The sequence below is a fragment of the Ictidomys tridecemlineatus genome, chromosome 4 (assembly GCF_052094955.1).
Source record: "Ictidomys tridecemlineatus isolate mIctTri1 chromosome 4, mIctTri1.hap1, whole genome shotgun sequence".
Lineage (NCBI taxonomy): Eukaryota > Metazoa > Chordata > Mammalia > Rodentia > Sciuridae > Ictidomys > Ictidomys tridecemlineatus.
Window position 1 is genome coordinate 12,080,272 of NC_135480.1, and position 110,748 is coordinate 12,191,019.

The 110,748-nt window shown below is 37.3% G+C and overlaps 3 protein-coding genes across 5 annotated transcripts; all 3 read right to left on the bottom strand.

Annotated features, from left to right (window-relative positions):
• Positions 1 to 7,434: 7,434 nt before the first annotated feature.
• On the bottom strand, positions 7,435 to 30,340 carry LOC120889556 (membrane-spanning 4-domains subfamily A member 12-like). Its single transcript, XM_078044865.1, has 5 exons — positions 30,293 to 30,340; positions 26,824 to 26,967; positions 21,839 to 21,895; positions 10,245 to 10,273; positions 7,435 to 8,445 (listed from the first exon to the last, which is right to left on the bottom strand). Exons 1-5 carry the CDS (start codon positions 30,338 to 30,340, stop codon positions 8,319 to 8,321), a joined length of 405 nt encoding a protein of 134 aa, XP_077900991.1. The 3' UTR covers positions 7,435 to 8,318.
• Positions 30,341 to 37,971: 7,631 nt separating this feature from the next.
• On the bottom strand, positions 37,972 to 70,399 carry Ms4a13 (membrane spanning 4-domains A13). 3 transcript variants are annotated; one of them, XM_078045952.1, is made up of 8 exons: positions 70,114 to 70,398; positions 67,947 to 68,056; positions 65,789 to 65,929; positions 63,458 to 63,514; positions 62,265 to 62,384; positions 57,162 to 57,257; positions 55,161 to 55,242; positions 37,972 to 39,309 (listed from the first exon to the last, which is right to left on the bottom strand). In XM_078045952.1, the coding sequence occupies exons 2-8, from the start codon at positions 67,989 to 67,991 to the stop codon at positions 39,296 to 39,298; spliced, it is 555 nt and encodes a 184-aa protein (XP_077902078.1). In that variant the 5' UTR covers positions 67,992 to 68,056; positions 70,114 to 70,398; the 3' UTR covers positions 37,972 to 39,295. The 3 variants fall into 3 exon arrangements, with proteins under 3 accessions (XP_077902078.1, XP_077902079.1, XP_077902077.1); XM_078045951.1 differs by lacking the exon at positions 37,972 to 39,309 and adding an exon at positions 53,243 to 54,955 and having other exon boundaries at positions 70,114 to 70,399; XM_078045953.1 differs by lacking the exon at positions 55,161 to 55,242 and having other exon boundaries at positions 70,114 to 70,397.
• Positions 70,400 to 77,384: 6,985 nt separating this feature from the next.
• LOC101962313 (membrane-spanning 4-domains subfamily A member 12) lies at positions 77,385 to 93,528 on the bottom strand. The gene is given in 8 exon segments (XM_078045002.1): positions 77,385 to 77,746; positions 77,749 to 77,785; positions 77,944 to 78,054; positions 82,072 to 82,188; positions 83,883 to 83,939; positions 84,514 to 84,651; positions 89,679 to 89,927; positions 93,435 to 93,528. Coding segments are annotated over 7 exon segments (771 nt in total). The 5' UTR covers positions 89,922 to 89,927; positions 93,435 to 93,528; the 3' UTR covers positions 77,385 to 77,678.
• Positions 93,529 to 110,748: the final 17,220 nt, after the last annotated feature.

A 110,748-nucleotide genomic window follows, 5' to 3' on the forward strand; every position in this document is an offset into this window, starting at 1 on the left:
ATATTTTGGAAAACGAATGCAATTGTCTCATATATAAAAGCGTCCAGACGTGTCCCAGAGCACTGTGAATCAGACCAATCATTATTTGGGCAGCCTGTAAGGAAAGAATGTCACAATCAATTATGCAAGACATGTCCTATCTCAATAGCTTTACGAATTAGGTGACAGAAAAGATAAAGGGGCATTTGGCTTTTATGTTTTGAAATCAAGAGGGTCTCGACTACTGTTCTTGTTCAGTCCTAAAAATTCTCAAAAACTGGGAAGAATTCAGGGAGACGAAAGAAGGTATTGGGCTTCAAATATCTACTTGGGGTTCACACAGGGATTTTGAGAATTTTTAGTGACATTTAGAGGTGAGGCTGCTTTTGGATAAATGGAGGTGTCTGGGGGCTTGTTTAAGCTCCAGATCAGAAAGTCACACACCTCTAACTTCTAGAAAAAGAGCTGTGATCTCTGGGTGTCCCTTCTGTCGCAGCTTCTTGTGGGTTTAGTCTTGGATACACCGCCTTCCAATCCAGCTCCTCTCTGTGTTACTTTTCTACCACCCACATCAACTAGTTACTGCGGCAATGTTTTTCTCCTGATGGCAGTTCTGACCCTCAGCACTCCACATTTGCAACCACAGAATCATATTGATTCTAAGATAGGGCCCCCATGATCACAGGCATTTTCCTGAGCCCACTGTATTGTACAGTCCTGATGTTTTATAGTCTAACAAGGTGTATGATACAGAAAATGTAGCATGCCAGATGTTTGGTTGGAATCGAGGAACTGAGATGAATGCAGAAAGGATGTCAAGAACACAGTGCCACTAGGTGATTGATGTCCGAGCCCTGTGGTCGTGATTATCGCTAAACCGTAACCTCTAATCACCTCGTTTAGGACTCAGTCTCAGATTTACTTCAAACTATTTACAGATATATGTCGATCAAGGGGAAATCACAGTGGTGGGATTGCCAGACCTCAGTTTATTGATTCCCTCCCTGGGTAACTGAGATGGAAATCAATGTCTTCTGCTTTAAATATCTGGAACTTGCAATGTCAAAGACACTTATCCACTCATGTGGCATTCAGAACTTACCCCCAACATTCTGGTTTCTTCTTTCAATAAGATGAAGGTCTGTGGCATGTTGTTATTCAAGCGTGGCACAGATATTATAGAAAATGAGTGGAAACTAATTTTTGAAAACAGAAAAATACATAGTGATTTTTCTCAGATCAAGCAGTTATAAGTCATTGAGAAATCTATTGTTATTTTCTCTAATTTTTCACAATGAAACAATTCCATGAAACAAATATTTAAAACCAGCTCACTGATAAACTCTCTTGGATATACCTAGCCTCTTGCCAATTCTAATTGTTCTATTAGATTTTATCCATATTTATCAACTTCCAATGAAACTTGAGTCCTTCAGATTCTTGGGGGCACCAAACAGAATTGGATTTGTCTGACTTAAGCAAATAAATAAATAAATAAATCACTGTGCAGGTTAAACTGGTCAAACAATGCCCAGAGCCAAACCATGGATCTGTACTGAGGAAGAGTACAGATCTTGCCATTTCTCACCCCCGGACTCTACAGCAGAACCAATTTGTTTGAGAAACCTCTCCCTGTTTCCTGGGCTGTCCAAGGAGAATTTATACCCATTGTAGGGTCTTTTTTGTTGATCTCTACCAAACTCTAGTGCAAAAATATGTGATTGGCAGGATCTAGAACAAATGTTTGCATTCTGACTGCACGTGAGGCTAGAGAATATCATTTTTGGTTTCAATGTTGGGAAAGGTAGTTTCCACAGTTAAGTGACCAATAAGAAAGGGTAGTGAAGATGTTTAAAAGTTATGGCAGCCATTACTCTACGATGATGAATAACCTTTTGGGACACAAACCTAAAAGCTCAGTTTCATCGTTATCACCTGTAGGAAATACCCTGATAGTACCTACTTGGGAGAGTGGTGGGGAATCTGGTTGGATCTATCAGCATCTCTTTCCCAGGAGTTTGATATTTAAAACTAAAATATCATAGCTTTAGTCTGGGCTTGTCTCTTGAAATGAAACCAAGTTCCTCGTGACATTATATTTCCTAGTTACAATTCTTTCCTGAAATGAAGATGCCTTCCCGTCCTCGGGAAATACATTTTGCTTCATATATCACAAGTTGTTTCCTGTTACTTGAAATCAAATTTTTTTATACATTTTGCCTTGTTTTCCTGTAACTCTTATCCTATAGCTTTGAGAATTTACTCTTTAATCTTGATAGTATCTGATGCGATGGATTCTTTCTCTGGTTTAGACTTCTCTTTCTCAATCTTTTGCTCATAGCCAACTCTTAGACTTAAGTTCTGGATTTCAAAATCTTTGCTTATATCAGTTTTCTTTCCAATGTACACCAACTTTCAAATCTTAAGCATCAGTTAGCAAGTGCAAGTACTAATGACACACAAAACTGAGGAAAATGGAGCTTTGTTTTGTGGAATCAGTGGACATAGACCCGGTCAAATCTTATCTATATTAATTTCTAATTGTGTAATGAGTCTCCACCTAGTATTGTACTAATAGTGATTTCTAATGGCTAGAGCACATTAGAAATTAAATATTAATTTAATATTTAATATTAAATATTCACTTAATATTTCAGTGAATGGGTTTTCTAATCCCATATAGTTGTTTTGGGAGATAATCAATAGAAATGGCTTATGGTCAAATGCCAATAATACTTCTTTGCTGTTGCCCTTCAACAGTCTCCAGTTACTTCATTACCAGATTCCTTCCCATAGTTTTGGGTACTAGTTTTGATCTCTTCTCTGTATTTTGTTAAAAACAAGCTGGTTGGTTGTTTCACATTGTGCCTTTCAGTTATTTCCTGAATTGAGTATAGGTCTTGATGAGCTTATTCTTGGATAGCTGCAGCAGCAATCCTAGTGTGTTCCCGTACTAATGTAACTCACAGGAAGGTGTCCTGAAGCTGTCCATCAAATGCAATATGGCTTCTGCCATTACTATGGCTTCCTCAGGCTGGGAGACTGAGCTTGCAGGTTGCTTCTCCTAAGGTATCATCAACTACAGCATTTTTATGACTCCTAACTGTCTAATGGTCAACATTAGAGATGCTCCCTTGCTATAGCTTGCTATAGAATACAAAAACACAAAGCAATAACCCAGTAATCACAGCAGGAAACCTAAAGCCATAAATCTACTTTCACAAAACCTACAGTGACACTTTAAAACTAGAAATAATACATGAAAATCACTTGCTTGCAACCTTTCAAGGGCTTTTTGATGCCTGGGGTCCCAGAATACATTCCTTTGTGTGGCTCATTAGTGCCAGGTTATGTTTGACTCCCCCCTTTCTTTCCCTTATGTAGCAGACAGTCATTCTTGACCACTGACATTCCCACTACCATTTCATAGTATACTCATGGATTCCCCATATATATTTTTTTCCTGCTGTTAAGCCTCAAATGGTATTGCTGTGTCTGTCTCTCACAATACTTGCAAATTGTTGGAATTTAATAGTTGCTTACAGAATCAATCTGATAAATAAAATTAAATTTCTCTGTCACCACATTTTGTATAAATTGGGTAGATTTGTTTATACCAGGCATGAAATGTGTTTGGGAAGGTCAGTCTTAAAATAGGTTTTCTGGCATTTATTAATGTTGGGCAGTCTTGGAAGGTTACCACAAAGGCACTTGCATTCTCCAGAGCCATGAACTGAAGGAAATTAAGCATGTGGTTTGTATTAAAAAGGCTTGAATAGAGAAATCAAAACTCTGTTTTGATGTTGAGGGGCAAAAATTCATATGGGTAGGTCATCTGAATTCCAGGAGGTGATTCTCAGAAGAGCCACTTCTGACATAGGGGCTCTCTGGAGAACAGGAGCAGAATTTACTTCTTACTCATAGTTACAGATGGTCCCAAGCAATGCTTGATAGACCAGCCAGGAAACGAAATGCACAATCAGGGAAACTCAACTCATGGTCATTGAGAGTTGGTCATTCCTATCATAAAGAATGAGTTTCTGTTGATGCAAAAACCAAGGAACATCTCCAAAGCCACAAGGAATATGGGAATACTGTCAAAGGGTGAAAGGCCAGTCAGTATTGCCACCGCTTGCTGTTGTTCCCGGAGTCCCCAAGTCACCACACTCTCCTCGTGTTCTCTTCCTTGAGTTAGTCAACTTACCGGCCCCCACCCCAGGGACTCACCCCCAGAAGATGCTGTGTGTTTAAAACACAGGTTGGAATGGGGTCACTGAAAGGACATAAAACACATAAAAAGTACCGTGATGTTTCACCCGAGGTTCTTCCCAGCTGTGTTTTGGGGAGCACTGGGATTCCAGGGTCCTGGGGAATACCCTCTTTCCTGCCCCCTGCAGGTGTCTGCACTTAGGTGTGGTCTAGGCGCGGGCAGCGGCCTCAGTCCCGGGCCTCGCAGCCTCGCAGCCTGCGGAGCCAGAGCCACCCGCTCCCTGGTGGTTCCTCTTCATCTGGCTCCGAGGTTCTAACGCTGCGGTTGTGGCCGGGAGCGCGGCCACCGAGAACGCAGCGCGAGGGACCGGCGCGGGCAGCCCAGGCGTCACCTGGTGTCGCAGCCCCAGGATTGGCTGTGGGCGTGCGCTGGCAGAGGGGCCGCCCTGTCCTGGGGGGTCAGCTTCGCGCTCTGCCTTGCACCTGCGCACACCCAGGGGAAGAGGCGGGTGGCCCCCTCACTGACGCAGAGACGCCCCCTTGGAAGGAGCCTCGGTCTGGGAGCTCCCCACCCCAAGCCCCTTCCCCAGGACGTGGTGGCCACCAGGCTCCGCTGAACGTCTTTGGTCCTCGGTTTATTCTTTGGCTTGGGGGCGCGGGAATCACACACGACCACACACACGACTTATTGCTTATCAACCGCCTCCAGCACGTAGTAGGAACAAGCGAACGATGGAAAGATCTAGCCTAAATTGCCAGTTTACTTGCACCAGACGAGTAATGACGAATAGTAGGTGGGAGTAACATTTGTTGAGCTCCTTAACATTCTGCGTTTGGCCAGTTAATCCAGTACATGTTTCCTTGAGTGCCCGCTTGTGCCAGGCCTTGTCTTCAAGGCTGGACACACAGCAGGGAAGAAAGCAGAGGAAATGCCCTGCCCTTTGGGGGGTTTATATTAAGGAGGGAGAAACCAACAATAAGCAGGTTCCATAAGCTAAGGAGAAAAAGAAATTACAGAAGGGAATCAGGGCAGACAGAAATGTAAAATGAAAAAGTGTCAAGTGTAAAACTACCCTGCGACGATGACGTGATTGAAGACCTAGAGGAGGTGAAGAGAGAATTTGTCTTCAGATGCAATATGGTCTTTCCCCCCTCATTTTTAAATTGGTGCATTATAGTTGTACATATTGAGGGGATTTGTTGGTGCATGTTCACACATGCACACGGTACAACATGATTTGACAATATCGCTCCCCAGCGCTTCCCCTCTCCCTTCCCACTTTCCATCCCTCAGTCCCTTTCCTCTAAAGATCTCCCTTTGGTTTCGAGGAGATCCACCCCCACCTTTTCCTTTTTCCTCTCTAGCTTCCACTTAGGAGACAAAATTCTCAGTTTGAATTATTTTGCTTACCATGATGTTGTCTGATTCTATTCATTTTCCTGCAAAAGCCATGACTTTATTTTTCTTTATGACAGAATAAAACTCCTCTGTGTATATATGCCATATTTTCTTTATCCATTCATCCATTGATGGACAGCTAGGCTCCTTCCGGAGTTTGGCTGTTGTGAATTGCGCTGCTATAAACATGGGTGTGCATGTAGCTCTGGAGTGTGATGACTTTAATTCTCCAATGTAAATAGTGAGAAGTGGGACAGCTGGGTCTATGGTGGTTCCATGGCTAGTCTTTTGAGGAGCCTGAAGGAAAGAATCATGCTGATGTGTGGAGGAGATTTCTGACCCAAGGGCTGGCAGGAGGATAGGATCTGAGGGTGTTTAAGGAGGACAGCTGGCTGGTGAGAGAGTGAGGAGAGGCAGCCAGGTGATGGGGAGGTGAACCCAGGGCCTTGCTAGGACTTTGGCTTTACCTATGAGTGAGATGAGAAGCGATGAAAGGTTGACTTTTTATCATGGAAAAAGAATCTGATGAACCCCATGTAGCCATTGCCCAGCCTCTACAATTATACTTTGTGACCTTATTTCATCCACAAGATATGCTTATTGCATTGGGTTGCTAGACCTGTCATATTAATCTATTAATGATTTCCCCTCCTTTAAAAAAACTATATTAACTGAGTAAACTAGGTCATATATCCCTTATAATTTCCCACATTCTGACTTTGTCAGATTGTTTCTGTGTGGTATGATATGACTTGATGTTCTACTTCACCACAGGACCAAAAGCAACAGATACAGGCAAACATGAATGAACCTTTTCTCCTTATAATTCGTTTATCTCAGGTACTTTGTCACAGCAACGGAAAACTTACAGGATGGTCCTTATAGACGCAACAAAACATTTTTAACAAGATAATTTACTAAAATATTTATACAGTTCAAAGCATTAGAAACCATAAAGTAAAACTTTGAGCAAAAGATGTAACATAATCCAGTAAACATTAATTAAATTAAATTCCAGTGGACATTTGCCAAGGTCAATGCTTGGCACCAGAATTACGAGCCACCACACAACTTTGTAGATTCAAACAGCAATTCTTTATTCCAGCTCTCACACCACCTCCACACAGGTCCAGGGGCAATCGCGTTCTGCCATCTCCCGCACAATTCACCTACTCCACGAGGCTATCTCCAAATCCCATTTTAATCTCACGAGAACTCAACAAGCAGCAGGAACACCCTAATCCCAGCAATAATCTTCAATCTCCAACTTCCCTAAAACCCATTATCTTAAACTGGCAACGCCTTAAACTCAAGGAGCTGGTTACTTCCTCAAACCTGATCAGCTCTAAACCCGGATCCGCCTTGGTCCTTGAGCAAGGTCACCTTATTAAAGCATGCATGCAATGTCCCATCGAATGTCCTCTAAGCAGCATGGGGTACGCTTGGCAAGGAAATTTCGATGCGTCATTCCTACTTGGTAATGGCCCTCAGCAGACATTAATGCAGTAGTCTCCATAACATAAAGAGATGGCTAGTTATAATATGCCTTCTAAAGAAATATTAGAAATAGTGTGTAGAGCTAACATTCCTTCCCAGACAATGGGACTATTTATAACTTTATAACTAATTTTCCTTTTCATAGTGACATGATTTCCTTGAGCTAGCAGTTATTGCCTCACCCTCTCAATATCAGATATAGATTACACTCCAGAAGCATGTGTCCACTCGTAGAATTTACTTGCATTGAATAATGTCTTCACTGAGCCTGACCATAGTCAGCCTGAGATAAATTTATGCTGACAAGATAAATTTATGTTGAGCTCCTCACACAGAAAAAAATAACCATATTCATCAATATTGATTTTTATTAAAGAAATGGAGGAAAGGAAATACTAAGGAGGGCTTAATTAAATCATATTTTCCAAGAAGTCGTTTGGACAAAATGAAGTCATTCACCACTCAACTCTCCTCCTTGACCGAAGTCATGATGGTTCTTCATACACAGGAAACGGATCTTCTTCTGCCATGAAACTGGGGTAAGGTGGACACTAGTAAATTGATCATCAATACATTCTAAAGTTAAAAGAAGACATAGGATTTTCACTAGTATTTTGCAAAGAATTCTAATAAAATATTCTCATACTGACAGTCCTAAATAAAATTAAACTAGTGCTTTGATGCTTTTTACTTTTCTTCTTCCCCCTTCCCTTTCCTTTTCTTCTCCTTCCCTCCTTCTGTCTTCTTTCTCTCCTCTCAGATTAAATTCCATCTAGTTGAAGTGGAAAACTGTATGTTCATATATGTTCACATTCTTACTCTTTTCACTTTGTTCAGAGGAGAATTAAGAATGAGATGTGGGTCTGTCTACTTTGCATATAACTAGAACTATCATTTTTTTAACCTTATGAATTTCAATGTCTTTAGATGGAGCCCTGCTCTCATTTGATGGAGCCAGAAAACCATATATCGTCTACCTCATTCACTCATTTAAGTGTGAACATAAAAACACCCTGCAATACAAAGCACTTTAGTAGAGAAATCTGTTTATCTTCAGTTATTGGAGACCCATTTACTACCTTAGAGTTACTGCAAGGTGTTTTCAGGTACCCACAGTCACAGTTTAGAGATGGCATGGGTTTATGCTTCTCATCAAGATGTTTTTTTAAATAGGGTTCATCACGGAAGGCAGCTCACTAGAGAGGAATGAGATACTCACTGCATCTTTTATCTTCTATTTGCTTGCTTTGTATCCCCAGTCAGTCACTATAACTGCCAAACAAAACTCCAAGATACTGAATAGGAACAAATACGTTGAAAGGAGGGCACCACTTCTCTGCATCCAAAATGAAACATACATTCTTTACAGACCTTTATATCTTAATACCATTAAACTAATAAAAGTATCATAAAATTACAGAAAGAAGAAAAATAGAAGAGGAAAACTAATCACTCTATACTCTCAATAGCTGAATACACATCATAATTATATATAACAGATAGCATGATGATAAGTGGTAATTACTAAGGATAATGATAAGCAAATATATTCTGCTAAATGGGTAGTGAGAGACACTGGTCGTGTTTTCATGTTTTCTGTTCTGCACACCATTAGCGATTTTTCATTGAGGCTAGTGAGATACTTTTGAGGGTTAGTGTTATAGAACTTATTTTCTAGAGAGGTGTATAAAATTTATTCTGTTGTTTAGTAAAGAACCCTGAAGAGGAACTCACAGTGAATTCATAACCTGGGCTCAACATAAGGGTTTATATGCTCTGGAGTTAGGCTGTTTCCTTCTGGGATCATGCCTCTGACCATCACCGATAGATCCCATACCCTTATGGGATAATTAGGTTGAGGACAAGAATACAGAAATTGTAATAGAGGAGTCCTAAGCTCCCTCGATTCCCAGAGCACTTTTGTGATAAATAAGTCTAGCCATTCAGAGCTTTGTAGACCAGTGCTCAATAATGACCCTAACGGGAGGGGAGGGGAGGGGGGATAGTAGAGGATAGGAAAGGTAGCAGAATACAACAGTCACTAATATGGCAGTATGTAAAAATGTGGATGTGTAACCGATGTGATTCTGCAATCTGTATTTGGGGTAAAAATGGGAGTTCATACCCACTTGATTCTAATGTATGAAATATGAGATGTCAAGAGCTTTGTAATGTTGTGAACAACCAATAAAAAAATAATGATGACCCTATTTAATAATAATTGAACCATGGTAGTGGACTATGAGCATGTTTATGGACTGACGAGATAATCCAGGATTCTTATCAACCAGGGATTTGGAGTCAATATTGAACCTTTGGCTCCCAGTGTTCTTGAATTATATGAAAGGTTATTAAGGGAAAATATTTTAAGAGGAAGATCCTGGATTTCCTCCTGATGTGATCATTGGTGGTTCAACAGATAAACTGGAATAATGAAACAGGTAAGACCAAAACTGAAGATTGTCTAATAAAATGAGCTTTTCTTATTGTGCAAATAAAATCTAAAGCAATATGTTGATGTTTGTATTTATTTAAGATGTAACTCTAAGGTGTATATCAAGGTATGTTTTATAAAATATTAGCATTCTTGTTGTGCCACTGAGTTGATTTCTGTATGGCTCCATTTGTGTGGTGAAATTGCTTGATTAAAATAAAAATTCTTCAAGCGCTAAACCTGTGACCATGTGTAAGTACCTTAACATTTCTAAGTTTGCTTCTTTAGGATCTGTAGATCATTCCCTGAGAAAGTTTGTAGACTCACACAGTATAAAGTCTCTTTTAAAGCTACATAGAAACAACAAAAATCTGAAGCAATGTAAAATAACATGCTTCAGAACTAGGTAATTTACCAGATGTTTTGGATTTTGAAGTAAAAAGAGCTTTCTTAATTAGTCCAGGAACTTAAAAACGGGCAATATCTAATGGGATCAATTCAGAAAGTTGGTTTCTAGGACTCGGGCAAAGGTCTAGGCATTCAGACCTTTGTCATACCAGGAAGACAGGATAGAGCAGGAGGATGGGAATCTGTCGACAGGATGTTTGCCCCAAAGGCTTCAATTTCTATATAATTTGCTGAACATTGACTTCCCTCTTTGCTATTCTAGCCCTTTCTCTCTACACTAATAAACCTATGTGTATAAGCACACGTCTGCACCCCTACCTGCCTAGGAACACAGATGTATACGGGTACTGAAATATAAACATAAACATCCTTGAACAGTCTCACACAGACCTGCTAACAGACAGATACAAAGAAGGTGGTGCACACATGTCCACGTTGTCCTGTGCATGTAGAACTGCATGCACATGTATCACAAGTACCTAAGGATGTCACTTCCTTTTTTGAAGATTAAGTTTTGCTATAACTAACTTGAACTTTTAAGACTTTAGGAGAACTGTCCTTAGAGATGCAAGTACTTAGAAAGAATGAGCTGCCTATCATAAATATATCATGGCAACCAGGTGGGTCCAATATTGAATATAATGTTTAATCACCCTAAATATCTACTTTAATTATTTATGCTACCTTTCATTTGGTTACTTGAGATTTTGGTTCAAGGCTTGGAATTGTAACCTGTAGTTTGAATTACATTTGTAGTAGCTATGAATATTAAAGAGTAAATTAATGATGAGGGTCTCCTCCATCACCGACAAAATACTTAAATACTCTCATCACTCACAAAGAACTTGATGCATGATTCTAAAATCATGATGAAATTTCATAGAAACCTGGTACTTACGCGTGACCAAGGAGAATTATTTGAGACTGTACCAAATAATATAAGTTCAAAAAGTAGTAATGTTATACCAATTATTGAAATGCAGGCACTTAAGATGTTCACTCCTATAGCATAGGACAGCTGGAATAGATAAAAGTTATCACATGGTTATTGGAAGCTATTCCATATTCACATCTGGCAAGTATATTCAAGTAGAAGGCTTATAATTTTTCCACAATAGTAAGATTGTTAAAAAGACTATCAAAACTGAAGATTTGTCAGGATCCCCTGAGGACCAAGTGACTTTGGAGATATTAAAATTTCTGGTAGAGCATGCATGTATTTAGTATGCAAGTACTAATTATTAATTATATAAGTTCTATAAATTATTAATTATCATATAATCATTGAATATCTATTCTGTATCATGCAAACTACGCTGTGGATAAAGAGGCAGAAAAGAAAGGGCTTCTACGTTCAAGAAATTTTCAGGCTGTTGAGGAAGACAGAGTGCATATAAAATGTGAAGAGAAAAAGCCATTCACAGTATAGATAAATCCACAGTGCCAAACAATTTCATATTACTGGAGAGTTAATGTTCCAAGTGTTTGCTATGGTTCATTTTGGAGAGCAAGAAGATGAGTTACAGGGAATTTTGTTGAAAAGACAGGTGCTATCTAGCTTGACATTAGGAGTTTATCTTGAAGATGGTGGGGAACTACTTGCTGGAGGTATCTACTATGTTTTCAGGCCACACTCTTGTTGGGCACTTTATTTCAGACAATGGACATTTATAATGTTGCTGAATAATGAAACTTTGTATATGAGGTCGGAGAGGTGATAATATTGCTATCAAAGATAAACTTTCCTTATGCTTATTCTTTATCCATATTTGCACTAATATATTTCTTTATACCTAATACAAATTAGATGACAAGCATGAAAATTTAAATTACTGGATTTTGAAGCCTATTTTACTGGATAAAACTTATATTTATATAAATTGCTATTGCATATTGTCTACTAATCATGATTAATTTATTTTCTTGGAACATACCTTTCTTAAAGTATGGCCACCAAATTAAAGCATTATTTAATTTTTATGATTTAAAAATCCAGCAATATTGTTTAGTAACATGCAGTACTGCATGTTAGTGTAACCTTTAAAATGAAGCATTTGCTGAAGTTACAATTATATGCACAAATGATTATGCAAAAATGATTGACTTTTATCTAGAAAAAGCCTTCATGCATTGGTAAGGCCACTTGAAACAGGTATTTTTTAAAACATGAAATTTTGCTGGCAAAAGCTTATTGGAATAAAGTAAGAAGAATAGAACGCTTCTTTTGGTTCCTGATTTAAGTGGGCAGAATGTAATAGGACACAAATGCGGGGGACGGAAGATGGCGGCGAAGGGAGTGCATCACCCCAGTGCGCCGCGTCACTGAGCCAGTGAAAGACGATATGAAACGGCTGAAGGATTTCTTGTTGGGAATTTCCAGTGAAATTGAGGCGCTACAGAATCCAATGGACAGGTTTCCATCGTGCGAAGTTCGGCTGTGGGAGCTCCATTTCTCCGCACGGAGGGTCGCATAGCCTGATCGCTCCGTGGCTGGTTGTCTGTGGCTCGCGCTGGGGATCGGCAGGGTGCCGGAGCTGGAGAACAGCGAGGAGCGGGAGAACAGCGATACGGATTCGGGGGGCTCCCGCCAGTGATACATCGGCAGCGCTTGGTGCTGAGTTCCGGCTTTGAGACAGAGGAGAGAAGCGGTGGTTCCAGTCACCGGTCTGACCACGGAGGAGGATGGAGGCCGCCATCTCGGAGAGATGATGTAATCATCCCATTGTTCTGCTGATCTCAACTCATTCAGCTACGGAACAGGTGATCTCAGGCTGGTATTTGCCTGCGTCTAGCAGACAGATTTCTTGCTCAGGATCGGGACTGGGGATCTTGTGGAGAATACTCTTGGAGGCTCGTGCCTGGCAAGGTGTGCGCCGGGCACTGAGCAGCGGGACTTCGGTTCCCGGGACTTGGGTTCCCGGGGCTAACCTGGCCCAGGTCTGAGGAATCTGCAGAGACTGCCTGTGAAGGCCAGCTCCGAGTGGAGCCTGCGCTGAGCTTGGGGCGACTGGGTTCTGACTCCCGGGACAGTTTTGGCCTGGGGCTGGGGAGCCCGTGGGGGTCGCTCGCTGGAGCCAGCTCCCAGCGGAGAGTGTATCGGGATCGGAAAGGCGGGGTTCTTGATACCTAAGCTGCTTTGGCCCAAGGCTAGGGAACCGGCGGTGACTGCTGCTCGGCCAGGGTCCTGCTGGATGCTGTGGGGGCAGAGTGGAGCTTCCACCTGCGCCCAGAGCAGGCCAAGTGACCCGCCAGCGTGGTATCATGAAACCCCAAATGCAGCTGGGGCTGAAGAGAGAAGCCGCCCACGCCTAGAATAGGACCAGCGACCCACTGGCAAGACAGGCCAGGTAGCTTGCCAACGTGGTGGACACGTAACACTGAGGCAGTCGTGTCACACTGGTTGGAGTGGGGGTGGAGCAGGGTCACCGCCCGGGTCCGGAGGGGGCTCAGCGACCCATTGGAGAGGTAGTCAGGTACCCCCATTGGGAGTGGGGGCTGTGCAGAACTGCGACCCACCGGCCTAGAGGTCTGCCAGCATGGTAGACACGTCACACCAATTGGAGTGGGGGCACAGCAGAGCCGCCACCCACATCCAGATCAGGACCAACCACCCCAGGGCGTGGTAGTTACGTTACCACAATTGGAGTGGGGTCAGAGCAGAACAGCCACCAGTGCCTGCAGTGGGGGCAGACCTGCGACCAATTAGCGTGGTAGACAGACCACCCTAATTAGAGGAGGAGCACAGCCACTACCCGCCCTGCAAGGGAGACTTCCCAACTATACAAGAGCAATATAAACAAATAGAGGGTAAATTTCAAAAACACAACAGTTGCACCAAGCAGAAAGAAACGCGAGCAGTATGAAAAGACAAGCGAAGAAAGGACCACAAGCAATGCAGGTCAACTCAACTTTAGAAGAGGTAATAGCTGCAACAGACGGAATGTCAGATAAAGAGTACAGGATATATATGCTTCAGATGATCTGGAGTCTCAAGGAAGACATGAGACAGCAAAATCAGACAATGAAAGATCACATTGACAAACAAATCCAGGAAGTAAAAGATCAATTTCACAGGGAGATAGAGGTAATAAAAAACAAACAAATTGAAATCCTAGAAATGCAGGAATCATTAAACCAACTTAAAAACTCAATTGAGAATACTACCAGCAGATTAGATCACTTAGAAGAGAGAACATCAGACAATGAAGACAAAGTATTTCAACTGGAAAAGAACATAGACAGCTCAGCAAGTCTGCTAAGAAACCATGAGCAGAACATCCAAGAATTATGGGACAATATCAAAAGACCAAATTTAAGAGTCATTGGGATACAGGAAGGCACAGAGCTCCAAACTAAAGGAATAAACAGACTATTCAGTGAGATTATACAAGAAAACTTCCCAGACTTGAAGAATGAGACAGAATCACAAATCCTAGAAGCCTACAGGACGCCGAATGTGCAAAATCATAAGAGATCCACACCTAGACACATTATAATGAAGATGCCCAACATACAGAATAAGGAGAGAATTTTAAAAGCTGCAAGAGAAAGAAAGCAGATTACATTTAGGGGCAAACCAATCAGGATAACAGCTGATCTCTCAACACAGACCCTGAAAGCTAGAAGATCCTGGAATAACATATTTCAAACACTGAAAGAAAATGGGTTCCAACCAAGAATTGTGTATCCGGCGAAATTAAGCTTCAGGATAGAAGATGAAATTAAAACCTTCCATGATAAACAAAAGTTAAAAGAATTCGCAGCTAGAAAACCATCTCTTCAAAAAATCCTTGGCAAAACATTACAGGAAGAGGAAATGGAAAATAACATTGAAAACCAACAATGGGAGATAGGACAGTAAAGGGGGGAAAATAGTCAAAGAGGATAACGAATCAGGTTTAGAAACATCAATAAACAAATATGGCTAGAAGAACAAACCATATCTCAATAATAACCCTAAATGTTAATGGCTTAAATTCACCAATTAAGAGACACAGACTAGTAGAATGGATCACAAAAGAAGACCCAACAATATGCTGCCTACAGGAGACGCATCTGATAGAAAAAGATATTCATAGACTGAAGCTGAAAGGTTGGGAAAAATCATACCACTCACATGGAATGCAGAAACAAGCAGGAGTGTCCATACTCATATCTAATAAAATAGATTTCAAGCCAAAGTTAATCAAAAGGGATAAAGAAGGACACTTCATACTGCTCAAGGGAACCATACACCAACAAGACATAACAATCATAAATATATATGCCCCAAATAATGGTGCAGCTGTGTTCATCAAGCAAACTCTCCTCAAGTTCAAGAGTCTAATAGACCACCATACAATAATCATGGGAGACTTCAACACACCTCTCTCACCACTGGACAGATCTTACAAACAAAAGTTAAATAAAGAAACTATAGAACTCAATAACACAATTAACAACCTAGACTTAATTGACATATATAGACTATACCACCCAAAATCAAGTAGTTACACTTTTTTCTCAGCAGCACATGGAACCTTCTCAAAAATAGACCATATATTATGTCACAGGGCAACTCTTAGACAATATAAAGGGGTAGAGATAATACCATGCATCTTATCTGATCATAATGGAATAAAACTGAAAATCAATGATAAAAGAAGGAAGGAAAAATCAAGCATCACTTGGAGAATGAACAATAGGTTGCTGAATGATCAATGGGTTTTAGAAGACATCAAGGAGGAAATTAAAAAATTCCTAGAGTTAAATGAAAACACAGACACAACATATCGGAATCTATGGGACACATTGAAAGCAGTTCTAAGAGGAAAATTCATTGCTTGGAGTTCATTCCTCAAAAAAAGAAAAAACCAACAAATAAATGATCTCATTCTTCATCTCAAAATCCTAGAAAAAGAAGAGCAAAACAACAGCAAAAGAAGTAGAAGGCAAGAAATAATTAAAATCAGAGCTGGAATAAATGAAATTGAAACAAAAGAAACAATTGAAAAAATTGACAAGACTAAAAGTTGGTTCTTTGAAAAAATAAATAAAATTGACAGACCCTTAGCCATGCTAACGAAGAGAAGAAGAGAGAGAACTCAAATTACTAACATACGGGATGAAAAAGGTAATATCACAACAGACACTTCAGAAATACAGAAGATAATCAGAAATTATTTTGAATCCTTATACTCCAATAAAATAGAAGATAGTGAAGGCATAGATAAATTCCTTAAGTCTTATGATCTGCCCAGATTGAGTCAGGAGGATATAGACAACCTAAACAGACCAATAACAATAGAGGAAATAGAAGAAACCATCAAAAGATTACCAACTAAGAAAAGCCCAGGACCGGATGGGTATACAGCAGAGTTTTACAAAACCTTTAAAGAGGAACTAACACCAATACTTTTCAAGCTATTTCAGGAAATAGAAGAAGAGGGAGAACTTCCAAATTCATTCTACGAGGCCAACATCACCCTGATTCCGAAACCAGACAAAGACACTTCAAAGAAAGAAAACTACAGACCAATATCTCTAATGAACCTTGACGCAAAAATCCTCAATAAAATTCTGGCGAATCGGATTCAAATACATATCAAAAAAATTATACATCATGATCAAGTAGGATTCATCCCTGGGATGCAAGGCTGGTTCAATATACGGAAATCAATAAATGTTATTCACCACATCAATAGACTTAAAAATAAGAACCATATGATCATCTCGATAGATGCAGAAAAAGCATTCGACAAAGTACAGCATCCCTTTATGTTCAAAACTCTAGAAAAATTAGGGATAACTGGAACATACCTCAACATTGTAAAAGCAATCTACGATAAGCCACAGGCCAGCATCATTCTGAATGGAGAAAAATTGAAGGCATTCCCTCTAAGATCTGGTACAAGACAGGGATGCCCTCTCTCACCACTTCTGTTCAACATAGTCCTCGAAACACTGGCCAGAGCAATTAGACAGACAAAAGAAATTAAAGGCATAAAAATAGGAAAAGAAGAACTTAAATTATCACTATTTGCAGATGATATGATCCTATACCTAGCAGACCCAAAAGGGTCTACAAAGAAGCTATTAGAGCTAATAAATGAATTCAGCAAAGTGGCAGGATATAAGATCAACACGCATAAATCAAAGGCATTCCTGTACATCAGCGACAAATCCTCTGAAACGGAAATGAGGACAACTACTCCATTCACAATATCCCCCCAAAAAATAAAATACTTGGGAATCAACCTAACAAAAGAGGTGAAAGATTTATATAATGAAAATTATAGAACCCTAAAGAAAGATATAGAAGAAGACCTTAGAAGATGGAAAAATATACCCTGCTCATGGATAGGTAGAACTAACATCATCAAAATGGCGATATTACCAAAAGTTCTCTATAAGTTCAATGCAATGCCAATCAAAATCCCAACGGAATTTCTTATAGAAATAGATAAAAGAATCATGAAATTCATATGGAATAATAAAAGACCCAGAATAGCAAAAACAATGCTAAGCAGGAAGTGTGAATCAGGCGGTATAGCGATACCAGACTTCAAACTATACTACAGAGCAATAGTAACAAAAACAGCATGGTACTGGTACCAAAACAGGTGGGTGGACCAATGGTACAGAATAGAGGACACAGAAACCAATCCACAAAACTACAACTATCTTATATTTGATAAAGGGGCTAAAAGCATGCAATGGAGGAAGGATAGCATCTTCAACAAATGGTGCTGGGAAAACTGGAAATCCATTTGCATCAAAATGAATCTGAACCCCTATCTCTCGCCATGCACAAAAGTTAACTCAAAATGGATTAAGGAGCTTGATATTAAATCAGAGACACGGCATCTGATAGAAGAAAAAGTTGGTTATGATCTACATACTGTGGGATCGGGCCCCGAATTCCTCAATAGGACACCCATAGCGCAAGAGTTAACAACTAGAATCAACAAATGGGACTTACTCAAACTAAAAATTTTTTTCTCAGCAAAAGAAACAATAAGAGAGATAAACAGGGAGCCTACATCCTGGGAACAAATCTTTAATCCACACACTTCAGATAGAGCCCTAATAACCAGAATATACAAAGAACTCAAAAAATTAGACAATAAGATAACAAATAACCCAATCAATAAATGGGCCAAGGACCTGAACAGACAGTTCTCAGAGGAGGACATACAATCAATTAATAAGTACATGAAAAAATGCTCACCATCGCTAGCAGTTAGAGAAATGCAAATCAAAACTACCCTAAGATACCACCTCACTCCAGTAAGATTGGCAGCCATTAGGAAGTCAAACAACAATAAGTGCTGGAGAGGATGCGGGGAAAAGGGCACTCTTGTTCATTGCTGGTGGGACTGCAAATTGGTGCAGCCAATTTGGAAAGCAGTATGGAGATTTCTTGGAAAGCTGGGAATGGAACCACCATATGACCCAGCTATTCCCCTTCTCGGTCTATTCCCTAAAGACCTAATAAGAGCATGTTACAGAGACACTGCTACAACGATGTTCATAGCAGCACAATTCACTATAGCAAGATTATGGAATCAGCCTAGATGCCCTTCAATAGATGAATGGATAAAAAAAATGTGGCATTTATACACAATGGAGTATTACTCTGCATTAAAAAATGACAAAATCATAGAATTTGGAGGGAAATGGATGGCATTAGAGCAGATTATGCTAAGTGAAGCTAGTCAATCTTTAAAAAACAAATACCAATCTTTAAAAAATATATACCTTTGATATAAGGGAAGTAAACAAGGACAGGGTAGGGACGAAGAGCTTCAGAAGAAGATTTACATTAAACAGGGATGAAAGGTGGGAGGGAAATGGAGTGAGAAGGGAAATCGCATGGAAATGGAAGGCGATCCTCAGGGTTATACAAAATGATATATAAGAGGAAAGGAGGGGTAAGACAAGATAATATAAATGGAAGAAATGATTTACAGTAGAAGGGGTAGAGAGAGAAAAGGGGAGGGGAGGGGAGGGGAGGGGGGATAGTAGAGAATAGGACAGACAGCAGAATACATCAGACACTAGAAAGGCAATATGTCAATCAATGGAAGGGTAACTGATGGGATACAGCAATCTGTATAAGGGGTAAAGTTGGGAGTTCATAACCCGCTTGAATCAAACTGTGAAATATGATGTATTAAGAACTATGTAATGTTTTGAACGACCAACAATAAAAAAAAAAGTTCTATTTTGCACATTTTACAAAAAAAAAAAATGCTTCATAAAAAATGTTTGGCAGTTTCTTAAAAAGTTAAATATATGATTTAGGTATTTACTCAAGAGAAATGAAGGTGTATGTCTGTACAAAGACTTATACATAAATATTCTTGATTTTTTTTGCATATTTATTTGTGAGACCTCAAAACTGTAAACAATGCAAGTCCACCGGACAGATGAATGGATAAACAGATTGTTGAACATCCATCCAATGGAATGTGACTCCAAAACAAAGAGAGATTATTCATAGACCCTCTATTTGGGGTGAATTCTAAAGTAAATATGTTGAGTGAAAGCAGTCAGATAAAAGTATACAATACTGTATCACTCCATTTTTATAAAAATCTAGAAAATGCAAACAAATCTATAGTGACAAAAAAAAAAAAAAGATCGGAGGTTGCCTGGGGGAGAAAGGTTTTGGGAAAGGAGCAAAAGAAGGGAATATCAAGGGACGCAAGCAAATTTGGGGGAGATGTTAATGGTCTTTTGAATTCAGCTGAGAATTCCACTGGTCCTGAGCCATTCTTTGTCTGGAAGGTTTTCATTACAGCTTCAATGTTATTGTTTGTTATTGGTCTGTTTAAATTTTCTGTATCCTCTTGGTTCACTTTTGGTATTCCATGTGTCTAGAAATTTATCATTTTCTTCTAGGTTTTCTAATAATTTTGAAATTAGTACCTAATGATCCTCTGAATTTCAGTGGTGTCTAGTATAATGTCTTCTTTTTAATATTTAATTTGAGTAATTTGGGTCTTCTCTTTCTGTTGGTTAGTCTGGCTAATGGTTCATAAATCTTGTTTATTTTTAAAGAGAACTGGCTCTGTTTCATTGAGCCTTTTAATTTTTCTTTTGCTTTCTATTTCCTAAACTTCAACTCTGATCTTTACCATTTCCTTCCCTCTACGTGTTTGGGATACTTTTGCTCTTGTTCCTGAAACTTTCAATGCATCATTAGGTTGTTTATTTGGGGCCTTTCTGACTTTTTAAATGTAGGCACTTACAGCCATAACTGTTTCTCTAGAACCGCTTTCACTATAGCTCAGAGATATTGCTATGTTGTATTCCTATTCTTGTTTGATTCTCAGAATTTCTAAAATTTCTCTTCTAATGGAAATGCAGGGGAAGCCTGGAAGATGGGGCCACAGGGATGGTCCTGGAACTAGGCATCACTGAGACTTGTCCATAGGAGGCTTTTAGGTGCGTAAGGCCCTCAGGAATGGTGACCCAGCACTGGGGTGAGACTGGGTCCCAAATCCACAGATGCTAACATAGAGATTGGATCCATGTGTACTGTCTAATGACTGGGACTTAAAGGGCCAGACTGTTGCTGGAGTAGGACCAAGGCTCAGGGCCTATCAGGCCTATCTGATGCTGGGACCAGTCTGGAAGTTAGGAATGCGGAATTTATTGTGGCTTTGGCATGACCATGGAGACACAGTCTGAGATTTCAGGGTCCTATCTGAAGCTAGGGCAGGCTCAGTGCATGGATACTGCCTAGAAGTCTGGTGCTTCAGGGGTTATCCTGCCACGGAGGGTCCTAGAGCCTGTATGGGTAAGGACTAGAAGGGAGGCTGGGCCCACGAGTGTTGGAGTAGAAATGAGGGCTGAAATCCTAGGGCTCAGCTCGGTGCTGGATTAATTTGGAGACTGGAGCAAGCACAGTGTTAGAACCAACTGGAGTGTGGGTTCCCTGAGGTCATTCTGGCAGCCAGGTAGCCTGGGGGTTGAGTCCCAGGACACGTATGGAGCCCTAGGTTACAACATTTGGCCTGGCACCAGGGGCTTCTGGAGGCTCAGTTCTGGCTTGCTCTTGGGCTGTGGGTGCCTTCTACATGAAGTATTTCTCCTCAAACTCTGCCACTTGGGTTGTGGAAGAGGTGACACACATAAAAATGTCCTTCCTACCCTCTTCAGTGTTTCTTTTCTTATTTCTGTATACACACAGGTGCTATAATCTCTCACCTGTCTTTCTTAGCTTTTGTGAAGGTAGTTTTCTGTGTGAATAGTTGTTCAAATGGGTGCTTCTTTGGGAAGATGAGCACTGGTAAGTCCTATTCCATCATGTTGCTATCTCTCTATTCTTTTACTTTCAACTCATTTGAAAGAAAAAAAGAAAAGATAGTAACATACACTAGGTCATTTCAAGATATCCAAATTTACATGTCTCAACTCACAACTCACAACTCTTTTTTTTTTTTTGCAGTGCTAGGGGTCAAACTAGGGTCTTACATATGCTTGGCAAGCACTCTACCACTGAGCTGTACATGACTAGCCCACAATTGACATTTTAATTTGCATTAATCTTTCATATATAAGCTTAAGTTATTAACTTCCTGAATTATTCCAAATTATTGTTTAACTTATTAAGTTCCTAAATTATCCTGACTGAATGCATTCTGATTTATTTTCTAAACTAGCAAATACAACAAAGATTTCAGTAACTGGAATGTATCCGGTGTGTGTGTGTGTGTGTGTGTGTGTGTGTGTGTGTGTGTGTGTGTGTGTATGTGAGTGAATGAAAATGCAATAGGAACTTACATTTCTTATATTTTAGATATATATCCCCCCAAATTTTTGAGTCTGTTTGAAGTGACCCAGAGACAATGCTGCCTCCTCACCTGACTTTTCTTGTATTGGCTATTAAATTCTCTGAAGTTGCTGCAAGAATTCTGACTTACCAAGAATTTTGAACGCTTCTTCTCCACCACTACTGCAAAAGTTCCTGAGAAGACGAACTGGAAACAAAGACCACATTTGTCAATACCTAATCATTATGTTCACATAGAAACTTAAAGAGTAAGAGAATTCTGGAATGCTGTAACATGAGGGATTTCACCTTAATTCTTTGGTGGGACCCTTGATAAAGTCATCTAGGAAATAATTCAAGGGTTTTCTGTTCACAAAGATGGGGAGGGCCATGAAGTCTCTGGTCACTAGTGTAACTCATATACTGGAAATGGAATCAAGAGGTACTTTGAAAAGACTTACGGGAAAAGGAGTATCAATGTTTAATTAATTATTGTTGATCATAATTTCCTGAGTATATAAAGTGAATTACAACAAAATATGTCAATTAATGAACTGACTATTAGATGATATTATATCTTGGGTAGTCATATGCAAGTACTTTAAATATAATGTTAAAATACTTTATCGGTAGAAAGAATCAGAAAGCATTCAAGCTTTAGTTTACACATTTAAATAAATGGCATAAAATAAAATTTAGGTATATTGGTAATCTAAATGTAAAAAGTAAAATAATTAAGCTTCTAGAAAACAATGTAGAAATGTCTACCTAAGCTTAGTATGGAAAAGATATATTCAATTATATACAATAATTGTTATCATAAAGAAAAAATATATTAGACTAAATTAAAATTAAGAACTTATTACCTATAGATAAGGAATAGGGGTGGGAGGAAAAGGGAGGGAGAAAGGGAATAGCATGGATGGTGAAATGAGACCCTCATCATTATACAAAATACATGTATGAAGATGTGAGTTTGGTGTCAACATACCTTATATACAATCAGAGATATGATAAATTGTGGTATAAAGGTGTATTAAGAATTGTAATGCAAAAAAAAAAATAAGAGCTCATGTATAATGGCATAATCTGGAGTGAAAATACTTTATATACAGTGTTACAAAAAATGGTGTTGTGAATGGATAATTATGATGGTAATGCATTCCACTATTGTCGTGTATGTAAGAAATTAAAAAATAAATTAAAAAAAGAACTTATTTGAATTGAAAGACACCTTCAAAGGAGAGAAAAGACTCATTCAACCGTGCTGTAGCCAACAGATTGGAATGGTGTCAGCCACCTAGTGTAAAGTTTGAAAAGATGTTGGTAAAATAGAAAGGGAACAGAGCTTGCATCTAGAATATATAAGACACTATAGTAACCAGTATGAAAATAGAGACAACCCTATAGAAATAGTGTATAAGCTTCTTAACAAAAAGGTACTTAACCAAAAAGTATGTCAAAATAGGCAACAAACAAAAGAAAAAATACTTTCATCAATCAGCAAAGCAAAGTAAAACTACAAATTAGAAGAATTGACCAGGATGGCTAAACTTAAGAAGACTAACAGTACAAAGTTCTGCTAAGGATATGGAACAATGGTAATTCTCTTGATATGCTATTAGGGATACCAATTTGTAGAACTACTTGGGAAACTTCAGCATATACACTAAAGTTGAGTATGCAAATAACCTAAGATCTTATAATTCCATTTTTGCATATATGTCTAAAAGATATATCTCTATACGTGCAACTAAAGACATGTACCTGGAGTACTGTAGTATTCCAAACTAGAAGCCACTCAAATGTCCATCCATTAGATTAAATAAATTATAGCAGATTAATAAAATAGAATATTAATACCAAAGGTACACCTTATAGTAATTGGGGCACATGGCAGCAGGAGGTTCGCTCCAAAAGGCTTGTGTAGCTCTGCCTCTATGGCTTTGCTGGTTGCAGTACACTTTGCCTCTCTTGGTTTGTCTCTGATTGATTCCTGTTGCTCTCCTCAGCAGACATTCCATAGTACTGGAACTGCTTAATCTCAGAGGTCTCCACCTTAGCATCACAACACTTTACCGTGTCTCCCAGGTTTCCTTTGAAATTTCAGTGGAAGCCTCTATAACCCCCTAACTCCAGCATTCTGCATTCCTGGGGAACCAGCACCAAAGTCTGCTGCCATCTCTAGTAATAGTCGAGCCTCTTGGGACTGCAGCTGCAGCAATCTCTGAGTGCATGGGTAGCTAAGCCAGGTGAAAAAACTTCCTGGAACCCCTTATGTAAACAGGTACTCCAAATGTCTCTTCTTAAAATTTTTCCTTTCATACCCTTGAACTTGAGATGGGTGTGGGTGTGGGAGGTGTTTTTCTTTAGTTCCACTATTCCTAACAATTTTTCTGGCCAAACTGCAAGGTTTTCAAATCTTTCTGCTCCCGATTATCAAAATAAACTTGGCAAAAAGGTGCCAGCAATACAATGTCACTGCCTAAAAGTCATGCTACCCAGAAATTTCTTCTGCCAGATTATTTAGTACATCACCTTTAAATTTAGCATCACAGAAAGTCTCAGGACATGGAGACAACTTCTTAACCAGAATGTCACACAAATGTTCTTTATTCCAATTTCTAATAGTCCTTTCCTCTGAAACCTCTTGAGCCCAGTCTTTACTGTCAACAGTCCTATCAGTGTTCTGGTCTTTCGAATTTCCACTAGAATTGCCCATTTAAGTCTATTTACAGCATTCTAAAGCTTTTCCACCTTGCATTGCTAAACTTTCCAAAATTCCTCCCACAAATTCCAAAAAAGCTCCAAAAGCTTCTGAACCACAGCAACAACCTCACTCTATATTTTGTTTTAGTCAAAATTTTCCATTGCTGTGACCAAATGACCTGACAAGAACAATTTTAGAGGAGTTGAAGTTTATTTGGTGCTCATGGTTTCAGTGGTCTCTGTCCATTGACAGCTGACTCCATTGCTCTCAGTCCAAGGTGCGGCAGAACATGATAGTGGAATGGTGTGGAGGAGAAAAGCAGATCAGGGTTTGACACCAGGAAACAGAGAGTTCCTCTTACCATGGACAAAATATAAACTCCAAAGGTGAGTCCTAAACACTCACCTCCTCAAGTCACACCCTACCTGCCTACAATTATTACCCAGTTAACTGATTAACAAGTGGGATTACTGCACTGATTAGGTTAAGGCTCTCATAACCCAATCATTTTACTTTGAACATCCTTGCATTGTCTCATACATAGGATTTTGGGGTATATCTCACATATGAACCATGATACTTCTATAAGTTTAAACCAAATTCCTGGTACTATCCTTAACTTCTTTCACACTCCACACTCGACCTATCAGGATGTTCAATTGCCTCCAACCCAACAGACATCTAAGTGTTACTTTTACCAACTTTGTTGCTACAAAGCTTGTCTGAATCTCCTATGAATTTTTGCAATACCTATCTGAAGGATCTCCATGATAGCCTCCTTTCTTCAACATAGCAAACAAAACTTATCCTTTAAAAATTTGAGTTGTATTATTTAACTATATTCATAGAACACATAGTGACTCCAATTTATCACAGTAAATAACTAATCCCTTACAATGGCCAATAGACCCTGGTATTATCAGGCCCTTCATTAATTTTCTGATCTCTTCTTTATTATTTTCTCTTGATCACTTGGCTTCTACAATACTGACCTCCCTTTCCTAGGAATACTTCAGGAACAGCCATCAAAGACTTTTTCCTGACTATTTCCTCTCCTGGAAAGAGTCTCCACATATCCATGTGGACAGAATTTTTCAAATCTTCATTCAAACCTCACTTTGATAGTTTAAATTATTGGCTACAATTCTTTACTTTCAAGTAATAGCAACATATGTACATTTCTTGCCAGGTCTCATGGTTGCTGGACTCTGATTCCCTGCCCCTTGATCTACAACTTGACCATTTTATCTGCTTTGGCTGGGATTTTAGTAGCCATAATCCAAGGGGAGGCATGAAATATTGTTGTATGATGAGTCAATAGATTAATAATAGCCACTTTTCCCCCTTAGGTAAATTTAACTCAATTATCTCTCCAGTAAGTTTCCAGTAGATAAAATATCTACATGTGATAAGATTGTCCAGTGGAACAAAGGAATCATACATCTAATTGGAATAGGTCTTACACCAGTCAGAGGCTGTGTATCTTTTAGTGCCTCATAAGTTAGCCTCAGAGTCCTACTTCAACCTAATTTAACCTAATTTTAAACAAAAAGCTGTATCCCTTTTTCACTTTTCCAGAAATTCCACTCTTCTCTCTTTTTTTCCCTTCTATAGTCTTATCATATTCTAATGTACTAACCTCTGTTAGGAAAAAAATGGTTCAAGTCATGTATAACTAAAAAAAAACAATTAAAAAATAAGCCTATGGTTTTCTACTCTGATAAAAAAATAATTGATACCATTGTTTTATTTTTTGATTCATCTTAAGGAGAACAGTGACTGATAGTAGTAGGTCCTCAATAAACACTGGTCAAATAACCAAACTTCAAATGTACTATTATTATCATGAGTTTCACTCAGTATTTTGTAGAGGATAATTGAACACATCACATATCATGATATCCTTCTTTCAGGATCTCCTTATTTAATGACAATGGCACATCATTCATTATTCTATCATACAAAACAAAATTCAATTCAATTCTGTTCAATTCTGTAAAGTTCTTTTTGGACCAACAGAAAACAAAGATTTCACTTTTCTTCCTACTCAAGATCTATATGTTACATTATTTCATCAGAAATGTTTTCTCAGCTTACTTGCCTCACTAGGAAAATATATACCATATGGGTGACTAACCATTTTCTGTCTTCCCCAAATGCCTCTTGTGCACCTTATCATTGCATCTAATGTAAAAGTGGCCTTTTAACAAAATCTACTCTTATTTGAAAGCATATCAATGACAAGAATCTAAGCTTTTTATATTGATGTAGTCATGTTCAACTGGATGTAAGAATGAATTTCTTGAGAATAGGGATTTTTGTGTTTTTAATTTTCTATCTCTGGCACACTGCTTGTCTCAGAAGCAGTCAACAAATGTAATGAATAAATTAATGATTAACTATCAGGGATTAAATTATTTACTCACAGACAAAGATGACCAAAATGGATATCCTGTTATCAGTGCTAAAGGCAGGTATCCTTTTCCAAATGTCAGAGTTTGTGTTAAGAACATATACAGCCAGATTATTCCCAGGTTGTTATGAATCACACCAGTCATTATTTGTATGGCCTGGAAAAAACCACCATCCTTAATCACTTACTATTTCAGTTCAACATTGGAAAGAAACACACATCAAGAAACGGTGGGGGTGAAGAAGAAATATGATGACCTCACAGAATGCTCATATCTTACCTATTATACAACATCAGAATGCAGAGGTTGCTCTTGATGTTGTATGTATGGTTGTGTGCCATTCTCTCAGTGTGTCTTTGTATGACCTGCCATAGTCGATAACTCTCCTATCAATACAAAGGTATCCCTCATGCCGCACCTTCTTGTCACTCTCCCCCCAACTCCTGGTAGTTACTAATATGTTTTCCAGATCTATAACTTCTATCATTTAGAGAATGTCACATAGTGGAAACATTCAGTAAGTGCTTTTGGGACTTGCTTTTTTTCATTTAGCATAACACCTTTGAGATCCATCAAGTTGTTGTGTGTATTGACGTAGTCCATTCCTTTTTTATTTCTGAGTAGTATTCCATGGGGGTGAAGACTGTAGTTTGTTCAACTATTCACCTGTTGAACAGCATTTGAGTTTCCAGTTCATGTGCTATTATAAATTAAAATGTTATGAATAGTCATGTGTAAGTAAGTTGCTGTGCACACATCAGTTGTCAGTTTTCCGGGAGAAATGCCAAGGGATGTGTTTGCTGGCTTTAATGGCAAGTATGTGTTTGGTATTCAGAAAGACTATTTTCCAGAGTGGCTGTACTATATGTGTATTCTCACCATCAATGTTAAGATATATCTAATTTTTTTATATTGTCTCCAGCATTTGACGTTGCCACTATTTTTTTTAGTTGTTTTTAATAGACAGGTAGTGATAGCTTTTCATAGTCTGTTTTCATTTCTTTGGTGGCTAATGATTTTTCTATGTGCTCATTTGCCATCTTTATATCTTCCTCAATGAAATGTCTCTTTATATCCTTTGCTGACTTTAAAATAGATCATTTGTAATATTTTCTACTGTTTTGAGAGTCAAAAAACGTATTCTGGATATAAATCTTTTGCCAGATATATAGTTTGCAAGTATTTTCTCACAGAACTGTAGCTTGTCACTTCATCTTCCAAGAAACAGTCTTTCACAAAACACAGTATTTTAATTGTGATGAAGTTTTATTTATTTTTTTTCTTTGATGCATTGATTATACGTTTGCTGTCATATCTGGAAGTTTTCATTGTCTTCTAGTTACCAAATATTTTCTCCTTCACTTCCCTCTAAGTGTCATAGCTTTATATTTTATGAGGTGGGAGACAGGCTGAGTTGTTTTTGTTTGTTTTTAACTGATGACTTTTCCAACACCATTTGTTGAGGGAACTATGTTTCTTCCATTGAATTAGCTTTATCAAAACCCAGTTGGTTGTACTTCTGTAGTCTATTTCTGGATTGTGTGTTCTGTTCCATTCATTAATGCTTTTCTTGCTAGAACACCATCACACAGTCTCAATTTTAAATCAAGCAGTGTGATTCTTCCCACGTTATTCTTGATTTAAAAAAAAATAAAATCAATAGTTGAACAATAGAAGTAATGATAATTTTGGCAAAGATGTTGGGGAAAGAGACATTTATGCATTGTTGGTGGGACTGCAAATTGGTACGACCACTCTGGAAGACAGTATGGAGATTCCTTAAATGACAAGGAATAGAACACCATATGACCCTGCTACCCTACTCCTTGGGGTATACAAAAGAACTCAAATCCTCAAACTATAGAGATACAGGCATATCAATGTTTATAGCAGCACAATTCACAACACCCAGTACGGAACCAGTTTAGGTGCCTGTCAATAGACAAATGGATAAATTAAATGAGCTACATATATCCAGTGGAGTTCCACTCAGCCATAAAGAAGAATGAAATTATGACATTTGATGGTAAATCGATAGAACTGAAAAACAATATGCTAAGTGAAATAAGCCAGACTCAAAAATTCAAGGGTCAACTATTTTCTCTCATATGTGGATGCTAGAAGGAAAAAAAGAAGGGATCTCACAAAAATTGATTGGAGATCAATAGAGTAGAATGAGGGACCATGAGGTAGGAAAGAGGAGAGGAAAAGGGGAAGAATTGGGTAATGAAATTAACTAAATTGTACTATATGCATGTATGAATATATCACAATTAATTCCACTTTCATAGATGACTCTAATACAACACTTTAAAACCAAATAAGTAAATAAAAGGAAAGCAGCAGAGCAGAGGAAGGAGGAGGAAAAGGAAGGAGATGTACTGGAGATTGCAATGGAGAAAACTATGCTATAGGCCTTTATGAATATGTCAAAATGAACTCCACTGTTATGTATGACTGTAATGCATTAATATATAAAAATTATTTGTCTTAGTTTCTCTGCCTTTCCATATACATTTTAAATAATCTTATGAATACTTCTACAAAAGATATTACTGGGATTTTGATAGGAATTTTGCCAAATATATATGTTCATTTGGGGAGAATAAACATCTTATTATGTTGAATTCTGTAATCTACAATCACATCTTTCAATTCTTTCATCAGTATTTGGTAATTTTCAGAACTCAAGTCCTCCACATGGTTTGTTGTATTTCTAAGTATTTTAATTTTTGAGTAATTGTAAATAGTATTGCATCTTAAATTTTGGGTTCCATATGTTCATTGCAATTATACAGACACACAATTTATTGTTATATTGATCTCATCCTGTGACTTTGCTCAACTCACTTCACAGTTTGAGGAGGCCCTCCCCCACTTTTATTTTATTTTTTTTATTGTTGGGAATTTTCCTGAATCTTTAACCCTGCTGATTTGACTCCTAATATGAGCGGACAATCTCCACTAAATCTCCCAGAAATAAGGGGATACCTGCTCGAGTGGATAGGGTTGACCAGGCGAACAGTGGCGGGTCTAGGGAAAACAGGGCTCTCATGACCATCATCCAGAGTTCTGTGGCCTGCAGTTTATTCTAAATGCAGTTCCCACAATTTGACCATCGCGTTTAGGATTCTGCCACCAGTTTAGGGTTGAAATAATTTACGGTTGCAAAAGGAGATCTTCTACCCATTTCCAGACTCAGGGCATATTTTCTGAGGTTAGAGGCAGATTGGAATGGCGTGGGGTCATTTAAACATGGCTAATACGTCCCAAATTTCTGCTCTAACTTTCATCTAACATAGCACTTGTGTGTCCGGCTGCATGTGGAAAACAGAGATAGTACATAACCATCGTAGGGACACTTTCATGAACTTTCCTACATTTGGGGAATTCATAGAGGTGGTTAAAGCTTCTTCCATTTTATGTTTAGAAACGGTAACATCACAGTCACTTTTTCACTCAAGTGGCATTGATATCTTACCCCCAGTATTCTCATTTCCTCTTTTACTGACAGACGACTTCGAGGCATTTTTTCACTATGATACAACAGAGAAACGAAAAGGTAAATGTTTCTTTTCTGAGGAAAATATGGAGACAAGTTAATATTATTTTCTTGGGTAAGATACACAAGAAACTTGAGAGGAAATATAATCCGATAGCTACTCATTTTCACTACTTTGTAGTCACATGAAAGGTATTTTTCATCACATCACCAATATTATTATTTTGACAAAATCCAATACTTATCTTTCAAAGATGTCTTGCTCACTTATCAAATTCGACCATGCAGTCTTAGCAAATACTATATTGTGGCTGCCCAGATCACATCGACCCCTCTAGAAATTACCCATATCCCCACATTTACAGGATCAGAAACACTGGACTTTGGGTCACTCTGGTTTGTTCTATTACTCAGTGTTGTTGCTTTTTAAATTGAAGTCTAGTTCAGGAATGCCTGGCTGGAAGAATCCATATTGCACGCCTACATCAGCTTCAGAAGAGGCTGGAAAACAAAGTGCCACATACTGTACTTTTGAAAGGTGGGCTTTATAGGTTAGGGACCAATAAAAGAATATAGGGAAGACATTCAATTGGAAAAATTATGACCCACATATTTCCATCTTTAACCTTTGTCATTCTCTATAACTCACACCAGTCCTTCCTAGCTTCCATACTTACTATGGGCTGGAGATGTAGATCAGAGGGAGAGGGTTTCCTAATTTACCCAAGAACTTGGGTTTAATCCCCAACACCACCAGGGTAAGGAAGGGAAGGAGTGATGGAGGGAGGAAGGTTGAGAGAGAGGGGGGCAGGCAGGGAGGGAGGAGGAGAGGAATTATTTCTTGATCCTAACTGACTGAGACAAAAGTGACCATCTAATTCAAGATGGGCCAGGATATACTTTTTACCAGATTTTTGGGTGGCGGGGTTGGTTAAATGTAAGAATTAGAAGCAGTGGTAAGGCCACGCTCTTTTGGGAGTGAGAATAATAAAGAGGAAAAGCAGAGATGGAGAAGGAGCAGAATTCCTTATGTCTCTGTGACTTTCAATGTTTTAGTTCCCATTTATTTTGGAAACCTGACTTCTTGCTCTTATACTAGGTAAACATACCTGTTCACATGTTATAATAAATAAATCTTAATTTTGATAAACTGAGCAATGAATTGATTTTTTTTAAACCAGAGGGTTGTTTGTATGCTTTATTTCTTTTCTGTTTTTTAATGGCCTTCTCCCCTAGCTTCTCTCACATGGGTTTTAGGATCCACTCGCCTCAATCTCCAATGTCTGGTGGCTACGTGTTTTTTCTTCAGCACTTATTTATAGCCATATCTGGAGTCTAAAGACCTGTCTTCAAATTCTTCATTTACAAACTTTCCTTCTACTTATATAAACCATGAAGTCTCAAGGTTAAGTTGTCCGTGGGATGGCCTAGTGGCACTTGAAAATGAGAAAACAGAAAAGTGTAGGGGAAAAAGTCAAACTGAGCACAAATCTTACCAGTTTTTAGGTGACCTTGTCTATTCATTTACTCTGTTCAAAGGTTCTTTTCTCAGCAGAAAACAAAGTCACAAACGAAAACACCCACGGGATTGTACTGAGGAGCAAACAACAGAAACCCGCGTACAACTGAAATCCAAGAACGCATGTAGACAAAGCCTGCCTTTAGTGTGGTTCGAGCTGGATCCCTACACTGACTTGATCACAGGGTTACAGGGGCGGGATCCTGCAGGAGCTGCTTTTACTTCCAGATATTCCATCTCAGGCAGTCCTGGAAGCAGCACCTGCGCGGTGGGCGCTGCTTCCTCCCGGGGCTCATGAACCCTCTTGAAGGTTCTGATGCCACGGTTGTGGCCAGGAGCGCAGTTGGGAGGGTCGCTGCGCGAGAGACCCGCGCGCACGCAGCGGCAGGGGTTTGAGACTGGGGGCTCTGTATCTTCACCAGGATGTGTTTCTAACAGCTATTCTAACTGGGGTGACATGGTATCTCATTTGGATTTGGATTTTCCTGATGACTAGTGATATTGAACTTCTTTTCATATACTTGTGGGCCTTTTTGAGAAATGTGTCTTCAAGTCATTTGCCTACTTTAAAAATTGATTTTATTGCTATTGTTAGATTGTGTAGATCCCTTCTATATTCCAGATGTTAATCTTATGTTGGATGAATAGTTTGCAAATACTTTCTCCCGTCTTACAGGTGGTCTGGTCACTCTGCTGGTGGTTTCCTGTGCTGAGTATATTTTTGGTATCGTTGCCTGTATTTTGGGGATCTTATTTAAAAAAAATTGCATATACTAATGTCTCAAAGTGTTTCTCCTGTGTTTTCTGCTAGTAGTTTCATAGTTTCAGGTCTTGTGGTTAGGTCTTTGATTCATTGTGTGTTGATTTTTTTGTACCGGGTGAGAGATGGAGTCATTTTATTTTATGCATATAGATATTCAATTTTCCCAGCACCATTAATGGAAGAGGTTGTCCTTTATCTAATGTAGTTTTGGGTGTTAAAGTTCAGTTGGGTGATGTGTGCATTTATTTCAGGGTTCTCATTCTGTTCCATTGGTGTCAACTGTTATAGTAGCATGGTTTTTTTTGTACTTACTATAGCTTCATGGTATGTTTTGAGAGCAAGTATTTTGATTCCTCCAATTTTTTTCAAGATGGCTTTGGCTATTTGGAGTCTTTGGTAGTTCCATATAAGTTTTACTATTGATTTTTATTTCTATAAAGAATGTAGTTGGCATTTTGATGGAAATTGCATTGAATCTGGAAATCACTTTGGGGAGTATGGACTTGTTAGCAATGACAAGACAACAATATTTTGTCCGATTTGTCTTGTGTGTCTGTCATAATTTTAGTAACTTTAGCTTTGTAGTAACTTTGGAATTCAGGAATTTTTGTGTGTTGATCTTGCAGAATTATTTTGTTAGCTTTAGTAGCTAGCTTTCTTGTGGTTTCTTTTGGATTTTCTATCCAGAGAGAGTTTATCCCTTCCTTTCCAATTTAGGTACTTTTTTCTTTTTAAGTCTAATAACTCTTGTTAAAACTTGGAGTATGATGCTGAATATCACAGGTGAAAGGGGCATCCTTGTTATGTTCTGATATTTATGTCATTAATTTCAGCTCAGTCATTATTATTTCTTTCCTTCCACTAGTTTTGGGATGGTTTTGCTCATTTTTCTGATTTCTTTCATGACCATTCATCATTCAGAATTGCGAGGATGCGGGCAAAAATGTACACTCATATATTGTTGGTAGGACTGCAAATTAGTACAACCATTCTGAAAAACAGCATGGAGATTCCTCAAAAAACTAGGAAACCATATCCAGCTGTCCCTCTTGTTGGTATTTATCCAAAAGAACTAAAATCAGCATAATATAGTGATATAGGTACATCGGTGTTTATAGCAGCACCATTCACAAGTACCAAGTTATGGAACCATCCCAGGTACACATTCACAGATGAATGGATTAAGAAAATATGGCATATACACAAAATGGAGTTTTACTCAACAATAAAGAAAAATGAAATTATGACATTTGCTGGTAAATGGATGGAACTGTAGAACATAATGCCATGTGAAATGAGCCCGATTCAGAAAATCAAGAGTCCAGTGTTTTCTCTCATGTGCAGAAGCTAAAGCAAAATAAGGGGAAAAGTGCAGAGGGGGGTATCACCAAAAATAGAAGGGATATATTGGAGCAAAGGAAGGGGACAAAGAGGAAGGGAGGAAGAATGGGAAAAGGGAGGAACTATGGAATGAAATTGACCAAATTATGCTACGTACATATGTCAAAATACCACAGTGAATTTCACCTTGATGTATATCTTTATGTGTATAAAGCACTTTTTATAAAATATAAATATATGGAAGGAAGATCTGTGAAGCCAAGGAAGAGGATGGGGGAGGGAAGAAGGGAGGTAAAGAGAAAATACTAGGGACTGAAATGGAGCAAATTATATTTCATGCATGTGTGGTTATGCCAATATGAATCCCAATATTATGTGTAATTAAATGCACTAATAACATTTTTCTAAAAGCATATTTTTTAAACTCCATGTGTTTGTATAGTTTCTGTATTTTTTTTCTGTTCATGTCTAATTTATTCTGTAATGATCTAATAAGACACAAGAAATTATTTCAATTTTTTTTTTTTGTATTTCTATGGCTTGTTTGCGGCCTAATGTATGATGTATTTTGGAGGAAGTTCAGTAGGTAGCTGAAAAGTATATGAAATTGCTATTGGGTTAAATATTCTTCAGATGTCTGTTAAATCCATTTGATCTAAAAATTATTTTAACTCTATAATATCTTTGTTGATTGTTTTTCTTGTTAGTATGACTTATTCATTAGTGAGAGTGGTACACTGAAATCACCCACTCCTATGGTATTGGGGTCTATGTGTTCCTGTAAGTCAAGTATTGTTCATTTTATGAAATTAGATGCACTGGCATTTGGAGCATAAATATTTACCATCATGATATTTTCTTTAAAAAATTATTAGTTCTTTGTAGTTATGTCATTATGTAGTTATGTCATTTTGACATAAAAGTGTGAAATAGAATTTGCTCTAATTCAGTCCGGAGAACTTCCCCTTTTCCTCTCTTTCTCTCTCTCTCTCACATTCCCTCACCTCTAATCTTCTGACCTTTCTGCTATTTATTATTTATCTTTAAATTAGTGCCTTATGGATATATGTAAAAGTGAGATTTACTGTGGTATATTCACATATGTACATAGGAAAGTCAGATTTATTCCACACAATCATTACATATGCTTTTTGAATTGTTCCCTTAACCAATACCTAATGATCTTTGTCTCTTATGATAAATTTTGGCTTGATAAGCTTTGTCATATATGAATATAGATACTCTTGCTCTGGATTTCATTTGCATAGAATATAATTTTTCCATTCCTTCACTTTCAGTTTGTGTATGTCTTTGCCAATGAGGTGTTTTTCTTAAAGGCAAAATATATATGGAACTTGGTTTATAATATAGTTTGTCAGTCAATGTCTTTTAATTGGAGAATTAGAACCATTTACATTCAGTGTTATTATAGAGAGGTATGTATTAATTCCTGTCATTTTCATTTTATCTTTAATATTTTATTCTTAATTCTCATTTACTTATCTATTCTTCTAATGAGATTTATTGTTTCATGTGTGCTCTTGATTGTGTTTATCTTCTGCGTGTAGAATTCCTTTGAGTATCTTCTGTAATGCTGGCTTCTTGGTCTTGAAGTCCTTTTGTTTTATCTTAGAAGGTTTTTATTTCTGCTTCACTGTGTATAGAAATCTAGGGTTGCAATTATTTTCTCTCAGGGGTACACTTTAAGTTGTTTCAAGTCTGCCTGGACTGAAAAATATTCTGTTGTTGAAATGTTTTGCTTTAAATGAGTATTAAGTTGTTTCTCTTTATGTTGTCCCAGGGTTCTTGTGTATTCTGATTCTTTTTTTTTTCTTTTAATTGTGACCATGTGTTCAGGTTACACAACCTTGTCTTCAGTCCTGAAATTCTGTCTTCTTCACTTAGTCTATTGGTGAGACTTTCAGTTGAGTTCTTCATTTGATTTATTGTGTTTTTCATTTCTGTTTGGTTCTTTTCCAGAATTTCTATATAATTTTTCATTCATATCCTGTATTGTCTTCCTTTTTAATACTTATTTTTTTAAAAAACTGTTTTTAGATGTAGATGGATACAATACCTTTATTTTATTTATCGTAATGTGGTGCTGAGGATTGAACCCAGTGCCTCACTTGTGCTAGGCAAGCACACTACCACTGAGCTACAACCCCAATCTCTTGTCTTCCTTAATTCATTCAGTTATTTGTATGAATTCCTTGATCATTTTGCCTCTCAATTTTCTGAATACTTTGTCCAATTTTTTTCTACTTTGTTATCTATGGATTCAGTTATTGGGGAGTTACAAACTTTTGGAGGCATCACGTTGACCTGTTTTCTCATGTTTCTTGTCATTCTCTGTTGAGGTTTGCATATCTGTTGAGATGGCTTTCTTTTTCACTATTGTGTTTGTGGGGTCTTTTAGTGAGATATTGTATCTTTACAATATGCATTGGGCTGTGGGTATACCTCAGTGTCAAAGCACCCACTTAGCATAATGTAAGCACTAAATTCATCTCCCAGCATCACTGTGAAAGGAGAGAATAACCACCACGAGCAATGGTATTTTAAGATTCAACCATATGTCAAAATATAATAAAAACTTATATTTGATCTCTGCAACTCCACTAACCAAAGAGAAAAGAGGATGAATAATATAGATTAGGTTGAAAATTAGGCATTAATGATAATGTACTTAATAATGAAATATATAGATGGAAAGGAAAAGAAAGAAGAGGGAGGGAAGATAGAAGAAATGAGATAGAATGGAATATACATGAGAAAGGCAAAAAGAGATATTGAGAAAAATTCATTTAATTGAAAAAAATACATATAATTAGAGGACAGGAAGAAAATGAAGAAAACAAAATAACTTATAAAAGCATAAGCAAAAAGTAATAACAACAACAATGAAAATCCTCATCTTGCTGAGATGATAAAAATGGACACACTTCTGGAGCTTCAGATTAACGTACACCAGATATGGTAAATTTGTGGGTGTGTAATTGCACATCAGTTTGTTTCTTCTCAGTTCTAGTCCACGCAGGCCAAACCTGATAGTTAAGTTTACAGGCTCAGCTCTACCCCTTCTTTCCCAAGGAATACTGTGGGAACATCCATTGCAGAGCCACTCTAACCTCAGTATTTCTGAATTTTATGCCTGGGGATATGGGTGTGGATATGGTAGGGCCACTGGCTTAGCCCTCTTGTCTACAGGGTCTGGGGACTGATTCAGTTTTTATGATTTCTTGCCCTACACCCCAAGAGTCAATCCATGTGTTGAGTACCTATGTGGCAGGAGACTGGAGTGGGGTGGGGAAGTATTCATGTTGCAGTGGTATTGAATCCTCCAAACACCTCTGAGCATGAGTCAGGTAGTCAGGCTCGCTTTGTCCATGTAGGATGATGTGCTGCAGGAGTAGGGTTTCCACTAAATCCAGGATCAGCGCTCTGGTACCCAGGCCACTCCCACATCCAAATCCTGCTGCTCTCAGACCTTGTTCTAAACCTTAGATTGCCAATTTCCAAGGACTGTTGTTATGCCTGCTGTAGCCCAGAGCTCCTCACAGGTTCATTCTACAGTCTCACTCCTGAGCCCTGGCTAAATTTTGGTCCAGGCATCTGGTGTCCAGTGAAAAAAGAGAGATTTCTGATCTTCTGCATAGAAAGTGTAGGAAAATGCAGAGTGCTAGTAGTCTCTTCTTTCACACCTTAACACCATGCAATATTAATTCTCTGCTTGGACTACTTATTTGCCTAATAGTAGAGTCTATTTTTCTTGAATTCAATAGGATTCCTTTTTTTGAACATCTAGAAAGGAGTTTCCCTTCCCTCTCCAAGTAGCCACATGCCTGGCACTGTATAGTCTATTTCTTTTTCTCTTTTATTATTCTAAAAAGCAAACAAAAAATATTTCTGGAGTCAGACTCTAGTGCTTTCCCAATACTCCCTTATCTCATGTGCAGTCACACAACTGTTGATGTCAATTCCAATCCCATTATTGTCATCAAAAACTAGAGAACTGACATCTTTCAACACTGATCCTTTTAAATAAAGAAACATAGAATATCTCTTCATTTATTTGGGTCTTCTTTGTTTACACTCAGTTCAATATTATGGGTTATTTTTTCCAGAAGTCTTACATATACTTGCCACATTTATTTCTGTCTCTTGTTAGCAGCATAGGATTAGCAATTCATTGTGATATATTTGGTTTATATTCTGATGCCATACTATTTATTATTTGTTTCCCATTTTTCTTCATTTGAATTAAACAGATATTTAAAACTTTATAATTATGAATTATAATTCTAGGTATATTTTGAGTGCATGAAACATTATCACTTTTAAAATTGTTCATAGCTGTTTATCTCTATTCATTGTATTTACTTCCCAGTGAGAAATTCATTGAAAACTGACAGGATCATGAGTGAGCTTAGCTAACAAGAGACAGTCTATAAACCAAGTACCTTCCTTCCCTTCTTCTCTTGGCCAGACAAAAGGGATTCTAACTGACAGTAGTAGATAACAGTTGTGAAACACCTTGAGAGGGCAGAAAACAAACAAAAACAACATCACATTTAAAAGAGAGTTACATGTACTAAATGGCATGATTAATATTGCTGAACCAAGTTTTCTGAAGTCATGTTCCATAATGGAAAAGAGGATAACTGAGTTCAGAACAGATTTCTGGGAACTTCCTATTGGGTAAAGGCAGTTTGCTTTGAAAAGCAAGTGAACAGATGACCCAAACAATGACAAGCAGATGAAGCGGGAATGAGAGGGGAAGAAAGACAGCAGAAACTTTCAGGGCAGAAAGGAACTTTAATGAGAAGAGGGGAAGTCAAGGAACAATGAAGGATCTCTGAATTGGTGGCATTTTGATTCATACTTGTTAAGTAGAAGCTAGTTCAGGTAGAAGAACTCAAGAATATGAAATGTGCTTTTTACTCTTACAAACATAAATTAGCTTTCCTGTGAATTATACATCATACTTTAAGTCTTTATAGACTGCACTCTGGAAATAAACTTTTCAATGCTCTTTTACAAAATCTGTGTAAGGGAAAGTTGAGAGCTATTTGGGGTACCTAGATAACAAACCCTCTCTTGTAATAATCTCATGTTTATATACGTAATTGCTTTCTCCATGGAGCCTAGAAAAATGTACGTAGAGAAATTTCTTGAATACTAAGGTGAAAAGTCCAACTTGTTTTGTATTTTCTTTTGCACAGAAATCTGTGGGCTTTGTACCAGGTTTGTTCTACAGAAACATCATTATTACCCATATCAGATATCAACACCAGTAAAAATCTCACATTTCTAAGGTTTTCAAACAGAGCTCTCTTCTGTTTCAGTTGAAATATCTTCAGGATTCAGAGACTGGAAAAAAAATTAACCAATTACAAGTCACATCACGTTTCTTAAAATCTTATAAGAAATAAATAATTCTTTAAATCACAATGCTGCTATTTATGGAATAAGATCTTAAAGTGTCTTTTGTCTTATTTCTGTCTCATTATTCTCTCAGTCCACATTCTAAATTCCTATTGAATTGTTTGTAACTTTTGGTATACATCCTGAGTTTTTCAATTAAAATATTCATGGTCAGTTAGCAAGACCTCCAAATTCACCTGAACTTCTCATGATACTTCTCAACTATTAGCCATTCCTTCCCTCCCAGGTAAATGTCATTTTGACTTTTAGGTAATCAATCCCTCATCCCATTTTTTTTTCCTTTCTAGTTTCACCAACTGAGCTTGTATCCCTACTTAAGCAATATAGCTTTAGTTTTCCTGGTTTCAAATTTTGTATAAATGGAATAAAAAAAAGATGAATTCTTTTAATTCATCTTTGCCTGATAGTAGAGTCTGTCTTTTAATTGTCACAGAGAATTATAATAGAGTAATTTGCCCCAGTTTATTCACCACTCACTCGTTTTTGTTGTTTCCATTTTGGCAAAAAAAATACTGTTATGTCTATTCTTGGAAATGTATCTTAATACATATGTGCAAACTCTGGGTGTATGCCAAGGAGTTAGATTACTGATCATATGATTAAACACATATTAACTTTTCATAGGTAATGTCTAAAAGGTTTTTAAAATTTGTTGTGAAAATTTATACTCTAATCAGAAGTATGAGATTTCCTTCATCTATAGTCTTTAATATTACTTAGAATTGTCAATATTTGGACACTTAGTTATTCTGTTAGGTGTTTAATAAAGTCTCATTTAGTTTTCTTTTAAAAAATGTATTTGTTCTTTTTAGATATACATGACAACACAGTGTATTTTGACTTATATACTATATATGGAATATAACTTTCCACTCTTGTGATTGTACAGGATGTGGAGTTACACTAGTCATGTATTCATACATGAACATAGGAAACTTATGGCTGATTCACTACTGTTTTTCCTATCCCCATTCCCCATCCCTTGCCTTCATTACCTTTGCCTAATCCAATGAACTTTTATTCTCCTCGCCCCACTGGTTATATGTTAGCATCCACATATCAGAGAGAACATTTAGCCTTTAGTTTTTTTTTTTTGAATTGACTTATTTCACTTAGCATGATAATCTCCAGTTCCATCCATTTACTGGCAATACCATGATTTCATTCTTCTTTGTAGCAGAGTAATATTCCCTTTTGTATATATACCACAGTTTCTTTATCCATTCATCTCTTGAAGGACATCTTGGTTGGTTCCATAGCTTAGCTATTGTGAACTGAGCTGCTATAAATATTGATGTGACCATATCACTATAGTATGCTGGCAGTTTGCCAAGGAGTGGGATAATTAGGTCAAATGGTGGTTTCATTCCAAGTGTTCTAAGGAATCTCCATACAGATTTCTAGAGTGGTCGCACCAATTTGCAGCCGTCAGCAATGTATGAGTGTACCTTTTTCCTTACATCCTCGCCAACATTTGATGTTACTTGTATTCTTGATAATTGCCATTCTGTCTGGAGTGAGATGAAATTTCAGTGTAGTTTTAATTTTTTCTAATTGCTAGTAATGTTGAACACTTTTTCTTATATTTTCTTATATTTCTTATATGATCATATTTCATTTCTGAGAAATACCTGTACAGTTTCTTTGCTCAATTATTGATTGGGTTATGTTGTTGTTAAGTTTCTTGAGTTCTTTATATAACCTGGAGATTAATGCTCTGAGGTTCAGGTGGCAAAGATTTTCTCCCATTCTGTAAGTTCTTTCCTCAAGTTCTGATTATTTACTTTTCTGTGAAGAAGCTTTGTCATTTGAAACCATCCCATTTACTCATTGATTTTACTTCTTGTGCCTTAGGAGTCTAGTTGGTCTAATGCCTAGGTCCTTGATCCACCTTGAAGTTTGTGCAGGGTGGATGATAGGGGTTCAATTTCAATATATTACATATGGATTTCCAGTTTTCCCTACACCATTTGTTCAAGAGGCTATTTTTTTCCTCCAATGTATGTTTCCAGAACCTTGGTAAAGTATGAGATAACTGTACTTATGTGGGTTTGTCTCTGTGTCTTCTATTCTGTACCCATTGGTATTTATGTCTGTTTTGGTGCAAATACCATGCCATTTTTGTTACTATGGCTCTGTAGTATAATTTAATGTCTATATTGTAATGCCTCTTGCTTCTCCTTTCTCACTAAGGATTGCTTGGCTATTCTGGGCCTTTTATTTTTCCAAATGAATTTAATGACTGCTCTTTCTATATTTCTATAAAGAGCATCATTGGAATTTTAATAGGAATTATATTAAATCTGTATAGCACTTTTGGTAGTATGGCCGTTTTGACAATATTAATTTTGGCTACCCAAGAACATGAACTATCTTTTCATTTTCTAAGGTCTTCTTTAATTTCTTTATTTAGTGTTCTGTGGTTTTCATTGTAGAGATCTTTCACCTCTTTTGTTAGATGGATTCCTAAGTATTTTATTTGATTTTTTGAGGTGAATGGGATAGTTTTCTGATTTGTCTTTCAGCTGATTCATCATTGGTATATAGGAATGCAATTGATGTGTGGGTGTTGGTTTTATATCCTGCTGCTTTGCTGAACTCATTTATGAGTTCAAGAAGCTTTCTGGTGGAGTTTTTTTTTTTTTGGTTCTAAATATAGAATCCTGTAGTCAGCAAATAGGGGTAGTTTGAGCTCTTTTTTTCCTATTCATATCTCTTTAATTTCTTTCTTTTGTGTAATTGCTAAAACTACACTGAGATCCCATCTCACTCCTGTCAGAATGGCAAGAATACAAGTAACATTCAATATTGGCTAGGATGTGGGGGACTAGGTACACCCATACATTGCTGGTGAATGGGATAGTTTTCCTAATTTATGTTTTAGTTGATTTTTCACTGATGTATAGGAATGCAATTGATTTATAGATGTTAACTTTACATCCTGTTTCCCCCACTGAATTCATTTATGAGATATAGAAGTTTTCTGGTGGAGGTTTTTGGGTCTTCTAAATATAGAAACTGTTGCCAGCAAAGAGAGTTTGGGTTCTTCTTTTCCTATTCTTATACCTTTAATTTCTTTCATCTAATTGCTCTGCTTAGAGTTTCAAGGACTATAATGAATAATAGTGGTGAAAGAAGGAATCCTTGTCTTTGAATGTTTAGAGGGAATGCTTTCAGTTTTTCTCAATTTAGAATGATGTTGGCCTTGGGTTTAACACATTTAGCTTTTACAATGTTGAAGTATGTTTCTACCATTCCTAGTTATGCTAGTGTTTTGAATAAGAATGGATGCTATATTTTGTCAAATGCCTTTTCTGCATCTATTGAGATAACCATGTAATTCTTATCTTTATATCTGTTTGATGTAATGAATTACATTTATTGATTTACATATGTTGAACCAACCACCACTTGATCATGGTGCACTATCTTTTAAAAATGTTTTTGTAGACAATTTGCCAGAATTTTATTAAGAATTTTTGCATCTATGTTCATCAGGGATATTGGTCTGAAGTTTCCTTTCTTTGATGGATCTTTGTCTGGTTTCATAGAATGAGTTTGGAAGGGTTCCTTTCTTATCTATTTCACGAAATAATTTGAGAGGTATTGGTGTAAGTTCTTCTTTGAAGGTCTTGTAGAACTCAGTTGAGAAGCTATCTGGTCCTATGCCTTTCTTTGTTCTTAGGCTTTTGATGGCATCTTCAATTTCTTTGCTTAAAATTGATCCATTTAAGTATTCCTCCTGATTCAATTTGGATAGGACATATGTCTCTAGAAATTTGCTGATGTCTTCAAGATTTTCTATTTTTTTAGAATATAAATTTTCAAAAGAGTATCTTATTATTGTCGGTATTTCAGTAGTGTCTGTCATAATCTTTTCTTTTTCATCACAAATTTTTCTGGGTATAGTATTCTTGGCTAGCATCTTTTTTCTTTTACAGCTTGGTATACATTATTTCAAGACCCCCTAGCTTTGAGGTCTGAGTAGAGAAATCAGCTGAAATCCAGTTTGGTTTCCTTCTAAATGTGACCTATTTTTTCTCTGGCATCCTTTAATATTCTATCCTTATTCTGTATGTTAGGTATTTTAATGTGGATTGGTGTAGGTCTGTTGTAATTTTGTATATTCTGGGTCCTGTAAGCCTCCTGTATTTGATTTTCATTTCTTTCTTTAGGTTTGGGAAATTTTCAGGTATTATTTTATTGAAAAATTGTGCGTTCCTTTGGTTTGTATCTCCAAGTCTTCATCTATCCAGATAAGATCTTTTCAGGTTATCCCATATTTCTTGGAAATTCTGTTTATGGTGTCTTAATATCTTTTCTCCATGGTCCCCTTTATTTTCAAGATTATATATTTTGTCTTAATTGCCTGAAATTCCATTTTCCAAGTGGTCTAGTCTGTAGGGGATGCTACAGAATTTTTATTTTGGTTTATTGATATCTTTATTTCAAGATTTCTGCTTGATGTTTTTTTTCCCCACAATATCTATTGAAGCAATCTTTCACTCCTGTATTTTCTCTCTGATTTCACTCTTTACATCATCCTTTACCTTAGGATCTATACTCCTTCTCTGACAGTATGGATCTGAGTCAGTAGAGTTTCTACCCCATGAACTTATAGAGTCCCTGAAGGTTTCCAGTTCTTCACTGTTTAGGAAGGAGAAAAATAATAACAACAACAAATGCAAACATATACAGCCTTTAATCAAATAGTTTCTGTTATTATGTATACAATATTAATTATCACAATAAACAAATGATATGACCAGTTATTGCCTACAATAAAAATAGTAGCTTTAGGGTTTACACTTTCAAATGGTTGACACGGAGAGAACAGAAGTGATATAAGATGATTTTGAGGGAGGAGGAGCAAAGATAGAAGTAAAAAGTTAAAGGAAAAGTGAAAGGGAGAAAATAGAGATTGGTTGTTAGCAGAAAAGAAAGAGAATCAAGGGAAACATTTTAGTGAGAGAAAAAATATATATTAAGTAATAATTTAAAAAATTAAAAATAAAAATAAAATAAAAAGCAAAACTGAAATATACTAATCAAATATACTAATCCTCAAAATACTGATCCATGAAAAATAACTGGCTTCAAAAATGATAGAAATGAGAAAAAAAAACAAATATGAATATGTATTAATTTCTATGAACCATTAAGTTCACAAATGAATAAATGTCTGATGAAAAGTTAGAGTTATTTCTGTTGGAGTTCAAAAGATTCTCAGCTTCCCTTCCCAGTAGTGTTATCTGGGGTCATCTGGAATGTGATTCTTGCTCCACCCTCAGGGTGGGGTCACTAGAGTGAGAGAGGTAATCTGTGCTTCTCCAGGATCTAGCAATTGCTGGTCCACACTGGAGACTGCTCCTCAAGGATCTCTGCTGGATTCCTCTTGTGTGGTGGAGGAGCCTATTATTAGTTCACTATATCACCTGCAGATTCCACATTTCCTGGTCTCTGGTTCAGTCTCCAATCTCAATCTCTCTACCTGCCATTTCAAATTCTCAGCCATTTTGTCTTTCCCAGGTGATTTTGCAAGCAGCTGATTTTAGGGGGTGGGGGAGATGTAGGTGGGTTTCTACAACCAGTAGATCCCTGTGTAAACCTCTCTCCACATTTTATTTTCTCCTGGTCACTCTATGTAATGCTGTATTGGTTTTTCAGGCCTGTATTTTGGGCCAAACTCAAGTTTTCCAGGAATCAGTTCCCCAGCTGCTGCCACCCCTATCAGGACTTCAAAATGGTTCCTTCCATCTGTCCCAGCTGGGAGAGATGTGGCTTCTTTCCTGCACAAGAATATTGTGCAGCACACCTTTCATGGTAGTCAGACAGTATTTTTGATCTCTAAGCTCTCTGTACCCACACATGCCTCAGGCATCCTAAAAATGTGGGTTCCTTTAATTCTCTTTTCCCTCCACTTTGCTCATGGAAGAACTGCTCTAGCCAGTGCCTCCAGCCACAAGAGTGGCTGTGGCACTTGGGATTTCTTCCTTATTTTTTATATCCAACCTCCTGAGTCCCCAAAATGCTTTGGATACCCAGTATTAAATTCTAGTAAAGTACTTCCTGCCTTTTTTTCTTCATCCACCTTGCTGAGAAGCTGTCTATGTGCTTCCTTAGTTTCATACCATGGGGAAGCCAGGAATGTGACCTTCTCTATTCTGACATCTACTCTCATTTAGTTTTCATTATAATGTTATTGTTTAAGTGGTTGGACATGTGTCTTACATCTTACTTTTTCTATAGATCTCATTTTGTTTTCCTCCTTTCCCTATTTTCTAAAAAATACTTTATTAAAGTATATTATACTTTTATTTTAAACTACTTTTGAGTTTTGTTAGTTGCTAATATGCATCTTAATTTATAACAATCTATTTCGGATGAATGCCGATCCCAGTAAGATATAGCAACATGTTCTCATAGAGTTCTATTATCCTCCTCTTTCATTATGCTATTATCATAATATGCTACATCCACATACATTACATACTCAACAATATTATGGTACAATTATTGCTTTTATAAGGTTATCTTTAAAATTTTATACCTGGGCTGGGGATGTGACTCAAGCGGTAGCACTCTCGCCTGGCATGCACGGGGCGCTGGGTTCGATCCTCAGCACCACGTAAAATAAAAATGTTGTGTCCACCAAAAACTAAAAAATAATTCTCTCTCTCTCTCTCTCTCTCTCTCTCTCTCTCTCTCTCTCTCTCTCTCTCTCTCCTTAGAAAAATAAAATAAAATTTTATACCTATTGATCATGGGTGGTAAACTATGACATATAAATTAAATCTGGCCCACTGCCTATTTTTGGGAACAAAACTTTATTGAAAAAAATGCATAGCCATTTATTTATGTATTATCCACATATGTTTTCATGCTAAAAGTTCAAGATGCTCTTTATTCATTCATGTGCATTTGAATTTCATCTCACATCACTTTCTTTTAATATGAAGAGCTTCCTTCAGTGTTTCTTATAAGGTATTTCGGCTAGCAACACATTCTGCAGTCATTTGTGCATGTCTTTATTTCATCTTCAGTTTTGAAAAATAAGTTTAAAGGATTCAGAATTCTTGCTTAAGTGTTCTTTCCCCCAGCACTTTCATATGCCATCCCACTATTCTGACCTCCATTGTCTTTGATGAGAAGTGAACTGTTAACCATATTGTCATCCCTTGTTTATGAAGGATAATATTTTTCTTATTACTTTCAAGATTTTCTGTCTCCCTTTGTTCATAATTATGACTGAGATGTCTAGGAATGGATCTTTGTGTTTATTGTAGTTGCAAATTCATGAATGTATAGGATAATATTTGCCATCAAATTAGTGAAATATTTGGCCATTATTTCTTCATTTCCCCTCTTTCTCTTCAATTTCTAAGGGACCACCATTATACACTTACTGGTGTCCCAGTGGTTTCTGAGGCTTTCTTTTCTCCCTCTGTTTTTAGGACTGAATGATTTTCATTGTACTCTCTTCATGTTTGCTGATTTTATGTTATCCACTCTAATATACTCTTGAGGCTCTATAGTGAATTTTTCTTTTCAGTAACTGTGTTTTTAAAATCCAGAATGTCCATTTTTTATTATGTCTTTTGTTGATAGTCTTATTTGCTGAGTCAATGCTGTCATCTTTTAACTCAAACATATTTTATTTAGTTTTTTTTGTTTTTGTTTTTATATCATTCTTCATTAATTCTACCATTTCCCCTCCCCTTCTAGGATGAGAATATATCTTGAGTGGTCTTTTCAGGGTACAAATCATTATACTTTTCTTCTCAGGTATTTCTTGTTGCTGAAAATGGGACATTTTAGATAACATGGTAAAGCAACTTTGGATTCCAATGGCTTAATATTCTTATAGGGCAGTGGTTATTGCTTTAGGAACTTGTTTGCACTAATTGTATGGATTCTATTTCCCTTGCAGTGTGTGGCCTGTAATATATCTATTCACTTTTTCATTTTATTCTTGGTTTTTATATTTAAGACTAGCTTCCTAGGCTTCTCTCTGGGTCAGCCTAAGTACTCAGCCAATGACTAGTCAGAGGGTATACTTAAACACCTTGTTATGATCTGCACTTGTCCACAAAGCTCTAATACATTACAGTCCTAACTCCCGGTATCTTGGAATATGACAATACTTGGATATTAGGTCTCTGAAGTGTAATGAAGTTATATGTTCTTAGTTGGACCCTAATCCAGTAAGGAATTAGGACACAGACATAAACAGAGTGAAGACCATGTGAATACACAGGGAGAAGACAGTCATCCAAAGCTATGCAAGAGGCCTTAAACTAAGAAACTAACATTATAAACACTTTCATTTTGAACTTCTGCCTCTGGAGTTGTTCAAGCCACATAGTCTGTGGTACTTTGCTATGTCAGCAATAGCAAAGCATTATACTCCTTAAGATAGAAAGACTTCTACCTTTTTCTGAGGAACTAGTTCAGCTTAAAAAATATAGTTTTTAATTTTATTATTTCTTAAAATTAATTGGTACATTATAATTATGCATAACAGTGAGATTCACTGTGATATATTTGTACATGCACATAATTTGTTCAATTTCACTCCCAAGTATGTGCCCTTTCCTTCCCCTTCTTCCTCCTCCTGAACTTCATCCTCTATTCTACTGGTGTCCCTTCTATTTTTTATGAGATTCCCCGTCCCCGATTTTTCTCAATAGCTTCCAAATATGCAGAAAACATCACTTGTGATTTTGGTCTGGCATATTTCACTTAACAATATGTTCTCCATTTCCATCCATTTTTTCTGCAAATGACTAAATTCATTGTGTGTATGTGTGTGTGTGTGTTTGTGTGTGTGTGTTTGTATGCTCATTTAAAAATTTATTTACCTGTTGATGAACATCTAGGCTGATTCTATAGCTTGCTATAGTATGCTGACTTTCTTTTGGACTAATACCAACAAGTGGTGTAGCTGGGTCATATGTTGGTTCCATTCCTACTCTTTTAAATAATTGCCATACTGATTTCCATAGTAGTTGTACCCATTTATAATGCCAACAGGGGTGAGTAAATGTTCCTTTTCCCCTGCATGTTTGCCAGCATTTATTATTATTTGTATTCTTGATGACTGTAATTTGAATTGGAGTGAAAAGAAATTACATCACAGTTTTGATTTGCATTTTCCTAATTGCTAATGGTGTTGAATATTTTTCCCATGCATGTGTTGGCCATTTGTCTCATCTTGTTTAATGGATTATTATTATTGTTGTTGTTATTTAGTTCATTTATTTAAGCAGTCAATGATACATAAATTGGGCAGCTCCAATATTTTGTGCTTTGGCTTTGCTAAAGGAGCCCCAGAGGAAGGCTTTTATAGGGTGAATGCCAAATAGAACAAAGAAATGATTTGATTGGTTAAAGTTTGAACTGTTGCCTTTGGAGTATCTCAGTGAGCAGTTGAAGATAATAAAACTAAAGTCCTATTGACCTCTGTGATTGGTGGAGTGTAAGTTTCATTTTTTCCCCACATTTTAAATTGTTGCATTATATATGTACATGATGGTGGGATTTGTTGTTACATATTTGTACATGCACACAATATAACAATATAATTTGGCCAATATCACTCCCCAGCACTCTCCACCTCCCTCCACAGTTCTCACCTATTGTTCCCTTTTCTTTACTGATCTCCCTTTGATTTTCATGAGATCTAACCACATGTCCCCAAGCCCCAATCCTTTTTCCTCTCTAGCTTCCACATATGATAAAATGCATACATCTGAATGGGTTATTTTTTAGGTGATTTTTTTGAGTTTTAAAAAAATTTCTGGATATTAATTCTCTGAGTAGTTGGAAAAGATTTTCTCCCATTCTGTAGGCTCTCCACATTCTTATTGTTTCCTTTGATGTGTTATTCCATTTATTGATTCTTGTTTTTATTTCTTGAGCTTTAACAAGTTTTATTAAGGAAGTTAATGCCTACACCAAGGTGTTGGAGTGTTGACCCTAAGATTTAATCTAGCAATTGCAGTGCATCTGTACTAATCCCTGGTTCTTGATCCATTTTGAATAGACTTTTGTTCAAGGTGATAAAATAAGAATTTAGTTTCATTCTTCTACACATGGATATCCAGTTTTACAGCATTGTTGGTTAAAAAGCCTGCCTGTTTTCCAACGTGTATTTTTGGCATTTTTGTCAAGAATCAGCTGACTGCATCTGTGTGGGTTTGTCTCTGTGTTTTCTATCCTATTTCATTGGTCTACACACATATTTTTTATGCCAGTTCCATGCTGTTATTATAACTCAAGCTCTGTAGCATAATTTGAAATTGGGTATGGTGATGCTTCTATGGTTGTTCTTTTTGATCAGAATTGTCTTGACTATTCTGGGTATTTTTATTCTTCCATATGAATTTAAGAAAGTTCATTTCTAGTTAGTTCTGTGAAACATATCATTGGTATTTTGATTGGGATTATATTGTATCTGTGTTTTGCTTTTGGTAGCATGGCCATTTTAACTATTAATTCTGCCTAAAAAGAATTTTGAGATCTTTCCATCTTCTGTGTCTTCCCCAGTTTCTTTCATTAATATTCTATAATTCTCATTGTAGAGGGTTTCCATCTCCTTGGTTAGATTTATTCCTAGATACTTTATTTTTTTGAGGCTATTGGGAATGAAATTGATTCCTAGTTTCTTTTTCAGCATATTCACTATTGGTACATAGAAAAGCTATTGATTTTCATATGTTGATTATATATCCTGCTACACTGCTGGATTTGTTCAACAGATCTAGAAGCTTTCTAATTGAGTAATGTAAATATTCTAAGTGCAGGATCATATAATCTGCAAACAGTGATAATTTAACTACCTTTCCTATTGGTACCCCATTTTGAAGCTTCTCTTGCTTTGACTGATCTGGCTAAAATTTCATATACCATCTTAAATAGGAGAGGTAAAGGTATATATACATGCTTATCTTAGATAAAATGCTTTGTTTCCCCCCATTTAGTATTATAGTGGCTCCCATGTAGTGTTTAAGAGGTTTAGGTAAGATCTTTGTCTTCCTAGTTTCTTTAATGTTTTTATCAAGAATGGGTGCTGAATTTTGCCAAAGATTTTTAAAAAATATCTACTGAGATGATCATGTGACTTTTGTTCTTTTTAAAAAAAGATATTTATTTTTTTAGTTGTACACAGTACCTTTATTTTGTTTATTTATTTTTATGTGGTGCTGAGGATCAAACCCAGGGCCTCGCATGTGCTAGGTAAGCACTCCACTGCTGAGCCACAACCCAGCCCACTTTTGTGCTTAATTTTATTATGTGGTGAACTAAATTTATTGATTTGTTTTGTTGAACCATTTTTGTATCCCTGGAATGAAACCAACTCAGTCATGTATAATGTTCTCAATGTGTTTTTGAATATGATTTTCTAGTATTTTATTAAGGATTAGGGACCTGTAGTTTTTCTTTCTTTAATGTGTAGTTATCTGGTTTTGATATCAAGATCTCACTGGCTTCATATAATGAATTAGGTGTTATCCCCTGTTATATTTCCTGGAGTAATTTGAGAAGCATTGGCAATAGTTATTTAAAGGTCTGGTAGAATACAGATGTGAATCCATGTAATCCTGGGCATTTGTTGAAAGGCTTTTTATTTTTTCTTCAATCTCACTGATTGTCACCATTCTGGGTTTTCTGTCCCCTTTTGTTTCAATTTTGGTAGATTATACATGTCTAGAAATTTGTCTATTTCTTCTAGACTTTCCAATTTATTGGAATACAAGCTTTCAAAATAGACCCTAGTTATATTGATATTTTTATATTTCTTGTGACTTGCTTGTGACCTAAAATGTGGTCTTTTTTTGGAGAAGTTCCATGAGCAGCTGAGAAGAAAGTAAACCCAGTTGTTGTTGGATGAAATAGTCTACAGATGTGTTGGGTACATTTAATTTGTAATATATATTTTTTAATTTCTGAAGTGTCTTCACTGAACTTATACCTGGCTGACCAATCTGTTGGTAAGAAAAGTGTTTAAAATAACCTAGTATCATTCTGTTGGGGTCTATGAGAGCCATTTTCTTTATTTGTTTGATTTACTTTATTCGTTTCTGGCATATTTGCTATTGTTATATCATCTTGTTGACTTGAATCCCTTCACCAGTATGAAGTGACCTTCTTTATCCCTTCTAATTTGAAGTCGTCTTTGTTAGATATGAGAGTCACTACTCCTGCTTGCTTATGGGCTGCATTTGCGTGGAATATCAATTTTCAAATTTTCATTCAGCTGTGGATGTCTTTGCTTGAGAGAGGTATGTCTTTTCCCAACAACATACAATTTGACCTTGTTTTTAAAAACCCAATATGCCAGTCTGTTATTTGGCTGGAGAATTAAGACTATTTACATTCAGTGTTATTATAAATATGTTTAATTTGAACCTATTACTCATTTAATTAACTACTCTTCCAGTGAGATTCACCCTTTCCTGAGCTCTGGTATTTGATTTTAACTTTCTCTGTCAGGGTTTCTTTATGTATTTTCCATAATGATGGCTTAGTAGTCATGGATTCTTTATGCTTATCTTGTAAGGTTTTCATTCTCTTTTGATTCTGAAGGTAGTTGTGCATGATATGGCACTTTTGGTTTAAAGGAATTTTCTTTCAGGGTTTGAAACACATTGTTCCAAGCCCTCCTGATTTTTAGGGCTTTTGTTGAGGTATCAGATGTTGTTTTGATTGGATTACTTCTGTATATAATCTGATGTGTTTCTTTTGAGCCTTTTAAAATTCTATCATTATCCTATATATTTGGTATTTTAAGAATAATGTATCATGGAGACCTTCTTTTTTAATCTTTTCTGTGTGAGGTTTTAAATGCTCTGTATGTGGATCCCCATCTAATTCCCAATGTTTAGAATTTTTTTCTATTATTTCACTGAAAATGTTTTAATTATTATTTGTCTATATCTACATTCCTTCCTTAAATCCAATGATTCTTATGTTTGGTCTCTTAATGTTGTCCCAGAGTTGTTATATATTCTGATCATGATTTTTTTTTTCTTTCTGAGTGTTCAAGTTAACATATTTTGTCTTCAAGGTCTGAAATTCTGTCTTACACATGATCTAATCCGTTAATGAGAGTTTCAACTAAATTTTTCATTTGATTTTTAGTCTCATAGTTCCAGGATTTCTGTTTCTTTTTCGGTTTCTTTATATTTTTATTGAAATGCTCTTTCACATACTGTATATTCTGTATTTCCTTAGTTCATTACTTAAGATTTTCTTATAGTTCCTTGATCATTTCAATATTTTTTAAAAAATGTCTTCAGAATTTCATTTACTTCAGTATCTTTTGATTTAATTATTGGAAGGTTATAAACTATCAGAGGTGACTATGTTTTCTGAGATCAGATGTTTGTACATCCATTGAGTTGAATTCCTCTTCTCCTTTTGTGTGGGGGTCCTTTAGTGAGTAGTTATCTCATAATCATCCCTGGGCTGGGGATATCTTAGCTTCAACATAATCAAAGTGTTAAGTTCAACTACCAGTACAACTTTGAGAGAATAACTGCTAGTAACAGAGGAAATTTAAAAGTAAACTTTATATCAACATATCCTATGTTATTTTAAATGACCTCTACAATGTATTGACCAAAGAGAAGAGTTAGAAATAATATAGAATGTTCTGGAAATATTAAGCATTAATGATAGTGTACTAAATTGAAGTGGAAGAAAGAATAAAAAATAGAAAAAAGAAAAAAGAGAAAAGTATGTTGGGGCAACAAAAGATAAATAAAGGATGAAGGAGAGAAGAGAATGAGATAAGAGCAAAATAAAGAAGTATTGAGAGAGGACTCAATTAATTGACAAAAAATTTGTTTTTCTTTTTGTTGAGATTTTAAAGTTGGAGACCTGACTTTTCAGAGTTTTGAATTTAGACTCTCCCAGCTATGAGGAAGGTTGATAGACTTATTGTTCTGTTTTTGTCAGCTCTGAGTCAAAATGGCTAAACCTGTTAAGAGGAGTATTACGTACTCAAGTCTACTCCCTCCTTGCCTATAGCTTCGATTAGTGAAGTACCATAAGATTCAGAGCAGATCTCATTCGCAAAATGGTTGCTATTGTGACCAGGGAAGGGAATGTAAATCTGTCAGCTCTGTTGGCTAACCCTTTCAACCATGTACCTGTAGACCAATCTGTATTGTTTTGTACCCTTTTGTCTGAGAACATCAGTCTGTGGGAAGAGGGTGGGTGGATGGGGGTGTAGGCAGTTGTGGAATGTACCAGTTTATTCTCTATATCGTTCTGGACATGGGGGAGGTGGTGCAGGGTCCAAAATAGGATGTCATGGAATTGCTGCTTTTTACCTAACCATGATCAGTCCCAGTTCCACCTTGTCAGCCATGTTCATTATCCAGAGTTCAGAGGGTCAATTTCAAATTAAAGTGCCCTAGAAAAGCAGTCATGGCTCCTTCAATCACTGTTTCTCCCAGATATTAGTCTCCTTCCTGTGCCCAGACTGACTCACAGCACGGTGCATGGGTACCCAATGATCCAGTGAAAAATAAATCTTAAGTGACTGATTAGTCTTGAATATTCATAAAGAAAGTATGCCTAGAACAAGGCAATAAAGGGAAAAATAGAGAAATATGGAAAATAAAGGTAAACTACAGGGATTTCCAGTCTCTGGCTCCAAAGTTGTTGCCACTTCCCTGTTTTCACTAACTTTGTTCTGCAGAGTGCTGAGGGTTCTCCCATGCCAGCTCAGCCTCTCTAAAACTGATGGGAGAATGTCCTTCAGCTTAGGAGGGGAGCTCCCTCCACCACCAAGCCACCATGCCCACCAGTACTGCCTCCTTTTATTAACTTTTTATAGTCTAGAAACCAGTACTTCAGTTTTTCATCTGGTTGCTTTGGATTGTCTACCAGTGTTTCCCCAGTCTTTCTATCTTAATTTACCATTGCAGAATTGGTTTTTAGATCACTTTCCGGGAGCTCTTATGAGTTTTTAGTGTCCTCTGATCCTCATTTTGTTCTGAATCAAAAAGTATTTCCAAAGCTTTGGCTACTTAATTGTCTATCTCAGCTTTTACTTTACTTGGCATGGCTTCTTTTTTAGCTAGAGGTGAGTGGCTCACTAGAGCTTTCTCCATTTCCTTTGTGTGTATACCCTTGCACATATTTATTTTCTTCCAGACCATAAGAGATGTTATTCTATAGTCTTCCTACCTTGACTTGCCCTTGTAGAACTAGTTTATTTGTTCAGTTTCAGGGAGCTGCTATGAGAATGTGTTTTCCTCAGACCCTCTGTTTGTTCTGAATTGAAGAATATTTCCAAAGTTTAGGCCTCTTATAAGTCTACTGCAGCTTGTACTTTACTTTGCATGGCTTCTGTTTTTAGCTAGAGGTAACTCACTAGAGCTTTCTCCAGTTTCTATAGTGTGCATATCCAGGCACATATTTATATTCTTCCAGACCATAAGGGTTAGATGTTATTCTATAGCCTTCCTACCTTGACTTGCCCTTGTAGAACTGGATTTTTTGCTCAGACTCAGGAAGCTGCTACGAGAATGTGGTTTCCTCAGATCCTCTGTTTGTTCTGAATTGAAGAATATTTCCAAAGTTTAGGCCTCTTATAACTCTATTGCAGCTTTTACTTTACTTTGCATGGCTTTTTTTTTTTTTTAAGCTAGAGGTGAGTAGCTCACTAGAGCTCTCTCCAGTTTCCATAGTGTGCATACCCTTGCACATACTTATATTCTTCCAGACCATAAGGGGTAAATGTTATTCTATAGCCTTCCTACCTTTACTTGCCCTTGCAGACCTGGTTTTTTTGTTCAGTTGCAGGGAGCTGCTACGACGGGTCCTCTGATCTTCTGTTTCGTTCTGAATTGAAGAATATTTCCAAAGTTTAGGCTACTTATAAGTCTATCTCAGCTTTTACTTTACTTTGCATGGCTTCTTTTTTTTTTTTTTTTTTTTTTTTTTTTTTTTTTTAGCTAGAGGTGAGTAGCTCATTAGAGCTCTTTCCAGTTTCCTGCACATATTTGTATTCTTCCAGATCATAAAGGATAAACATAATGTTATCAAGGTAAATATCCCATGTTGGCTGTCTTGTTCTCTGAATCTCTGTGTTGAGTTTCTGGCTGGTTGCTAGTCAATTTATTGACCAACAATATTGTAATCTCAGTCAATCTAGGAGTGACTGTTATCTCTATTGGTTTAATTACGCTAGTCATGGAAATTTCTGTGTTGTGCCTCAAATAAAATTAACTCTCAAGCAGCAAACTGTTGGTCCTCACAGTGTGAAATCATCAAGGTAAATTTCTGCATAACAAAACCAAGGAGGTTGAAGGAATCAAAGTGAGCCCCAAGCTAACATATCAGAGACAATGAGTTTTTATTTAGATCCAGTATATATTCACAAACACTTCATAATTTGTTGTATACATTGATCAACTTCCAGAATATTTTTAGGAATATTTGCTATGTGCTTACTTAGTCATTCTGTAAGTCCTATTCATTCTGTATTTTTTAAAACTAGATCTCTTGAAAGTAGGGAGGCCATTAGAATAGAGAAAGAGGATCCTGGGGAGAAGAGGGCAAGGGGACATACTGAGGAGTGAAACTGACCAAATTATGTCACATATATGTATGGATATGCCACGATGAAACCCACTGTTCTATATAATACACACCAATTAAACATATCTACGTGGATTATATACATATGGTTTTACATTAATTATATTATTCCTTAACATTTTCCTCTCAAAAATGTTAGTCCTCTTTTTCTTTTATCTCTATAAATGTGGACACATATCAACACACATGTGCACACGTGTGCACGCACACACACGGCCCAAAACCTTTTTCTGGTCTCAGTTTGTGTACTTCAGTCAGTCCCTAGGTCTTACCTGACCATGGTATGTAAAATACCTTTGCCTTATCTCCTTATTCTGCCTTTACTTCATAACATTTTACTATCATGATTATATATAGTATATATGCACATATATGGCCATTTTATATATAAATATCTTTCTTCTCCACTTAAATGCAAATTCCCTGATGACAGAGACAGTGTCTTGTTAGTCATCCTTAGTGCCTATTAAAAAGCCTAGCAAATAGTAGATTCTTCATGAATATTTGCAAAAACCATGAATAAATATTAGGTATCTAGTTATTTTAAGCTTGTGAGAAAACAGACATTCTCATGTATTTATATGGTATTATGAATTATTTCAGCATTTTGGAATATTAAACTTGACCCTACACCCACATTTTAAGGAATCTACCACTTCCAGAAATAGTCTCTTGTTTGCAAAAATATTTGTATTGAAATATTCATTGAATCATTGTTTATAATTTAAGAAAACTGGGAACAAAGTTAAATATACAGTAAATAAGGGAATGCAAAATATATAAAAAATAAGTTATAAGAAGGCTTTCTTTAGATGTGTTTTTTTTAATGAAAAGATGCTTATGATAGTTGCAAAAAAAGACATGTAACAAGATAATGAGAAAATGATCATACAATTAGTAAAAAATTTTTTTATGTAGATTTGGATGTGTGGATATAATGCAGATTATATTAAGTAAAAAAATCACTCTATACTTTTTGATATGTAGTTTCATGTATTGCTTTTGTCATTTTATGTTTTCTATTTATTAAATGAAGGGGGAAAAGTAAATAATATATTCCATTTTATTAATTCTAAACACTGGATAGTGTGCTTTATCACCTTACAGAGTATGCTTTCTAGAAACTTAACATCTCTTGATTTGCCTGAGTAAACACTTACCAACCGTGCACAGCAGCAGATTGAATGTGCAAGTGCAATACCAATTTCCAAGAGGTACGAGGCCAATAAAATACGTGAAACTTCCCTCCCTAGTTTCTGTAATCAGGAAATAGGGAGAAATCTTACATTATTATTTTTAGTAAGCACAAACAAGCTCATGGAAGGAGCTTGTAGTATAAGAACCAAGGAAAAGAAGGAAAACAATAAATGGACCTTTTCCCAATGTGATTTCCCTAGACATTTTTATTATTTTGCTTTCTTCTTAATTTTTCATGCTACACTTCTTCCCAATTCATTGTATGTGGCTTTCGTCCTTGATCTTCATCACTTAGCATTCTTGTTACACTTCTTGTAACTTTTTAATTAATGTTTATGTCTTCACTACAGAGTCCCTGGCACAACTTGCTATGTAAGGTCTCCAGTTAATAAGATTTGGCCCTTCTATTTCTAAGGATTAGATGGCAACCCAGAGGTTTTTTAACAAGCTATTTTTGTTTATTAAGACAGCTATTAGTAACTACAAATTTACTTAAACTTACATTTGTGGTGATAAAAATTTCTCAGAGATACTTGCTGTAATAGCATAGAATAATGAGCAAATTAAAGAAGAATTCAACAAACATTTTACTTGAAAACACAAGTGATTGTGACTTCCAGGATAAATAAAACAGATCTCTTCTGATGTTACTGGAAATATTTTCAACTACACACATTATGGGTGAGCTATGCAAATCATAACAGAGCTCTTCCTGAATAAGCAGTCTTTGTGCTGGCTATGAAAATAAGGATATTCAAATCTAAAAGAAATAACAACATAATTCACTTTCCCTTCAATTTCTTCTTCTCCTCCTCCTTTTCTTCTTTCTCCTTTTTCTTTGTTGGTTCTATTTAATATCTTTTATATGTGAAAAAATGTTAAGTGTTAGGGATTAAATAATGAGAATACAGTGACAAATAAAAACTTTCTGCTTTCTCAGAGTTTATAATCAAGTAGAAAAGACGGAGAATAAGTCACATATGGTAAGGTTAATATGTCAAAATGGATAAAAATATGCTTAATAATTATAGGCAGTAGGAGGTTCACTCAAAGCCACTAGTATCTAGAAAGGATTCATAAAGATATAGGATCTTTGAAATAAGGGTAGTGCTGAGAAAAAAAGGAAGGAGAAAGCAGAATTTTAGGCAGCTTCAATTTTTATTTACTTGTTTCATTGCAACCTGTCTTTTTTCAGAAAGGATTTACACCAAAAAAATCAAATAACCCAATTAATAAATGGGCTAATGATTTAAACAAACACTTCTCAAAAGAAAAAATACAAATAGCCAACAAGTATATGAAAAAGTTCAATATCATAGCAATTAGGGAAATGTAAGTCAAAACTACACTGAGATTTCATTTTACACCGCTCAGAATGGTAGTCATCGAGAATACAGATAATAATAAATGCTGAAGAGGATATGGGGAAAAGGAACACTTTTACACTGTTGGTGAGACTGTAAATTAGTACAACCAATATGGAAATCAGTATGGAACCTCCTCAAAAGACTAGGTATGGAGCCACCATATGACCCAGTTCTTCTACTACTCTTCAGTATTCATTCTGAAGAATTAGTGTCATCGTACCACAGTGATACATGCATATCCATGTTTAGCAGCACAATTCATAATAGTCAAACCATGGAACCAGCCTAGGTGTTCATCAACAGATGAATGGATAAAGAAAACGTTGGCATTTATACATAATGGAGTGTTAGTCAGAAAGAAAAATGAAATTATGGCATCTGTAGAAAAATGGATGGAAATAGACACAATTATGTTAAGCAAAATAAGTCAAACTCAGAAGACTAAGGGTCATCATGTTTTCTCTCATGAGGAATCTATGGAAGAGAAAAGAAAAGAAAGATGTGGTGGATCTCATGAAAATCTAAGGGAAATCAGTAGAGGAAAGAGGCCAAGAGGTGGGAGATGCGGGTGGGGAGTGCAGAGGAGTGATACTGGCTAAATTATATTGTTATATTGTGTATTGTGTGCATGTATGTATATGTAACAACAGATTTCTTCAGTGTGTACACCATAATGCACCAATTTAAAAAAAGTGGGAAAAAAGAGAAATAGCCTCCCCCAAATAAGTTAAAAGTGTGACAAAATAATTAACAGAGAAATAAAATAAAATGAATAATAGAGTTGTATCACAATGACCTAGTGTATTTACACAAGCAAACAACACAAGAAACTAACATGTTTGAGGAATGATAAAGAAGTTTTAAATGAAACGGTGTTTGATCATGTATGACATCAACAGGAAGATTAGGAAGATTGAAGGATTTAATTCTAATTTATGTTTGTTGGCAGCAATACAAAATCTTAAAATTTCAGGTGGAAATTATTTGTGGCCTCTTCACTGGCAAGACTGTTAAAAAATCACTCTGCCTACATCCCTTTATTTGTAAGTTGGTGTTGTTGTCAATCTCTTCCCTTAAAGCGGCAAGATGTCTGATGGAGCAGCTCAAATAGCAAAGTAAGAGAGAGAATATGAGTTCTTGAAATATAACCTATGCTTATGAACCAGGCTTAAATCAGCAAGGGCTCTTTTTTGCTAAGGTCAATTTGCATTATATTTCCTAGACTTAAACCTAAGAGAAATCTAATTTTAAAATGTTAAATAAAGAATAAATGATATTTGGTAATTTGGAAAGCCAGTAGAAAGAGAGCAGCCAAGGTTAAGATTTTGGGTCTAGACAATTTCAACAAGGGGGTCTTACAGTACTGTACTTTCGAGTAAGTAAGCAATTTCTATTTTTTATCTTTTGAGTTTGAGATGATGATAGAAGTATAGCCAAGTAAAAAAGTCAAGCTAGCCACCAGATTAATAGGCTTGGAGTTTGAGAGAAAGAACAAAACAATTAGCTAACAGGCATGAATTAGAACATTTTCCTGTTTACACATAAGGATACTAAGGAACAGGAAGCTAAACTTCATCAAAGCATACACATAGCTAGCAGGTATAAGGATAGTATTTGAACAATGCAATCTGGTTCTGGAGTCTGCACCATTATCCATGTTGTTATATGGGAGACATATTTCAGAGGTATGCACTTTGGGGGACAGATGATAGTGTTCCTGGGAACACTGATTACTTGGATGACTTTCTTATGTTGCCAAACACCTTTCTTATGCTATAAAAGGAGCATGTGAAAATATTGTAAAATGTTGGCTATCTTAATAAATGTAGACATAACTCAACAATGACACCGGGAAAAGCCAGTGGGTAAGAAATCTATGTCTAATGTACAAGTTCATTTTGTATAACTAATCACAGAAAACAAAGATAAAACTTGTGGTTTTGGGGAAAATCATTAGTACTGAGTTCAGATAAGTACAGTCAACAGTGGTTCTTAATATTTATTGCAAAAGACAGATGCTGTGATTGGACAAGGTTTCAGTGTGCCCCTCAAGGGTTCATGTGATGGAAACTTGGTTCTCATTTGGTAATTGTAAGAAGTGGCAGGGAACTTTCAGAAATGGACATGGGAGGAGGGATTGTTAGGTCACTGGAGGTGCTGTTCTTAAAAGGAATTAATGTAGTTTTCATGAGACTCTAGCTAAATCTTGTGAAAGTGTTGTTATAAAGGAGCAAGACTGAGCCTTTCCCAATCTTTATTTTCATGTCTTACCTGTAGACCCTGTCAGGTACTTTCTCCCTTGATATTATCTGCCATTAGGCCCTTACTAGAGGTCACACAGGGCTATCTATCTTGGGACATTCAGCCTTTCTTTCTTGTAAGTATATAGTCTCAGTTATTTTGTTATAGCTTTGAAAAAACAGACTAATATAGAAGGTCTTGACAATTATGCAATATTATCTTAAACTGATGTTTATAAATTTAGGAATAAGAATGTACTTAAGTACACCCTTCTTATTCTCTGCAAACAAAATCACAATTGAAGTTATCTATATATTGAATCACCAGATATTGGAGATTTTTCTTAGAATTTATAGGGAAAATCTGGGCATGTTTATTTAAGTCATTTATTACACACCATCTATTTTGGGGTATTACTGTACTTTCAATTATTTTCTTATTATTCTACGGTCTTGCTTTCTTTCTTCTTTCTTCTCTTTGAAGAGGGGTACTGAGGACTGTACTCAGGAGCACTTGACCACTGAGCCACATCTACAGCCCTATTTTGTATTTTATTTAGAGACAGGGTCTCACTGAGTTGCTCAGCACCTTGCTTTTGATGAGGCTGGCTTTGAAATCACGACCTTCCCGCATCAGCCTCCTGAGCCACTGGGATTCCAGGCACGCGTCACTGGACCTGGCCATACAGTCTTGTTTTCTATTCTCTGAATTATTTCCACTGATGATCCCCTACATACTATATTACAGGTAAAGAGAGGAAGTGTATAGGGAAGGAGAGAAAGTCATATCCCTCTCCTACAGTAACTCTTATAGTCATTATTTTAATTGTTATTTCTTTTGTTCTGTTGGCCAGCCCTTCCTGCAACCTTTCCTCATTTTAAATGGGAGATTTTTTTTATAAGCATTGCTAAAGTCTTTTGCAGCACTAATTTTGTGATTTGAAATTTAAAGCCAGAACAGCTGGAATAAATGTAGTTAATATTTTAGGAAGAAATATAGTGATTTCATATAATCAAAATTCATATAAGATGCAAAGATAGGTTGCTATGAAAAGTTCTGTGTAATGAGAAATCACTAGGCATTTAAAATTTGTACTATGCATACATAAGCAGAAGTCTTTTGTTGATTTTGGGAATGGTTTTATGGTCCAGGATTATACTTTTCTTACATGAAAAGAATCATCAGAGACCTTGTGCCTAATGCCAAGACACTTATCACTGAAGTCTTTATATTTTTTACTTGCTTTATTTTAATTGGGAAAATCAAGAATTCAAATGGCTTGTTAATATGCACTAAAAATATTACCTAAGAATCATTTTTTAAAATTAAGCTCTTTCAATCAAGACCTCACGGCCATATAAAGGAACAATACAAGCCTCGTTTTATATCCTAAGTCTTCAAAATCACTGAAAATAATAATTTTTAAATTAAGGTTTTCCTATACAACAGGCCACTTACCGCTTGTCCATAATTCCTATATGACACACTATGAAAAGTAGACAACTCAAATACTGTTAGACACAGTGCAATAAATGCAGTAATTACAGAGAAGATGTTCATGATCAAAGCCCATATCGTCTGAAAAGGAGACATAAGGTAAATTTATTATATTCAGAATAAATACTTTGGTTAAACAGTTTGTCTTGCTAAAACAAAGTCATCTAATTAAAAACTTTGATCTAGTTTGTGAGGCTTTAGAAGTATTTGTACACTTGCTGCTCATGCAAAATATATTTCTGGTTTACTCAAAACCCAGTTAATGTAGACAAAACATTAAATTATCAACAAACTAAAAAGCATTAATCTAGGCTGGGGATGTGGCTCAAGTGGTAGCATGCTCGCCTGGCATGTGTGTGGCCCGGGTTCAATTCTCAATACCATATACAAACAAAGATGTGGTGTCCGCCGAGAACTAAAAAATAAATATTAAAATTCTCTCTCTCTCTCTCTCTTTAAAAAAAATAAAAATAAAAAGCATTAATCTTTCAATTCCATTGGGGACCAAAAATATTGTATTTTACAATCTTGTGAATCAGTTCTAAGAAGATTGTAAAACATGATTTGAACCAAAGGGTTTCCACTGAAAGGAAAATTAAAAAAGGAGAAGAAAAAAAAGTAATGGAAAATGAAAACTGTTTGTGGAAATACAATCAAATGGAGTTAAGTTTTAATCATAGGTTTTAATCATCTGGGAATATTTACCAATAACTTTAAACAGATATCAAATTTATTTATCCTATATCACAGATAGATCTTTTTCCTGGACAAATGTCCAACTTTGATACAATCCTGTTTACAATCTGACTTTCAGAAAATAAGATTTTAGAGCAGTATAATATGTATATATAAAGGCATTAGGTTTTATTAAATGCTTTCTAATCATGATATTCATATAATGTTAAAAGGTAGAATACCAAACAAAAAACCCTAAAACTATAATTTATAAGCTTTTACATAAGGTAATCATGACTTTAACTACTGCAACATATTTGTCTCCATTAACTTATGTGATCCTAGATTTTCATTTAATTTCTTAATTTGTTTTATAGGGTGTGTAGACTACTTCATTATTCTGAATCATCTTTTCATTAAGACCTATTGTTAAGCATAGTGATAGTCAATTCTATCGATATCCCAACATTTCAACTTACCAGGTATTGACTCGATTTCTGTGTTGATCTTATTGTGGAAGCTCCTGATACAATATACTGAACATAAAAACATAAATATTTATTGATAATGATTGCCAACTTAAAATGTATTTTTAAAAATTTCTAAGTCAAGTATTTTTAGAATACTAAACAGTAATAAAAAAAATAACTTAAAGGGGTCATGATAAGTATCCATCATGAAGTAATGATGCTATCCAAAGGTTATAAAAAATAACCACAGGGTTACCAGTAATAGAAATATATAAAGGAGTGTGGACAGAATGTGGACTGTGGCAGTTATGAATCTGGGATCAAGTCTGATTATATGTGCATAAAATATTTCACACATAACTCAGTTATTTCTTCTAGTGCTGTTGCTTCTAATGAGATGATGCATTGGCTGAGTAATGTCCAGATATGGAAAACATGGCTTGTGAGTTGATCTCACACTGTCATTTACAAAATACAACTCTTATAGTAATTATTAGGGTAAGAGCTGCTATTAATGCTTTTGTTTGACTTTTCAAAAAGAGATCCCATTATTTCATGAGAGAATATTTATTTCCAAGAATAGGAAAACAATACCATATTGTTCGAAAGTGATCTGTACAACCCCCTGAAATATTCCTTGCCTTATCTGTTTTAGTGGTTTTATTAGCAAAGGCTAATTTTAGGAAAAAAAAAACAGCATTCATGCAACACCCTTTATTTAAGAAGGCCAAAATTTGAAACTTATAAATTCCACAAGAGTAAATTTAAATCACACATTCTACACTTGCTTCTGTAACAAAAGCTGAGATTTCTAAGGAGGTAGATGGTGAAGAGAAAAACTAACATGATATCAAAGTGAAAATATCTTGTGAATTTTAAATGAGAGTGCTCTCCAACTAGAATATTAAGTCATCTGCTTAATAAAATGCCTTTCAAAATTTGCAACCTGAAAATTTTTTTTACTGAATTACATTTAATTGAAATTCTAGAAAATGTATTGTTTAATATGCTATTTTTAAAAGGTTTTTTTAGGCAATATGTCCCTCTCACATAATCACATATGCATGGAACTTAATTTGCTCCATTTCAGTTCCCAGTACTTTCTCTTTCCTTATCCTCCTCTCTCTATCTTTTGCCCTTCCTTTACTCTACTGATCTTCTATTTATTTGTTTTTTAAATTGGTACTTTATAGATAGACATAAAGGTGAAATGTACTTGGAGTCTCCTTCCTCTTCCTGCCTTTCCTGAATTTCCTTCCTCTACTCTAATGATTTCCCTTTTATTTTCATGGGATTCCCTCTCACATTACCTTTTTCCCTTATTTTATCCTAGCTTCCTCAGATGAGAGAAAACATTACACCCTTGACTTTCTGTGTCTGGTTTATTTTCACTTAGAAGTGGTTCTATATTTCCATCCATTTACCAGCAAATGCCATAATTTCATTCTTCTTTATGGTTGAGTAAAACTCCCTTGTATGTGTTTTATTACCTTTTCTTGATCCATTCGTGTGTTGATGGGCACCTAGGCTGGTTCCTAGCCTGGCTATTGTGAATTTCAATTGCACTGTTATAAACACTGATGTGGCTTTTTCACTACAGTATGCTTATTTTCGTTCTTTTGGATAAATATCAAATAGTGGGATAGCTGGATCATATGGTGGTTCCATTTCTAGTCTTTTGAGGAATCTCCCTCCACAAGCTCTGCCAAAGCGGTTGGATTAATTTGCAGTCCCACCAACAAAGAATGAGTGTACCATTTTCCACACATTCTCACCAACATTTACTATTTGTATTCTTGATAACTGCCATTTCTGACTAGAGTATGATAAAATCTTAATGTAGTTTTAATTTGCATTTCCCTAATTGCTAAGGATGTTGAACATATTTTTACATTATTAGTTGGTCATCTGTACTTATTTTGAAAAATGTCTGCTTTGTTAATTTGCCCATTTATTAATTGTATGTATGTGTGCATGTGAAGCTTTTAGAATGCTTCATATATTATAGATATTAACCCCCTGTCAGAGAGTAGCTGGCAAAGATATTCTCCCATTTTGCAGGCTCCCTCCATATGCCCTAGTTTTCTTTGCTATGCAGAAGCTTTTTAATTTGAAAATTTAATTTGAAAATTCATTATTTTTCTCTTATTCTTTTTCCAAGGCAATGCTTTGGTATATATAAGTAGTGCATCATTCATTAATGAGTCAGTACATCACTTATCAACCATGCATCATTATCTAGATTTTATATGAAAATTAAATATTTTTATCATTATTTTTCTATCTTCTAGTACTGAAATGAATATTATAATGAAATCAATATAAATGTATTGTACTCACAAAAATTCCCCAAAAAGCACATCCTGTTTTGTAAGTTATAGGTTCATATGTCCCAAAGACTCCTTTAATTTGTCCCATATACAAAACCAATAGGAAATACCACATGAAAATATGAAAAATGCCAATCATAATCTGGATAGCCTGTAAAAAGAGAATGTTGTTAGTACTGAAACAATGTAATTTAACACACAATTCCAATGAATTTTAACTATAAGAAATATTCAACACCTTTACAAAGATGATGGTAAAACAGCAATACACCTACCCATGTATTTCCTGAATTGGTTAGTACAGAAAGAAGGCCCTGATCAGGAAGGACTGAGGTTTCTCAATTAGGAATCAGCCATACTAGACCAAAAGATTGTTTAAAAATAGTAGCTCTGACCACTTCTCCCATAAGAAAGTTAACAATTCAATTATACCACCTGTCAAGTTATGGTATAAGGAAAGCATGTAGGAAAATGACAGTATGTAGGAAAATGTGGTTCCTAATCTACTTGGATGCAGGAAGCCATATATTTGACATTTTGTTGTTCTTTTGAATCTTAGAAAGGTTTATCTTTTCCTTCAAGGAATACTTGGTCTGTATGGATTTTTTTCACAAGCATGCTAGAGTAAACCATAATCCATACAATAACATAAAGCATATCTCAGGCAGATCTTCTTGCATTAGATCCTTCCATTAGATAAATGACAAGTTAGAACAGGAGAGAATTATTATTCAACTTTAACTTGTAAAAATATAAAAATTATCCCAGAAAACTTATTTTCAAATTTATGTGAGCTGATAATTCATATACTATACATTTTTATAATTAATCTTTAAAAATGATGGAGTGTTATTTTCATTTTTCATATAAACTTTAATAGGAAGCTATTTAATGTTTCAAGAGTTTTTGTACTTTGTAAAGCAAGTAGTCTATGGAACACAATGCACTTAGCTAGTAGAGAATGTATTTTTCTTTTTTTAGATACCTCCTTTTTGATAACAATCCTATCTACTCTTTATGTTTAGAATTTAAGCTTTCTAACTGCATCATATTTACAAGAATGATATCATTTCAGAGTTTTTTGGACTTAATGAGGAGAAACATTACCTACTAAGATTGCAAAACTCCTGAGGGCCTGGACTTTGTTTTTTTCCTTATTGCATCATTAGTCTCTAGGTGCCCAGCACAGAGTGGGTACCCAGTGAATACTGCCTGTATAAGCATACTGGTATCAAGAATACTAATTCCATGCGACTTTGCCAGGGATAAAAGGAGTAGGCTTGAAAAATAATGTCTCTTTGTATATGACTGGATGCTTTTCTATAGAAAACTAGGAAATATCTACATAGTCAAAGCTTATAAAGAACGCTGCCAACAGGCAGGTTTTCTTATTTAAAAATGGCTTTTAATGCTTGGGATAGAGCTTAGTGGTACAGCACTTGTCCAGTATGTGTGGAAGCCCTGGGTTTCATCCACAGAACTGAGAAAATAAAAACTAAGTTCTTAATTCAGAGCCAAAAAGTGGGTTCCAGGAGGTCAAACTCCCTCTCTCCAACTCAAAAAAAAAAAAAAAAAGTACAAAAACAGCCATATATCCATGGTTCTGGGGGAGAAGACTCACGCTTTCATTCTATCTCAAAGTGGTCTAGGACCCCAGAGAGGTTAAAGATCTCTGCTAACAATCTGATAGAAGACTTAAAACAATGGCATACACAGTATTCAAATTCAGAGGAAGAATCAGTCAATGGAAAAGTTTTCTTCCTTTTAGATGTAAAAGTGCATGATCCTCATAATTCTTTAGTATTTATTAAGAGTAAACTGTTTTTAACCTCACAGGTTTATAATTTAATAAGACAAAATTACTATATCCTACTGTATAATAATTAAAAAATCAATGATAGTCTCTCTTAAAGTTAAAACACACACATACCCTCTCTCTTTTTAAAACTTTATTCCTTGGGTTTCTCTAATACTGTGTGTGTTGGTTTAGTCAATGTTTAGACATGTAACATTAGTCGACATTTGTAGAAGACAATCAACATTTTTTTAAATATTAAATTCTTATCCTTTGATTTAACTAAAGCTATCCCTTTCCAGATCCAAGAATACTCTTCTCAAAACTGAAATATTTACGACCGTGAATTTAGTCAAAGTGAAATATTACTTACCCCTAACACAAGACTATCTGCTGTAGAGGTGTTCCCACATGCCATACTATAAGCATTTCTTCTACTTGATTTTGTTTCTAACCTTTGGTGATAGCTTTATTAGCAAACTTCTACAAAACAATACAAAACACACACATATGATTTCCTCAGAAAAAAATACATAAGTTTGATTCTTTTTTATAGTTTTAATCATCTTCCTGAAGTTAGAAGCAACAGTTGTTCTTTCTATGCTTCAATTCTTAGAGGTATCAGGATTATCCACCTCTTCCGAATGATAGCCTCCATGACTGAAAAGCCTCTTTGTGACTAAAAAATACTGGTATATTACAGATATCACCTTTTAGTGGCAAGTAGTGTCTATAGGTGACCTAATAGAAGGGACATCTAAGGAACAGTATTAGAGAATTTACGGTAAAGCATTCAACAATTCATTTGCAATTCATAATCAATTTAATATCATTCATAATGCCATGTTTGCATTTTAAAAAATAACTTCATATACTTGAATTGGCCAACTGTGCTTTTTTTTGTGGACACATACTTCCTATCTAGTTCTTCTCTCTTTATAATCTTTTCTTCTATCACACAACTTACTGAAGTTGCTCTGCAATCCTAACAGTAGCTCCTGTTCTTTTTTTCCCCCTTTAGTCTTCCTAGTGTTTAGATCATCTTTGTATTAAGATAAAAACTTGGCTAATAATTCCATTCCCTTGTAGGACTGTATCCTTTTGTAGAAGTGAAATTCTGCATCTGCTAGTATGTCACATAGGAGTCATGACACCTGACTGATGATTTTAAAATTTCAGTCTTGATCTTTTCAGAAAGAAGGGAGTTTTGACTAAATGATCCCATACCCTTAAAATTTGATGGCTTGATTGTTTTCATTAATCCTTGTTTCTGAAATTTATTTTCTCAATGTCTCTTAATGCTTATAAGAGCTACTGATAACAAAAGATAAAAACAATATGTTAGTAATTGAAGCAAACTTTATACATTCAATTTGAGATAAGTAAAAAAAGCGGCTTTGGATGTATAGGCAACCAAGTTAAATCTCTGTGTCACAATTAAATAAAATTCACAGAATTATAGAATTCACGTAGAATAATGATGAAAAATCATTATTTGCTACTTTTCAGATAAGAAGAAAATAAAAATAAATCCTTTTGTGTATTTAGAGGAATTCTTTTTACACTCACTGCTAAACAGTGGAAGAGACATGAAGCGACTCTGGGTGTAAAATATTTAGCAACACTATAATCTCTATCAGACCCCCACCTACTTAAGCCACCCCAAGTGAAATAGTCAAATAAATATTAATGAGAAAAAAGAATGTGTGTATGTGTGTTTGTATTTAAAATCCTCAGCTTATTTGATGGAAGAAAGAAATATTCCAACATTCATGGAACAATTGATTGGAATTCTTTCTAAAAGAAATTCTACATTTGGCTACTCTACAATCCACTTATGTATCATGTTTATGTAAATGGAAATAATCATTTATTTGTCTTTATTATCTGATGGTTCCATCATGAACCCAAAAGGAGACAAAGAACAAGTCTGCTAGTCCATATTCCAAACCCTAATCTCTTACTCCAGGATTGCTTTATACAGAAATTCTACAACAATTCTCGTCTAGTACAGAGCTTGTACTAGAATCCACTTCTAGCATCTTCACATCTTCGGTAGAGATGCAAACCCTCACTGTCTTTAGGAAAAAACCCAAATAAATAAATAAATAGAGGGTGGCAGGGTGCGGAAACACCACTTATGTCCAAAATTTTCAAAAACCCTTCACCAGCCAGCTCACCTTTACCTCCCGGGGGGCCACTACCTGGTTTCCGTCTAAGGGCTGCAGCAGGAATCTTTGGGAAGCCTGCGGTGACTGACAGGTCTGTCAGATATTCTTGTTTTCCTAATATTTTGCCCATAATTCCTACTTTTGATTTTCAGGGCTGGCTCCTAAGTCAGCAAGAACTCCCAGAAGCCAAGGAATTCATTTCTGCATGTCCTGGGCTAGGACGCAGAGACCGTAGCTGGAGGAAGTGACAAACAAGGGGCGACGAGGCCCAACCTGCAGCGGGGAGGCCTAGTGGGGCGCGGGCCTCAGACGCCTGGTCCCGTTATGGCTACCAACACTTTGGGAAAGCAAAGCAAGCGACATCATTACCTCGCATTTTACTTGTTCAAAGTCCCAAAGATCGAGTTTCCCCCTCTCCGGTCCAGGCCCAGGATAAGGTTTCCCCCGCCTGGGCCGTCACCCTGGTCCGGGGCCTCACTCCAGCGCCCGGGTCCGCTGAAGAGGCAGATCCCGGCCGAGGGCGGCCTCAGCGCCAGGTCCCCAGATGCCGCTGCGTGGCCATCAAGAGGTAGCCCGGAGTCCAGCCCTGAGCCGGTCCTCAGGCGCCTCTGGTGGCTAGGGTATCCAACGGCACTGGCGCTGACCTCGTACGCCTGCGCGAACACTTGGGTGCGGGCGGGGCGGAGGGAGTACGCGTGCGCAGACCCTCTAGGGGCCCGGTGCCACGTGATCGGTCTACCTGCCAACCTTTGCTGGGAATCTCCAGCAATGGCTGCTCCAAGGTATTGCTTCCTGGTGTCACTGATAAACGTGTCCGCGGCAAAGTGGCCAGGTTGTTGCTGAAAAGTCAGCTCTTCATCCATTCTGTCCTCAAAAATTTTGATCACAAATGTACTTTATGAGATGTAAAACTTGGAAAAGGCAAATCACTGAGTTTACCTTTCACCTCCCATTCAGGTAAACCGGAGTAACAAAAGAAATAGCATTCAGAGTTCTTCCATTTTTCCCATGCCCCTACCACCACTCCATACCTTATTAAAGAAAGAAATAGCAAGAGGCCAGAATAACTTTTTATACCAACCTACTGGGGAAGGGGCTGGGTGAATTTTAGCTCATCTACAAAGTGTCAGTTTTCTATTTGATGTAGGCAGTAGTTAAAACAATGTTTATGAAGACAAGTAGAAGTCACAGCTAGAAGAGAAAAGAGTCAGATCTGGAAGGATGGATTAGGAAGTTGAAGTGGGGTTGGGGTTCAAGCAAACAATGTACTCTAGTGAGTGCAGATCTTTTTTTTTTTTTTTTTTTGTAGTTGGACACAATACCTTTATTTTATTTATTTATATGTGGTGCTGAGGATTGAACCCAGGGCCCCACACATGCTAGGCGAGCCCTCTACCACTGAGCCACAACCCCAGCCCCAGTGAGTACAGATCTTGTTAAGCAATTACAGGTGACTTAATGAGGTGTATCTGGAGATCAGACATTCTGTAGGCTACTAAATACCTTGAACTTTGATTTGTGTTCCTGGAAATTTTAAACTGACATTTTGGCTTGCAATGTAAATATTCAGTGAAAGCTAGAGAGTCAAACATTCAGAAAGAAATATTTTCTCTTATAAAGAAATTTTCTAAGTATCTCCAACATGCGTAGTAGCTAAATCTACCAAAAGAAATGAGTAGTATTTAAAGCTGTCAAGATATTTTGTGAGCTTTTTTATAGCCTGAAAAGTCAACTCATAAGTGGATTTTTTTTGTACAGTTAACTTCCTTATATTGGGACTCCAAAGTCCTTTCAAATTAAAGGAAAACAAAAAACAAAAAAACGACCAGGCACTTTATAGACTTTACATTTTAAAGTGGTCAGTGTATCATTGCAGTTATTAACTTTATTCTTAAGTAACATTACACGTTGTTTTCTATATTTGTATTGTTTATTTATCTATGAGCAGAGAAGTTTAGGACAATATTAGCCATTCTGTGTGCTGTAGAAAGAACAACAACATTGAATGCCTGGTCAAGATTAATCCAAGATTATGGATAATATTAGAATTTGTAGTGGAAACGGCCAATTCTAATGGGTTGACCCTTTGTAGTAACTGGCCACTACGATTGATATCTTTTTCTTTCAGTTAAGGTTGAGCCAATAGTCTCTGGAAATTAACATGGATTTGATTATTTTCTTTACAGAGGCCAAAATGTGGATTCCATATGAGCACAGACAGGAATAAAATAGTGAAGTCAAACTGCAACAAGCACAGTTCCTTGGTACTTCTTCATTCCTCTGATAAAGCCAACTCTGATTTTTCTCTATACCTATAAACTGGATTGGAAAAATTTAGAATTCCCTTCTTTTTAACTTTTTTTTTTCATTTGGTTTTTCTTTGGTGTCTACCCCTTAGTAATGATGAAGCAACCAGTCAGAGTTGGCATCCAGTATGACCCACTTTTTATTCTTTTTTCATTTTCAGTAATCCTTCATGTGGATCATATTTTTTATTTGAATGGGTTTTCTTTGAATTGGTTCCCAGAATATAAGAGACAGTAAGAGGAAATGTACTGAAAATACCATGCCTTTTATAATGTTGCTAAAAACCATTGTTGGAGATGATTAAGGCAATACTGTAATCAGCATTGGCTTTGAGCCTGATAAATACCATGTCCCAATCCCTCTGAGGAATTTCATTTTATTTATGTGTAAAAACAGATACTTCCTTCATGTAAGAACCAGCGTGTTCTAGTAAGAAAAATGGAAATTAATCCATGTAGACTAGGGTTATTGTAGAAATGCAATTTTTAAAATGTATGTGTATACATGTGTGTACAGAGTATAATGTATGTGTGTATATGTATACATATCAAGACATATATGCATATACAGTGATTTTAGTTTTCATATAGTTACCATTATCACTTGAATACTGTTCTTAATAAAATACTATTTAATAGTTTAAAATATTTTTCTCTTTTTTAAATTTACTATCTTGAGACAACATTTGAGTGCCTTAAATTGTTTATTTCCACTTTACAACATATCTGCTATTGAAAAAATCAAAAGGTCTAGGGATGATTCCCAATTCCCGTTCTGGCTGCATACACTCCACTGTACAACTCTTTGACTTCATTTTCTCAATTGTAAAGCGAGGATGTGGAACTACACATTGTAGCATTATATGAATATATGAAGTGACGTCATTGTCTAAAGGGTTGCTGAATACTTAGGGGAATGGAAAGAGTTGTGAACTATAAAATCAAATGGTAAGCAAAACTTGAACTGCATAGAGACACCCTGGGTACATGTATGGAGAAGGAGATTGAATGAAGAACTCAAGCACTATCAAGCTAGAAGAATTTCATAAACAACCATTGGTTTTTAAGAACTGAAGCCAGGTACTGAGAAATGGAGAAGAGGAGTTAGGAGAAGAGAACAAATAGTAAAAAATTATTGTCATGAAGAGAATAGCCTAGAGAGAGGAAATCTTTGTTTTATGTGCAAAACAAAGGGGGAAAGGTAGAAATCAGACAGTTGTGGGAAAACACTGGCATCCAAGGTCTTTTCAGCCTGTGGAAATTAGAAAGACATATAAGCTGTCCGGCCAATTTGCCTGGCTTGCACCCATATGTGCTGAAGAATGATCTGTTCTCTCAAGTCCCCACATCCCAAAGTGTTTCTGAGGGTTTCTAGAATGTGCACATTTGTTCTCTGGTAGGCTTCTGCTGAGCCCCTGCTGCATGTGGGCCCACCACTTTTCACCTAGGTACATCCTACAGTAGTTGTCCCAGGCTTTTGCTTGCCCCAGGGTTGTGTCCACCAGCTCCAAAGCTTTGGAAGTCTTCAAACAGCCTTGCATTTTCTCCATGTTTTATTGCAGAGCAGGGACTGTTTGGAGTCTATGCACAAATGTATTCCCCTTTCTCCACAGGGATCTGACCTGGTCATTGAGGCCAGACTAGAAACTGGTCTTCATTTTTGATCTTTCAGCTTGAGCTCCATATACCTGAACTCAAAATTTCTGCAGGATCTTTCCCCTGATGTAAATAACCCCTGCAAATAGATGTCTAAGACCCTGTACCCCACTCCCTACCATCCAAACTCAAGGTAAGTTTGGTCAGCATCCGCTCTTTGGGAAAAGTGAAAAGTTGTGAATAATTGATTATTAGAGGAGTGTGACAAACGCAAAACATACTTTTGGAAAGAGAGTGTTCATAAATGTTGTACTGGCCAAAAATGAATCAAAGATATGCGTGTATCTGAGATATATTTATGATTTCCAGAAAGATATCTCTTGAACTCATGCACTCTATACTGAATCACTCACCTTCACTAAAGTCTTAAAATTTAGAATTGGAAGACACCCTAGAATTCTGATAATAATCCATACTTTTCTGAGGCAGGAAGAGACTAAATACAGGATACTTGAATTCTGAATGTATGTGAGTACATGTGTATGTAGGTTAAGCCATAATTTTGGGGTGAAGATTTTGTATGCAAATCCAGCTTTAGTTACTTGTGTGTGGAGAAAAAAGTACATTAACATTTACTCCATTCTGTCTTATATTACTCCAAACAGAAAATATTCAAAGTCTAAATTTTATGTAATAGTCTAATAATGTTTGGTCACCAAAGAGTAGTATACTGTACTTTTTGGAGAAATTAATGAATAGATAAACACTTTTTAAAAATGTGTCGGAACGCAAACAATAGTGGGCACATGATCTCTATGTTGAGCTAGTGTTTCTATTTCAGTCACCTTCTCAGGTGTCAGATCATAGGTACATTTTCAGGAAACTTACAGGTTTTAAACTTTGAAGTCAAACATTGGATTTTATGTTTTAATAGGAGGTCTAACACTTAAATAATATAAGCTTCCAGGAAATAGAATCTTTATCTGTTTTTCTCAAGAACATAGAATACTGCCCTGTCCAGAGTAGACAACAAATATTTACAGAATAATGCATGAATATTGTTCTTATATGGATAAAAATCTAGTTGATTCCATTGCTTAACATGAGTCCACTATTTAAAAATGTTATGCTTATAGTGTTGTTTAAACTGCTAAAGTAGGTGATTTTAGTTTTGCATTCCAAAGAGCCTCAAATAAAAATTTTGGATGCTTGAGCCCAACTCAGCATCTTTTGACTCTCTAGTCACAGGAGAAGTTGCCGGGGGTCCTTGGCAGGAAGTACTTGACACTCTGGAAGTGCAGTTAGGGGATTCCCAGGAGTGATTCAGAGGTAATGGTAACCTTCAGGAAGCAAGTGTTGAAAGCAGTTATTGTTATATTACTAACCCTTTTACCACCCATCATGGAGTGAGGCAGTTCTTTCCAAACAGACTGAAAGTTTACTATAGGTAAATATGTTTTTGTTTGTCTTTGTTTGGAAGCTGAAAAATCTCTGATGATATCTGAGACAAGAGGAAATGCCTGGACTTAGTCATCAGACTTTGGGGGTTCAAATCCTTGCTGTATTCTTTGACAGCTTCCTGTCAAGTTTTTTAACCTGTTAAAATTCCCTCATCTGAAAATGAAGCTAATAATAGCACCTACCACACAGGGTTGCTGTATTAAATCTGTTAATGTAGGTAAGAGTTTGGAATGTGACTGGCACCTAGAGCGAGCTAAATAGTTGACTATATTACTTAAACAAATTGAAAAATAGGATATATCTGTTAGAAATTTATCTTAAAAATAACTTTGCTGTGAATAACCATAGTCCCTAAAGGAAATGTCCCTTTTATAGTTGTTTGCTTTACGTGCTTGGATATACAACATACCATGCCCCCAGACATTTGGGAGGGCAACTGTTTAGTTTCTAGACCCTAAGACCACAATACATGCCTTCCCTTTTGCTGAGCTGCTGGTGACCCAGGCAGGGCTAGAACCTCAAAATGGTGTGACTCTCCCCTGACATAACATATCTGCTTTCTCAGATGCAAAAAGTCTGTTTTCTTCTGCTTCTCCAATGATTCTTATTTCTCGGCCTGTTCCTTCATTGTATATTTTTTCCTCATCTGACTTCTTGAATAATTTTAGAATTTCAAAAATGGATAATACTTGGCTGTTGTCAAACCATTTTCTCCTGATGCCTAATTTGTCCTTCATAACAACTCTACAGGATAAAGGCAGATATCTCATTTTTTTAAAAAAATCAGTTCATCTGTTCTTTTCCATTTTTCTCACTTTTATGAAGTTTAGATTTCACATGGAATTATTTTAATGATATTTTAAATGATGTCTTTGGTTTTCTTGTCTCTCTGCTATTTTATTATCCTCTCTAGAAAAATCCTAATTCGAGGTAGGTGCTTTTTCTGGATCTGTGTCTGGGCACCCAAGCTCTGGGAGGCAGTTTGTTTGAACTCTAAGTTTGTGGTCATCCCCTCAAACATGCCCTCAGCACAGCCCGGCAATCCTCCTGTTTCTCTTGCCATTTTAGTGTTCACTTCCATGACTTTTTGTCATTACCCATTTTGTTGGATATTCTGATTCTATTCGTGCTCTCCACTTGGACATGAGCTCACTTCTACTTTGACAGAGATGACAAGAGCCATGATATTGGAAGCTCCTCAGGTACTCACTACCCTCATGCAGACCTGTGGCTTTCTGCAACCATCACATCTTCCCTTCCTCCTTCTACAGCTTAGGTCATGTCCTCCACTGTGGGGAGCCATTATCACACGTGACTGGGCAACTCCGGGTTTGGGTGTGAGCCGCTGTGGCTAAACTGTGTCGTAGCTTTCCCGGCCCTCTCCTGGTGCGAGAGCCTGTCCGTGTGGGGGTGTGACTGACCACTGACCCTGGGGCCAATCACTGACCCTGACTTTGGAGTGCGGCCCCCCTCAACCTTCATTGGATGGAATTCTCCCCTGAATTTCTTGTTCCCCAATAAAAGGCCACCCCCCTGGCGTGCTCCCTCTCTCTCTCTCCTGCTAGCCCTGAGTAATCCCTGCTGCCCTACCGGGTGGTTCGAGGTGGGAGCCAGAGGGGGAGCCGTCTCGGACCTGGTCATAGGTAACTGAGTCTGTGTGTTTTATTTCGATCTCACTAGTTAACTTTTATGCCAAGAACCTCATTAATGAAACCAGTGCGCTGGTCGCATGGTGGACTCCACCTGTGATTTTGATGACTTAAAACAGTCATTTATCCCTTCTCTCTTACCTTAATTGTTCACGACCCAGGGGTTGAACCCAGGGGTGCTTAACCACTGAGCCACATCCCCAGCCCTTTTTTATTTTTATTTAGACACAGGGTCTCACTGAGTTCTCAAGTGCCTTGCTAAGTTGCTGAGGCTGGCTTTGAACTCTATATCCTCCTGCCTCAGCCTCCTGAGCTAGCTGCTGGGATCACAGGTGTGCGCCACTGTGCCTGGCTCCCACTGGCTTTTAAACGTGTGAATGTTTCTTCTACTTCAGAACCAAAAGGCCAAAATAGAAACAACAGCACCAACCCCATGCGTCAGCCTTGCCCGGCTGTTGGTCCGTTCTGAACAGAAAGGGGAGGCAGGGAGGAGTGAAGAATCTCCAGTGACTTGGACACGCTGCAGAGCATCATCAGAAAAGCTCTGCCAGTCTGCCTTGCAGGGTTTTGTCAGAGTGACTATACAACCAGTACGAGATCAGACAATTAAAAACAAACAAACAAGGGATTATGTTCATAATAGCATTTTATTGCAGAAAAGGTAACATCAACAGGAAAATATATGGCTTTCAGAGTTGAAGGGTTGTTTTTTTCAGTTCTCTGGTCCTTCACCCTTGCCAGTGTGGGGTACTGGTAAGTACAAGACAGTGACGGGGAGATATGGTTGTCATTAGTGATGCACAAATCTCAAATGCAGTCTCTGAAGATTCACAATCATCGTAGACAGTAAAGACCAGCTTCACAAGCAGTTTTTGCAGAGTAGTTTTACCCCCATGATATTGGCCCAGTGCCCCCATTTTCTTTAATATTTAGGGGCATAAACCGGGTACCCATCATTTCTCGGAGGAGCTGAGGAAGACTCTTGTGTCACGGGTTGTTTGCATACACAGCTGGAATGACCAGGACAGACTAGAAAGAATGAGTATAAACCAAGCAGTGCGGTTAGTACAGCCTATTCAGCCTTCTCCAGCCCCGTCCAACTCAGGGACAAAAAGTGCCCTTGTAAGTAAATCTGTGTCTCTCCAGCACATCTACGGGCTATTTTACAAAGAAGAGACCCAACTCACCCCACTGGTGTTGGTGACCATTTGCTTGGCAAAATGGGCTGTGGCACAAGTTATGCAGAACTCCAAGAGGGAGAAAATCATCAGCATGGCTGAAATTCCTTTCCCAGAAATCTGAAACCACAAACAAATACTAATCAGGAGGGCCTCACATGGGCTTTGACAAGTTATTGCTCATTAAAGGCAATATTGCTCATGCTTAACTGAAAATGATTTTCCCATTACCAGCAAGTGCTTATTTCAGGGGAATATGGATTTATTTCGATTTTTTTTTTTACAATACCAAAAGACTTCTTTTGGCCAGTAGACTGCTTTACTTAGAAATATTAGAAAAGAGATAATTTTTTTCCTTCAATGGTTTCCTCATTTCTTTTTTTTTTTTAATAAGACAGTCATTCACAAAAAGCCAGAAATATAGCAACTAATCCATTATCTCAAATGCTACTGTTTAGAAGTGACCAAAGTTAGCATGGGCGGCTATTATTCTGGCTCTGTATGAACAGGCACAAGGCAAAGAGAAGAATGGATGCATGGAGAGACAGCAAGAAAGGAAAAATAGTGAGTAAGAGAGGCAAGGAGAGTCAGAGAGAGGCTCTAAGAATTCATACTCTCTACTTTGAAATTAAAGTATTAAGTCTACTTAACTTTCAAAGAACAAAAAGAAGTCAAGTTAAACCTGTAAAACTAAAAAGATAGTTGTAAAGGAGATGAAGTCATTTGAAACCTGCACATTTCCATTTTAGACAGGATTAAAATGATTATTCAGATATGAAATATTGTGCTGTATCTGTGTAATAAGAATTGTAATGGATTCTGCTGTCATTTATTTTTTTAAAAAATCAATAAAAAATAATTAGTACGAAGAATGAAGGCGATTTTTATCTTTTCCTCTTTTCTTTTCACTTCCCAGTTTTTGGTGATTATATGCATGTATTTTTTTTTTAACTTGGGTGAAACAGTGAAGCATATATAATCAGTTCTGTAGTTGAAATTTCCCCAGTTGTTGAGTCTTAGTTGACCACTTAAGTGCTGCATTCTGAATTCTTAAGTTAACTCATCTGTGATTCAATGTCACATTAATTTTTTTTAGCACCAATGTCCATGTGTTGTCCCTTTACTGAGAGTATCTTCTTGTTGCCTTTATACCTCCACAAGACCTTGATTGGATATGGTATTCTGGCGTCATAACTTGTTTACATCAAAACCTTGTAAACATGGCCCCACAGTCTTCCCTCTTTGAAAGTCACTGTGGTAGAGTCTGAGCCAACCTGATTTCCTCATCTTGTAGGCAATTTGATCTTTCTCCCTAAAGCTGTAAGGAATTATTTTTTTTATATACCTTATAGCTTAACAAGGGGATAGCTATCTATCTCAATTATTTTACACCTGTCTTCCTAGAATTTTCTTATTTGTTTATAATGTTCAATTTTTTTTTCTTATTTCAGGAATGTTTTCATGATTGATAAATACTTTTTCCTCCCTGTACTATATGTTGGACTCTCTACCTCAGAGAGTCCAGTTGTGATGAGGTTGGCCCAGACTTGCCTGTGTTCCATGTTGACCATCTTTCCAGTGACTGTGCTCACATTTTGTTTCTCTACCATTTTTATTTGAGGCCGTTTCTCATTAGGTATTTGATATCAGGTACATGACTTCATTCTGTCGTTTTATTTTCAGTTAGATTTTCAAGAGCATAAAATGTACATGGGGAAATTGTCCTGAGGGTGGGGTGATTCTCCTTCCACGTTGGAAGAGGTAGCACGGGCATGCTGGGGTAGGACATGATGCAGCCCAGCCTGCCACATGGAAATCCCACTTTGTTGTTTATAGCTTCTATGTTTAGTTGAAAAACCTAACACAGATGCCTGGAAACCCAGATGTTGGGTCTGAGTCCTGTGATAGTCACTGAGTACTTTCACTATTCCTTGGGAGTGGAAATTGGATTAGAAATGGTGGATATAGCTTTCCTGGATTTACACCACAAGAATGAGGAAGCTCAGTGTTTTGTTTTTTTTCCATGTGGTTTATGTGACTCACGCCCTCATCAAACCAAGGTACATCTTATGAGGAAGAAGGAAGACATATGAATTCACATCCACTCTTATCATCTGATTGTTTAGTGTCCTAATGAGCTGCATTATGCCTTAACTAAAAATGGATAGTGTGTGTCTGTGGGTTTCTGCTGACTCACCAGCCAGATAGAATTTTCGGTCTTCTTTCCTCCCTTCCTCCCTCCCTCCCTCTCTCCCTCCCTCCCTCCCTCCCTCCCTCCCTCCCTCCCTTCCTTCCTTCCTTCCTTCCTTCCTTCAATCACGCTAATGGGCTTGGTTAATTTCCTGCCATTTTCTCAACCTTTCATTCTTAAAGTGAACAGATCCATATGGGCCTTGTATTTGTTCAGAGGGAGGGTGGGTGAATTTTCCTTGACTTGTATTTCCACTCTTTGAATCCAATTTGTTTTGCTTGTTGCTGCCTTTGACTTGAAGGCTTCAGTTGTTTTAGACACAATTGGTTTTTTTTTCCCCTGAATGCCTACCAGGCAGCTGTTTCCGGGAAATAGAGAGCTGAGCTAGTACTAAGACATGAACTTCACTTTCTCTCCTCTGAGACTCTGCTAAATGACTGGTTCCAGTGCCTGCCCCATGGCCAGAGGGGGATTCCATCCCGTGGATTACTGAGTGCTGTAGGAGGGCTTCTCCCATAAATCATTTGCTTTCTTCTTTCTCAGAACTCACGGCTGTCCACCTCAGTCTTTCCAACTCCAGATGGGAGCACACTGGTAAGGCTTCTTTGTATTTCTTGGCCTCTGTTCTTTCTTCAGTTTGGCTTCTTGGGGAGTGGATAAGAACCAGGACTAGGAGCTGTGCTTTCTCCACCATCTCGAGTCACATTGGATTTATTTCTGCACATGGATTCCAGGTTTGAAACTGAATTTTCAGTAAGGTTTTGTTCTTTTCATTTGACATTGTAAAATATGAAATTCATTTTCTTGCTGAAGTCCACCTTATTTACCAAGAGGTCCCCTCCTGTGGTTTGGATATGGCTTGAACCCCAAGGGTTCACATGCTGGAGGCATGGGCCAATCTTACATGGCAGGGGTAAGCACTGGAAGGTGGTGGGACATGAAGAGGTAGGGCCTAGTGGGAGGTGATTGGCTCAGGACTGCGTTTGTGAGGGTGTTAATGCTCATCTCCTGAGTGGATTAGGTCTTCTAGGAGAAGGTTAATTTTCACAAGAGCAAGTTGTTATAGAAGAGTGAGCCTGGCCCTTGGTGTCTGTCTGTCTCTTGTGCATTCTTTCCATGGGATGCATGGGATGCATGCTCCCATGCTGTCTTCCAATAGGCCTTCACCAGAAGCCAATACTGACACCATGCTCTTGGTCTTCCAGAATTAGCAACTAAAGAAACATCTTTTCTTTATAAGGTATCCAGCCTCATTTATTTAGTTATAGCAACAGAAAACAGACTAAGATATCACCTTACCTATATTCTTGCCTTATATGCCTTTCTCTATACTGCAAAAGACAATAATGAATTCAAAACACAAATATATTGTGTTACTGTGTTGCTGCATTCCTTATCTATGGTAACCATTCTGGCCCTCAGACCACCTGTTTCCTCCTGGGGTCAGAGTCCTTGCTTGGTCTGTATAAAGATCATGAATGGATGATTGCATTTGAACACATTCAGAGACATATACTTCATTTCAAAATGGCTTCACTTTCTGGGCTTCTTTAGTAAAAATTGGATGTCCTTGTCACTGTTATTTTCCTGTCCCTCATTTTAACCTAAAATAAAGAAGCAATCAATAGCTTCACATTCTTGTTGATACAGAATTTCAAATTGTTGGAAAATAATTTTGGGGTATTCTGAGGAGTGGGCCTATCCAAGACCTTCCCCTGAGTTCCTGGAATTAACAGTGGGATGGGCCAATCATGCTCCTTCTGCTTTAGTCTGTCTGCAGAGGCTTACCTCTCCCACTTTATCCTCCCAGCAAAACCATTTCTAGGAATGGGGCTGGGATAGAAGAAGAGATTTCCACTGGTGTTCCTACAGGGCAAGGAGATTAAAGACATAGACTCATTCTGTGGGAACAGAAAGCATAAATGTGGAGATTTCGGGACACTCACCACTGCCCAGTGGGCCTGAGAAGCGAGGCCATTGATGCACAGGTCCAGTAACAACAGAATCGCCCCAATTAGGGAAAAGATAGAACTCACAATGTTCATTCCCAGGCTGCTTTTTATCTAATGGAGACAACAGAAAAAATAAATTAGAGGATAAATAAAATTAAACAAAATAATAGTCTCAGTTTTATAGTTCTTGATCTTTGACATCTGTGGCAATTTTTGAAGTTGAAATGTTTCTTTTTACTGCATTTACGGGTGATTAACACCAAAATCACTCTGCAACCTCATTGTCAGTTCCTTCTAAAGAGCTGTAAAAAAATGTCAATGATATATTTTATTTGTATAAAAACCACATGCTTAATAACAACTTTATTTCCCTTTAAAAAAACAGAAGAACAAATAAACGTTTTTGGGTACTGGGGATTGAACTCAGGGGCATTGGTCACCGAGCCACCATTTTGTATTTTATTGAGAGACAGGGTCTCACTGAGTTGCTTAGCTCTTCCCTTTTGCTGAGGCTGGCTTTGAACCCGAAATCCTCCTGCCTCAGCCTCCCAAGCCGCTGGTATTACAGACATGCACCATTGCACCCAGCTACAAATAAACTTTAAATGGGCATTGTTCTGTGACAGGTGCTGTGTTAAATTTTTAAAATCATATTGTCACATTGAAATCTTACAGCCATGTCATGAGGTAGTGCGATGGCTAGTATAAAAGGCTATAGGTAGTATAGAAGGGAAAGTATATACCTCCAAAATTGTTGCTGATAGATTTAAGGGTTAATGAAAGCCTCAACAGTTCTCTAGTGACTAGATGATGAACTCCAAGTTTTTAAGGAGAAACCCTTTAGGTTTTTGTGAGTACTGGCACATGGACAGAGTGAAAAACTTGCCCTAGCTTTAACAATAGCATGGTGACACGTGACATAATAACTGTGAAACCCGTGCTCAGCTGACTTGCTAAGGAGGCACGTAAAAGATGCTTTATTTTGTTTCTGGATTACAAAAAGAGTGTTTGATCAGTTTGAGGCTAGCTTCAATTGTATTATAGTGTTTTGGTTTTGTCTAGTGGAACATGAACAATGGATTTTATGTCCCCACTTTCCCATTCTTTCTCTTTAGGCCTAATTGCATAATTAAGGTGATCTTGAAACCACCTCTGCTTTGGTTTTTGGTAAGTCAGTCTCCTTCTCCTGGTTGGTAATTCAATCAGGAAATTGGTATGCTGTGACCAAGGTATGCTGTGACCATTGGTATGCTGCCTCATTGATCTTTTTATAAGTTTTTCTTATGTTCTGCACTAGATTACTTTAATCCTGATTTAAAGAATTCTACAATAAAAACCCAATCTCAAGAAGAAATATGTGTGTGTGCGCGCACACACAAACATACACACACATCTGCACACACACACATCTGTACACACACACACAACCATAAGGTAGAGTTGAGAATAGACAAGTGAACATCCGAGACCTTTTTACTGAGGGGCAAGTAGGTATTTCCTGGTTCCTGGAGTTTTGTTGGGGGCGGGGTGGCCTTCTGCTGGTGAAGTTGGACTCAACTGAAGCAAAAAGTCTTTAGGTTAAAACTTAAGCCACCCTTATCTTTCCCATTTCCCATCCTTGTGAGTTCAAGAGTCAGGAAGTGGAGTTCTCACATTCCAATTTGCCTAAATTGGCAAATGGCGTGGACCACTCTTCCACATATTTTGAGAAAATGCATCTGTTCACACTTTCTGAATCTGCCTCCTCAATGTTCCTCTCCACTCATCTTTAAAGGGGTTTAAAAAGTAGAAACATTCCAACTTACCAGGCAAGGGGAGAATTCCTTGAATGTTGTTATAGAGAGTGATCCAGAAATAATGAACTGTAGAAATAGAAAAATTTATTTGTCAAATGGTGGATTCTCTGATTGTGCCTGGGAACTTCTCCTTACGTGGAAGGCTGGTACATCTACATTCACCTAATTTTATTCTCAAAATTGCCTGTTGTTTTTCTCAGTTTTCTTGAGTAACTTTATGAGTGATATGATTTGACTCTTCCCCACCCCTAAGATTCTTGCACATAAAGAACTCATTTTCCTGAAAGCTTTCCTTATTCAAAGATTCCTGAGATTATTGCCTAATGTTGTTTCCTGCTTTTTTTTAAAAAAATTATGTTTCCAATTATCTCCTTTTGCCACTCTCCACCCAACACACCCTTTTCTGTCTAAAATGTCATAGGGACCTAAAACTTTGGTTAGATTACTCGAGCTAAGTAAACTTTAAGATTCAAATGAAAAATGGGGAACAATGTTCCCCTTCTTTTTTAAGCCCAGAGATGTTATTTCTCTAAATCCTCCCACCCTCAGATACCTGAATTATTAAAAACTTAATAATATTAATATTACATGTAGGCTGAAGATGCCCAGGTAGCGACAGGTGTCCTAGCCATCTACTCACACAGATTCCACCCCAGAATGGATATCCACTAATAAAAGTGAAGGAGCCAAAACCCAAATATTGTGTAGTAGAGTAGCTCAAAAGGCCCAAAATAATTCCAAAGCCAATGTGCATTGATCCAATCACAATCTGGATTCCCTGAAAGAGAAAATAGGAATTTTACAATTACTTCTTCATTTTCAGCCTTTGAGACCTTATGGTCATTGCTGCTCCTGTTCATTTACCCACCACTTTGCCAGGTCCCATAGGCATCACTTGGGCATGCAGGTAAAGCAGGGGTTGGACGTGAGTGTTTTGATATACTCGAGAATAATGGGAGCAAAACTATCAGTGTAAAGCCTTGCTTGAGGTTTTGGAGGTGGCTTGCAGGGTGGCTGTAGGAGAGTACTTCAGAGAGCACAACTACTGATGCATCCATTAGCATCTTCTGGAAGCCAAAGACACTCAGAACAGAATAATACCATTACATGTGACTTTAGTGGCTCTCTTGCAAATAGAACAGTTCTCTGCTTGGATAATATCAGTTATGAGTAATTCATTTTCTACTTGATAATGTTATAATCACTTTATACGTATTGTTCCTTGTAATCCCACCAACCGCTGAAAGAGACACAGAAATATAAATAAATTAGGTGTCCAAGGTCAGGCAGTTAGTGAGGGACATATTTGGGAATTTCCTGCAGCAATTTGACTCCAGAGCTCACATTTGAACTCTTTGGCACTGACTCCTCCCACCCCCGAGGCTCAATGCAGGTCCATCTCTTCCACTAAGCCTTCTTGGTTACACCTGTCAAATTGACTTACTGTCTTTTCTTTCTCAATTTCTGTTGCATTTCTCTAATTGCTAAAGATATTGAACATATTTTTTGACCATTTGTATTTCTTCTTCTGTGAAGTGCCTGTTCAGTTCCTTTGCCCATTTAGTGATTGAGTATTTGTTCTGTTGGTGTTTTTTTGAGTTCTTTGTATGACCTGGAGATGAATGCTCACCTGAGCAGGTGGTAAAGATTTTCTCCCATTCTGTAGGCTCTCTGTTCATGTCATTGGTTGTTTCCTTTGTTTTTGAAGAAGCTTTTTAGTTTGATGCCATACCTTTTATTGATTCTTGATTTTACTTTTTGTGCTCTAGGAGTCTTATTGAGGAAGTCTGTTCCTGAGCTGACATAATGGAGAGTTGGGTTTACATTTTCTTCTAGTAGGTGCAGTGTCTCTAGTCCAATGCCTGGGTCCTTGATCCAATTTGAATTGAGTTTTTTGCAGGGTGGGTGGGTGATAGGGGTTCAATTTCACCATACTACATATGGATTTCCAGTTTTCCCAGCACCATTTGTTGAAGAGGCTACCTTTTCTCTACCTTTGTCCAGTATGAGTTGTCTGTATTTATGTGGTTTGTCTCTGTGTCTTCTATTCTGTACCCATTGGTCTACATGTCTGCTTTGGTGCCCATGCCATGCAATTTTTGTTACTATAGCTCTATAGTATAATTTAATGTCTGATATTGTGATGCTTCCTGCTTCAATTTTCTCGCTGAGGATTAATTTGGCTATTCTGGGTCTCTTATTTTTCAAAAAGAATTTCATATCTGCTTTTTCTATTTCTATTAAGAGCATCATTGGAATTTTAGTAGGAATTGCATTAGATCCGTATAGCCCTTTTGATAGTACGGCATTTTGACAATATTAATTCTGCCTATCTAAGAACATAGGAAATATTTTCATTTTCAAAGGTCTTCTTCAATCTCTTTTTTTAGTGTTCTGTAGTTTTCATTGTAGAGATCTTTCACCTCTTTTGTTAGATGGATTCCCAAGTATTTTGTTTTATTTTTTGAGGCAATTGTGAATGGGATAGTTTCCTGATTTGTCTTTCAGCTGATTCATCGATTCATCATTGGTATATAGGAATGCAATTGATGTGTGGGTGTTGGTTTTATATCCTGCTGCTTTGCTGAATTCATTTATGAGTTCAAGAAGCTTTCTGGTGGAGATTTTTTTGGTTCTAAGTATAGAATCCTATAGTCAGCAAACAGGGATAATTTGAGCTCTTCTTTTCCTATTCTTATCCCTTTACTTTCTTTCTTTTGTCTAATTGCTAAAACTACACTGAGATTCCATCTCACTCCTGTCAGAATGGCAATTATGAAGAATACAAGTAACATTCAATGTTGGCTAGGATGTGAGGGGAAAGGTACACCCAAACATTGCTGATGGGACTGCAAATTGGTGCAACCATTCTGGAAAGCAGTATGGAGATTCCTCAGAAAACTTGAAATGAAACCACTATTTGACCTAGTTATCTCACTTCTTGGCATATACCCAAAGGACTTAAAATAAGCACAACCACATCATTGTTTATAGCAGTTCAATTTATAATACTTAAGCTATGGAACCAATATAGGTATCCTTCAACAGATGAATGGATAAAGAAAATATGGCAAGTATACACAATGAAATATTACTCATCCATAAAGAAGAATGAAGTTCTGACATATGCAGTAAATGGATGGAACTGGAGACTATTATGCTAAGTGAAATATGCTAATCTCATAAAACTGAAGACTGAATGTTCCCTCTAATATATGGATGCTAACCCATAACAAGGAGGGTAGGGAGGAGGTATAAAAAGACATTCATTGGACTAGACAAAGGGGAATGAAGGGAAGGGAGGGGAGAGTAAGAAAGACAATAGAATGAACTGGGTGGAGCTTTTCTATGCTCATAGAAGAATACACAATCAGTGTAACTCCACATCATGTACAACCACAAGAATGGTATCTAAATTGGAATGGGTTGCACTCCATGTATATATGATATGTCAGAATACACCCTACTGTCATGTGAATCTAAAGCAATAAATAAATTCAACTCCCCCAAACATTTTTGTTGCATGTCAAGATATAAACACACCTTTTCACTTGGCTTTCTAGTCATTTATATCTTTTTTTTTTTTATTTCAGGTGCGCAACCATTTTCTTATCAGTCAAGAGACATATCCAAAGGCAAGGGACACCTCTTGTACTTTTTTGTACCTCTGGTCACACCTTTCTTTGTCCTGAGTAAGCATATACTTATGAGAAATGACAATTGCTAGATTGGTGCAAAAGTCAATGGAGTACTATGATTCATTTCTTCCCAATGTGCATGTCTTATCTAACCAGGAAGACTGCAAACACAGACACTTCTGTGTTTATGTCTTCAATAAATAGTGCATATAATTAAGTTAAATTAAAATTGGAACGTTTCATAAGCAAAGCTAAGAGATTGATATACTTTTGAATAATGAATTTCTTTGAGATTCTCATAAAAACTATGAACCCTTCAGTCTTGCCCATCTATGTACGTATGCCACACTTTGACCCATAGCTCAGGGAGATGATGAGCCTCTTTTAGTGAATGATACATCTCAGTTGAAGAACTCCTGCATGAGATTTTATCTTTGATTTCCACAAGTTCTTCTCATCAGTCCAATAGTCTACAAACTTCCCATCTTCATCCTAATTGTACCACGTACTGATCAGAATCACCTTAAACTTAACCACCTTTGTGCTTTCAATTCACTTTGCATTTTTGGCCACAGGACCACCTACAGTTCTGAGCTGACTGGTGTGGATGCTGTTCATCCCACCAGCCTTGGCCCCTGCATAGTTGTCATGAATGGAGCTGTGAGTGGCACACATGTGGAATCTTCATGGAGATGTAGCTTCTGCCAAGTGCCGTCGCTTTTAAAAAGTACTTTTATTTCACACCTCTTTGGTACCAGGCAGTGGTACTTCATTCCGTTCAGTAAAAGCCCAAGCCTCTGCCCTCCAGGTCCCACCAGGTCTGGCCCCTACCATGTCTCTGCCTCTCCTCCTGACCGCTCCCTCCCTTGCATGCTTTTCTCCTTTATTGGCCTCCTCCCTGTCCATCAAACTCATCACACACGTTTTCCTCTAAAGACCTTTATACTGGTTTCCCTCTTGCCCTGATATCTGCACGGCTCACCCCTAACTTCACGTCTGTGCTCAGATATCATGTTCTAGGGAAAGCCCAGGCTGGCCAGCTTGAAATAGCTCCTCCCTTATTTCCTGGTACTTCTGACCCCTTTTGCACTTTATTCTTTGTGTTTCTTTCATCTCTTTCCAGCACACTCCATGCTCCACTTCCTTATTATGTGTGCAGCGGATTTCCCCCACTAGGTGGTAGGTTCCCTGAGGATGATAATCCCAACTCCTCTGTGAGGTGCTGGTTTGTCCCATCTGTTCAGCAGGAAACGGGAACTTCCTCCATCTGGCAGGAGGAGCATTAGAGGGGCCACCTCCTCAGCTTAGATTGGCTGCCGGAGGGAGACTGAGGCTCATTATTAATTTCTTAAAATGGCTGAGACTTAAACTAGGTAGTAAGATGGCTAGAGGAGTTCTGGCACGCAATGGTGATTTAATTTTATTTATGGACAACTCTCGCTGTAGAGGTTGGAGCTGCACACAGCGGGAGATTCCATGCGGTTTGGTGGGATTGTGTTAGGATCTGGAAGAGGTCCCTGGAATGCTTGGCAAAAAGACTAGCAATTCTACCTGAGCAGGTGGAATCTTCACCTCCAAGTAGGGCATGTTTTCTAAAGTCTATGGAAATAAGACTGTGGGGGTTCAGTTCAAAGTAACCTTTGTAGAAATAAGGCATCGGTTAAGCCATAGCATTTTCAAGGGTACTGTGAGGGAAGCACTGCAGGTGATACACCTCGTAATTCTTTCACCCTGAGTCTGGGGAGACTTCCTGTTAGTAACTCCACTCGTTTTGGGGCAGCTACCACCAGTGAATTCACCTGTATGCAAACACCAGGCTTGTAACCATTCCAGAAGTCCGAGTGAGATTGTCTAAAAAGTTTTTTAACAAAGTGAGATCAAGTTAGAAGTAGTGATGCTCCCGTTGTATCAATATTACCGAGTGCCCCTGCTAGGGAGGGAGGGTCCTCTGTCAACCATTAGATTCTTGCTTGAATCTGAAATAAAGTGGACTTGGGGTAAAGTCTGTTTGCCGATTGATTATTTCTACCTGAAGGGGACACAGTTTCCAGAATACTGTTTAGAGCTCCTTAATAATTGAATGGTAAGTCATCTGCAGCTTACAGGTATAACAACAAACCAACCCTTGCAAATGCAAAATTAGAATTCTGGTAGCAAATGGACTCACCCCCAGTGTCTTTGATTCTTTGAAGTTTGTTGGTGCTGTTCCTGTAGCTGGACTTATCATTTGTACGTTTCCTTGACCCAGCTGATTGCTAGGAATGATTCCCGGAGATGCAACGAAGTAAGGCTGCCCACCTTGAGCTTGGTTTCCCGGGTTTATTGGACTCGGATGTTGCTGAGACCCAGGAGACCCGTAGCTGCTTGACGGGTAAGGATTGGGGGTGGTTTCACGTGCTCCAGGGTACATTGTTACCTGGAATGACATCGTTATGTCCTAAGTATTACAAAACACACTCAAGTAATACATTAATGCAGAAAAGAAATTGAAGGACACCTCGTCAAATGTCAATTGTCTATCCAAATGGAAGAGGGCGAGTTAGCAGCAGAAAACAAGCAACGAGGCTCACATAAATGAGATTCTCATTTGACTTTGGAATCTTGTATGTCCTGTGGTTTGGAGGAAGTGAAGCAGAGAGGGATCTATTTTGTAGTTCTTTCTATTTAGTTGTGCGTGCACGCGTGCGCTTTTCCTGAGTTCCTTGCTTCTGAAGAATAGCAGGAGGGAAGGGACTGGGGTCGATAGAGTAATGTCCCTTCTCCCCTCTAGAGATGTCCACATCCTAATGTGGGAATCTGGGAATATGTTAGCCTGCTTGGCACAGGAGAAGTAAGGTGGCAAATAGAAGTAAGGCTGTTCAGTTGACCATGCAATAGGAAGATTGGGTGGGCACAGTCTTCAGGACCCTTAAAATTGAGAGAGGCAGAAGAAAATAAAAAAAATAAAAGACAGAGCAATGATGCAGGTAGGGTCGGCAGGATGTGATAGGCTCACTCTGAAGATGGTGAAGAGGTCATGAGACAAGGAAGATGGATCCCTCCAGAAGGTGGATAACAAGGAAGCAGATGGTTCCCTGGAGCCCCCAGAACAAACCTTAGATCGGCAGACGCTTTGCTGATAACTCAGTGACTTACAGAAAGGCCAGATAAAATTTTACGTTGTTTTAGGCCACCAACTTTGTGACGTTTTGTTAGACTAACAATTAGAAAACTGTGCAGGGCCAGTTGTATGGTGTGCAGCTGTACCTTACCATACAACTGGCAGTCTAGGGTTCAAATGATCCATAACTGGAAAAGTAGATGACTCATTTATGGACGCTCATGTTGATTTTCCTTTTCTTTAAGGAAAATATTCTTGAGATTCTTTCTTCGTGTTTCTGTTCTTCAAGAAATAAAGCCTAGAGCATCTCAGTCCCTAGGTAGCTGAGGGAAATCTTGTTGAAAATAAGTCAACATAATTAGACAGGGACAAAAATCATGGTTAATTCTTGAAAACAATCACGACACACAAAAACTCCTCTTCAGTAACCTTAGATTCCTTTTCAGAGACCTTCTCTGCAAACTTTTTTCTTGTACTTCACAGATTCAAGAAAACAGGAGAAAGGAATGTCTTTGTCCTTGGCATGAGGTAGAAATCGAAGGAGTCCCTATTATGCCCTATTCGAGCACGTCACCACTGGCATTTGAACAGGGTCACTTACTCAGATGATGGACTCATAGAATCACAGCTACATGGGTTGCTGCATTATTGTTGCGTGTGCATACAGTTTATTGTCTCTTTCTTTATGAGACCCCATAAGGTAGATAATAATATTATTCCTATTTCACAATGAGAGAATATAATGGACTTATCCATTCCCTTGGCATCTCCACGTCTGTCTGTCTTCCTTCCTCCCTCCCTCTCTCCTACCCCCTTCCCTTTCTTTTTTTCCTCTGCTCCAAGCTCCGTTCCCATCTCAGAAATTTATCTGGATTTTATAATTACCTGTTGCTTCCTTTCACAGTCCTTATTATAAGCTGCTCATATGGTAGAAAAAAAATGAAAAAAAAAAGTTGAAAAATCAGTGGAAAGGGAGAAAACACACTTCTGAAATGTCTGATTATAAAAAAGATTACTTTTTGGAAATGGGAACAAATTGTAATCCACAAAAAAATGTATTAAGCAAGGAAAAAAGAAGAGTTCCACACCTGGGATTCTTGGAGTCTCTCTAACTCTCACATAACAGCTGAGAATACGAGTTATGAATCCTGATGTTCTGGAGTCTGTGGATAAATGTTGATCCAACTCTTTCTTTTCTTATCTGCAACCTGCTACTTCACTAACTCTGGGGCTGTGAGAGATTTTCTTAACTAAATCCTTGTTAGTTCTCGTGTCTCTGTTGTATAAAGACAGATGATGCTATTTGAAAAGACTTGTGCAAAGATCAAATAATCACACTTTTCATAAAACCATTGCAGCAATGCAGACATAGAAGAAGTGTTTGATTAAAGGTATTAAGCTATTATTTTATTATTAGAATCTACAATCTTCTTTCTTGTTTGAAGAAGAGGATTGTGCATATGAAAAGTTTTCCTAAGCGATTGAACTTCAGAAGGTCAATGCTAGGAGGAAAGAGATTAGAGATGGTGTTGGGGGTACAGTAGTTAACCAGAATCAGAATGATCTTGAGCTTTTAATAAATGCACAATTAAGTGGTTGTCCTGTGTTTCTGTCTGTATGGGATCTTATTACCTTCCTGTTTGCTGTTGACTATTTTTATTTTGTTTCTTTCTGAAAATTGATAAGAAAAATTTAAGACTTTCATTTATCAGCCACTTCTCATTTTTTTATCTGCTATTTAGTTTCTGGACAAAGACCTATACATTTTGTTTAGACCTAGATTATTAACACCTGGCTCTATAAAGATTATGGTTAGTCTCAAAATGTGTTTTTGCCAGGCCAAGTTATGGTTTTAGATAAAAGATTAAAGAGCCTGTTTTGATACCTTTGTTTTATGACCTGACGACTTACTGTGCAAATAGCTAAATGCTCCGGGAACTGAAATGAGGGTAATCCCGTAAATGATGAAAAGAAAAAGGAAGCCAAGGAAGAGACTCTTTTTGTGTATTTCAGCCACTGGTTTAGCATGATTTTTCTCTTGACAAGTCAAGATACTTGCCTCCAGTTATCTCTCTTCTAATATGAGAACAACTGCAGTTGTTTTTAAGCACAGGGAACATACAACTATAAGGTCTAATGAAATTAAAGTTCACAGCCACAGCAAGAGGAGAAAAACTTGCCAATTTGTTTTATGTCTAAATAATTTCAAACAAAATTGCAAAATCTTACTTTTTTCTAGCTTCTTTTGACCCCCCTTCTGTATTAACTTTACTTTTAACACACTGAAAAGGATTCCTATCTTTTAGAATATATTACAGTATATGGTGAAACAGCACACCAAATCGTTCCCACAGAGTCACTCAGTACATCCAAAAGTAGACAAGTCTATGAACTTCCACAAGTAAACAGGCTGACCTAGTGAAAAAGAATGGTTTTCCCCACCTAATTTTTTTTTTCCAGAAAGAAGCAGCATCTTAGTTAAAAAATTTGTTAAAACCCAAGTGCTACCTTATTTCTACTGTGATAGCCACATTACCATCAAATGCCTCCCCTTGTTGGTTAATATCCACGGAATTGCATACTTCTGAACTTGCTGTTTTTGACAAGTCTTTGACATTTTTTTCTTTAAGTACCTTTTATCTGTCTTTCAGTAACTGACTTCCTTTTTATTCCTCTCCCATTTCACTCTGTCCTGTTCCATTTCCCTCATCGTTTCTGTCCTGCTCATTTAATCTATTGGACTCAGCAGAGAGTCAAGAATTGGCCCTCTGCAGCTGCAGCACACCATGCAGCTGAGACCCCCCCGGGGCAGAGGCTCCTTACCTTAGGTGATGTGACTGAGGCACAGAGACAGGCAGAGCTATTCAGAGGACTAACTCGGTTCCTTTGGCCCCTCTGTGTTCTTGCTTGGTCTCTGACACACGCTCTGTTCCAGTAACAGATATTTACTTGGATTTTATAAGCACCTTTTACTTCCTTGCTTCTAATCATCCTGTCTCACATATTTGTGTAAATTCCAAAGTCCTTTTATTGCCCACTGTTTCACCCCAACTGAATGCACAGGCCCATTTTTTTTACATTTTGGAACATGTTCCACTGTCACCCTCTCTTCCTATTTATGCCAGAAGCCTGTTTTGACTCTTCCAACAGGTCAATCTTCATTTTTCCAGCCCCCCACCCCCGGGCTTTCTGACACTCTTCAGTGGAATATCATGTTGCATTTTAATTCCTTTAAAGTAAATAAACAAAACAGCAAAATTTCGAAACTTAAGAAGGGGGAGGGCGGGGAAAGGACCTACAATCCCAACACTAAGCATAATTAATAATATTATTCTATTTAGACTTGTAAATTTAGTATTTAAATATGAATTTAACAGACAAGGTTTTGTCCAATTAGGTTATACCATATATGCATGTGTATATCTGTATATAGATACATATACTATTTTAACCTAATGTATAACACCTTTTCATGTCAATAAACATATACTAAATTAATGGAGTAAGTTCATTAATACAGCTCTGCCTGTCTCTGCACCCAGATCAAAATGAGCCTGGTCTAGCTTTTGGGTTCCTGCTGCATTCTATTCTACAGACTGGAGAGTTAAACCCATTCTAGACTTGAAGGTCTCTTTTGCCTGACTGACTCTTATTTCTTCAGCCATCTTCTGGCTTCCAAAAGGGCAGGAGACATAGCATCATTCCACCATCTCTTTTTGTATCACCAGCATAGGAGCCTACTTGTAAAACTGAATTAAATGTTAATGAAAAGTGACCAAGGGTATTTGACATTAAATTTTAAACAAAATGTTTACTTTCTTTTTATAAAAAAAAATGAGAGAAAACTCTTCTAAACAAGTATGGAACTCATTATTCAGAATTCTGAGACATGGGCTACCAGGATTTATAAATGTTTTAGAATTTATTTTTTAACCTTTAGTGATCTCACTAACTAGCTGGGAAAAGTGATACCTTTGGATACATCCTATGGAGTTCTATTTGTATGACTGGAAAAGATCTCTAGAGATACATGAAAATGATGCTTCAGGTAAGGAACCTCCAACCGAAGAAGGAATGTGGAATCATGTTGCTGTTATTATTACTACTGTGTTATTGTAACACAGCTAACATTTATTAAGGAAATATAAGTTGACAGACCTAGTTCTCAATTAACTTTCTTAAAGCGGGTTACAAAAAAGTAACTTTCCCAGGATCATACATTTAGTTAGTGCTGAAGAATAAAGTACCACAAAGACCACTTCTATATAGGTTGTGACACCTTTCATACCCTTATTGCAAAACTGAGTTACGCTCTGTAGAAAAAGTGAGCATTAATCCTTTAAGCATACAAACATTTTTCCTGTCAACATTTTTGGATGGAAATCTCTCAATAGGTTTCGTATTTTTCTAAAACAGGGTAACTAGGCAAGAGGTCAAGCCTGGCAGCTCAGATGTGCCCACACCATAGAACCCAGGCTACAGTAGGCCTGACCCTCCCACACTGGACCACCCCTTCTGACCAGCAGACTACCGGGGAGGTCAAGCCAGGAGGCCTAGATCCTCACACACTGGGCTGTGCAGGACCCAGGCTCACAGTAGGCCTGGGTCCTTCCCTCTCCTGATGGGCACATGCCTGAACCCAGCCTCTGGCACAGGCTGCCCCTTCCAACCAGCAGACTACTGAGGGAGCCCGGCCCAGCCCAGGTCCACCCACAGCGATTTGCGCTGGACCCAGGTCCAGGGTAGATCCTAGTTTGCTCCCCCCACCCCACCTGGGAGCCTAAGCCTAACCCACTTCCATCTTGGGACATTGTAGTCATCGCCATAGCCTTCCCCACACAGTAGCCTCTAACTTTGTGACAACAGACAGGTCATAGAAGCAGATGCATCTCAGAATTTACAAGTCTAAAGAGAGTGTGAGGCCCACCCTTTCAGCCCCATCTCTGTAAGACATTGCTTCCATCTTGGGGCACCTTAACTATTATCTTGGCTATTGCCACCTTTAGTTGTAGTAGCACACATTGAGGGACACCAGCAGGGTCTAGAAACCCAACATCAAGAAGAGGTACAGACAATCTGAATGGGTACTATAAGAATATAGGGAAAAAACTGTAATATCTCAGATCCACACTGCAAGAAAGGAAGACACATAGAAAACATAAAAAACAAGGGAGGAAAGTGCCCCAAAACAAACCAGGATATGCTAATAACAGAACCTATGGACAGCAAAGTTGATGAAATGTCAGAGAAGGAGTTCAGAAGGTTCATAATTAAAATGATCTGTAAATTAAAGAATGACCTAAATGAGCAACTACAGGCAAAAATTGATCACTCTAACAAAGAGATAAGAGAGCAAATACAGGTAGCAAAAGATTACTTCAAGAGAGATATAGAGACTCTGAAAAAAAAAGCAGAAATCCTTGAAATGAAGGATACAATAAATCAAATAAAAAACTCAATAGAAAGCATAACCAACAGACTAGATCACTTGGAAGAAAGAACATCAGATAATGAAGACAAAGTATACAATCTGGAAAATAAAGTGGATCACACAGTGAAGATAGTAAGAAACCATGAACAGAACATCCAAGAATTATGGGACAGCATCAAAAGACCAAATCTAAGAGTTATTGGGATAGAACAACATATACCAAGCTCTGAAAGAAAATGGATGCCAACCAAGAGTCTTATATCCAGCAAAACTAAGCTTTAGATTTTATGATGAAATAAACACCTTCCATGATAAACAAAGTTAAAAGAATTTACAACTAGAAAGTCTGCACTACAGAACATCCTCAGCAAAATATTCTAAGAAGAGGAAATAAAAAACAATGATGAATATCAGCAGAGGGAGGTATTACACTAAAGGAAAATTTAATCAGAGGAGAAACCAAGTTACATTAAATACCAAAAATAAACAACAATGGCTGGGAATACAAATCACATCTCAATAATATAACCCTGAATGTTAATGGCCTAAACTAATCAATCAAAAGACAAAGACTAGCAGATTGAATAAAAAAAAAAGACCCAACAATATGCTGCCTCTAAGAGACTCATCTCATAGGAAAAGACATCCATAGACTGAAGGTGAAGGGTTGGGAAAATCATACCACTTACATGGACTGCAGAAGCAAGCAGGGGTTTCCATCCTCACATCAAATAGACTTCAAGCTAAAGTCAATCAAAAAGGATAAAGAAGGACTCTACCTACTGCTTAAGGGAACCATATACCAATAAGACTTAACAATTATAAATATATGTTCCCCAAACAATGGAGCATCTACGTCCATCAAACAAACTCTTCTCAAGTTCAAGAGTCAAATAGACCACAACACAATAATTTTGGGTGACTTTAACACATATCTTTCATCACTAGATAGATCTTCCAAACAAAAGCTGAACAAAGAAATTATAGAACTCAATTATACAATCAATAACTTAGACTTAACTGACACATGTAGAATATTTCATCCTTCAAGAAGAGAATACACTTTCTTCTCAGCAGCACATGGATCCTTCTCTAAAATAGACCATATACTATGCCACAAAGCAACTCTTAGCAAATATAAAAAAGTAGAGATCCTACCCTGCATTCTATCAGATCATAATGCAATGAAATTAGAAGTCAATGGTAAAATAAGAAATAAAAGCTATTCCAACTCTTGGAAACTAAATAATATGCTGCTGAATAAACAATGAGTCAGAAGACATCAAGGAGGAGATTTAAAAAAAATTAGAGGTGAATGAGAGCACAGATACAATATATTGAATTCTCTGGGACACTATGAAAGCAATTCTAAGAGGAAAGTTCGTTACATGGAGTTCATTCCTTAAAAGAAGAAAAAGTCAACAAATAAATGACTTAATATATCTCAAAGCCCTAGAAAAAGAAGAAAAACTCTACATCAAAAGCAGTAGAAGACAGGATTAATTAAAATCAGAGATGAAATTAAAACAAAAGAAACAATTGAAAAAAATGACAGGACAAAAAGTTGGTTCTGTCATAAATAAACTAAATAAAATTGACAGACCCTTAGCCATGCTAATGAAGAGAAGGAGAGAAAAAACTCAAATTACTAACATATGTGGTGAAAAAGGAAATATCACAACAGACACTACAGAAATAAGAAGGTAATTAGAAATTAGTTTGAAAACTTGTACTCCAATTAAATAGAAAATATCAAAGGCATTGACAAATTTCTAGAGTCATATGATTTGCCCAAATTGAATCAGGAAGATATACACAATTTAAGCAGATCAATTTCAAGCGATGAAATAGATGACACCATCAGAAGTTTACTAGTCAAGAAAAGCCCAGGACCAGACAGATACACAGCTGAGTTCTACAAGACCTTTAAAGAAGAACTAATACTAATACTCTTCAATTTATTCCAATAGAACAAGAGGGAGTACTTTCAAACTCATTTTATGAGTCAAATATTATCCTGATTCCAAAACCAGGCAAAGACACATCAAAAAAAGAAAACATCAGACCAATATCTCTAATGAACATAAATGCAAAAATTCTTAATAAAATTCTGGCAAATCGAATACAAAAACATGTCAAGAAGATCATGAAACATGATCAAGTGGGATTCATTTCATGGATTCGAGGTTGGTTCAACATACAGAAATCAATAAATGGAATTCATCAGACTTAAAGAATCATATGATCATCTCAGTATGCAGAAAAAGCATTTGACAAAATACAGCACCCCTTCATGTTCAAAACACTAGAAAAATTAGGGATAACAGGAACATATCTCAACATCATAAAGGCTATCTATGCCAAGCCTCAGGCCAACATCATTCTAAATGGACAAAAATTGAAGGCATTCCCTCTAGAAACTGGAACAAGCCAGGGATGCTATCTTTCACCACTTCTATTTAACATAGTTCTTGAAACACTGGCTAGAGCAATTAGACAGATGAAAGGAATTAAAGGGATACACATAGGAAAAGAAGACCTCAAATTGGCATCATTTGCTGATGATATGATTCTATACCTAGAAGATCCTAAAGGTTCCACCAGAAAACTCCTAGAACTATTAATGAATTCAGCAAAGTAGCAGGATATAAAATCAACACCCATAAATCAAATGCATTTCTATATATCAGTGATAAATCCTCAGAAAGGGAAACTACCCCATTTACAATAACCTCAAAAAAACAATACTTGGGAATCAACTTAATGAAAGAGGTGAAAGATCTATATAATGAAAATTACAGAACCCTAAAAACTGAAAGAAATCAAAGACAACCTTAGAAGATGGAAAGATCTACCTTGTTCTTGGATAGGCAGAATTAATATTATCAAAATGACCATACTACCAAAAGCGCTATACAGATTTAATGCAATTCCAATCAAAATTCCAATGACATTCCTCATAGAAATAGAAAAAGCAATCATGAAAATCATCTGGAAAAATAAGAGACCCAGAATAGCTAAAGCAATCCTTAGCAAGAAGAATGAAACAGGTGGCATCACTATACCAGAACTTAAACTATCCTACAGAGCAATAGTAACAAAAACAGCATGGTATTGGCACACAAACAGACTGGTAGACTAATGGTACAGAATACAGGACATAGAGACTAACCCACAAAATCACAATTATCTTATATTAGACAAAGGTGCCAAAAACATGCATTGGAGAAAAGAAAGCCTCTTCAACAAACAATGCTGGAAAAACTGGAAATCCATATGTAACAAATAGAAATTAAACCCCTATCTCTCACCATGCACAAAATTTAACTCAAAATGGATCAAGCACCTAGGAATAAAACCAGAGACCCTGTGTCTAACAGAAGAAAAAGTAGGCCCTAATCTCCATCAAGTGGGATTAGGCTCCAACTTCCTTAATAAGACTCCTTTGGCACAAGAATTAAAATCAAGAATCAATAGATGGGATGTATTCAGACTAAAAAGCTTCTTCTCAGCAAAAGAAACAATCTGTGAGGTGAATAGAGAGCCTACATCTTGGGAGCAAATCTTTACCCTTCACACATCAGATAGAGCAGTAATCTCTAGGGTATATAAAGAACTCAAAAAGCTAAACTCCAAAAAACAAATAATCAAATCAATAAATGGGCCAAGGAGCTGAACAGACACTTCTCAGAAGATGATATACAATCAATAAATATATGAAAAAAATGTTCATCATCGCTAGCAATTAGAGAAATGCAAATCAAAACTACTCTAAGATTTCATATCACTCCAGTCGGAATGGCAGCTATTATGAAGACAAACAACAATAAGTGTTGGTGAGGATGTGGGAATAAAGGTACACTCATACACTGCTGATGGGACTGAAAATTGGTGCAGCCATTCTGGAAAGCAGTATGGAGATTCTTTGGAAATTTGGGAATGGACCACCATTTGGCCCAACTATTACTCTCCTCGGTCTATACCTAAAGGACTTAAAAACAGCGTACTACAGGGACACAGCCACATCAATGTTTATAGCAGCACAATTCACAGTAGCTCAACTGTGGAGCCAACCTAGATGCCCTTCAGTAGATGAATGGATAAAAAAAATGTGGCATATATACACAATGAAATATTACTCAGCAATAAAAGAAAATAAAATCATGGCATTGCAGGTAAATGGATGGAGTTAGAGAAGATAATGCTAAGTGAAGTTAGCCTATCCCAAAAAACCAAATGCCAAATGTGTTCTCTGATACGAGGAGGCTGATTCATCGTGGGATAGGGAGGGGAAGCATGAGAGGAATAGACGAACACTAGATAGGGTAGAGGGGTGGGAGGGGAAGGGAGGAGGCATGGGGTTAGAAATGATGATGGAATACGATGGATATTATTTTTCTAAGTACATGTTTGAAGACATGAATTGGTGTGAATATACTTTGTATACAACCAGAGATGAAAAATTGTGCTCTATATGTGTAATAAGAATTGTAATGCATTCCACTGTCATATAAAAATTAAAAATTAATTAAAAAAATAATAAAACAGAGTATCTACACTGTAGTCCAAATTTCCTTTTATTACTTGCTTGATCACATCTCTTTGTTTCATAGAAGAAAATTAAATGCTGATGTGTGGATTGCTGAGCTTTATATTTATTTTTAAGTTACTTTATTTTTACTAACAAGAAAGGACCCTTGCTAATTTCCTATGAATTTCCAGCAAGATTTCAAATATTCTTATATAATTACTATCACCTCTATCTATTTCTTGGCGAACTCATAATATTTCCCCATCCTGTTTCTCTGAAACAAGGGTAACAGCACATCTGAGTTTCCTTTTTCTTTTTTGATATCAGGGATTGAATTCAGAGGCACTCAATCTCTGAGCCACATCCCCAGCCCTACTTTTTTTTTTTTTTTTTTTTTTTTTTTAGAGACAGGGTCTCACTGAATTGCTTAGCACCTTGCTTTTGGCTGAGGCTGGCTTTGAACTCGCAAACCTCCTGCCCTGGCTTCCCAAGCCACTGGAATTATAGGTGCGCTCTACTGTGCACGTGGCACATCTGATTTTTCTTGATGAATAATTATTGCAAGAAAGCAGTCAGTCTCACTGGCTTTCCAACAGTCACTGCAGAAACATTTCAGAAGTACATCGATCCATTTCTATTTGATTTCTTCAAAACTAGAAGAATCAGGAGAGTGGTATGATCTTTTTTTAAGAAAATGCCACAAAAATTCACAGAGTACTGTCTTTCTGGTATTGCATGTCAGCAGGATGGGCTGACTGCTAAGGCAACTTTGTCTCAAAAATTGGTTGGCTGTTTCCCATTTCCTCAGTGTAAAATAACTTGTCGCATATTAACAAATTGCTGGTCCATTTGTTAAAGTGTCTATATCCCAATCATCTAAAATTTGTGTATAAATAACTGAATGAAGTTATATGGGAAAATTATGGGAGCAAATGATTTGTTCTTTTAGGTGGTGAAATTTTAGTGTGTGTGAAAGTTTATTAATAGTCTATTACATAACCTCGATATATGTTGTTAATTAAACACAAAAACACTTCTCTAGTTAGCTTTTCTGATAAAGATTTTAGTAAGATATTTTTAGAAGGTTTCAATTCTGGGAAATTTGGCCTAATTATGGAGCTGGATTCCCCAGAAATGAGTCATCAGGCCAAATTTCAGGCAAGATACAGAGAGGTGTGGTTTAGGGTGTGGCTTCTGCTCCACACCCCAATTCTGCAGGTGGCTTCAAATAACAAGAGCACTGGCTCTGTGAGGAGTCCCAGCTCTAAGCTCACCAACTTTCTGGGGAGAGATCATTTTCCATTAAAAAATAATAATCAATCCACTTTGGACCAATACTTTTGTAAATGAAATACTTTTTTTTTTTTTTACTAAGAAAACTAAATAAATACAATTCAAGCCCAATGTTTTTGTTATAGTCAGTGGGCATAAAGTCTTCATAAATATAAACAAATGTAACTCGGGAAAGCAGAAAAGAATTACAAGTCTGAAAACATTGATCAGTAATTAATATAATCACTACTACCCATAACTTTCTGGTGTTCCACAATTGTAACTAAACAAAAAGTTACAAAGGAAATAATGACTTCCTACATTGAAAGTCTACACTTGCTCTTGGAATGAAATATATATATCACTACTGAACTTTTCCATTACTTAAATGAGCTTGCTTTGTGCTTATTAATTTCCTTACACTAAATTTGATCAATGGCAAAGCCACTTGTGGGGGATAATGTGCTTTTAAAACTGTTTCTATAGTTTGTTTTAATAATAGCCATTGTATTTTTTTTTTTTTTTTTGAGTACTGGGGATTGAACTCAGGGCACTCGACCACTGAGCCACATCCCAAGCCCTTGTTTGAATTTTATTTAGAGACAGGGTCTCACTGAGTTGCTTGGTGCCTCACTTTTTTCTGAGGCTGGCTTTGAACTCTCAATCCTCCTGCCTCAACCTTCAGAGATGCTGGGATTACAGGCATTCACCCCACCCTGGCAGCTCCAGCAATTTATGTTTTAAAGCTATAGAATGACTTCTTTCCTTTTGATAAAAAATTATTCCAGAAACATTAATTGTTAACTTTGGGGTCTTCTTTTGATGGAATATAAAATGTGTAAGGTGATTGGTAAAAACTGTTGCAGATATGTCGTACCAAAATCCTCAACCATTTCCTTACTAGTTGTGAACTTAAACTATATGCGATCACTTTCTATGAACACTCCTCTTCTTACACTTGTTTTCGATCTTATGTGCCACTGTAAAACATGCTGGAGTCCTTCTTTTCATGGAATTATTATAGTCAACACTTTATTGAAAATCCTGGAAATAAGAGAAATTCCAAACCTTGGTCACTAAAGGGGCAAAGGGTGGTAGTATATTCAATATCAAGCTGGGATTACTATACCATTGCCACTCATTGGGTGGTGTTTGGCTTTATATAAACCTCCACTACTTAACTGTTATAGCAATTCCATAATTGATTTAATTGCCAGTATAAACACAGGGAAACCATTTTTCAGAGTGGAGAGCAGTTTGATCAAGATCATGAAATTAGGAGATGGCAGAGGGTCTGTGCCCAGATATGTTCGAGTCTCAGTCTCGTACTCCTTCTTCTAAAGTGGGATATGAGCCAGCGAGGGGTGAGACAGGTGGAATGAGCTTGAGAACAGACACATGAGGCTTCCATGGTGTGGTTTTCCACAGGCTGTGTGGTGTCGTAGCCTGACAATGGCCTTAAGTGGCAGAGTGGGGTGGAGGAGAAGTTGTGATATCAGTTGGGACACGATGGGACAGATTTCGCCACCAGGTGTCCTTCATGCTAAATTTTTGCTTTCTTTTCCTTCTATTTTTTTTTTTTTTTAGCTTCTTGTTTGTTTATAATCATACTTTTTTTTTTCTTTTCCTTACTCTCTCTCTTTTCAGATATCAGAAAATTATCTTGGAGGAGAGGCATGAAAATGTGTTTCTTTGCTTCTTCCTTGATCCCATACAACCCCCAAAGTGACAAATGGTTGGGAATTTTATAACAAGATTTATATAGTATGTCCATTTGGGTCAACTATTGTGGACTTAAGTCTCTGTCTACTGAAGATCCTGAATTCTGTTAGTTAGGGATTAATTGGCTTTGCGATTCTGGCTAACACTGTGAAACTATCAAGAATAGGGCACACTTTTAAAATTCACAAAATATTTAGGCACTTAAGTTAGGCATCCGTAAGTGACCATGATAAAAGAATCCTTACCACACCCCTAGGTTCTGTATCCTTTTAAATGCTCCCACTTACACTGTCAGGCAAACCAAGATTCCTAGATAGGGCTCAATCATCACTTCTCCAGGTTCACAGATGGAAAGAACATCTGTTTGGGGCATAAGGGTAAGACCTACAGACATTGCTCCATACTTATGTCCTGTCTGTGCTAAAATGGGGTCTGTCTCTAATGTATCAATATCTTTACTTTCACTAAAGAGAATTCATTATTAGCATATAATAAGACCCTGATTTTTTAAAAAATCTGAAATTTACTATTCTAATTAGAAAGGGGTCTGATGTTGAACAACACAACTAGGGGCCTCTGGAGATCAGGTTTTGTGATTAGAATGTCAGTTAATCATCACCATTCCTGATTTAAGTGGTACCTACATAGGTTTCTATCTTAATGCAACTAAAAAGCAACCAATATTATATCATGGACATTGAAGAACTTGAACTATAAATATTGTAACACTGGTTATACCCATAGTTATTCAAATTGAGTGGATCTGGAATGAGACCCAGAATTCTGCATTTTTAACCCCATACCTAGTTGAAGCTTCGAAGGCCTTCTGTTGGATTTTGAAAATTATTGAATTTTGGAGAACCGTAGGTGGGCTAGGGAGAAAAAAATAAACATGTGGTAGTTAAGCAAACTGCACACCCGTTTAATGGAATACCACTCCAAAGAAAAACTAGTAAACTCTTGGTACATTCAACAACTGATGGATCTCAAGGGCATTATGTTATGTAAAAGGGGCCAATCTCAAAATGCTGTATACTCTATGATTCTATCCATAGAATATTCTTCAAGTGACAATATGTATGATGATGAACAGACCAGTGATTGCCAAGGTTAGGGATAGGGTTGCTACTGTAAAGGGATAATAATGGAGTCACTGGTGTTGGGAGACATATACCATCTCCAGGGAGTGTTTTTAGGATGATGGGGCTGTTCTTAATTCCAATGATGGTGGTGGTTACATGAATTGAATCTCTACACGTGATATAAATAACCCCACCCCCCAACACATAGTGAGTGCATTTAAGAACTGGTGGGATCCAAATAAGATCTGAGGCTTAGTAGGCAGTGTTCCACAAATGTCAATTTCCTGGTTTGGCCAGTTGTCCCATGTTATGTAAGATGTGAATGAGGAGGAAGCTGGCAGAAGGGTACCCAGGAGCACCTCAGGTTGTTTTAGCAACTTCTGTGTGAATCTAAAATTACTTCCCCCCAAAATGTAAACACAAAACAACAACAAAGCTAAGTAGATGAGAAGTTATAAATTCAAGGCTTAAAGACTGTTTGAAAAGAGAAAGGGAAGGCAGACCCCATGGAGGAAAAGAAGGATTCCGGTTCCTGTTCTCCCTCTCTCAATGCTTGCAACCCTGGGCATATTAGCCAACCACTCTGGGCTTTTGTCTTGAAAAAAGAGAAAATAGCAGTATCTCTGCCAAAGGTTACTGTGAGGATGAAGCAGGATAAGTATCACTTAGTATAATGAAGGATATAGACAAGAGCACTGACTATAAATTGTGATTTGGACTGTGTTTCCCCTCTCAAAACGTTTGAGTCAAGAAATTAAAAATGGAAATACTTGGAACTAATCTCTGGATTAAATGACTATTTTGATTGGCAAATGAAAAATTGTATATACTTATGATGTACAACACCATGTTTTGGTACCTCGTCAAATGATTAAATCCAACTAATTAGCATACCCATCCCCTCATTCTTCTTATTTGAAGAGAAGTAAAGTTAGGTAGAAGATAAAGCACTTTATTTACTCATATTCTGGTTTCACTGTCTTGAGGGTTTACCGTTGCTGAAGGAAATGGTGTTGGGGATGACTTCACTGGGTTTTAAAGAACAAAGTCTAAAGTGGCTACTCAGGAAGTGTTGATTGAGTAGGGACTGGGGATGCTGAGGTTAGTAAAACAATGTCATTTTGCCTTCCAGAAGCTTCCATCAGGCTGAGCAAGGTAGACAGTGAAGTGCACAGTTATTCTGAAATCCAGTCAGTGTCTCAGAGAAGCATGTGGGGTGCATGGTGGGTGAGGCTTCACAGGTCCCCCATTCTCGAAGCTGTCTCTGAGCAGGACTTCTGAGACAGAGGGTCTGTGGGGTATCTGGGGCTCAGAGCAACCTTTACTATAAAAGTAGCTGCATTTAAATTTGGCCCCTACTGCAGGTCTGAGCGCCCTCTTCATCCTCACTCACCACCTCTTCGCCAGGTCTGAGCTTCACCCATTGAAGAGGATGAGGTCCCTGGTCTTGGCTGGTGTCCACCTGTTCTATTCTCCTCCTATTGGGAACCTGAGGTGAAGGGACTTGGGGAACACAGGACTGGCCAGCCCGATCTCCACCACCAGGTAGACACCCTATTCACTTTCTCTTCCCCATTAGTTTCTACTCTTTAGGATGAGAGGCTTAGGGGCTGTATCGTGGGATCAGTTTCATGAGGGACAAGTTTTCTTCTCCGTTTTCCTGCTTTGATTTTACAGAATATTCCAAAAAAACACTTTAACTTTTGCACTGTTAAGGAAAGGTTCTTTTTTGTGGGTACAGTCTTTTTTTCCAGATAAGCAAGACAGAAGAAGTTTGGTTAAAAAAAAAATGATCCCCCACTCCCCAGCAAGTATTGGAAGGTAGAATATTTCAGAATGAAACACCATCAGACTAAGAATAAAGAACATAAGCTAAATGAAGCCACCTCTTAGAGGTTTTCTTTTCCAGGATGCCTTTCATCCAAGAGTGAATATATGAATCTAAACTATTTTATTATTATTTTTCTTAAATATCTCTGCAAGAACTTCCCTCAGGTCAGTCACATATCTAAGCATTTCATTCAATCTCTCAGGTCGTGGTTTGTAAAATGCACCCTTGTTTTATATAACAGCAAGAAAGAAAAACTCTGCTACTTAACTTATGATACTGTAGGATTTCAATGATGATAACAGTGAAGAGGTAATGTAATATGGTGTATCTTTATTAAAAATATAAATATTTTTCTTTGTGGTCTTAAGAAAGAGGAGAAAGGATGAAGATTTTGTCATTAGGCTGAGGTTTGTATCCCAGTCCCCTTCTTACTAGCCATGTGATCTTGGGAAGTAACGTTTCTTTAAATTCCATTTAAAGAAAAGGAATCACACATCAATTGAGTTTGAGGCGAGGAATAAATGAAGTATGGGATAGAAGGTTCTTACTCTGATGCTTGTCGGGCTGGATATTTCATGATAGGTATCAGTGTGTGCTTAACTGAGTTTCTCTTCCTCTTATTTTAAACCAATTCATTTTTTGTACCAATTTAAATACATTTCCTCTTGTTTGAGTCTCTGAAGTGCAGGCACAATTCTAAAATGAGAAGCCTTAGAAGGAGGTTCTTATGTCTTAACGTTGTTCTGTCTTGCTCTCCACATCCCCTTGCTCTGTCCTGCTTCCTGTCCTACTGACTGAAATGTGGATCTCAGGGGTTGATAGAGGGACCCCTTCACATGAAGGCAACAGCATCCTTGGCTTATTGAATCACCACCTATGATCAAAAAAAGAGCAACTGTCATCTCACACCTTAAGGAAACAGTTTGACTCTGCCAGGATCTCCCCCGGGTTAGGGGTCTTCCTCCTGGATGAAGCTGTAGAAAGTTGTTAAATGTTGTCTCCCCAGTTTTTATTTCTCTCTAATAAAATTTTAATCATACCCTCTTTAACTCATTGCATCTTTTCTGTCACCGACTCTAATTTCTTTATTAAATGGACTTCTCAAAGTATTCTTTTTATTTCATTTCACAATTTCAGAAATTATGTCATCTACTTTCTTTAAAGGTGTTGCCGACAAGACAAGACAAAGTAACAACAAAAGCCAAGCAAATAGAGACAGAGCGAAGGGAAAAGGGAAGGAGGGAAGGAAAAACCTGACAAGTGTCATCCCGCCCTGTTTGGTTTTGTATTTTGGAATGTCTGGGACTCCGTACAAGTAATTTAGAATAGAGGTTCTCAACCTGATGCACATTGAGATCAAATGGAACTAAAGACAAACAAAAAAACAAACCCAACACCTACACCCAAGCCGAGCCAGATGCAATTAGTATCAGCCTCTCTGGGTTAATACTCAAGTGCCAGAAATTTTTAAATTTCCCCAACTCATTTCAAGGCACAGCTGCTGTGAAAACCACTGGTTTTGAAAAATGTCATACATGCTAGGCTAAAATGCTACAATGTCCACCCCATGACATAATTAAGCTCACATCTACTCCTTTTCTCCCTTTTGGAATTTGTCTTTCTCAGAGATTTCCTAATTATAAATTTTCAAGAGGACTCAGCACAACAAGGCATTTAAAATCATCTCTTGCAGTTCTACATTGGCAAACAAAAAGTCTATGAATAATACTTTCTAGATAAGAATTTAGCTTGGTATTTTGTCAAGCAACAAGTCATGTTAATTTAAAAGAGAAATCTCGTGTCTGTCTCATTTAATAAATGCTCATGAAGTTTTCTACTATCTTGTGACACACGGTGTTCCTGTCATCCACTTGGCTTCATTGCAGCTGCTTCCTGCAAAACGTAAAAGCATAACTTTAACAAGTTTCATTTCCTGTAAAGATAAAAAGCACAGAGAGTTGTAGATAGGTAACTGGGTAGTTCCTCTACTGTAAAAGCTGGTAAAAAATGGTGCCAGATGATTACATGACAATAGCTTTTTGACTCTTTAAGGTCTTGGACTTTTCCTGGATTTGACTTGGTCCATTGAGTAATATTGCTCTTGTCATTGATGCTGTAGCTTACAAATTTGTTTCTACTGTATTAGTCATAATGATTGTTTTTATCAAAGCTGAGCAATATTGGTTTGAAGCTCAAGATCACTGCAAAAGATACAATTGTTAACAATTAGAATGTTAATAATTTCGACATGGACTGACTGATCCTTAGCTCTAACTGAATATAGGTGTCAAAACTTTGCATTGTCTTCTTGACTACTTGCTAATAAGATGCAGACTAATGGATCTGAATACTATAAACTCCAGGAATACAGATATTTCATTCTGTTATTCACTGCAATATCCTCTGCCTTCAGAATAGTATTACGTGGTAGGTACTCAATAAATATTTGTCAATTTGCTAAATGAATGTGGCTTTGCACTTACCTGTGCCTGCAGGTTTTAGACCACCCACTGTTCAGAGTAATCCCTTGCCCTATTCTCATGCAAACCCCTGAATTGTCTTTTTTTCTTTCCTTTCCAATCAGATATCTCAAAAGCAGAGTCTGTTTTCAACAACAGTTTGAATGCTTTCACATCACAGTTCATTTTCCAGTGTGTTACAGTCAGTCTTCTCTCACTAATACTTGCTCAGACTGTTTCTCCTAATGCTGGCAATGACCTCCGAATTGCAGAATCCAGTGGTCTCTACTCAGTTCTTCTTCAGGCTTTCTCAACATCATTGCCCTGCTGCTTCCTAGTCCTTTGAGACACTTACTCTTCCTCAGATTCCAAGACAGGACGCTCTCTACGTCCCTCTCCTACTTTCTTAGATGTCTTCAGTTTCATCTTCACTAGTTGCACTTTCTCTAGCAGCTAAATGGGGACATCCTGAACAAAGTGTCACTGTCCCCTGGGAACTCTCGTCCATCCCTGTAACTCAATCTAGCAACTTTAGGTGCCTCATTCATGGAACTCATTTTTAATTCTGCTCTTTTTTTCCTGATTTCCAAGCCTCATATCCAGGTGTGTGAGAAGTATTTAGTGGCAAATCTCCCTCCTACAGTCGAAAACCATAGAACTAACCTGCTCAGAGCTTGTGATCCAATCCCTGTGCCTGTGGCACTATTGGGAGGTGATTGAACCATTAGGAGGTGGGGTCCAGTGGATGGAAGTAGGTCACTGGAGATGGGCACTTGAAGGGCATACTGGCATCCTGGACTCTACATCTCTACCACGAGGTGAAGGTCATGCCATAAGGTCAATAGTTTTCCTGCACCACATGCTCCCCACCATGATATCCTGCCTCAGCACAGGCCCAAAACACAATGGAATAGTCAACTGTGAATTGAAACCCCAGAGACCACGACCCTCCCCCACCCCCAGCTTTCTTCCTTTTAAGTTGATTTTCTTAGGTATTTTGTCAAAAGGACAAAAAGCTGATTAGCACACCATAGTAGATGCCCTAATAGATATTTTATTAATGCCTCTTTTTCCACTCAGATAGAAATTCTAAGGAGATAATTTGCCTGTTTTGTTTCTCACCATTTTGTGTTGCAGAATAGTCTATGATCAGTAAATATGTTTCAATAAATGAATTAATGATTTTTCAATGATCAGTTCTGTCTCCCTTTAGGATTTTGTTCTCACTTGCAGCAGAATGCATACTTTTTTACTGGAAATTACAAGGGAAGAGATGAGTAGGGACCAACATGACTCCATAGGATAATCCTAAATTTGCTTTGACTTTTGCATTACATGATCCTACCATATTCATTTTATATTGCTTGGTTCTGTAGTTCAAAACACATAATCAGGTTTGAATTAAAGGGAGTCTCTTTAAGAATTGCAGACTTAACCTAGAAAAAATTCATATTTGAGCCCCCATGAGCATTCTAAGTTATTCACCAAGAATTTAAAACAAGTCGAATTCCATACATATTTCACATGAAATTAATCTGAAGCGACCATTTCTGTGTATTGGATCTTTGAGAATTTCACTTCGACTAGTGAAATTAAAATTTGATTTTCCTGGATTTTAACAGATGACAATACTTCCTACTGGTAGACATGGACAAGGCTTGAGTATGAAGCCACATTTTGAATAACAAGAAGAGAAAATACATATCTTACTCAGTTTCTGAAGCTCCAACAGTGATTTTCAACACTTACAACAACAACCCAAAAAAGAAAAAAAATAAGCAGAAAAAGGAAATACCATAAGTAGCCAGT

Bases quoted from the DNA above. Each gene is read 5' to 3' on its own strand.
- LOC120889556 (XM_078044865.1), bottom strand. From the start codon at position 30,340: ATGCCTCGAAGTCGTCTGTCAGTAAAAGAGGAAATGAGAATACTGGGG. The intron at 26,968-30,292 runs GTAAGATATCAA...GGTTTTTTCCAG, and splicing joins AGGAAATGAGAATACTGGGG to GCCATACAAATAATGACTGG. The intron at 8,446-10,244 runs GTAGGGGTGCAG...AGGTCTGTAAAG, and splicing joins ACATCTGTGTTCCTAGGCAG to AATGTATGTTTCATTTTGGA.
- Ms4a13 (XM_078045951.1), bottom strand. From the start codon at position 67,991: ATGGCATGTGGGAACACCTCTACAGCAGATAGTCTTGTGTTAGGG. The intron at 62,385-63,457 runs GTAAGTTGAAAT...TCTCCTTTTCAG, and splicing joins AGAAATCGAGTCAATACCTG to ACGATATGGGCTTTGATCAT. The intron at 55,243-57,161 runs GTAAGTGTTTAC...TCTTCAATTCAG, and splicing joins TCTGCTGCTGTGCACGGTTG to AACGAAACAGAAGATCAGAG.